The 144,179-nt window shown below is 38.4% G+C and overlaps 7 protein-coding genes, 1 long non-coding RNA gene and 2 other non-coding genes across 12 annotated transcripts; 5 read left to right on the top strand and 5 right to left on the bottom strand.

The window, feature by feature from the left end:
* Positions 1-24,623: 24,623 nt before the first annotated feature.
* Positions 24,624-24,729, bottom strand: LOC118486089. Its single transcript, XR_004877945.1, has one exon. It is a non-coding gene; the product is annotated as a small nucleolar RNA R71 (small nucleolar RNA).
* A 5,480-nt stretch (positions 24,730-30,209) lies between these two features.
* LOC110898187 lies at positions 30,210-32,635 on the top strand. The gene is made up of 2 exons (XM_022144945.2): positions 30,210-30,432; positions 30,749-32,635. The coding sequence occupies exon 2, from the start codon at positions 30,751-30,753 to the stop codon at positions 32,470-32,472; it is 1,722 nt and encodes a 573-aa protein (XP_022000637.1). The 5' UTR covers positions 30,210-30,432; positions 30,749-30,750; the 3' UTR covers positions 32,473-32,635.
* Positions 32,636-54,414: 21,779 nt separating this feature from the next.
* On the bottom strand, positions 54,415-55,599 carry LOC110901054. The gene has a single exon (XM_022147909.1). It carries the CDS (start codon positions 55,597-55,599, stop codon positions 54,415-54,417), a length of 1,185 nt encoding a protein of 394 aa, XP_022003601.1.
* A 10,210-nt stretch (positions 55,600-65,809) lies between these two features.
* LOC110898185 (cytokinin riboside 5'-monophosphate phosphoribohydrolase LOG7) lies at positions 65,810-72,207 on the top strand. Its single transcript, XM_022144944.1, has 7 exons — positions 65,810-66,021; positions 67,395-67,492; positions 69,432-69,462; positions 69,911-70,010; positions 70,099-70,169; positions 70,913-71,056; positions 71,882-72,207. The coding sequence occupies exons 1-7, from the start codon at positions 65,908-65,910 to the stop codon at positions 71,975-71,977; spliced, it is 654 nt and encodes a 217-aa protein (XP_022000636.1). The 5' UTR covers positions 65,810-65,907; the 3' UTR covers positions 71,978-72,207.
* A 7,343-nt stretch (positions 72,208-79,550) lies between these two features.
* On the bottom strand, positions 79,551-83,323 carry LOC110898184 (2-Cys peroxiredoxin BAS1, chloroplastic). Its single transcript, XM_022144943.2, has 8 exons — positions 83,233-83,323; positions 82,591-83,124; positions 81,439-81,510; positions 81,180-81,261; positions 80,949-81,028; positions 80,685-80,810; positions 80,483-80,596; positions 79,551-79,845 (listed from the first exon to the last, which is right to left on the bottom strand). Exons 2-8 carry the CDS (start codon positions 82,768-82,770, stop codon positions 79,729-79,731), a joined length of 771 nt encoding a protein of 256 aa, XP_022000635.1. The 5' UTR covers positions 82,771-83,124; positions 83,233-83,323; the 3' UTR covers positions 79,551-79,728.
* A 1,722-nt stretch (positions 83,324-85,045) lies between these two features.
* On the bottom strand, positions 85,046-88,140 carry LOC110898183. The gene is made up of 2 exons (XR_002569256.2): positions 88,004-88,140; positions 85,046-86,155 (listed from the first exon to the last, which is right to left on the bottom strand). It is a non-coding gene; the product is annotated as an uncharacterized LOC110898183 (long non-coding RNA).
* A 7,827-nt stretch (positions 88,141-95,967) lies between these two features.
* LOC110898181 (transcription factor E2FA) lies at positions 95,968-101,985 on the top strand. Of its 2 annotated transcripts, none has more exons than XM_022144942.2 (14): positions 95,968-96,361; positions 97,715-97,904; positions 98,011-98,064; positions 98,178-98,263; positions 98,352-98,440; positions 98,535-98,589; positions 98,729-98,781; positions 98,860-98,910; positions 99,002-99,050; positions 99,143-99,208; positions 99,819-99,895; positions 99,993-100,197; positions 100,301-100,367; positions 101,605-101,985. In XM_022144942.2, the coding sequence occupies exons 1-14, from the start codon at positions 96,146-96,148 to the stop codon at positions 101,724-101,726; spliced, it is 1,380 nt and encodes a 459-aa protein (XP_022000634.1). In that variant the 5' UTR covers positions 95,968-96,145; the 3' UTR covers positions 101,727-101,985. The 2 variants fall into 2 exon arrangements, with proteins under 2 accessions (XP_022000634.1, XP_022000633.1); XM_022144941.2 differs by having other exon boundaries at positions 95,968-96,382.
* Positions 101,986-104,113: 2,128 nt separating this feature from the next.
* On the bottom strand, positions 104,114-108,750 carry LOC110898180 (putative HVA22-like protein g). 2 transcript variants are annotated; one of them, XM_022144938.2, is made up of 7 exons: positions 108,597-108,750; positions 108,158-108,238; positions 107,959-108,057; positions 106,330-106,386; positions 106,170-106,233; positions 105,894-106,091; positions 104,114-105,120 (listed from the first exon to the last, which is right to left on the bottom strand). In XM_022144938.2, exons 2-7 carry the CDS (start codon positions 108,187-108,189, stop codon positions 104,869-104,871), a joined length of 702 nt encoding a protein of 233 aa, XP_022000630.1. In that variant the 5' UTR covers positions 108,190-108,238; positions 108,597-108,750; the 3' UTR covers positions 104,114-104,868. The 2 variants fall into 2 exon arrangements, with proteins under 2 accessions (XP_022000630.1, XP_022000631.1); XM_022144939.2 differs by having other exon boundaries at positions 108,158-108,229; positions 108,597-108,739.
* Positions 108,751-118,377: 9,627 nt separating this feature from the next.
* On the top strand, positions 118,378-119,079 carry LOC110901053. The gene has a single exon (XM_022147908.1). The coding sequence runs from the start codon at positions 118,378-118,380 to the stop codon at positions 119,077-119,079; it is 702 nt and encodes a 233-aa protein (XP_022003600.1).
* Positions 119,080-131,563: 12,484 nt separating this feature from the next.
* LOC118486167 lies at positions 131,564-131,670 on the top strand. Its single transcript, XR_004878023.1, has one exon. It is a non-coding gene; the product is annotated as a small nucleolar RNA R71 (small nucleolar RNA).
* The last annotated feature ends 12,509 nt before the right edge of the window (positions 131,671-144,179 follow it).

The following is a 144,179-nucleotide window of genomic DNA, read 5'->3' as shown; positions in this document are numbered from 1 at the left end:
GGAAAGCGCGATTACCGCCAGATACAACGAAGAGATGAAGGTCCAGACAACAAGAAACTCAGAAAGCTGGAAACTCATATGGTGCAAGGAGGACCACGGCGACCAAGAAAAAACTACAACAAACGCGCACAGGATGATTCATGGCGCGAGAAGCAAGTAGTGTTCCCAATTGTCAGGGGAGGTCCAAGAGAAAAGCGGCCAATAGTCATTCCAGGGGTGATCGGCCACTACCAAACAGATTACATCTTTATTGACCCCGGAAGCACCGCAGACATCATATATGAACAGTGCTTCAATCAATTCGACCAAGAGGATAAGGCGCGCCTGGAACCGGTTGACTACCCATTAACTGGATTCTGCAACGAGGTCGTCTTTCCCCTAGGACAAATATCTTTTCCAGTATTACTTTCTGATGGGAGAAATTCAAGAACTGAAGAAGTCACATTCATGGTGCTACCGGCACATTCAAGGCATGACATCCTCTTAGGACGAGAATCCCAAGGAGATTTCAGTATGATCTGTTCCGCACCACATTCTGCCATAGGCTTTCCAACCGAAACAGGCGTTGCGTTGATATACGCAAGCAAGGAAGTGCTAGCAACAGACGAAATCAGGCCGGCAAAAGCAAGCAAGCCCGCACCGCGCAGAGAGGCAGAAAAATGGGTATTGAATAGCGCATACCCAGAACAAACGGTCACTCTGGGACCCGCAATGTCTGACCTAACGCGTGCGGCGCTAAAGAAATTACTGCATGACAACATGGACGTGTTCGCCTGGACACCGGCCGATATGGTTGGTGTTCCACGGCATATAGCGGAACACCGATTAAACGTCTCAGAAGATGCGAAGCCGGTAGTGCACGCCAAACGACACCTGGGGGACATCAAACATGATGCAATGAAAGAACAAGTGTTAGAACTACTAAACGCAGGAATCATCAGGGAAGTCCGGTACCAAACGTGGGTGGCAAGCCCAGTCATGGTAAAGAAACCGAATGGTAGTTGGCGAATGTGCGTCGACTACAAGGATCTGAACAAAGCATGCCCCCGCGACTGCTATGCGTTGCCAGACATAGACGAGAAAATAGATTCTTTGGCAACGTTTCGGTGGAAATGTTTTCTGCATTGCTACAAGGGATACCACCAGGTCCAGATGGCTGTTCAAGACGAGGATAAAACCGCATTCCGCACACCAACGGGGCTATACTGCTACACCAAGATGCCGTTCGGCTTAAAGAATGCAGGTGCTACGTATCAACGGTTGATGAACGAAACATTTAGTGATGCCATCGGTAAATACATCGAGGTATACATGGACGATCTGGTAATCATGAGCAGGGAGGAGAGCGCGATGCTGGTAAATATTCAGAAAACCTTCAACACGCTGCGCAGCGTGAGCATCAAACTGAATCCAGCAAAGTGCTCATTTGGAATGGAGGAAGGAAAGTTTCTGGGCTTCATAGTCACCAAAGATGGTTTTAAGGTGAACCCAGAAAAGGTCCAGGCCATAGAGAGGATGCCTTCACCAGTAAGCATCAAAGATATGCAAAAGCTCGCAGGACGATTGGCAGCCCTCAATCGATTCCTAGCAAACCACGCGGCAAAATCCTTCCCATTCATCAAGACCTTGCGAAACTGCATGAAGAAAACCCAATTCCAATGGACTCCGGAAGCAGAAAATGCGTTCCGCGAGATGAAAGACTGTCTCATCAAGCTGCCAACTCTAACCGCACCAAACAAAGGAGAACCTTTGGTTTTGTACCTCTCAGCTTCCGACAGGGCCGTCGGTGCCGTATTGCTGGTTGATCGACAAGGTGTCCAAACACCTGTGTATTATGTGTCCAGAACCCTAACCGACCCAGAAACAAGATACGCAATCATGGAAAAGCTTGTCCTTGCACTGATTCACGCGTCAAGAAGGCTACGCCGATATTTCGCCAATCACGTCATCCACGTGTTAACAAATTACAATATTGGGAATATCCTAGCAAGGCCGGAAATATCAGGAAGGTTGGCCAAATGGGCGATAGAGCTAGGGGGACACAACGTAGTCTTCAGACCACGACCGTCGATAAAAGGCCAGGTTTTGGCAGACTTCATGACAGAAGTCCCCGATGACAAGGACAGAGAGTGTAAGGCGATGGAGAAAGCGGAGAAAAAACAAACCGAAGAACCATGGATGCTGTATACTGACGGTGCGTCCAACGAAGATGGGGCAGGCGCGGGGCTACGGCTAGTGAGCCCTGACAAAAACGAGTTCACCTACGCCATACGTCTAGACTTCAAGAGCACAAATAACGAAGCAGAATATGAAGCTTTCCTGGCCGGCTTGCGCTTAGCAATCAAAATGGGAGTCCGGCATATTGAGGCACATGTGGACTCCATGCTAGTGGCAGGCCAAATCAACGGTCAATACGAAGCCAAGGGCGACATAATGGCACTCTATCTCAACCAAGCGAAGACGTTGCTGCAAACTTTCTATTCTTACAAGGTGCACCACATAAACCGCAGCGAAAACAAGCCGGCAGACGCTTTAAGCAAGCTTGCGTCAACAAGTTTTCAGCACCTAGCCAAAGACGTACGCATAGAAGTTTTAAGCAACCCGTCTGTTCCACTCCGAGAAGTCAGCGTCATCCAAACAGGAACCACGTCATGGATGACACCCATCATCATGTACTTACAGTCCGGAATACTCCCAGAAAATAAAGCTGAGGCGCGGAAAATCCAGTATAAATCAGAACATTATCAAATGGCGGACGGGATATTGTACCGAAAGTCATATCTCGGCCCCCTGCTGAGATGTGTCGACGCTGACGACGCAAATTATCTGATCCGGGAAGTACATGAGGGCATCTGCGGCATCCACGCAGGGCCGCACATGGTAGTGGCTAAAGTAATGAACGCCGGTTACTACTGGCCCGGAATGCACCTCGATGCCGTGAAAGAATTAAGGAAATGCAGCGGCTGCCAACGGCATGCACCAAAAACCATGCGTCCAAAAAACGAGTTGGTGCCAGTAACAACCGCATGGCCCTTTCAGCAATGGGGCATAGACATGGTGGGCCCCTTCCCAGAAGCACCGGGGGCAGTCAAGTTCATCATCGTCGCGGTCGATTACTTTACCAAGTGGGTAGAAGCAAAAGCACTTGCGTCAACCACATCGGCAGTCGTTAAACGATTTATCTGGGAACAAATCATATGCCGTTTCGGCCTTCCACTCCGAATCATCACCGACAATGGTACAAATTTTGCAGCAGATGATCTCGAACGATGGTTCAAGGAACTAAACATTGAACACACCTTCTCGTCGGTCGCACATCCGCAAGGGAATGGTCAAGTTGAAGCAGTCAATAAGAGCATCGTTGATGGCATCAAAGCAAGACTCGGTGAAAAAAGACGAGGATGGGTCGACGAGCTACCAAGCATATTATGGGCCCATAGAACAATGCCCAAGACAAGCAATGGAGAAACACCGTTCAGCTTGGTCTATGGGTCCGAGGCTGTGATCCCAGCAGAAATCGGGCTTCCATCGCCGAGAATGCTCTCCATGAATCTGATCAATAACGAAGAAGAAAGGAGGATCGACCTGGACCTCCTAGAAGAACGGAGAGAGATGGCAGCAATCAACGAAGCCAAATACAAGACAAAGCTTGAAAAATATTACAACTCCCGAGTCCGCATCTGCACCTTCAACCCAGGCGATTATGTCTTAAGGGACAATGAAGCGTCCAACGCAGAAAAACCGGGAAAACTGGCTCCCAAATGGGAAGGCCCATACATCATCGATGAGGTCCTCGGCAAGGGAGCATACAAGCTACGCACCATGAACGACAAAGAGGTTCCACGAACCTGGAATGCCCAACAGTTACGAAAATGCTACATATAAACATGTAATCGTATAGGGCGAATCGCCGACACATTTACCTAATACAAGAAGTGTTTGGCTATATTTACTTCATGCAAATTTTTTGTCACAACTGCATTTATCACTTTGGGCGTACACGAAAACATCAATGGCTCGACCATAGGAAACGTTGTAGACCCCCAAGGCTCGTCACAGCCAAGTGCACAGCCGGGTCGGAAACACAACCAAAGCCTACAAAACGCCAAAAAACATAACTTCGTGCCCACATAAACACGAAAACATCGATAGCAAGGCAACTAAACATTGTAATGCTCCCAAGGCTGTAATCCCAGCCGAGCTCACACAATAACCTGCAACTCGATCACTTCGTATATCACACGCAAGCGCGCATACTTAAACGACAGAATAAAAACGTTGTAGTAACACAACATCACCTGTCAGCGCCATCATTCATTCGTGACACCTAATCAAAGTAATTAAAACATGCACATATTATGACGATTTCAAAATTTACATAAACATAATCAAAGTAGCAAACATTCGTCAAAATACATAACACCGCAGGTACGAAATATGAAATTGTCTTAAAACACCATTACAAGCCCACACAAGGCTATACGCGGCACACAGGCCGGAAACTTCCACTTAAGGACGGCTGGGACCAGCACCACCCGCACCACCAGCGCCGTCATCTCCTAAGGCCTTTTTCAACAAAGCCACCCCATTCGCCTTATTAGCCAACTTACCAGCGGCTCGAACGACAGCAAAATCAAGCATCGAAAATTCTCGACGCTTAGCAGCATAAGCACCCTCGCAATCCTCTTTAAACAACTCGAAGTGGTAATCCTTCTCATTGTTTACAGCGGCACACCTGCCTTCAGCATACCCATTCTTGCGGCCACTATTATAGCCTGCCCCACCCAACTCAAACATGTAGCGGGCAAGCTCAGGAGAATTCAAGATACGATCAGCAAGCTGCATGAAAAACAAGGTCGAATAAGATAGCAGAAATAACTACACAAAAGTAGAGATAAAGGAAGACAGAAATAGAACAGGCAAAGAACAGTACCAATGGAACACCGCGGGATAGCAGCCACCTACTATCAGCTGAAGCTTCCTCAGCAAGGAGCTCAGACGCACGGCACTCAGCCGTCTTCTCATCAAGGAGACGCTGAGCAGCCTCACATTCCGAAGCCTTCTCTTGCACAAGAAGCTCCAACTTATCTATCCGCGCAACATACTCCTTCTCCTTCTTCTCCGCAGCAAGACGCGCTTGATGAGCCTCTTCCGCAAGAGCCGTCTTCTCACCAGACAGCCGCACAATAGCATCACGCTGCGACTGCATCTCCGTATTCGTACGAGCACATGCGGATTCCCAATCCTTTTGTTTTTGCTCATTCAACTGTTTTTGCTCTTCGAGTTTCCGCTCAGCCTCAGTAACCCGCCATTGCAGACCCTTCTGCTCTGCGTTAAATTTTTCCTTCTCTTCAGCAAATGCCTTCTTGGCCTCCTCAAAGGCCATAGTTTCTTCTCCCATAGATCGCCATTTGCGAAGAATCTCCTGAGAAGTGGCAAAGAAGTTAACCCCAGCCGTAACATGATCATCTATAAGGGCAAAGCGGCTGCGGTTTTTCTGAAACATCCTCTCGGCAGGAGGAAGGGATAAAGAGAAGAACTCCTGACAATTCTGTAAATCATTCATGCGGGAACCCTGAGTAAGGCTCCAACGAGGAACGTGGGGCATATCATCACAAGCCGGATTACCCTACGAATCATCAGGAACACGTTCAAAGTACGAGTCCCGCACGGCACCAGAAGTAGCTCCACCCCCTATCGGCTCCCGCAATATCACCTCCGGCACCGCGGCCACCACCCGCATCACCACCAACATCACCTCCTGCAGCGTTACCCCCCTCAAACATACCCTCAAAAAACCCTTCACCGCCCTTAACAGAGGCATCAGCATCATCTTGAGGGGGAGTCAAGCCAACAGTCCTCGACGGAGGAGAAGTAGGTGGAGTAATCTGAGAAATATCCACCGGCCGTGGTTTCTTGCCAGTCTTGTTTGCTGCCATAAAACTACAATTAGTAAAAAAGACCAAAGGAAAGATGACAGAAACATACACGGAAACTAAGTTACCAGGGCGGGAAGCAGAGGCATCAAATATCTCCTCCAACAAATTCCCTCGACCCCCACTAAACACACCCAAATCAACCTCAGATTCAGAAGGGGCTGGGGGGCATCCTTTTGAAGCTTGGCCCTCTTGGCCGCAAGAAGGGCAGCAGCTTGTTCATCAAGATGACGCTTATGATCATCAAGAGCCTTCTTCTTCATATGCTCAGTTAAAGTGGCTTTATCATCAGGATCTGACCCTTGACGCACCTCCCCAGGGCCTAGGCCAGACAACGTATCAGACACTACCACATAATCTAGATAAGGAAGAGTAGAAGGTTGCTTACGAGAAGATCCAGCAGCTCCGCCCTCCTTCTTCTCTTCCCTTCTTACAGATTTCTCCGTCCTTGCCCTCTTCCTCGTCTCCAACTGGGCAGACGGATCAACAGATGCCTCCGCATCGTCATCATCCTCAGCAAACCCATGTACCGGCTCAGCAACACCACCAGGCGCGGTACCTGCACGCGCGGAATGAGATATTAGATCTTCAACATCCCGGTCAGAACTTCCACTAGAAAGGATAACGACTTCCTCTCGACCAGAGTCGACCAAGTCGTCCTCATCATCCTCACCAAGAACTTCATTGGCGTATCCACTCAAACTAGCATCGGTAGGATGCAGAAAACGGTCATGTATTTGCTCCAACCATGTTGGATTTCCATCAGCCTGGATAGCTTCAACCATGGCACCCGCTGATTTCGGGTCCAAGGCATTCAACAAACTATAACCAACTGCAAAGTGGAAACAAAAATAAGGACACATAATAAGCATAAAGGGAAATAATCAAGTGATGAGACATGAAAGAACAATACATTTGCCCTTATGGCTATATGCAGGCTGACCCAGCGGATGTTTGGGAACCCACAACAAACTCATCCCTGCACCAACCAAAGCCATCTCATCCAGTTGAGAAATAGCCGTCGGCTTCGCAGTTATCTTCTTAAACCAGTCTTGATCACCATAGTTGGGAGGAACATCCACCCTAGGGACCCCTTGTCCCACCTGCCTATACGACATATCCGTCGGAATCACACCACGACGAATGTAAAAAAACTTTTGTTTCCAATCATGAATGCCCTTTATCGGCACCGAACACACCTGAGCAACTCCCATCCTAGCCTGGAAAGAGTAGAACCCACTAGAATATGAAACACTGTAGATAGTGTTGAACATCTCAAACGTAGGCTCAACACGGTACGACCTGCAGACAAACTCGAAATGAGTAATCCGAGGGAGCCCAATCGCATTTATCTGAGAAATGTGGAGCCCATAACCCCTCAAAACATCAGCAGTGAACTTCGTAATCGGCAACCTAAAATTGCCTTCCCGGAAATAAGCAGCATACAGCGTGATAAAACCCCGAGGGGCATCCAATGCTGTGGATCCAGAGGGAGGATAGCGAGCCCCCCACTCAGAACGAAAATTATGTCCCCTGACAAGCATCTGGAATTCATCCTCCTTCCAGTTAATCACAGCCTGGTCCGGACCAGGAGGCGCTCTACTCCTATTTTTCCTTTTCTTTTGAGTAGGATTCCTATCAGCCATGATAAAAATCAAGAAGAAGACGACTTGAAAAAAGGTGAAAGATAGAACAAAGGGGAAGAAGGTAGAGAGAAATTGCACTTAGAATTTGAAAGTGAAGGATGAAAGAGATAACCGCCCCATATTTATACCCATCGCATTTAATGCGATGGGTAGTGGACCGTCAGGGAACAGAAAAAGCGCCCAATAGATGACTGACACGTCACAGGAAAGAGAAGACGTCGGCTCATTTTTCGGGAAGCATGGGCGACAGGGTCTGCTGATGTGACAGAAAGTCACTGCAAAAGCAACTGTTCGCCTCCGAAAAGACAGGGACGTCAGACGGTCACACCAAACGCTTCCCCATAACCACCAAACTTCCAACAGAAGAAAGCACAAGAGGGCCAAAACCCATGCGGCATGCGTCCATTTGGCTCACTTTTTTCAAAGGGCCAAAACCCATGCGACATGCGTCCATTTGGCTCACTTTTTTCAAAGGGCCAAAACCCATGCGACATGCGTCCATTTGGCTCACTTTTTTCAAAGGGCCAAAACCCATGCGGCATGCGTCCATTTGGCTCACTTTTTTCAAAGGGCCAAAACCCATGCGACATGCGTCCATTTGGCTCACTTTTTTCAAAGGGCCAAAACCCATGCGACATGCGTCCATTTGGCTCACTTTTTTCAAAGGGCCAAAACCCATGCGGCATGCGTCCATTTGGCTCACTTTTTTTAAAGGGCCAAAACCCATGCGGCATTCGTCCATTTGGCTCACTTTTTTCAAAGGGCCAAAACCCATGCGGCATGCGTCCATTTGGCTCACTTTTTTCAAAGGGCCAAAACCCATGCGGCATGCGTCCATTTGGCTCACTTTTTTCAAAGGGCCAAAACCCATGCGGCATGCGTCCATTTGGCTCACTTTTTTCAAAGGGCCAAAACCCATGCGGCATGCGTCCATTTGGCTCACTTTTTTCAAAGGGCAAAACCCATGCGGCATGCGTCCATTTGGCTCACTTTTTTCAAAAGGCCAAAACCCATGCGGCATGAGCCCATTTGGCTCACTTTTTTCAAAGAGCCAATAACCAGACGGCGCGCGTCCACTTGGCTCACTTTTTTCAAAGGGCCAAAACCCATGCGGCATGCGTCCATTTGGCTCACTTTTTTCAAAGGGCCAAAACCCATGCGGCATGCGTCCATTTGGCTCACTTTTTTCAAAAGGCCAAAACCCATGCGGCATGAGCCCATTTGGCTCACTTTTTTCAAAGAGCCAATAACCAGACGGCGCGCGTCCACTTGGCTCACTTTATATTCACCAACTTCAACGCGATGCACAAAAGCCACAACTCTCATAAGTCCAGAATCCCTCCTAGACGACCAACTCAACTAGAAGGCACACTGGACTGGGGGGACTTGAAGAGGTATGGTCCCAATTCCCTGCCTACATGGCAGGGACCACACCACTTTTTGCGCACACAAGGCACCCATGTCACCAGGACCTTCTAGAAGCTTCCAGAAGACGTCTAGGCGGTTCATAGCTGGCATCGAAGATGCTTTGCCCAACATAAAGGACAACACGTGTCACCATTAAGAGAAGGCCACATAGGCCTGTGACGATCCAGGGAGCAAGTCTGACGCAACCAGTACGAGGTATCCAGCGTAAGCAAATAGAAGGACGCCACGTGTACCACTACACCCTTCGCGACAGAGCAGACCAAGAGGATATTCCCCTTGGTCGGACAGCTGGCGCACACCCACAGCTGGCACAGCTGCTTCCTCCTTCTTCACCATCCGGCTATAAATAGAACCCTTCATCATTCAGGTTAAGGATCTTGGCTCTCTTTACTCACTCTATACACACACTGTTTTATTCATCTAAGAGCAGTACTTATTCTCACGCCGGAGCCTGGTTAAGAGGGAAAACCCCCTTTTCCCCTCTTAACGAGACTAACGGTGTTTACTGTTTTGCAGATCTCGGGCCTTTGATACGAGCAAGAGAAGAGGTTGAACCCCATAAGTGAAACGATCCTCTTGGTTATCCTTTGTGTTAACCATTGTTTCAACAATATATATGTTTACCATTTGTGATAACGATAATAACAAATTATAAATATGATGATTTTTTAAATTTTTGGTTACGTTAAATAGGAATGGATATATATAAATTTTTGGTTATCACATCTTCTTTCGATAAGTTTGTTTTTATTTATTAAAGTAAAGATATTTTATTAAAGTATAGGTAAGTAGATAACAAATATTTATTATTGCTTTTTAGGGTGATATTGCCAAATGACATTCTTTGGAATGATTTATTAGAATTAAATGACATTTTCTACAAAAGTTGTCTTTTAAAATACTCTATTTAAACCTTTATATGTTTTTAAGCGATGAATACCCACATAAATAAAAAAAAACTTTGTATGAAGGGTGGTGTTTCTTGATACCCTATTTAAAAACTAAAAATTAATGGGGTTGGTTCTAATTCGTAAAATCATTAGACCATGCAGGAGTTTCAAGCCTTTTTTTTTTCATTATCCGACATGTGGCTCACCAAAAGGGTTGAAGTTAAGAAAGAATGTAGTGGGACTTGAACTTCAAGTTTCCTTAGGCCATATGTAGTCATAAAGCCCTTTGTAGGGCGTTATGCGACAAATGGCGAAACGCGTAAGAGAGGGGTTTTATATAACTTGAGTGTGTAGTGGGATATATATGTATGGGGCTTTATATATGTATGTAGGAACGGGATCAGGAGATAACGATTTGAAGTGTGAGAACAGTAAGAACGATTTTCAGCCATAGGATCTTTGTGATTTGTGGGTAAGATAATGCGGTGGCATTTTTGTAAATAATGGGAACCTTATAACTACCAGGAGGGGTAAAATTGGAAGATCCAAATAAGGGTGCACATGCTAATCACGTGTCATTTTCCTTCATCATGTATAAAAGCCAATAACTTTTTTATACGTGATTATTTTTCTAAAAAAATTACACCATAAAACTCAGCGTTTTTTTATCTTTCCAACGAGTATACTATTGATATAATTTTCAAAAAAAAATGAAATGGGTTTTATGACGTTTTTCTGAACTGGGTGTTTTATGGCGTTTTATACTAGTTATTTTATGGCGTTTTTTTGAACTATGTGTTTTTATGACGTTTTAACTAGGTATTTTCATGGTGTTTTTCTGAACGGAGTGTTTTATGGCGTTTTAAACTGAGTTTTTCATGGTGTTTTTATGGCGTTTTATTTGAACACTCAGTTCATGTGTGTGAGTTTTTGACAATATTACCCCTTAGTGTAATTTAGCATCAATGCCACATGTCAACTCCAAAATCGTTCTCACCGTTCTCACACTTTTCACCGTTCTCTCTAAATCCTGACCCTATGTATGTATATATATATATATTGTGTGAGTGGGGAAGGATGAAACACGCCGTTATGCATTTCGCGAGAAGTGGGGAAGGATGAAACATGGCGCCCCCCGTAATGGTGTTCAAGGGTGCCATGGGTCGTTATGGTGGTGTTTGGCGTGATGTAGTGCCCCATTACACAAGGTGTTATAATGATTAGATATTGTAATTTAATTAAATAAAAAATAAATAAAAAACCATCACAAAAATTCAATTGGTCATCCACTTTTGAATCAGTTGTTCTTTTTTTTTTAAACGCCCCAACCCAAAAATGACTAAAAGGAGCCCATGGGGGCAGTGTGCTCAAGTGAATGGGGCTTTTTTGTCCACTTTACGCCCAATTCTCAAGCCACTACACGTGGTCTTAGAGTTAAGGTGTTACTTTCATTGAGGTCAATGCTTCAAACCCTGTTAAAGACGAATTTGATGTAATTTAAACAGTTAAAGAAAACTAGTTAAAGCCAATGAGGTAGTGGTAGAGTGGTTGGGGAAAAAACTTGGTGTTCCTTGTGACCCAGGTTCGACTCCCCCATTATTTTCTGCGACATCCAGGTGAAGGGCGAATACGGGTGGCGTCGGTTCGTCTTGGATGAGAGACGAAGTTTTATCGATTGTTTCACTGTTGTGCCTTCGGGCGGGTGGAGGTCGGGTTTCCGCGCATCTGGGAGAGCCATGGGGCTGGCGGCGGTCGAGTAGTCGACCTTGGCCACAGCGCCGGGTGTCACAGTGGTTGACACGTCATTCCTTACCGTTCAAAAAAAAACTAGTTAAACTGGTGTTAAATGTATTAAATATAGTGAGAGAAAAAAACTTTAAAACTAAAGGGTTATTGGATTTTATGACTCTCAACTATTGGGTATTGGCCGCTGTCCGATGCCATTTCTAACTATCACTTTGACTCCCACCACTCTCAACCTAACACTTTGTGTGTTGTCTCACTCCACGTGTGAATATTTCTTAACGTTTGACTTGTGTTATTTGTAATATTAGACTAACACTTTGTGAATTAGTAATGACTACATGTGAATCTGCTCCTAAAAGATAAAAAGGAAGCCAAAATACACTCAACTGGAGTGACACAACACACAAAATGTTACGTTGGGAGTGGTGGGAATCAAAATGATAATTGGAAGTCGCAGCAGCGAATACCCAATAATTAGGAGTGATAAAATCCAATAACCCAAAACTAAAAGATAGAATAGATAGTAGGCAATGCTATCAACATATACGGTGCTATCATAAAGAAATGTCAATAATTAATAACACAAGATAAAAAACATGTCAAGAACTATAAATTTCAAATAAAATATATTTGTATGTTTCGTTTTTTACCTTTCTAATTAATTTTTTACTTACATTTCTTATTGACCTGTTTATGAATGTTTTTGAAATGTTTGTTTAACATTTTCCGATATGAAACATTTGTTAGGATGTTCTGATAATAAACTGTTTTGTTATTTTTAGGATATTATAGGAAATAACATTATTGGTTTTCACCCTTAAAATATTTAATTTAACTTTTTTTAAACGACGAAAAAAAATATATTTGGTATAAGTCCCCCCGTAATGAGGCGTTTTTTTTTTAAATTTCAAAAAAAAAAAAACGCCGGAAAACGCCCGCACCTCCATTACATGCGGCGTTACCGGGCGTTTTTTTTTTGAAAAAAAATGGCTCCGGAGTGTTTATTAAAACGCTGAACCATGGTTTGAATGCCCAATCAATTGAGGACATGTGGGTTTAGAGAGAGAGATGGGGTTGTGGCCGGATTTTTGGCCGGATTTTATGGGTTTGCAGAAGGGCACGAAGAAGAAGGGCATGAAGAAGAAGAAAGGTTTTTTTTAAAATTTGATATTGACACTTAGGCCCCTATACTTTTAAACTTTATTATTTTCTGTTTTGACACATTAGGCCCTAAAATAATTTTTTAGTATTGTATTTTTTTAATTTTCTGTATTTTATTTTCTGTTTTTTATTTTCTGTATTTTTATTTTCTGTTTTTAATTTTTTAGTATTGTATTTTTTTATGTTTTAAATTAAAAAAAATAATTGGGAAATGATTGCATGGGCGTTATTGGAATAATGCCCCACTACACCACTTTATGCTATAATGCCCCATACTGACTGGGATGACACGTGTCGCAAAACGCCCCATGGTAGGGGCATTATATTGATTTACCACTACACATGGTCTTGTTGGCCAGTTTGTTGTTAGTTGTCTTTCGTTTATTTAATGTGATTGTTAAAATATATAGGAATTATTACAAATATTAAATAGCTATAAGAAGAACTTACATCATAAAATATCATGTGTAAGATTTGTTGGTTTCTCTATGCCCCTCAACTTGGATTCAAAAATTAAATTGGACTCACGTGACGTTGAACATATGAAAAATATATTGTCTAGTAGATGCATATCGTATATAAAAAAACCAATAAGTGGAAAATCTTGGTATTAATCTCCTTATAAAATGAATGTTGAAAAAACTCTAAAAATATCTTGTCTAACTTTTATTTTGTGGTTTGCAATAAAAAATTGTATAATATAATATAGTCTGGTAATATTTTGTGGTGTACAGTTTATAACACATGCTGACCAACGATAATACACAAGAAAGTGTAAACTTAAGATATTTGCAAATTTTTAATGTGTCACAATATAAAAATAAGAATTTGGTTACACATGCAGATTTTCTATGAAAGTGTAAACTTAAAAGATTTGCAAACTTAAAAAGACCGAAGGTCAGGGCCGGCTCAAAATTTTCTAAATTTTTCTAGGCCCAAAACGGATAGTAAAACTGGGGCCCTTTTTGTAAACGAAAAAAATTGCTATGGATCCTATTATTCATATATCATATTTGTATACGCATAATTATAAATCATAAACCTCAATGTTAACAATCTTAAAGTCAAAATTACTAACATGTAATATATTTTCTTAGTATTTAAGGCCCTAGGAGAATGGAGGCCTAAAGCTCTTGCTTTATTTCACTCCCCCTTGAGCCGGCCCTGCCGAAGGTTTACCTTAGCAATGACTTCACTAGTCGGCTTGCGACCCCGGTAGCTTCACATTGCTATCGTTACTTCAGTTCTGCGATTCGACGACCTTCCCCTCTCTTTGTCTCTCTTCATTCATCGTAGTGTCCTCTCTTCTGGTCAACTTTAACATTACTTCATATTTTTATACACTTTTTGTACCCAGTCAATATTTCAGTGTACACTTTTCTTTTTCAATCCAACACATTTTTATTTTTTATGCATGTTTTCTGTTATTTCCAAATTATTATAAGTGTTACAAGATTTTCTTAAACTGTGCGGTATGAACTGGTGAAGCCCGCTTGTGGGTTGACGCGGCCTCGTGACCACATTTTGCACACTGTCGCGCTCGATTATGAGAGTGAGGCTTGTGGGATCCCCCACAACGACCACGATCAAAAAGTGACCATGAAAAGGTGAAAAGAGCCGTTAGCTCGTTTGAAATTAAAAAAAAAAAAACAAATTTCCATTTATCATTTCCTATTTAATCAAACTATTTTCACACTTCACGACATTTCAAAATCTTTTTTCTTTTGTACCATTTATCCAAGGGCGGTTCTTAGAAGGCCTATGGCATGGGCACGGCCCGGGCAAGTTTTTCGGCCGTAGTGCTAATTTTTCACATTTCGATCGAAATTTTGTATATATACTATGTTTGGCCCGGGCTTTTTTTAGCGTCCATGTCTTTCGGCCCTGGAACGTTCAACGGGCAAGATCCGCCACTGCATTTATCAGTTCCTATTTAATTAAACTATTTTCACACTTCACACTTCACCACATTTCACAATCTTTTTTCTTTCCTAAACACTACACAATCTCTTTTCAATCAAATGACGGAATGGACCGAAAATGAAGAAATTACATTGGTGAAGGATTGGCTTAGCCTCGCCAACAACAAGGTTCGAGGATATTGTGAGATGTGGTATCAAATCCTTGCGATATATAAAAAATTGGTAACATCACATGCAAGGTATATGAGCTCATTAACAGGTAGCATATAATCCAAATTTATGGTGCCAAGTTTGATACACTGCTCAAAAAGGTGATTCAGGCGGCCCTAAACGAGGAGGAAGCCATCCCAGGCGTCCCTACGTGAGTATATACGGACATACGAGCCCAAAGAATTTGGTTCTCACCTTGGAAGATTATGATAACTTATCCTCAATGGAGAATTTCTTTAGTTTTAGTTTTATGTAATTTATAAATTTTAAGTTATGTTATTTCTATGTTATGTAATTGTAAGTTATGTTATTTGCTTAAATTAAATGAATTAGAGAAAAAATAAAAATAAAAAAGAGTGAAGGGTAGTGAACCACACCCCATTTTAATAAAAGAAAAAGATGATAAAAGGGGATGTTAATATGACGCTAAGATGGACGATAACGAAAATGGTTCACTAAACCACACCTCATAGTCTTGGATACACTTATGGTGTGACTTTCTTTGGTTATATATATGTTTTCATACTTATGAGTGCGACAAAAACTAAGAAATCCCATTGTTCAACCAATGCCACATATTAAAAAACCATTTAATGTTCTAACACATAAGAGCTAACTCATTAAATCTTCATAGGTTCCAATAACTATAGACAACAACTTCATACATTATTTTTATATTCCTCAATAGTTTGTTCAAAGAGTAATTAGACTTGCAAACAACCAAAAACCAATAGTTGAGTCTTTATTTCAACCCTTTATATTTTATTGTTAGTGTATAAAAATAAGAAAAAAAAATAATTTGTTAGTAAGATAGAGTAGGGATGAGCTCGGTACCGTCCGGTACCGAACCGGTATCGGTACCGGTATTTGAAGGTAAAACCGGTAAATACCGGTACCGAAAATGCTAAAAGTCGGTACCGAATCGATACCGAAAAAGTACCTGGTTCGGTAAATTCGATACCGGTACCAGGAACGATTTGCTCATCCCTAAGATAGAGATCGAAATTGTCGAATACCCAACCCCCGGATGACGTCGGTTGGATCTTCGCTGACGTAGAGAGCTCATGTCCTTGCTTGCTACAAAATAATAAACCGTTAGCCTCGCCACGGGGGACCCCGGGAGGGGGATCCGTGACCAAGCTCCGGCGTGAGAGTAAGTAAACTTGCCGGATCAGGAAAAGGAACGTTTTCCGATGAAGATATTCACCGGAGAGTTCCTATCTTGGTGTGAATCTAATTAATGTGTTGTGTGTAGTAAATATAAGGAATCTTGGTCGGAGTTAATGAGGGGAATAAATGAGAGTAGTAAATGAGAATAATGGCCGGAGATGATACCTGCCTCTCCCTTCTCCTTGTGCCTTCTTATATAATAGCATGCCCTTATCTCCAAGAGAAACGTTCCCATAGTATCTAACGGTAACTATAATACCTTGGGAAGGTCAGACACGTGTCTGACCCCCAACGGTGCGATATCCGTCTTCATTAATGTATCGCCGGACAAGTACCATGATAGTGACCGGATGCCTCTCCTATCAGACATTAAATGAGCCTGCAACCTCTTAGTTGTTTTCCCGCTTAAACTTAGAAGGGACCTTGGTGAGCAAGTATAATTTGTTTAATGGACCTTTCAGTGTTTTGGGCTTCCAAAGATAAAGGCCCAAAGTGGGCAAAGTGGGCTCCCACACAGGCCCGTCGTCAAGTCATCTTTAGTCCCTGGTTCTGAGGCCCGAGGCTTCATGATCCGGAGCTGAATTACAACTGCTTAAGAGAGGCGGTTTCTCTTTGGGTGGGCCCACTCCTGATCAGTTGCTATTTGCAGTTTTGATTCATCATTACATCGCCGAATCAACTATAGCGGGAGTTAATTCCCTAGTTGCACGTGCCCATTTTTGAATTTTGAGAGGACTGCTGATGTGACGGTTACTTGTACGTCAGCAGTTATCTCTTTAAATACATCCTTTAATTTCCTCTGATTTCTCATTCAAACCTCTCCATCTTCTTTCTTTCTCTGCAACTATTCTCCTCATTTACCATTCTTCTCAACCATGAGCCGTGGAGGTCGGTCATCAATAAGGTCTGTTTTAACGATGAAGGATCTGAAAACCTTTGTCGAGGCATATAACATTCCAGATCAGTTTTCCCCTTCTTTACCCGGCCCCAACGAACCAGCAGAATGCACGCCGGACAGGATACCCGTCTATACTCTTGCATTCTCTTCCTGTGGGGTCCGGTATCCCCTTTCTGCCTTCAAGATCTCCCTCCTCCGTCACTTTGGCGTGCATTTCTCACAGATTCACCCTTTGGGGTTCATGAGGGTAGTTCATTTTGAACTGTCCTGTGCCGCGATCTCGGGGGAACCCTCTGTTCCGTTGTTCTGTATGTTTTATCGGCTGATTTCCGATGGTGATTGGTTTACATTCGCTAAGCGTCAAAACAATGTTTCGAGGCCCTGTTATAGCTTTATGCCGACTTCGACCTACCCAAAAGACTGGAAGTGCAGGTTCATATTTGTTTCTGTGGCTATGTTACCGGAGTCCCCTGTTCCCAAGGATCTTGACGCTGCTATTGAGGATGTGGTCCCTACCCTTTCTGCGAGTGAGACTGTCCAGTGGAAGAGAATGTGTGATAATCCAACAAGGGCTTTTACCTTTTCAGAGGGGATGCTTGCTATGGGTGGTTTGAGTCCTTCCTACCCAGTCCGTCTAAGAGCCTTCTTTGGCAAGAAAGGTACCTTTTGTTCTATGTTTGTTTCTTACAGTCATTTTCTTTTTTCCTTCATGCTTTTGGGGACCCGTAGTCATCTTTGGTGTCTTGTGTAGAGATAACTTTGTGGCGGCTCCTTCAAGGTGATTCCAAGGACGTGAAATATGTGGTTGATAATGAGATCGATCCCCGGCTGAATGCAGAGGCACAGGCTGCAGGGGGATCCGTTCAGGCAGGGGGCTCTGCTGCCATGGGTGGATCCGAGGAGGATCCTTCTGGTGGGGAGGAAAGTTCTCCCGACCTTCCTCCTGTTCATCCCTCAGGCCCAAGTGACGATGAAGAAGTGGAGATACAGCTAGTTCGTAAAAGGAAATCTGTCAGCCCTCATCCGGCTCCTGCACCCCGCAACATTCGCTAGAGACTTCGGAGTGCTAGTGGTCAAAAGCTCCCTCCCTCTTCCAAGGCTGCGTCTGACCTTCCTCCTGCTGGAGTCAAGGGTTCCCTGTCCAAGCATTTAAAGTCTTCGAGCTTAGTGAGTGCTCCGTTATTGGTAAGTAGTCCCTTTTCTTCTTCTCTCTTTCCCCGTTATTTCTGACATGCTCTTTTTTCTTAGGGGAGCTCCCGGGAACCTATAGAAATCCCAACTGGTCCTTCTCCTTCCCGCATTCGGGACAAAGCCTCAGAGGTGGGGGTAGCCCGTTTTTCCTCGGCCTATGAGCTTTCTCCTTTGCATGCTACTGGGACTAGTAAACCTTCTTTTCAGGAAGGCCTTGCCTACCGATCCCCCCTTGCCCCATTGTTTGCCGATGCTCTCCCCTGCACTTATGTTTCTAAATGGAAGGTGACCAGCTCTTCCGTGATTGAGACTCCTGAAGCTGCACGAGACTTTCTAAGTCATGCTGTCCCCCCTTCACATAAATTTGTTAATTTTGCCCTGAGGGATGATCTTTTTGAAGATCAGTATAGCATGTCCTTGTGTGAGAGCTTCTTTAGGGGTGCTGGGATGCTGCAAAGGATTGATGACCTGAGGAAAGCAAATGAGGGACTCAAGGCTGAGCTTAAAGCTTCCCAATCGGTTGCTGCCGGACTTAGGGGCCAGGTGGTTGATGCTGAGAGGAGGCTACAGGAGGAGAAGGTGCGTAGCATTCTCCCCTTCCCCTCTTTTTTTTATTTTATATATATACATGCTGCCATATTCACTGGTTCTTTGTCTAGAGAGCTGGGGCTATACTTGAGAGGAAGGAGCGGGCTTGGGAGCAGGAGATGTCATCGTTGATTGCGGAGAAGGAGGAGCTTGTTGCTGAGCTGAAGCATGCGAAGGAGGTTGGCTCCGTTTCCCAGGAGCAGCTTAACACTATGTATGCAGATTATGGGATAACTTCAGATGACAACCAACGGTTGGCTGGGGAGAAGCACTGGTTGATCACTGAAGGTTTTGGAGCCTTCCTGACCGTTGTTGCTCAATCGGAAGATTTTAAGAATGGTTTGGAGGAGGTTTACAGGGCCTATAGGGATGTTGGCTATCAAGCGGGGTTGAAGGATGGCTATGCTTATTCTGCCCAAGGCCTGGGTAGGAAAGAGACTCCTCTTTACAACTCCAAGGCAAAGAAGAGGTTGTCCAAACTGAACGAGGAGTTTGGTCGTAAGACCCCAGCCATCCTTGCCAAGATCCTTGAACATCCCATGATCTCAATTGCTGAATTGAAGGCCTTGTTCTCCTCCGTTGGTCCCTCGTCTCCGCCGTCTCTTTCCGGGGGTGATCCCCAGTAAATTCTGAACATTTGACAAGTTTCGATATGGTTGTAATAACTCTAACTTACCTTAGGATACTCGTATGTTTGATTTGACTTTATTTTGGATGGTCCTTCGTGTTGGGGACCATGTTGACCGCTAATCGTATGGCCTATGGTTATGTATAGCTCCTCTTTTGCTTGGTTGCCTGCTTCTTGTCTTGTTTGTTTTATTTTGCAGGGGCTTATATCAGAGGCTAGCTTGGTGATTCCTTGGAGATTTTCAAGCTGCTTTGGCGAGGGGCTATGTCTTTACTTTGTCTTACCGTGTTTGCAATAATCTTTCTAGTTTTTTGCCCCAGTTACTGGGGCTTCTTTTTGTACGTATGATTTGTATCAAATAAAGCAGGTTCCCCTTCATAGTTTTCTATATACGAGTGTATTTGCATTATTTGTTTTTTGTTGTTTGTTTTATTAAACTGTGATTGTCTGTTCGAGGCCAATCGATGGACAAGTTTATAATGTAATATTATGTTTTTGACTTGTTTTTGTCCGTTTTTTAGGTTAGCTAGACCTTTATTAGCCCCACGGCCGGGCTTTGGGCATGTCTTGAATGCCTTATACACGTGTGTTTGTTTGATCTAGTTATAGATTTAAAGGGTGTTCATAGGCACGTCTGCCTAGGTATGATTACCCACAGTTTTCGAAATGGGACACTTTCGTCCGTCTTTCATTGGATCTTCAGGGGGTTTATACTTCCCTTCATAGATTGTTTACAAAAGGTTTTACTTTCTGTGGGAAAGTCCCCGTACACATAGTTTTCCTGTAACAAAAGTGGCTCTTGGCCATTTTCTCCTGGGGGCACACCCCTTATATGTAATACTTCCTGAGCTGCATCAGGTTCCAGGTCCTGGGGACCTCTTTTCTTTCCAAAGTCTCCAACTTGCACGTTCCCTTCCCGTTTGCCCATGCGACTCTATATGGGCCTTCCCAGTTAGGTCCCAACTTCCCGGTATTTTCCTGTAGACTGGCCTCATTGGCCCTAAGGACTAGGTCCCCTGGGATGAGGTTGAGCTTCATCATCCGTGTGTTGTAATAACTTGCCAGGAGTTTTTTGTAGTGAGCTTCTGTCACCGCTGCTACCTCCCTTCTTTCTTCCAATAAGTTCAAGTTCATTCTTAGATCTTGCTCGTTCTCCTCGTCCCTCAGCTTCATCCGGGCGGTATGGGATCCGATTTCTGCAGGGATCATGGCTTCCGTCCCGTAGGTAAGGCTGAATGGGGTTTCCCCGTTGCAACTTTTGGGAGTGGTTCGGTACGCCCATAACACAAATGGAAGTTCTTCTAGCCAGCCCTTCTGTTTCCTCCCAAGCCTGCCCTTCATTCCATTGATAACGCTCTGGTTGGCTCTTTCTATGTCACACCCCCAAAATACCACCTAAGGAATGTCCCTGTTAGGCGTGTGTCGTACCAACAATGAGCCACTAATTACATCGAACCCATACAAGTTTATAAATCAAATTCTCAATTATCAATGAAAATTACCAACAATAAGTTTAAACGAAAACCAACATGTTCAGCGGAAGCAATTAGTAAACCAATGTATGATATCAATAATTCAATCACATGAATCCCTCCAGTTCGACCCATGACCACTCCAGCTACACCAGACAGCAAGTTCCTATCCAAGATATCTAACAACCTGCGAGCATGCAACAAGTGTATCAGACAAGGCTGGTGAGTTCATAGTTTTACGAAAACGTTGGTTACCAAGTGTTTAGTTAATCCATTGAATTTGATTCCGAAAGTAATGTTGATAATACCCCAATACAAGACGGCTTCTGATTATTTTGCCCTTTCTCCAATGCTCCTATCAAAGCATTGGTCATGACTAGGTCATTAGTTCAACACCCGTCCTCCCAGGAACGGGGTGAGGTTGCCAAACCTAAGTAGCGCTACTAACTAATACCATGTTACCTCCCAGGTAACCAAACAACACGGAGGGACTTTAAAGGTGATAGGAAGAGTATATTATCCAACATTCCCGTTTTTACCCAAAAGACTTATCCATTCCCGGGATACCCACTGTCCCAACCACCGGGACGCATGCTCAAGAGAGATGAACTCACCTTTGGTTTGCTCGGTATGTATACATACGTATTCACGTTGATCAATCAAGTCCTAGCATGATTATCAAAGCTAATCAGTTCACATAGACCCAAGCCACATAGTTTCTTACTCACATTACACAAGTAGCGCACATGTATTACACTTATTATCATGCAACATGACAGCCAGTTATCATCATGAAATCTCACTATTAAACATCTAGCAAGGAGATCGTTGTACGGTTTCAAGTTGTTGCCGCCTCAATTTCTAATTATTATTATTATTATTATTTTCATAAATAAACACACCCATGTTAATGCATATGAATACTGTTCAAGAAAGAAAATATATATATATATATATATATATATATATATATATATATCAGATGCATAGACACCAAATTTCCTAACCATCATTCATATATGATTACACCATTTTAATACCTCATCAGTATGTATACGTTATATGACGGGTGGTCCGTAGGACAACCCTTAAAAGGCTTAAACTTAACGCACATTCTACATTTTATCCGGTTATTTGCGTGAATTAGGTAATCACAAGTTAATGGTGATGCAGGTGTTAAAATGTACAAGATGCAGCTTTTAGAGGGCTTGAAGGATGTTAGAGGCTGGCGTGATCAAAATGTGTGGAAACAAAGGAAAATGAAGGAATCGGAAGCAAAAGATCACTCAGAGCCGTAAGCTACGCCACCAGGCCGTAGCTTACGGCCCCTATAACCTACAAGAAAGTAGTGCCGTAAGACAGGAGCACAAGGGCGTAAAGGATTGATGCTCACCGTAAGCTACGGCGGCTTGCCGTACCTTACGGTGCCATGTTGACCATTTCAATTTGCTGGCTGCCGTAAGCTACGGCAGGCGGCGTAGCTTACGGCGCCGATCGTTCCAAAGTCATAACCCCCGCATTTAAAGCCCATTTTATGAAGAATTATGATGTCTTATCATGGGTTTTCGGTTACTACTTGAGAAAAACGAGTGGGGGACTATTTAGGAGGCACTTGGGAGTTAAGAAACACATCTTTTGCATAATCTTTTCACTAGAATCATTGGGGAACAATCTTTGCATTATATTCTTGTCTTTCTTGGTGGAACTTGTGAACTTTGGTCTTATTTCTATTTTGTCATGATGTGTGTTAAAGCCATGAGTGGCTAGGTACTTTAATGACTATCTTGTGGTGAAGGTTTGTTTAGACTTTTGTGTTCTTATTTGCATTTCTAGAATATCAATCTCTTTTCATTTAAATTGATTGTTATGGTGTGTAATCGATTGTTAGTAACAGGTTGATTCTTATTTTAAACTAATTAGAAACCATACGTTCTTGGTGCCGTTGGCAATCGGGATATCATGGGTATAGTTAGGTTGGGGTAAGGGTTGATTGATCATCGGGTGACAACCTCACGTTCTCGGAATCTGAGTACTTCGTCCCCTTTCATCACTGCAATTGTTTATGCATGAACTATGTCTATGTAGTTCTTTCTAGTTAAATGATTAACACAAAAGTTGAAGCAAACCGGATACACAAGATAGTTGTTTATTTCTCAATTGTTTACAACTTCAAGTTTCATTTCGCAAATTAGTTAATTAATCTTAGTTTTTAAAACCAATCAAATCAAAACAACTCGTGAATTTTATTTTTCTTGCAATTTAGTGTAATTTTAGTTAACTTAGATAACTTTCAAATAACACATTTTCCACAAACTCCCTGTGTTCGATACCCGCTTACCACTATTTACATAGTTGTTTTTGGGATTAAATTTGCGTGACCACGACATCACGTCAAATTTTGGCGCCGTTGCCGGGGAGTAGTGCGCAACGTGTGTTATTTTTGTTTTTGCTTTAAGTTTGTTATTTTTCTGGTTTACGCGAGGTGTGTTAGTGTGCAGGTATTTACAGGTGCATGCGTACTAGGAGTTCTCACAAGCTATCACCATTGGCGTTTGATCCGGAAATCGAGCGAACTTTGCGAGCAAACAGAATTTTGCTAAGGGAAAATACAATCAATAGTTCACCAACAACACCAGTTACACCTATTCGATACATGGATCCACCACCACCACCACCCACTACGGGTGAATTTATCTCATCATTCATACCAACATCCACTCAACCTTCACCTAACACTACCATTCCACCAAATACTACCGAACCCACCATACCTCAACAGGTTACACCAACCAACACCACACAGCCCATTACTACCCAAGAAGAACCAACCGTTACCTTTAACCCTTCCACTACTATACCACCATTATCCCATTTTTTCCCGGGTGCGGGTCCATCATATTCGAGCCATACTATGGCACCAATTTCGTCTATTGTCCATGCTACACCATATCGACCACCAAATCAATCGGGTTCCCAATACTCGACTATTCCATTTGGGCAATCATCGGGAATTCAAGGAGATGGGTATGATGAAGGTTATGAGGAATTTGAAGGTTTTGATGAAGAAGGATACGGTTATGGGGGTGATGGAGAGCAAGGGGAGTACGGTTATACGCAAGGCCAAGTACAAGTGATGCCAAATGTTGGTGGGGTTCAACAACAACTCATACCTCAACATATTAGGCCAAGGCCACAAGGGCCGCAAATGCAACGCCCGGTTCCTTTGCAACAAGTTCGACCACAACAGGTGCAACCGCAAATTCAAAGGCCAATTCAACAACCAATCGTACCACAAGGGCCCATGCAAAGGCCAATGGGTCAAGTTCGTCCAAGAGGTCGATTCGGTGTGCCAAGGAGGCATCTTAGGGAAAATGCAAGGGGAATTGAAGCACATTTTAGACCGGTGATAACGCACAATCCTTCACCGGTGGTTATTCCTCATAACAACCAAGGGAGAACTTTTGAAGTAAGAACCAATTCGTTACAAAGTTTGCCGAAATATAAGGGGCTAGCGACGGAGGAGCCCTATTTCCATTTGGAAGCCTATGACTCAATTTGCAATACTCTTGGGAGTCAAGGTTTTTCGGCCGATGATATCAAGTTGGTACTATTTCAATTTTCTTTGGAGGACAAGGCAAAGAAGTGGTTCTACACTTTGCCTTCGGCATCTATCTATACTTGGGCGGAGATGCAACAAACATTCTTAGACGAATTCTATACCGCCCAAAAGACCAATGATGCGAGAAAAGGATTGAGGAGCTTTCAACAACAACAAGGCGAAATGTTCCATGAAGCATTCGAGCGTTTGAACATGATGATTAAAAATTGTCCACATCATGGGATTGAGCTTTGGGAGTTAATGAACGCTTTTCATGAAGGGTTGTGTGCCGAAGATGCACGAGATTTGATGTCCATCACAAATGGAACTTTTGGCACAAATTATGAGTATGAGGATTGGGAATTTTTGGAACAAATGGCGATCACCTCAAAGAGAAAAGCTCAAGCTTCAAGGAGAGCACGACCGGCCGTTACTCGAACACAAGTGCACGCGGTTGATGACGGTAATATACAAACTTCTAATCAAATTTATGACGTTTGTGCATTGTGTAATGAAATAGGTCATGCGGCGGAAAATTGCCAAGGAATGGTTGAAGGGCAATTTGAAGAAGTTCATGCCATTCAAGGTCAAGGAGGGGGTGGTAGAAATTACAACATGAATTCTAACACTTATCACCCCGGGTTGAGAAATCATCCGAATTTTCGTTATGGGAACCCTTCGAATCAATCAAACCCGAACTTTCAAGGTAGCCAAGGGAATTATGGTTCGCGCCAACCTTACAATAATCAAGGTGGATATAGAGGTGGGAACAACCAAGGATACCAAAGGCAATACCAAGCGGGTCAAGAAAAAGGGGGGTCTTCGGGTGGAAATGAAATGATGGAAATGTTGAAGAGTATGCAAGCGGAGATGCAAAAGAGGAACCAAATGGATGACGCACGCATACAAAAGGATGAGGCGCGAGACAAAGCAATCCAAACTTTGACCACTCAAATGGGTCAACTTGCAACCGAAGTGTCCGAATTGAAGAAGGGTAAAGGTCAATTACCAAGCGACACTAAGGTAAATCCATCTCACGGTACGTCAAGAGGTAACAATGTTAATATTCATCATGTGAGTGTTTTGAGAAGTGGGAAAGAGTATAAAACCAATCCTTCACCGGATTTGGTTGAAGGGGTGGTAGAGGATATAACGGGTCAAGAAAGTGAGGAAGAAAACGAACCACCCATTGTTTCTTCTAAAAAACCCAATTTTGAAAAACCCGAAATTATTAAAGAAAAAGAAAAAGTAAATGAGGGTGAGGGGTCTAGTGAAGTACCGTTTCCTTCGGCTTTGCTAGATCCGGGTAAAAAGAATTTTATTTCAAAACGGGGTCCTCAAAAAGAGGAAATGTGGGAGGTTTTTAAACAAGTTAAAATTAATCTTCCTCTACTTGAAGCTATTAAACAGGTACCCGCTTACGCCAAATTTCTAAAGGAATTGTGTACTCAAAAGAGGCAACAAAAAGTGCCTAAATTGGTAGATTTGACGGAGCGGGTAAGTGCGGTATTGAAAGGAGACCTTCCTCCTAAGTTACAAGATCCGGGAACGCCTTTAATAAATATTCAAGTTGGAAATTTTCAAACTACGAGGGCATTATTGGATCTTGGAGCCGGAGTAAGTATCCTACCGGGGGGGTTATATGACCAATATGATTTTGGTCCATTGAAGCGGGTCGAAACAACGGTTGTATTAGCCGACTTGTCTCATAAGCTTCCCCGGGGTATCGTACGGGATGTTATAGTTAAAGTTGATGAATTTTATTATCCCGTTGATTTCCTTGTGCTAGATTACTCATCCGCGGACCCAATTCAACAACAAAATGTTATTTTGGGTCGGCCATTTTTGAACACCGCACATGCTATTATTGATTGTCGGTATGGCACAGTTGACATGACATTCGGTAATAGAAAAATGAGGTTGAATGTTTTTACTAACGGTACTAATGTGTATGGTGATGAGTGTTTCTTGGCAGATTTTATAGATGGCTATGACCCGAAGGTGTTCGAAGAAGAAATTTTGGGTTCTTGTGTTTGTGATATGTCTTTGCAGGTTCACACATGTGAGTTAGAGGTTGAAGAGAAAGAGCAAGAAGCTCTCGCGGTGAAGGAAGGAAGTCCACCATGGACTTACCAAACGGATACTTTACCGGTGGAAATTGATTCGGGCACAAAGCCTTCTTTGGAAAGTCCACCAAGTGTAGAGTTGAAGGAGCTACCAAAGCACCTAAAGTATGCATTCTTGGGGGAAAACGATACCTTACCGGTAATCATTGCTTCCAACTTGGAGGTAGCTCAAGAGGAAGAATTGATGCGGGTGTTGAAGGCTCATAAGGCGGCAATTGGGTGGACGATAGCCGATTTAAAAGGCATTAGTCCATCAATTGTGATGCACAAGATTATTACAAGCGAGGATGTGAAGCCGACCCGTGAAACACAAAGAAGGTTAAATCCGAATTTGAGAGAGGTGGTGAAGAAAGAAGTCATCAAGTGGTTGGATGCGGGGATCATTTACCCCATTTCGGATAGTGCATGGGTAAGTCCGACACAGGTAGTGCCTAAAAAATCCGGCATCCAAGTAGTGAAAGATGAACAAGGTGAGCAAATCGCCACCCGCCCGGTAACCGGGTGGCGAGTGTGTATTGATTATCGCAAATTAAACGCGGCTACCTCAAAAGACCATTTCCCGTTACCCTTCATTGACCAAATAATTGAAAAACTTTCCGGTCAAAAATATTATTGTTTTTTGGATGGGTATTCGGGATATAACCAAATTGCTATTCACCCGGACGACCAACACAAAACCACGTTTACATGTCCATATGGTACATTTGCTTTTCGGCGAATGCCATTTGGATTATGTAACGCCCCCGCCACGTTCCAAAGATGTATGATGAGTATATTTTCGGACATGGTTGGGGAGTCTCTTGAAGTGTTTATGGATGATTTTTCCATTTTTGGTCCAAGTTTTGACTCTTGTCTTAATGAATTAGAAAAAGTTTTAAAAAGGTGTGTTGAGACAAACTTGGTACTAAGTTGGGAAAAGAGCCATTTTATGGTTCAAGAGGGTATTGTTTTGGGGCATGTCATTTCGGACCGGGGGATGGAGGTAGACAAAGCAAAGATTCGGGTAATTTCATCTTTACCCCCACCAAAGAATGTAAAGGGGGTGAGATCTTTTTTGGGACATGCGGGGTTCTACCGAAGGTTTATTAAAGGCTTTAGTGTAATCACAAAACCTTTATGTAACTTATTGTTAAAAGATGTTCCATTTGATTTTACTGATGAATGTTTGCAAGCGTTTCATGTGTTGAAGGAACAGTTGGTGAAGGCTCCCATTTTGCAACCACCGGATTGGTCAAAGCCGTTCGAGATTATGTGTGATGCTAGTGATACAACTATTGGAGCGGTTTTGGGGCAAAAGGTAGATAAAAAGCCGGTGGTGATATACTATGCAAGCAAAACATTGTCCGAGGCGCAACTTAATTACACCACAACCGAGAAAGAATTATTAGCGGTGGTGTATGCCTTGGACAAGTTTCGATCTTATATTTGGGGAAGCAAGGTGATAGTGTATTCGGATCATAGCGCGGTCCGATACTTGATGGAGAAAAAAGATGCAAAGCCCCGATTGATTCGTTGGGTGCTTTTACTACAAGAATTCGATCTTGAGATTCGGGACAAAAAAGGGTGTGAAAATGTTGTTGCGGATCATTTGTCCCGAATCCCGTTGGAAGGTGTCGATGACCCAAGTGAAATAAATGAACGGTTCCCCGATGAAGACTTGTTGGCCGTCTCCACTTATGTTGCACCTTGGTATGCCCATTATGTCAATTATTTGGCTAAAGGTGCAATTCCAAGTCATTGGACTAGGAAGAGACGACAACAATTTCTTAGTCAAGTGAAGCAATACATATGGGACGAACCCGATTTGTTCAAAATCGGAGCCGATCAAGTGATACGAAGATGTGTTCCCGAAACGGAAGTTTTAGAGATTTTGATTCATGCTCATTCATCGGCGTGTGGTGGGCATTTTAGTGGGAACAAGACGGGTTATCGGGTGTTATCTAGTGGGTTTTATTGGCCCACGATTTTCAAGGATTCTTGTGAGTATGCTCGGAATTGCATCAATTGTCAAAGAATGGGAAGTATTTCGAAACGTGATGAAATGCCGTTAAACCCGATTTTGGTAGTAGAAGTATTTGATGTTTGGGGAATTGACTTCATGGGTCCTTTCCCAAACTCAAATGGGTTCTTATACATTTTGGTGGCGGTCGATTACGTGTCGAAATGGATTGAAGCTATTGCCACGAGGACCAATGATCACTCCGTTGTATGTAAGTTTGTGCAATCTAACATTTTTGCTCGTTTTGGTGTGCCTAGGGTGATAATAAGTGATGGCGGGTCACATTTCAAGAATTTCAATTTTGGGAAGTTGCTCAAGAGATACAATGTGAACCACCGCGTTGCTACACCATACCACCCGCAAACGAGTGGTCAAGTCGAAGTTTCTAACCGGCAAATTAAAGAGATTTTAATGAAGACGGTGAGAACGGATCGGAAGGATTGGTCAAGCAAGCTTGACGATGCGTTGTGGGCCTATCGAACGGCTTACAAAACTCCACTTGATACCACTCCTTATCGGATGGTTTATGGGAAAGGATGTCATTTGCCCATGGAATTGGCACACCGGGCGTATTGGGCAATTAAAACGGTGAACGCAAACTATGATGAAGCGGGTCGGGCGAGAAAGCTTCAATTGAATGAAATAGAGGAAATAAGAGATCAAGCCTATGAATGTGCATCCGCGTACAAAGACAAACTTAAAAAAGTTCATGATGCGAAGATAAAGAAAAAGAACTTTGAAGTGGGTCAAAAGGTGTGGTTGTATAATTCAAGGCTGAAATTGTTTGCGGGGAAACTGAAAAGCAAGTGGATGGGTCCTTACGTTGTCCGAAGAGTGGGAAGGTTCGGAGATGTTGATATTCAAGACGAACGAACAAACAAGCAACAAACGGTTAACGGGCATCGCCTCAAACCGTACTTGGAAGGGAATGATATCAACAACCTTGAGCTAGATAAAGTGGGCTACATTTTACGCCCGGTGGATGATGAGGAAACGTGAAAGAGGCCCAGGTTTGGTATTTGTAAATATTTAGTGTAGTTTATTTCGTTTCGAATAAATCTCGTTCAAAACCGGTGTTCGAAACAAGTGTGGGGAAATTTTCACGAATTTTCCGAAAATAGTGTTGAGGACAACACGGGTTTTTAACGGGGGGTAGGGTAAAATTTATGTCTTTTCTTTAAAATTATAAAAACTTATAAAAATTTAAAAAAAAAAAAAAAAAAAGTTTTTGAGAAAAATCAACCCCCCCTAAGCCCAGTTACCACCGTAAGCTACGGTGGGGGGGGCGTAGCTTACGGTGGCCTTTTAGAAATCAAAGCCATACGGTAAGTAGCCCCTGTTTTACGGTACACCATAATTCCCCAGATGTCACCGTAAGCTACGGCGATGTGCCGTAGCGTACGGCGCCGAGCGGGTTTTGGGGGTCCGGTTCAAATCGCTGCTTTATATAAAAAAAAAAAAAAAGAAAATCCGAAAATTTAACAAATAATAATAATAAAACAAACCATTAACATCTCCCAACCACACAAATCTTCATTCATCCCCAACCATAACTTTTCTCCTTCTTCTTCTTCTTCTTCACTTCACCTAAAAACCCTAACCTTCACACTTTCATAACTTTCTCAAAACAAGTCCGATTTCGGTGATTCTTGGGTCCATTTTGGGTGGAATTTCACAAGGAATTCAGATTTAGTATTGAATCTTGAAGATTCCTTAGTTTTCTGGGTCGAATTTCATACCCTAGGTGCCGAAAATTTTGGGGTTTTTGTGGGTTTTTGTGTGAACTTCAAGCTTTAGTGATTTTCATCTTCTACAACACCAAGGTATGCAATTTTTGTTCATTCTTTGAAGTACATTGAGGTTTGTAAGTTTCCATCATGTTTTTACTTACACACTTGCTTGTATGAGATAGATGATAGAATTTGTAAACCATTGATTGTTATTAGTATAAATGTGTTGATGTTTTATAAAACTTTGTTGGAAAATTCTGATTTTAGGAGACATCATGCCAAAATTTTGTTTGAAAAAATAAAAATTTTGGGTTTTTGCACATTTATATCTATAACATGAAGCAAGTGTGGGGAAGATGGGATAAAAATAACTAACTTGAATTGTTTGCTCGGTTATGAATGTGTGTAGGTATGGCATCTAGGAAAGGAAAGGGAATTGCAAGTTCCTCCCAAGGGGATGCGGCACAACAAAAAAGGAGGAAATTGGCTCGGATTGGTGACCCGGATTCGGAGGAGGATGCACCGCCAAGGGGGCCAAAGCCGGATTGGACAACCGGTTCATTGTTAGACCAACCCGCGGAATGGAGAGAGGAACTTTTTCACGATCAAATGAACAAGTTAAAACAAAGGGGAGAAGCGTTTATTTGTGAAAAAGAAATCCGGGAGGCGGATTTTGCCCCGTTTGGGATCATCCCCAAGTTTAATGCGTTGGGTTGGGGAGCGGCCACAAAATGCTATGATGGTGAGACGAAGAAAATGTATGACAAGCAAATTCAAGAGTGGGTGGCATCACTCGAATGTCCCCCATTCAAGGCTCCGAACAAGATGCGATTAGTTGGGAAGTGTAATGGTGTAAAAGTGGAAATGTCATATGATTCTTTGCGCCGGGTGGCAAAGTTTGATGATGGGCCGGCCAATGAATATATCTACCCGAGTCTTAGGGATCTTTATCATGAGCCCGCGAAACATGAACAATGGCAAGCCATGCTTGATTACCTCTTCCTTCCGGGCACAACACATGGGAAATTATATAGAAGAAATTTAAGGATGGAAGCAAAGTTGGTATTGACGTTGTGCATGTACAATGTCATGCCGAGGCGGGGTGACAAGATGGAGGTGCGGTTTCAAGAAGTACCAGTTTTGTATATGTTGATGAATGGGTCGCCCAAGGTTCCCTTCCGATTTTTGGTACTAAACAACATTTGGTTGAGCAAGATTAGCGGGGAAAGGAAGATTATACCCCATTGCCGGTTGATTACGGCATTACTCAAGAAGTATGGGGCAATCAAAGGAGATGAAAGAGGTTCTTACAAGAGGTTTAGACCATTCGACCTTAAGAATCTTGGGTCGGATTGGACGTACACCGAATCGGATAGGTTTCATAAGTTGAAAACGGATGGTAGAAGGTGGAGAGCGTTAAAAGTAGATGCGAGACCGTTACGACCGGGGGAGGAAGAGGAGCCCGAGTCAACGGATGATGAAGTGAGCGGGGATGATGATTACCGCGAAGACACATTCACGGTAGATGCTCAAGTAAGAGGTGTTGGTCAAGCGGGGGTTCAAGGAGCCGGTGTACAATCTGGCTATGTGGGAAGTGCATTTGACTATGCACAACAAGCTTACGACCCGTATTGGGCCCACTCGGGGGATATGGGTCAAATCATTCAACAAAGGCGGCCACCCACATTCGGCAATTGGAGTGAACCAAACCAAGTGTTATTTGATCATCAAACTTTTTTGGGTGCTAGTGCGGAAAGGGCTATCAAAAGAAGCTATGATAGGAATGAGCAATTGAACCGCGCTCATAGATATGCCCATGAAGAAGAGATGAATAACCGTTACTTGGATGATCGACAAAGGCGCATGCACGATCAATGGCATGCGGGGCAACCGGTTGTGGCAGATCCACCCGTTGTGGACTACACCACACTTCCACCATATGATGGTAGTGTGTCATACCCCACCCCACCATTGCACCACTCTCAATGGGTGGATCCGCATGCTATGAGTTACCAACAAGCAAATCCAAGTAGTGATCAAGGAAGTAGTAGTGGCGGTGGAGCATTTGGTTTTGGTGAATGGACGGATGTGATGACATCCATCTTTGGGCCTCCACAGCCGAAGTATTACTAGCCAGGTCGTATTTCGTTCCTTTGTACATTTTTGTATATATGTTTATGTGTTTATGTTTATGTTGCGGTTGGGAGGTTGGGTGGTGTTTGTGTTAATATGTTTGTGGGTTGTGAGCGTTGGTGGTGTCAATAATAAAAAAAAAAAAAAAAAAAAATGGGTTTGAGAATATAAGCAATTGGGGATGTTTTTGTTGAAAGCGATCTTTCCCTCAAAACCATACATTGGGACAATGTATCCCAAGTGTGGGGATGGGGGAAATTTTTGAGAAATTCAAAAATTTTGCAAATCCAAGCGAAAGTGTAAAAATTTGAAAACTTGATATTGTCCATTGGACACACCGACACCCATCTCAAATCTTTTCTTGGTGAGAATTGAGCCACGCATGATTGTTAATGATATTTCCTTGTTTGAGTGGCGTTGTGTGTTGTGTGTTAATAGAACTTGTGTGTGAATACTTGTTAAATCCTAGAGTCAACATGCTTTTGAAGATGATAGGGAACTTCTAGGATGCCTCGTCTAGATGAGTGCGAGTGTGGGATTTGGGGGGTTGGACCTCATTAATTATATATATGAGCATGGTTGCGAGAAGGGTGGGGGTTTGGACATTTAGTTGCCCATTTTGTGCTTAAAGCCTATCATTTGTTACCCCCAAGTTAGTTACCCAAAAATTTACCCGATTTGACCCGGTCTTATAGTATTAGTGGTTGTTTAGTAATTTGTGATTTAGTTTATGAAAAAAAAAAAAGCAAAAAAAAAAAAAAAAAAGAGAAAAAAAAAAAGAAAAAAAAAAGTGATGTTTAGTTGTTTTGTATATAGTAGTTAAGTTTGTTTGTTTGTTTATTTCATTGTGTAATAAAAGACCGGGTTAAGTCCTTCGCTACTACATATATATACTCCTTTTCCTACCCTTGCACCTAGCCCCATTACAACCCGTAAGTTTCCTTGATTCAAAAGCATGCTAGACATTGATTAGGAGGCAACTTGATTTTCATACAAGCTTATTGTCGCACACACACATATACGCATTGAGTGGTTTAGCATAAGTTGCTAATTTTTCTTGTCACCGAGAGTTTGTGAGGGGTGTGTCTTGTGGTTTGATAAAAAGCTAGTAGAAGGATGGCACTTTGGTTTGGTTTGCATGTTTGGTCGCTTATGGTTAAAAACAGTTTTTGAAGTGGTTGCTTGGGACAAGCAACGGGTAAGTGTGGGGATGTGACGGGTGGTCCGTAGGACAACCCTTAAAAGGCTTAAACTTAACGCACATTCTACATTTTATCCGGTTATTTGCGTGAATTAGGTAATCACAAGTTAATGGTGATGCAGGTGTTAAAATGTACAAGATGCAGCTTTTAGAGGGCTTGAAGGATGTTAGAGGCTGGCGTGATCAAAATGTGTGGAAACAAAGGAAAATGAAGGAATCGGAAGCAAAAGATCACTCAGAGCCGTAAGCTACGCCACCAGGCCGTAGCTTACGGCCCCTATAACCTACAAGAAAGTAGTGCCGTAAGACAGGAGCACAAGGGCGTAAAGGATTGATGCTCACCGTAAGCTACGGCGGCTTGCCGTACCTTACGGTGCCATGTTGACCATTTCAATTTGCTGGCTGCCGTAAGCTACGGCAGGCGGCGTAGCTTACGGCGCCGATCGTTCCAAAGTCATAACCCCCGCATTTAAAGCCCATTTTATGAAGAATTATGATGTCTTATCATGGGTTTTCGGTTACTACTTGAGAAAAACGAGTGGGGGACTATTTAGGAGGCACTTGGGAGTTAAGAAACACATCTTTTGCATAATCTTTTCACTAGAATCATTGGGGAACAATCTTTGCATTATATTCTTGTCTTTGTTGGTGGAACTTGTGAACTTTGGTCTTATTTCTATTTTGTCATGATGTGTGTTAAAGCCATGAGTGGCTAGGTACTTTAATGACTATCTTGTGGTGAAGGTTTGTTTAGACTTTTGTGTTCTTATTTGCATTTCTAGAATATCAATCTCTTTTCATTTAAATTCATTGTTATGGTGTGTAATCGATTGTTAGTAACAGGTTGATTCTTATTTTAAACTAATTAGAAACCATACGTTCTTGGTGCCGTTGGCAATCGGGATATCATGGGTATAGTTAGGTTGGGGTAAGGGTTGATTGATCATCGGGTGACAACCTCACGTTCTCGGAATCTGAGTACTTCGTCCCCTTTCATCACTGCAATTGTTTATGCATGAACTATGTCTATGTAGTTCTTTCTAGTTAAATGATTAACACAAAAGTTGAAGCAAACCGGATACACAAGATAGTTGTTTATTTCTCAATTGTTTACAACTTCAAGTTTCATTTCGCAAATTAGTTAATTAATCTTAGTTTTTAAAACCAATCAAATCAAAACAACTCGTGAATTTTATTTTTCTTGCAATTTAGTGTAATTTTAGTTAACTTAGATAACTTTCAAATAACACATTTTCCACAAACTCCCTGTGTTCGATACCCGCTTACCACTATTTACATAGTTGTTTTTGGGATTAAATTTGCGTGACCACGACATCACGTCATTATACAGTTAAATATGTATATATATTTATCCTCATCATATGTGTACATATTTACATGCATATTTCTATCGCATACACAGGTACATATATAATATTAAATACACTTAATTTCATGACACCGTGAAATCTAGCCCATGTGCCTTCCCTCGCTAACATTTGAACTCGGATACTGTTGCACTAAACTATCATGAGTACACATCGAAATTACTCACATATCGGCATTCACGCATACGATCGACTCCTACCCCTAACATAAGCTTACAGCAAGATTCATACATAAACACCCATTCAAGTATCATATAACTACTCATCACATATTCATGCACATATACGGTTTTCCTTTCACATATATAAAAAAACTCACACATGTTTAACATATATGATCTTATTTCCCTCACATCTAATATACTCACAACAGTTCCACATATTAACCTACTTTATACAAACATATTAGTCGAAAGCGGACCGAAACTCTTTCACATACAACCTAATACACGCATCGATCACCAACATAACATCATACTTTGTCGTTCTCATACACACATCCGTATCCCGACCTTTCGACAACTTTCAAGCGCGACCATAATCATTTACCATCTACACATATATATACTCATATACAATCTACTCTATCCCATCATATTATACATAGTAATCTCAACAGTTCATTTATAATTCTATACAATCATCTTATAAACAAGTCAAGATGAAGATTCACATGTAACCACAACACAACACAACACAACACAACACAACACAACACAACACAACACAACACAACACAACACAACATTACATCACAGTTGCCGTCATGAGTCTAACACGCCCAAAAAAACAGTTCTCATGCGTATCTATATAAACGTATAATCAACTCTATCATGTCACGATGCATATAAAACTAAAGTTGAAATCGAACTGATGCACATAAAACTAACAGTAGCCTCATTTATAACTCTACTTTCTTGCAAAGCTTAAGGTCGAGATCGAACCGAAACCGAAACCGAGACAACGGAACTTTAATAAGAGACTACGGAGTGCACTTACCATTTACTGTGGCCTTGGGTGGTTGTTCCGTCGTCAACAGGCGTTGTAGAGTAGGGAGAGATGGCGGTGTGCGTTGATCGGCCGACGTTTTTGTTTTTAGGGTTTTGGTGTGGGGACGATGGGTTTTGGGGTTGGGTGGTTCAACTTCAAATATAATAGTTTGAATTAATTTATTTATGGCCAACATTCACCTTTAGAATTCGCTGGCCTTAAGAATTTCATGGCCCACTCCAATTCTTGCAAATCAACTCCAACTTTAGTTCCATGCACACATTGTTAAAATATTAGTGAACAACCCCATCTTGAATGTCTTTAGCGGCCCATGAAGCTTCACAATTTCACGATCACATGCATGAATTACTGTTGGGCTTATACCCTTTACTAACAATAAGATAGGAATAGGTAAACTGGGCCCTATTGGGCTTCGAATGATTTGGGTCGGCGACGAAAGTTGTTTGTGATCGAATGACAGTTTTTCGCCGAGAGGTGACTGCGACGAAGGACCTAGTTCTTTCGTCGAGTGTTCTTCAATAAGGTTAAACACAGTGCTAAGTTTTCACGTATCACTCAAATACAAACAGTACTTAATCATTCAACTTTCAATCACAAGATACAATGTCAAGAGAGTTATAAAAGTAGAGCAAGATTGTGAAACAAATGATTCGCAGGGAATAGATCTTGAGGTCTCGGGTTGTCACATCATCCCAAACGTGAAAGAAATTTCGTCCCGAAATTTGACAAGTAATCCGAAAGTAGCGAGGTGTTAGATCAGGATGACATCAGGATGACTGTGAATTTTTCGCGGGTACCACATCATCCCCAACTTGAAAGGGAATTTCGTCCCGAAATTCGCAAGTGACATCAGGGGTTGATTCAAGCGTTTGAACAACTGAGGGTACTAGAGTTCATTTCGATCATTACGTTCTCATGTGAACTCCGGTCCATGTCTTGAGTTCCAACGAACTCTCATGATTGTCATACGACTATGCTAACGAATCTTGACGTCGTGGTCCATGATTTTGTCACACCCCGAAATATCAGAGCTGGCGTGACTGGACCGGTATCTTCATTGCACAGCGGAAGCAAAAAGCTAAGACTTCTAAAAAATGAACGCCCACTAATTACTCGAAATCCCGTGGGTTCTTCTATTCCAACAGTTCCGTAGTTTTGACAATGTAACCTGAGAAAGAACATGCGAAAAAGTCAACATAAAGTTGAGCGAGTTCATAGTTTGTTTTGAAAAGATTTAAAATAAATCTTTTTGATATCCGGTTTTAAAGTTGTTGGGAAAATGTAGTAAAATCATTTTCTTGGCATGATATATGAAAACTGTGAGTCTAGCCCACGAGAGTCTTTGTGCATTGCACGAGAGAGAATGGGCCAAGCCCAAACGAACCTTTGTAAGCAGGATCAGCGTGTCCTCTTACTTAGGTATAGTTTGAAAAGCGTTACCAAAGTTTGTAAATCGATGTATTTGTGAGTTTCAATCAAATGAATCTTTAAAACATTTGAAAACTTGAGTATCAAAAGCTGGTATGTAAGCGTCTATGAACAGATCATTAATGTTTTGCAAGGACATTAATATGTGTGGCGACATAGGAAGCACTCAACCCTAGCGGATTTCCCCCGGTCCACCCGGTTAGAACAACAAAAGCACTACATGGGCCACACAAGGACCCAAGAGTGGGGCTCGCTACACCCGATAGATCTACCACTTTTGCCCTCGGTCTTATACAAGATTAATGGCACTTAAGAGAGATTACTATTCGCTCACCTGATCTAACAGTTCATTCCCTAGCTTAACCATACCCTAGTTAACGTATAATGTGAGAGTTATTCATGTCCTTGGGCCTCTGCCCATGTCCTTGGGCCTTTGCCCACGCCATTCGTGTTATTAAAACTCATGCATGTTTCGAAAAACACTAATGTTTTTATAAACCGGTATGTTTAGCATAATCTTTTCGTAAACCATTTGAGTTTGTTAAAATCATGTCGCAAAATGGTTTATAAATATGCAATATTCATTTATCGAAACCTTGTGTGATTTTGCAAAACTTGCATGTCTTTCCACCCCCGAAAACATTTTATAAAAATGTAAAACGGTAAAAAGTGGGGGTTATGAACTCACCTGTATATTCCTGTGCATAGCTAGCTAAATGTGATTCCGTAGTGTCATCCCACGAATGTGAACTCGCTAGCGTGCAACTAAAGCATTCCTAATCAAGGAATAATTATAAGTTTCTAGCTTAAACGTAGCTAAACTACGTGTCCGAGCTCTACCGAATCGTTAACTAAACGACTCTAAGGTGGTGTTATCTTGATTTAGAATAGCCATTCTGTGGTTATTTGATCTCGTTTATAATCGGGATAAAACTAAGTCTTAGAAATACTTAGTGTTCGAGAGGTTAAGGATATATATTTATATAAAAATATAAATATATAAATATATTTATGAATTGCGTTAGTCATCTCGAAAGGTAGTACGACTCTTCGTAGCTTTCCTGAGTCGAAATCAATAAGTAAATATGAATTCCGAATTCCGTCGATTGAAATAAATATAAACGTTATATATACATTTTTATAAAAGCATATGAATTAACGACCTTTGAAATAAATATAAACAATTATATTTATTTTATAAAAATTTTCGAGTCATCGTTGACTAGTAAAGCGTTCTTGTCGAGATATTATAAATTCACTTCCTACGTGATAAAACGTCGCCAAGAGAAAGATACTTCTATATTTATTTTTATAAGAAAGCTTGGAGTTCAACTAGTGTCGTTTTAAGCTTTAAATACGTTTTGGAATTCGGGTTTTTACGAAAATCGGACAGAGTTTCCTCTGTTTTTGGACGATCCCGACAATCAAAGTGTCGATATATTTTCAAATTCAATCAATTCAACAATATATCAACGCATTATAGGTATATTTTTTTTTGTAAATTTGCCAAATTCTAAACAATAAATAAACTAGGATTCAACGGTTCGAGCTCGGTTCGCGTAACTAAAACTCTAAAAATAAAGCAAAACAACTCGCTACGTTTAAACTTTACCGGTCATGAGTTGACCATCTTTGACTTCTGTTGACCGGTGTTGACTTGCGCTGACCCGAACCGAAACCAGTTGACCGATTCAAACCAATCTTGAACCATGACTGACCGAACCGAACCTTTGACTCCTGTTGACCATCGTTGACCAGTCAACCTGACGTGTTGACTGGTTTGACTTTGTTGACCGAAGTTGTCCAAAAACCGAGACTATCTTTGATTCGTAGTTTGACTGACTTTGACCGGTCTTGAACCACACTCGAAACTTGAACAGTAGCACCGAAGACTGACCAGAACTAGTGCTGTGACTCAAGCCGCACTGTCGGCTGCCTTCGTCGCCGTCGTCGGCCGACATCTCCGTCGGCCACCACTACAACCAGTTCCAAACTTAGAAAAAAAAAACAAAGTTAAAAAAAACAAAGTTAAAAAAAAATGTGTTCAAATGAGTGTTTACCCAGAACAGTAAAGAAACTCTCACCGAAATCACTTCCAACAGTCGCCCATACCCGCGTTTCCGGTCGCCGGTGTGATGCCTCTTCGCCGTTTCCTCGCATTTCTGCCTCTGTTCTCCCTCACTCTCGCTGCTCTCTCTCTCTCTTTCTCGTTTGAAGCATCGACCGGCACCACCCACCACAGTGCTGCCGCCTGTGGTGGTGGTGGTGTTGCTGCTGTAGTCCGCCGCCACCAAGATCGTGGTGGTCGGCCATCCGCATAACCGAGAGAGAAAGGGAGATGAGTAAGGGTGAGGTGTTTGTGAGTGTGTGACCGGAATAACGAAGATCGGAGGGGGGGGTGGTCGTCGGCTTGCCGGTTAACCGCCGGTAAGAGAGAACAGAGGATGTAGGTTAATGTTGTGGGTAGAATGTGTTTAGAAGGTGAAACTTTTTGAGCTTGCAGGTTGAATTCGAGAATGAAAGGATAAGGGAGGTGAATGAGAGCACTTATGTCTAGGTTTTTCTTTGATGTAGATGAAGATGCAGGGAGATCAAAAGGAGCAGGAGAGGAATATTCATATGCGGCTGTTTTAAAATTAGAAGGATCCTAGGGTTTTAACCCTTATATACATAGGGTTAACCAATGTTTTAAGTGGGCTTGGGCCCATGGCCCACAAGCCCAATCCCGTATTTTTAGTGGCCCGTCGGCATAAACGAACCCGTTTTCAACCCGATCGTCGTAAATTTTCGTTGGATATAATTTTAGGGTCTTATGTATGTAAAATTTCTATCGGTACTTGTTGTTGGCGCGCCCGTTCATCGGTTAGGTTAAAATCGCGTAAAAGGCGTCATTCGCCGTTTAAATCCGTTTGTCGATTTGGTTTCGACTACGGATATAAAATTCGATTACGAAGCTTAATGTATCGTAATATTTCAGTTTTGAATTAATACATATGCCGGATGCTTCATTTTGTTGCCAATGCGTATCTGATTTTCGCGTTTATCGTTCACGTTTGTGCTTTGTGATATTCGAAAGCGTGTTATTTTCACAAAACCACATTCAAATGTAAGGTTATATATGTAGAGCTCGTATTTGTAGGCGTTGTCAGTATTTGTACAGTGTCAGTTCGTTATCGCTTAACGATCAGTAGTTTCCTCACAAATCCACATGCGCGCACTGTAAAGTTAGACAGGCGTTCCTAGGCATTCCAACAGCCTAATTAAGTTAACTCGTGCCTTAAACACTACTTATTATTGGCTTAAACGTTTGTTAATCGCGTAATTAGAAGCCATTAATTACCGGTTGTCACATTCTCTCCCTGTTGCAGAAATTTCGTCCTCGAAATTTAGTCTATGTTATCTCCTTAGAGTTGTGTCGTTCCTAGGTAAGTCCGAATAATACCAAAGTGAATGACTGTGTAATGAAATCAAGATTTATTCAGATTACATGAGTGTAAGGACATTTTGCATCAATAGGAACCCAACGATTCAACTGAGTTTGTTCCAGAAATCAATGTCAAGTGAACGAGGTGTTGTGATACTATCACCAATGTGACTAAGTTTACAGGGTTCAACAAAAGAGGAATTTCGACCAATAGAATTCCAAATGAACGTTCACAATATGCAAATCAATTTTTGAAACAATAGAATTCTCTACCAATGGAAACTTGTGTTGGTTGTTGTATAAATGAAACACATAATCAACAAATTCGTTTGAAATAGAAACATGAAAATAACTCGTCAACTATCGAACCAATAAATGAATAAATTCAGTGTGTTGACATCACTAAATTGCTAGGATACACCAAAATGAAATGCAATCGAACCGAGTGTATCATCGCCTTAATACATAGTTGCATTAAGACTATTTGAGTGATTAGTCAAACAAAAAAGCATACGTTGTTTTGCATGAAACAGTTGATTATGATTAGCACAAGCTACAAGTTTATACCGACGCCACAAGGTGTCGTAGTGATTGAAATATTTCAATAATAACGGTGATCAAACAAGTATCACCGTGTTTTGCATGAAACACTCGATCATGATTAGCCCAAGCTACAAGTTTATACCGACACCACAAGGTGTCGTAGTGTTCGAAATAATTCAATAATAGTGGAGACCGAACAAGCATCACCATGTTTTGAAACCAAATGAAGATTCAACAAAATAAATCTGAACGCTTGTTCCAAACAATCATCATAGGATTTTCAATTGAAAATGGAACATCAAAGAAATAATGTTTTCGACCGAAAACGAAGAAGCAATGAATATCGCAAAACATTCGATCGATGTTGAAAGAATCGTTAAGAGGTACACCGAGATATGATATGAACTTGTGTACCATTATCTTAATACACGATTGTATTAAGACTGATTTAACTTGATAAACCAACAAAGCGGATTTAATATCAATAAACAAATAAATAAATAATTAAATCCGTACATGAGGTAAGCAACGAGATCAGCGCAAGCTTCAAATTTGTGAAAAACGACACTACAAGGTGATCGTGATCAAAGAAACAATTCAATGAAATCGAAGACCAAACAAGCATGTATGGTTCAAAGCAAATGAAGTGCTTGTTGGGATTATTTCGAATATGATGGCCTCAATCCATCATATGGAATCTTGAATCGAATATATATTACGAGCAAGTTTAATCAATTGAACTTGGGTTAAACGCAATTCAACAATGATTACATGTATCAACAAGAAAGTTTTGCCATGGTTACAACGAAAAACCATGTATGTAGCTTGAAAAGAAAGGAGTTTCAACGAGTTTCGTTGACTCGATATCGAAGAGTCTAACATTATGCAATAATGTGGTTTAGCTAGATCACAATGCAAGGAGTGAAGATAGCGAAATAATATTTGAACTTGATAAAGCAACAATTTCAAGTGAAGCCACATGCTTAACAAATAACGCATGTGTAACATATGAATTCGTCAAGAATGAAGCAAATGAGTATTCGCTATTATGAAAGAAAATTTTCGTGATGCAAGGATCATTAGGGGGAGTAGAAATATGAAAGTCTACTCGCTATATGCAAAAGTCAGAATTTCAACAAAAGAAGTTTAAGGACTTTACCTGGAACTTCGTGTGATGGTCAGTTGTTAGGTGACATTACCATGGAATGTCGAACATAGCATATCCGCCATAAATGAAATAGGGGGAACGCGAAGACGTGTGACTTCCTTTGCAGCGCCAATAGTTGTGAGTCTCATTAGAGTAAGTATAGATTGTTGTGAAATCCCAGTTAAACGTACCTCAGCGTGATTCGTGTCATTTGCAGGATCATGTGGCAAAGTGACGCATTGCGGTCGGTAGTTCTCCCGCTGTCGGAATTAGCATCGTTGTTATCGTGCTCGATCATGTTTTCCAAAGGTCTTGCCTCGAAAGTCGTGTGTGATGTACTTCGACGTCCGCTGACGTATAGTTTAGGTTTCATGTGCATTCGCGCACTAGTGTTTCGTTCCACTTAGATTTCCTGCTTAGTAATTAAAATAGCATAGACAGTATAGATAATGGCGTTTGCCCGAGTTGTTAGTCACAACTTCTAAGTGAGTACCTTTAATGAGTTTTGACATAAGCTTTACAAAGGTCCTAAATGCATGTTATCCAAAACTCTCAAAGTTTTGCTTAATGTATGAAGTTTCGTGAACCGTGTATCAACACAACACTTGTGTTTGTTTAAAACCAAAATTGTTGACTCATTGTTCTTGGCAACGGTTGGAACCCATATTCGAGTCTTAGGCGTTCTGTATGTGCTCAATTCTTGATATCTATGTCCCAGAGGAAAGTGAGGTTAAAGCCTAGGTATCTCTAAAGAAACCTAATTCGCTGAAACCTATAGCTCTGATACCAATCTGTCACACCCCGAAATATCAGAGCTGGCGTGACTGGACCGGTATCTTCATTGCACAGCGGAAGCAAAAAGCTAAGACTTCTAAAAAATGAACGCCCGCTAATTACTCGAAATCCCGTGGGTTCTTCTATTCCAACCGTTCCGTAGTTTTGACAATGTAACCTGAGAAAGAACATGCGAAAAAGTCAACATAAAGTTGAGCGAGTTCATAGTTTGTTTTGAAAAGATTTAAAATAAATCTTTTTGATATCCGGTTTTAAAGTTGTTGGGAAAATGTAGTAAAATCATTTTCTTGGCATGATATGTGAAAACTGTGAGTCTAGCCCACGAGAGTCTTTGTGCATTGCACGAGAGAGAATGGGCCAAGCCCAAACGAACCTTTGTAAGCAGGATCAGCGTGTCCTCTTACTTAGGTATAGTTTGAAAAGCGTTACCAAAGTTTGTAAATCGATGTATTTGTGAGTTTCAATCAAATGAATCTTTAAAACATTTGAAAACTTGAGTATCAAAAGCTGGTATGTAAGCGTCTATGAACAGATCATTAATGTTTTGCAAGGACATTAATATGTGTGGCGACATAGGAAGCACTCAACCCTAGCGGATTTCCCCCGGTCCACCCGGTTAGAACAACAAAAGCACTACATGGGCCACACAAGGACCCAAGAGTGGGGCTCGCTACACCCGATAGATCTACCACTTTTGCCCTCGGTCTTATACAAGATTAATGGCACTTAAGAGAGATTACTATTCGCTCACCTGATCTAACAGTTCATTCCCTAGCTTAACCATACCCTAGTTAACGTATAATGTGAGAGTTATTCATGTCCTTGGGCCTCTGCCCATGTCCTTGGGCCTTTGCCCACGCCATTCGTGTTATTAAAACTCATGCATGTTTCGAAAAACACTAATGTTTTTATAAACCGGTATGTTTAGCATAATCTTTTCGTAAACCATTTGAGTTTGTTAAAATCATGTCGCAAAATGGTTTATAAATATGCAATATTCATTTATCGAAACCTTGTGTGATTTTGCAAAACTTGCATGTCTTTCCACCCCCGAAAACATTTTATAAAAATGTAAAACAGTAAAAAGTGGGGGTTATGAACTCACCTGTATATTCCTGTGCATAGCTAGCTAAATGTGATTCCGTAGTGTCATCCCACGAATGTGAACTCGCTAGCGTGCAACTAAAGCATTCCTAATCAAGGAATAATTATAAGTTTCTAGCATAAACGTAGCTAAACTACGTGTCCGAGCTCTACCGAATCGTTAACTAAACGACTCTAAGGTGGTGTTATCTTGATTTAGAATAGCCATTCTGTGGTTATTTGATCTCGTTTATAATCGGGATAAAACTAAGTCTTAGAAATACTTAGTGTTCGAGAGGTTAAGGATATATATTTATATAAAAATATAAATATATAAATATATTTATGAATTGCGTTAGTCATCTCGAAAGGTAGTACGACTCTTCGTAGCTTTCCTGAGTCGAAATCAATAAGTAAATATGAATTCCGAATTCCGTCGATTGAAATAAATATAAACGTTATATATACATTTTTATAAAAGCATATGAATTAACGACCTTTGAAATAAATATAAACAATTATATTTATTTTATAAAAATTTTCGAGTCATCATTGACTAGTAAAGCGTTCTTGTCGAGATATTATAAATTCACTTCCTACGTGATAAAACGTCGCCAAGAGAAAGATACTTCTATATTTATTTTTATAAGAAAGCTTGGAGTTCAACTAGTGTCGTTTTAAGCTTTAAATACGTTTTGGAATTCGGGTTTTTACGAAAATCGGACAGAGTTTCCTCTGTTTTTGGACGATCCCGACAATCAAAGTGTCGATATATTTTCAAATTCAATCAATTCAACAATATATCAACGCATTATAGGTATATATTTTTTTTGTAAAGTTGCCAAATTCTAAACAATAAATAAACTAGGATTCGGCGGTTCGAGCTCGGTTCGCGTAACTAAAACTCTAAAAATAAAGCAAAACAACTCGCTACGTTTAAACTTTACCGGTCATGAGTTGACCATCTTTGACTTCTGTTGACCGGTGTTGACTTGCGCTGACCCGAACCGAAACCAGTTGACCGATTCAAACCAATCTTGAACCATGACTGACCGAACCGAACCTTTGACTCCTGTTGACCATCGTTGACCAGTCAACCTGACGTGTTGACTGGTTTGACTTTGTTGACCGAAGTTGTCCAAAAACCGAGACTATCTTTGATTCGTAGTTTGACTGACTTTGACCGGTCTTGAACCACACTCGAAACTTGAACAGTAGCACCGAAGACTGACCAGAACTAGTGCTGTGACTCGAGCCGCACTGTCGGCTGCCTTCGTCGCCGTCGTCGGCCGACATCTCCGTCGGCCACCACTACAACCAGTTCCAAACTTAGAAAAAAAAACAAAGTTAAAAAAAAATGTGTTCAAATGAGTGTTTACCCAGAACAGTAAAGAAACTCTCACCGAAATCACTTCCAACAGTCGCCCATACCCGCGTTTTCGGTCGCCGGTGTGATGCCTCTTCGCCGTTTCCTCGCATTTCTGCCTCTGTTCTCCCTCACTCTCGCTGCTCTCTCTCTCTCTCTCTCTTTCTCGTTTGAAGCATCGACCGGCACCACCCACCACAGTGCTGCCGCCTGTGGTGGTGGTGGTGTTGCTGCTGTAGTCCGCCGCCACCAAGATCGTGGTGGTCGGCCATCCGCATAACCGAGAGAGAAAGGGAGATGAGTAAGGGTGAGGTGTTTGTGAGTGTGTGACCGGAATAACGAAGATCGGAGGGGGGGGGGGGTGGTCGTCGGCTTGCCGGTTAACCGCCGGTAAGAGAGAACAGAGGATGTAGGTTAATGTTGTGGGTAGAATGTGTTTAGAAGGTGAAACTTTTTGAGCTTGCAGGTTGAATTCGAGAATGAAAGGATAAGGGAGGTGAATGAGAGCACTTGTGTCTAGGTTTTTCTTTGATGTAGATGAAGATGCAGGGAGATCAAAAGGAGCAGGAGAGGAATATTCATATGCGGCTGTTTTAAAATTAGAAGGATCCTAGGGTTTTAACCCTTATATACATAGGGTTAACCAATGTTTTAAGTGGGCTTGGGCCCATGGCCCACAAGCCCAATCCCGTATTTTTAGTGGCCCGTCGGCATAAACGAACCCGTTTTCAACCCGATCGTCGTAAATTTTCGTTGGATATAATTTTAGGGTCTTATGTATGTAAAATTTCTATCGGTACTTGTTGTTGGCGCGCCCGTTCATCGGTTAGGTTAAAATCGCGTAAAAGGCGTCATTCGCCGTTTAAATCCGTTTGTCGATTTGGTTTCGACTACGGATATAAAATTCGATTACGAAGCTTAATGTATCGTAATATTTCAGTTTTGAATTAATACATATGCCGGATGCTTCATTTTGTTGCCAATGCGTATCTGATTTTCGCGTTTATCGTTCACGTTTGTGCTTTGTGATATTCGAAAGCGTGTTATTTTCACAAAACCACATTCAAATGTAAGGTTATATATGTAGAGCTCGTATTTGTAGGCGTTGTCAGTATTTGTACAGTGTCAGTTCGTTATCGCTTAACGATCAGTAGTTTCCTCACAAATCCACATGCGCGCACTGTAAAGTTAGACAGGCGTAACTAGGCATTCCAACAGCCTAATTAAGTTAACTCGTGCCTTAAACACTACTTATTATTGGCTTAAACGTTTGTTAATCGCGTAATTAGAAGCCATTAATTACCGGTTGTCACAGATTTCAGTAGATTCCTCAACCACTGCAACTTATTTTTAACGTCAGACTCTAATAAGGGTATCACAAGCGTTTCATCGGACAAACGCTATCTTGGATTCGAGACATAGATGACATCACGTACGCTACCCAATTCAACAGGTAAGTCAAGTTTGTAGGTCAGGTTACCGATTTGTTCCCGAAATCTGAATGTTTCAACGCATCGTAAACCAAGCTTGTCACGTTTTCTATAGCGTACCGCACCCTCCCAGGGTGAGACTTTCGATTATGGAACGTTCTCCTACAGCGAGCTTCCAGCGTTTCCTAAGCTTATCAGCTTTCCTGACGGTCACGCGTTGCGCCAAACGATTTCTGATCCAAGCAATCTTCCCAAGAGTTTCGAGTACAAGTCCTGAACCCATGATTAGGTTATCACCCACCCTATTCCAACAAGGAGTTTGACGTTACTGTACATGCAATGCCTCAAACAGAGCTGTCTGAATACTAGAATGGTAACGGCTACAGTAGAACTCAGCCAAAAGTATACGTCCTTCCAATTTACACCAAGTTAATCTCACACATGCTCGCAGCATGTTTTCGAGTGTCAGGGGGGTGTTTACTCAAACCGTTCGTCCTATGTTGATAAGTAATCCTCATGTCTATACGTGAGTCAAGGGTGTTGTGTATTAACTGACATAAATCATGCATAGATCAAATTCAGAGGTAACAAGAGTTGGCACCTCGTGCCTAAAAGCCGCCTCTCTCATAGGAATATTTACACTGTGAAGACTCGTCAGTTTTCCTGATTACAAGAAAGTGTGCTGGTAACGTGAGTCCATCAACGATCATCCAGGTGATAATGTTTCCGTTTCGAGTTGTAAGTAGACCAGTGATAAAACCCATGGCAGTCTGCTCTCATTTCCATATATGTGTTTCTGGTTGCTAATGTCCTACCTTGACTTTCCCACATGTCAAACTTCGTTCCCATACGTGTCTATATGGGCCTTCAGGCCCGGTCACCCGTACATGGTCTTCAGGCTTTAATACATCCTATAAAACTCAGATGAATAGGATATCGAGACCCGTGTGCTTCGCCTGCACCAGTTTCCTAAGGTTGCTGTATAGTGAGGTTCATATTCGTTCCATGAAGTAGCAAATATCGTCCGACCTGCCAAAGGTTGCTTCCCCATGCCCCGCATGGGTTAATCTTGAGAACTCTCTTCCTTCAATTCTTCAGTTTGAGCAAGGCGAGTCTAATCAGGTATGTTAGAGTCGATAGTAGGCTGCAAAGCTCGTGCACGTCCAGGTTTCACGGTCGTATTCATTCAATAGCTCCATCCAGTGATGTCGTTACATGTTTAGCTCCTTCGAAACAAGGGTATACGGGAGGCCCTTGTGATCGGTCTAGGTAGTGCATTTGGTACCGTCCAAGTAATGCCTCCAACTTAAATCCAAAGACCAGGGCTTCCACCGCAGGTCGTGACTCGTGCAGTTCTTTCTGTAAGTCCATTACGTAAGTCATCACTTTCTCGTGTTGTGTCGGTGTGTAAACATTGTAGAGTTGGGATTCAAAAGCTGAAAAGACGTCCTCCTGTTTTGTCTTTCAGACGTCCTCCTGTTTTATCTTTCACGAACACAGCACCCTACTGTGCTAAAGAGATTTAAGCTGCGCGATCTTCGAAAATCATGTGGTGAATCTGCGATAGAGTCTAGTGTGACCAAGAAATTGCTGCATCCTCGAAGGGATATTTGGTGCCGAACAATATCTAATGAAATGGGTCTTTAGCGAGATCCACGTGTATTCCCACTTCGTTGATCATATGACCAAAAAGGTATCTCTCGAATCCAGAAGTTACCTTTAACAAGACTTCGCGCGGAGTGGCTCTTCCCTCAGGAGCTCTAAAATAAGATACAAATGCTGCCCATGATGTTCCTTCCTCTTGGAAATGATCCAGAACGTCATCCATAAATACGGTCGATTCATGTGGTCCATAAAGCTGCTGGTGTGTTGATTAACTCAATGGTCATGGTGTACAAAGTCGCAATGGCCGTATTGCGTTCGATATGCCGTTTCAGGAACATTCTCCTCTCGGTCTTCCGTCAATACATGGTCGAGGAAAACAGTTCTTGATTGTCACCTTGCTGAGTTCTGGATAATCAGTACACATAAAGGCTTTATCTTCCCGAATATAGCTGGGGCTCCCCAAAGTGAACAAAAACTATGTCCAATAAAACTCCTGTCCAACAGTTCCTATAGATAGTCCTTGCAACCCTCCTGGTGCAAGACAGTATGTAGCACGAGTAATCAGGGCTGCCCCTGTCGTGAGATCAAACTGAGACTCTGCCTAACAATGGTGGAAGTAAATCTGTAAGCTCCTCGGGTAGCACACTGAGAGGAATCACATACAATTGGTGGATCCTCGATCCACTTTTCCTTAGCCTCAACATCAGTAACGGTTGCTAACGTAGCGGGGTGATCCCTCCGTAGACACTTCTGGGCCTTCATAGTTGATATGGCGCTAACCTTTGCACCACTCTGTTGCTTTAGAACAAATAACGATTCTCCACACAAAATTTTCTCCTCACAAGGTATGTCTGCGCGATTTCTGAATAACCAGTCCACACTAACTATTGCATTGTAACCATCAGGGGTAGTAGAAGGAAAGTCGATGTCGAACACCTGTCCCCCAAGGTCAAGTTTGTATCCCAACAAACATCTAAGGCTTCAATTGACTTGCATCAGCCGACTTCACAACAGGTTCGGTTTCAAGAAGCATCAGGGTTAAACAGAACAGAGACAAAGCGAATAGCTACCCATCCAAGCTATCGTGTTGCTATTATGCCTGGTATAGCCTATGGCAACACTAAATGTCCTTCCATGAGCTTCACTTCCAGTGCTGTTTTCATCACGAGAATTTCCAGTGCTACCGCCGTTCCCTTGGCTATCGTCACCTTCGTTTCCATACTGTAAGCTACGATCACGAGTACCTTGATGTTTCCGCGACTGTTGCCTCTAATATTGTTGCCTGTAACGGTGTCCTGCGTCCTTTCACCAACAAGGTCTATCTTTTTACATTACGTGCCACATCCTAAGGCACTACTCATGGTGCGGGCGGTTACACAGTCCGCTCTACAGTCAATCGTCATCGATTTTGTCCCGATTGGTTCGTAAGAGTCGACTCCCATGAGTTGCTGGCTGGGGTTAAGGATTCGATTGGAGTCAAATCGCTGTTGTTCGTTGCCGGTAACTAGGGTCGTTCAAATGCCGAAGTTGGTAAGGTACTACGTTTACCCTCTTGTCCATCGTTCTTGCAAGTTGACTGAGTAATACACGGTATGTCGCGAGAGTCTTGCAGAAGTGATCGCACTTCGGGATCTAAGGCGTCAACACGCTAAGTTCCAGCAGGCAAAGATAAGTGAGGAAGGTATAGTCCAATCATTCGACGCTGAGCCATCCAACTCAGGGACGTTCGTACTAGCACCTAACATTCTACACAGTTTGCTAGGCGTTCAGATGTGTGATCAGGTGATACTCGATAGCATCGAGATTCGTAAGGATTCAGAAAGGGGTGAAAAGATCACATTTGAGTAGGAGACAACCACTGCTATGACTCCTATAGACTGTTGAGTTCTAACATAACATCAATTAACAGAGCAGAACCCCTCTCACACTCGTTAAGTCTCACTAGGACTCACATGCACCCCACATTATTATTATGTGTGCACCCATAATAATAAGGCTATTTGCATGCTTATCTCAATGCCTCTTAACTCGCGCTAAAAGGTTCCCCGATTTCGAGAAATAAAACAAATGACGCCACAACATAGATCATGAAAGTTCAAGAAGAGTCACACTCTTAAAACACGTAACATGGGTTGGTAACATAGAAGTTCATACTGCAGTGCTAAGTGTGCATTCACGTGTGATGTTATTCATAAGCAAACACTAGTTATACTATGCAATAGTTAACGAGAAACGAACCTTGCAGTCTGGAGCTGAGTGTCATGGTCGATTTCGGATCTGTTTGGTTATAGTCTGGTTTTATAAAAGCGTTTAAAAACCAAGTTCACTATAACCAGTGGCTCTGATACCAAACTGTCACACCCCCAAAATACCACCTAAGGAATGTCCCTGTTAGGCGTGTGTCGTACCAACAATGAGCCACTAATTACATCGAACCCTTACAAGTTTATAAATCAAATTCTCAATTATCAATGAAAATTACCAACAATAAGTTTAAACGAAAACCAACATGTTCAGCGGAAGCAATTAGTAAACCAATGTATGATATCAATAATTCAATCACATGAATCCCTCCAGTTCGACCCATGACCACTCCAGCTACACGAGACAGCAAGTTCCTATCCAAGATATCTAACAACCTGCGAGCATGCAACAAGTGTATCAGACAAGGCTGGTGAGTTCATAGTTTTACGAAAACGTTGGTTACCAAGTGTTTAGTTAATCCATTGAATTTGATTCCGAAAGTAATGTTGATAATACCCCAATACAAGACGGATTCTGATTATTTTTCCCTTTCTCCAATGCTCCTATCAAAGCATTGGTCATGACTAGGTCATTAGTTCAACACCCGTCCTCCCAGGAACGGGGTGAGGTTGCCAAACCTAAGTAGCGCTACTAACTAATACCATGTTACCTCCCAGGTAACCAAACAACACGGGGGGACTTTAAAGGTGATAGGAAGAGTATATTATCCAACATTCCCGTTTTTACCCAAAAGACTTATCCATTCCCGGGATACCCACTGTCCCAACCACCGGGACGCATGCTCAAGAGAGATGAACTCACCTTTGGTTTGCTCGGTATGTATACATACGTATTCACGTTGATCAATCAAGTCCTAACATGATTATCAAAGCTAATCAGTTCACATAGACCCAAGCCACATAGTTTCTTACTCACATTACACAAGTAGCGCACATGTATTACACTTATTATCATGCAACATAACAGCCAGTTATCATCATGAAATCTCACTATTAAACATCTAGCAAGGAGATCGTTGTACGGTTTCAAGTTGTTGCCGCCTCAATTTCTAATTATTATTATTATTATTTTCATAAATAAACACACCCATGTTAATGCATATGAATACTGTTCAAGAAAGAAAATATATATATATATATATATATATATATATATATATATATATATATATATATATATCTCAGATGCATAGACACTAAATTTCCTAACCATCATTCATATATGATTACACCATTTTAATACCTCATCAGTATGTATACGTTATACTATTAAATATGTATATATATTTATCCTCATCATATGTGTACATATTTACATGCATATTTCTATAGCATACACAGGTACATATATAATATTAAATACACTTAATTTCATGACACCGTGAAATCTAGCCCATGTGCCTTCCCTCGCTAACATTTGAACTCGGATACTGTTGCACTAAACTATCATGAGTACCCATCGAAATTACTCACATATCGGCATTCACGCATACGATCGACTCCTACCCCTAACATAAGCTTACAGCAAGATTCATACATAAACACCCCATTCAAGTATCATATAACTACTCATCACATATTCATGCACATATACGGTTTTCCTTTCACATATATAAAAAAAACTCACACATGTTTAACATATATGATCTTATTTCCCTCACATCTAATATACTCACAACAATTCCACATATTAACCTACTTTATACAAACATATTAGTCGAAAGCGGACCGAAACTCTTTCACATACAACCTAATACACGCATCGATCACCAACATAACATCATACTTTGTCGTTTTCATACACACATCCGTATCCCGACCTTTTGACAACTTTCAAGCGCGACCATAATCATTTACCATCTACACATATATATACTCATATACAATCTACTCTATCCCATCATATTATACATAGTAATCTCAACAGTTCATTTATAATTCTATACAATCATCTTATAAACAAGTCAAGATGAAGATTCACATGTAACCACAACACAACACAACACAACATTACATCACAGTTGCCGTCACGAGTCTAACACGCCCAAAAAAACAGTTCTCATGCGTATCTATATAAACGTATAATCAACTCTATCATGTCACGATGCATATAAAACTAAAGTTGAAATCGAACCGATGCACATAAAACTAACAGTAGCCTCATTTATAACTCTACTTTCTTGCAAAGCTTAAGGTCGAGATCGAACCGAAACCGAAACCGAGACAACGGAACTTTAATAAGAGACTACGGAGTGCACTTACCATTTACTGTGGCCTTGGGTGGTTGTTCCGTCGTCAACAGGCATTGTAGAGTAGGGAGAGATGGCGGTGTGCGTTGATCGGCCGACGTTTTTGTTTTTAGGGTTTTGGTGTGGGGACGATGGGTTTTGGGGTTGGGTGGTTCAACTTCAAATATAATAGTTTGAATTAATTTATTTATCGCCAACATTCACCTTTAGAATTCGCTGGCCTTAAGACTTTCATGGCCCACTCCAATTCTTGCAAATCAACTCCAACTTTAGTTCCATGCACACATTGTTAAAATATTAGTGAACAACCCCATCTTGAATGTCTTTAGCGGCCCATGAAGCTTCACAATTTCACGATCACATGCATGAATTACTATTGGGCTTATACCCTTTACTAACAATAAGATAGGAATAGGTAAACTGGGCCCTATTGGGCTTCGAATGATTTGGGTCGGCGACGAAAGTTGTTTGTGATCGAATGACAGTTTTTCGCCGAGAGGTGACTGCGACGAAGGACCTAGTTCTTTCGTCGAGTGTTTTTCAATAAGGTTAAACACAGTGCTAAGTTTTCATGTATCACTCAAATACAAACAGTACTTAATCATTCAACTTTCAATCACAAGATACAATGTAAAGAGAGTTATAAAAGTAGAGCAAGATTGTGAAACAAATGATTCGCAAGGAATAGATCTTGAGGTCTCGGGTTGTCACATTCTACCAACCCGTTACTTTGGGCATGGGTTACGGAAGTGAACACCTGTTGGATTCTCATTTGTTCGCACCATGGCTTGAAGGGTCTCCCGGCGAATTGCACCCCGTTGTCACTCACCAGTTCCTTCGGGACCCCATACCTGCACACGATGCTATCCAGTACGAACCGTCTCATTTGATCTCCGGTGATCTTTGCCAGGGGTTTCGCTTCGATCCACTTAGTGAAATAATCAATGGCCACCACCACGTATTTGACCCCCCAGGGCCCTCCGGGAAAGGCTCGATTATGTCGATGGCCTATTTTTGGAATGGCCAAGATGTCGAGACTGGGACCATAGGGTGTTTATGCTGATGGGTCATTGGTGCATGTACTTGGCAGTTATCACACTTCTTGATTTCTTCAGATGTCGTCTCGTACATTCGTGGCCAGTAGAATCCTGCATTCATTGCCCTTCTTACAACCGTTCTTAGTCCTGAGTGCATTCCACAGATTCCCTCGTGCATTTCCCTGATCACATATTCGGCTTCTTCCATGTCTATGCACTTTAGGGACGGACCCAGGTACGACCTTCGGTATAGCTCTTCCCCAATCAGTTCATATTGTAGGGCTTTGACTCTTACCTTTCTGGCCGACCACTCCCCCTCAGGTAAGGTCCCGTCCCGGAGGAATTTAACAATTGGAGTCATCCATGTTTCTTGGGAACCTTCGATTGTGGCTACTTCCGTTACGTCCAGGGAGGGGGATGTCAGGACCTCTACTTTGACCTCCTTCGCGAGGTGGTCGAATGCTACTGAAGCTAACTTGCTGAGTGCATCAGATTTCCTGTTCTTCCCTCGAGGGATGTATTCCAGTTTGAAAGTTCTGAATGCCTTGGCTGTCTCTTTAACTTTTGCCACATACCGAGCCATGATGCTATCCTTTGCTTCATATTCCCCCTGATACTGCTTCACTACCAACTGTGAATCGGTAATAGCCTCCACGTGTTTTGCTTTCATCTTCTGTGCCAATCTCATCCCTGCTAGGAGGGCTTCATATTCGGCGGTATTGTTGGTGTTTTCGAAATCCAGCCTTATAGCATATGTCAGTTCAACCCCATCGGGGCTTATCAACGTGATGCCTGCACCATTCCCTTCTTCACTGGATGTTCCATCAGTGAACAACTTCCAGACGGCTTCGTCCTCCCTCCTTCTTTCTTCTTCCTCCAAAGTTTCCCACTTTTGTAGTTCCCTCTTTTCGTCCTCGGGTACTTCTGCTAGGAAGTCAGCCAGTATCTGTCCCTTCGTGGCTGTCCTGGGCTTGAACTCTAGAGAGTGTTCTCCTAGTTCTACGGCCCATTTAGCAAGTCGTCCTGACTGTTCCGGTTTTCTAAGCACTTTCTGGAGGGGTTGATCAGCGACCAAGGTGACCTTATGCCCTTGGAAGTATCTTCTGAGCCTCCGAGACGCAAAGACCAGGGCTAATGCAAGTTTCTCTAGAGGCATGTACCGTTCCTCGGGCCCCTTAAGTGTTATGCTGATGAAATATATGGGGATCTATTTCCCTTCCCGTTCCACCATCATGATCGCGCTTATGGTCGTTTTAGAGGCAGATAGGTAAAGGAGCAGCGGGTCCCCGGGCACCGGGGTGGCTAACGTTGTGAGCTTACAGATGTAGGCCTTCATTTCCTGAAAGGCAGTTTCAGCCTCGGTGGTACAGTTGAATTTGTTGGTCTGGATGCAGTCCTTTAACACCTTCATAAAAGTGAGGGTTTTGTCAGCCACTTTTGATAAGAAACGATTTAGCGCGATCAGCCTTCCGTTTAATTGCTGGATGTCCTTCAAGGACCCGGGGGAGCGCATTTCAGCCACAACCTGGGTCTTCTCTAGGTTTACCCTTATCCCTCCTTTAGTTACCACCACCCCCAGGAAATTCCCTTCCTCTACCCCGAAACAACATTTCCCGGGGTTCAGCTTCATGTTTACATCCTGCATTGTGTTGAGAGTCTCAGCTATGTCGTCTATCATGGCTGCTTCTGTCAGACTCTTGTTGACAATGTCGTCAACATACACCTCTAGATTCCTTCCCCTTTGCTCCCTAAACAAGGTGTTCATAAACCTTTGGTATGTCGCCCCCGCGTTTTTGAGACCAAAGGGCATCTTAGTATAGCAAAATGTTCCCTCGTCGGTGATGAAAGCGGTCTTTTCCTCATCTTCTATTGACATCTGTATTTGGTGGTATCCCTTGTAGGCGTCTAGGAAGCACTTCAGTGGGTACTGGGATAGGGAGTCAACCTGGGTGTCTATCTCCGGGAGGGGGTAGCAGTCCTTGGGGCATGCTTTGTTTAAGTCTTGGAAATCGATGCACATCCTCCATCCCCCATCTTTTTTCTGAACCATAACTGGGTTGGCAACCCAGGATGGGTATTTGACTTCCCTGACTATCCCCGCCTTGAGCAGTTTGCGGGTCTCTTCACAAGCAGCCCTTCTCTTGTTTGGCCCCATGCTCCGCTTCTTTTGCCTCACTGGTTTCGCCCATGTGAAGGTGTTGAGCCGGTGTTCCGTCAGGCTTCTGGGAATTCCCGTCATGTCCCCGTGTTGGAATGCAAACACGTCTAGGTTATGGAGGAGTAACTCCTTTAGGGCAATTTTGCATTTGTCGCTTAGGTGGCTTCCCACCTTGACTGTTTGTTCTGGGAACTTATCACAGAGGATCCATTCTTCCACCTTCTTCTCTGGGGTCTTCCCTGGTTCCTCCCCTTTGGATATTGAAGAGACTACTTCGTAGGCTGACTTAACCCATGCAAGACCCTTTGGTGTTTGGAATACCAACGCCCTGTGAGGAGTAGATGCTTGTGCTTGTAGATCTCCAATCCCAGGTCTTCCCAAAATTGCGTTGTACTTGGAGGGTGCCCTGACTACAGTGAAGGTTAGATTGATTGTCCGGACCCTATCCCCCACACCAACTGTAAATGGGAGTCTGATCTTTCCCAGAGGGTGCGATACACTGTTGTTGAATCCTACTAACAGGATAGAGTCCTCCTCCAGTCTGTCTCTTACATCTCTGTCGAATCTGAGGAAACAATGTTCATATATTACCTCGACGCCGGATCCCCCGTCTACATGTATTCTAGACACTTTGTGTCCACCTATCACAGCTGAGATATTCAGTGGGAGCCGTTGCACTTCGCTTTCTTCTAGGTACGGCATGAGGATGGGAGCTTTCATGCAGTTCGGAGAGCCTAGGATCCTGGCCTTAACACTTCGGGTAACATCAAGTTCATTTCTCCTTCTTATCATATCAACATCTGCCCTCCCGGGCTCTCTTGCATCTCTTCCCTTACGATCCCCTCCCCCTTCTTTGATTTCCTTGACCAGGTGGGCCAGTCTTCCCGTCTTCACCGCCGCCTCTATTTCCCTCTTGAGGTACATGCAATCGTCGGTTTTGTGCCCGAAGCCTTTATGAAATTCACAGTATTCATTCGGCTGCGCTTTGGGTCCTAGCTTTATGGGGGGTGGCCTCGGGAAAGAATTCTTCACCCTTTCCGTGGCCAGTATCTCACTTGTAGTTTTGACGAGTGGGGTGAAGTTGTCGGGGTAAGGGAGAGGACCTCTCCCTCGAGGTCTGTAGGGGGAGTATGAGGGCCTTGCCCTGTCATGTAGCATTCTATCAAAGGGAGGCTTTCGTGAATAGGGAGTACCTTTATCAGGTGGTCTTGTCGTTGGAGGGGCCCTCCGGGGCGTGGTGTCCGTCTCCTTGGCTTTGCTGACCGTATCCTTTCCCCGGACGAAATCTCTAACCCTGTCCATGAGATTGTCGAAGGAAGGAGGGAACTCCTCTCCCAGCTTTTCACACAGTTGTGCATGCTTCAGCCCGTTTATGAAGCTACTAATTTTCATGACCTCTGGGACATCCTTGATGTTCATGCTTTCTTTGATAAACCTTTCCATGTACTGGTCTATCCGTTTGTTGTCCCTTTGCCTGATGTGGAGGATTTCATTGGGATTCTTGACCACCTTCCTTTGTTGGCCGAAATTCCTGAGGAACTTTTCGCTTAACTCCTCGTAGCTGTCTATGCTCCCGGGGGGAAGGCTATCAAACCACAGCCGGGCTCCTTCCGTTAATGTTTGCACAAACATGTGGCACCATACCGGCATGGACCACCTTCCCAGTTGTCCTGCTCCTCGAAAAGCGTGCAGGTGATCCTCTGGATCTCTCGTTCCGTCATAGCGATCAAAGCCTGGGGGGAGCTTTGTCTTGGGGGGCCATGGGTGCCTCCGATATCCTCCTTGTGAACTTTGAGACTTCGGCTAAGTCTCGTGGCAGGTATGGTTGGTCCAAGCCAGTGTTTCCTGAGTTGTCTTTCTCTTTTTCCTTATGTTTCTGTCCGGTGATCAAGTCCTCTCTTTCTTCGGAAGACATCTGGCTTAAGGCTGTCATGAACGTTTCCAGCTGGTCCCCGTTGTCGCTCTTGTTCTGGGGGTTCGTCCCCTCTTGACTGGAAGGTGTATCAAAAGAGAGTCTGGCCCTGAGGCTGTCCAACTTTTCTTGTCTCTTTAGATCGTCAAGATACTTGGTTATCTTTTCCCTGTGCATGGCCACGAAGCCAGGAGTGACGTGCTCCGTTTCTTCCAGGTTCTCTACCTGATTTTCGTTATTCTCCTCATAAGTGATATCCTCCACGGTAACTTTCTCTAGATCATTTTGAGCCGTTTGGGTGACACGTGAACTATGTGGAGTTGTCATGCTGCTTCTGGAAAGGTGAGTTGCTCTCTGAACGTCGGATGTTTAAGTGGGAACACCGGTCAGGCCTGTGTCCCACGGATGGCGCCAATGTCGAATACCCAACCCCCGGATAACGTCGGTTGGATCTTCGCTGACGTAGAGAGCTCCTGTCCTTGCTTGCTACAAAATAATAAACCGTTAGCCTCGCCACGGGGGACCCCGGGAGGGGGATCCGTGACCAAGCTCCGGCGTGAGAGTAAGTAAACTTGCCGGATCAGGAAAAGGAACGTTTTCCGATGAAGATATTCACCGGAGAGTTCCTATCTTGGTGTGAATCTAATTAATGTGTTGTGTGTAGTAAATACAAGGAATCTTGGTCGGAGTTAATGAGGGGAATAAATGAGAGTAGTAAATGAGAATAATGGCCGGAGATGATACCTGCCTCTCCCTTCTCCTTGTGCCTTCTTATATAATAGCATGCCCTTATCTCCAAGAGAAACGTTCCCATAGTATCTAACGGTAACTATAATACATTGGGAAGGTCAGACACGTGTCTGACCCCCAACGGTGCGATATCCGTCTTCATTAATGTATCGCCGGACAAGTACCATGATAGTGACCGGATGCCTCTCCTATCAGACATTAAATGAGCCTGCAACCTCTTAGCTGTTTTCCCGCTTAAACTTAGAAGGGACCTTGGTGAGCAAGTATAATTTGTTTAATGGACCTTTCAGTATTTTGGGCTTCCAAAGAGAAAGGCTCAAAGTGGGCAAAATGGGCTCCCACACAGGCCCGTCGTCAGAAATGAAGAGCAAAACCTGAGAGGCTTCTAAAAAATAAACAGAAGACATAGAAAATTCATTTTTTAGTAAGATATTAGAGAGACATTTCCAATATGAATGCTCTTATAATTATAACTTATAATACTAAAAAAATTAAAAAAAAAATTAAAAAATCTCACTTGTCCACGGGGATAAGAGAACGTGAGAGAGGTGGGGTAGTGGTGTTATGTTATGTTGCGGGTCTCTTCACATTTCCTTTTGTTTAAAAATCCATTCACATTATTTAAAATATAAAATATAAAATATAAAGATATTACACAACAACATTCACATAAATATTGGTTCACTAGTGCTAATACCCGCGAATTTCGCGGTGTTGAGAAATGATATGTTTTCTATTGTTTGAAAAAAAAATTACGTTTATGCTTAGTCTTGAAATGAACAGTTAGGTTAGTTGACTTTTAGCTTATTGCATGTGTGCTCCGCGAATGACTTTTTATAATAATATGTACCTTAGTTCTATCACTTATATAGCAAGAAATCCAATCGGAACTCTTGATCACTAAATCCTTAGTTCTATACAAATCACCACGCTTCATGGCCCCTTTGAGAAATGTGTCATGTATACCATAAAGGTTCGTAAATATGTGGTATGTGGTCTTCATCTTTCAAACCACCAAACTGAGTTTTCTTTAAGAGGGGGAAGTGGTGGAGGTTGTGCAGTATTAGCCTCAACACAGCAACCCATTGCAGGGAAAAGAATCCTCTTCATGGGTACCTAACACAAAGTAGCAGGGTAAAGCTAATGAATTCGGTTATGGGTAAATCAAATAAATTCAGTTGAACATATTATGATATCACTTCACAAAAAAAAGAAGCGCTTTAATATTACATTGCAACCATGAATTGAGGGGGGTATTATACATTTACATATTAATGCACCAACTTTCCTTTTATAGATAAATAACCAAGAATACATATAGAATGATACAGATGATTCATATAATAATCTAAACCTTTTAAAATGATTACTGTTTTGACCTGATATGTAATTGCTAATAGTGATTTTTGCTACAAAACTACATTAAAGCCTAATTGTGTTATTTAGAAACTTATGAGATAGTATAAGTGTTAATTTTGATCAATCAATGTTAAACCTAAAACAGACTCATCCATGGTGTTTGCGATCAGAGTTCACATGTTAGTTACTTAAGGAAAAAACAAACAAATAGTGAATCGGGTCAACCAAATCTGACCCGTCCGAAAAAATATATAATTTTTACCTGAACTCGTGTTGACAGTTGACACGTTAGCCAACCCATCCGACTTGTATTGTTTGCACTCTTTCAAGTAGTATACTGTGGAAAAACAACATAGCATTCCTAGCTCTTTTTTTTCACATAACTCGGCTCGAGCACACTCTCTAGCCAGCAAGGCCAACAAACAATTAGTACCAGGTTACCATCAATTGAACCATAACTAAAAGGTCATATGGGGGTTGCTTGTGTCTGGTTGGTGGCTAACATGCAACAAAGGCCATGTTAATAACTACCCCTTGAATCTTTGATAGCAATTGCCTTTTGTTTCTCCCGTAATGTGTTACTGTTGCAACTTGATTTTCAAGTTAACTGGACCATTTTTGAACCTCACATTAATACATCCTTACAATGTCTATAAAACTAAATGGCACAAAAATATAATCTAAAATAAAACAAATTAATCAAAGCGAAAAGCAGACTCTTTTTTTATCTCAACAAAATGGGAGAACCCCTCATAATCTAAAATAATTATTTTAATTTTAATATATTAATTTTTGGAAAAAAAATTAATAATACAATAAAACTCGGGGTGAACGGGTCGTGTTCGAGGCACCAAGTGAATATTCGGGTCGTGTTCAGGTTCGTGTATATTTTTCGAGTTCGGTCTTTAAGGTCATTGACTGATTCCTTTGACATAATTTTGGTCCGCCTTAACGCATCATAAAATGTTGAATATGGGATTGATAATCCATAGAAAAATGAAATCGATTCACACAGACCACTCCATGTCCCCTAAATCAATACAAAGCTTATAGAAAACAAAATCAGAATCACGATCACATAAAATTACTGTTGCAATGAAAAAACAAAGAAAAGACCAAAGAACAAAGAAGGAAACATATGTTGCTAGACGAAACAATAAAAATCGCCATGAATGGATGCCATGTCTCAACGTCGACGCGATGTCGCCAATTATACCACACTTGATCCGTTAGACTATAAATGTGGAATTTAACCGTCAAGAATTTAACTTACTTTTTGCTTGCCTATTCCAACCCAAATTCAATATTTTTCAGGCCATTTTAACTTAGATTATCAGCTTTGGGTCAAGATTGTTGGCATGGCTCTACTTGATACAAAATGAACTTATTCATCTACTCACCAAATCCACTGCTAGAATGTCGGCCTGGGATGGATTTATGATGGCGCAAAACTGCTTGACAACAAACGGATCCCCTAGATCTGAAACACCCCTACAAAAAAGAAAAGAATTTGATGTACTGAATCATGCTTGAAAACGATGCTAATAATTTAACAAAAAGGCGGGAAGCATTCAGACCTAATAATCAGCTGGTTTAACTAAACACGCCAACTATTTAATACAAAATTTAATTCTTTTTTTAACAAAATGTGTTTTGAGTCAACCCAAGCCGTCCTAAAAAATGCTTAGCCAGCCCATTTTATCAACTAAAAATTATATAGATAGCAACCAAAGGTGTGGCGACTAACCCTTATGACAGGAACAAAGAGTCTTTTATCGGTACGTGCAGCCATGTTGATGTGCACTTCATGAAACCTATGAAATCAACCATATCATACATGATGTCGACTTACTTTGTAGTAATTTATATAATCTAACATGAATTGACTACAGGATGACAGCGGGTCAACAAACATATAGTCTCTCATACAACAACACCTAAATAATAATATTGGAACCCATTTTGACCCAAACAAAACTGATACTTCATTAATACAACCCACTTCGACCTAACCCCATTTTGGCCAGAATGTGTTTCCACCCAAACATGTGAATCGTTACCTAGCCCTACCTGGCCCATTTCATTTGCCAAACAGAATCAAGATTCAAGATTCTACATACTACTTGGGTCAAAAAATCTAACGGGTTGTCATGGACAATTACTATGATTATAATACAAATTGTGTCAACCCGTACCAAAAATCACCCACTTGACCACTTTCTAAACCCCTTTTGACCAAATTACCAAACTGCTTTGCGGCGTATGTTCAAAACCAATTTAAGAAAGCTTTATTACTTGATGACAGTACACGACATATGCAAGTCCAAAGAACACATTGTGTAGCTGCAACAACATATTCAAACATACGGTTAAACGGGTAAAATCAAAATATCTGTCTAATGATAATAACAATAATGTCAGTTATATATTAATGGGGGGGGGGGGTTCGTAGTTCTTTTCTCACCATGCACTCACTGACATCATCTCTTACGGAGATTACTAAGATATATATAAACAAAACGAACTTAAAAATACAACTCTTGCGAAGACTGAACTTACACGAACAGTTTTTTATGCTGCGGAGTAAAATAATTTAAACGATTACCCGTTTTGACCCATTACATAACCTGTCCATTTAGCCACTTGTGTTCAGGTTGAAACAAATAATTGTTGGATAAGTTTTAATTTTGACTTTGATCATTTTGACTTTCAACCAAGTAAAACAACTTTTACCCATTGTGACCCATTACCCAAAACCGTCCAATTTGCCTCTTGTGTTCAGGTTGAAACTGGCAATTATTAGATAAACTATGACCTGAGATTGATTTTAACTTTGACATGGTTATTTTCAACCAAGGTAAGTAGAGAAAGTGTATAAAACCAGGAGCACACCAACCCTTTCATCGATCCACACTAATGAGATTAGTTGATTGTTAAGGACCCGAGCAACAACATCCTGCGGGAACATACCATTAGTTGCTTCAAGTTCTCCACCCTAAATATGACACATACATACCAACATCAACCCAAATTTACGATAATAATAATCATATTAAAGTCAAATTACCATACTAACCGTCGAGAATCCCACTGAACATCATACCTCAGTTCACCTTTGCTGGAGGATTGTCCTTCGCACCTGTTGTCTCCACTGGTTGACCATTAAACATGATTTCGACTGTAAGTGTTTTCATCGCAAAGTCAATGCATTGGTCTGTCCAGTTATCATCTTCTGGAATGTCAAAAGTTAGATTGCCATCATCAGGTTGTTTTTCCAAATTTACCCATGTTTCCTGCTTCTCAGCGGGAACACCGCTTGTAGGGGCAATCTCGTGATCTTTCCCTTTTTGCCTTTTTGAAGATCGAGATGGCGAATCAGTCGCGGGACTGCTATTCTTTGTCACCCTGTGGTTTATGTCAATAGCGGTTTTTGGATCAGGGGTGTGATTCTCTTCAGGAACTTCAGTCGCCACGTCATCTCCAGTAGTGGGTTTTTGTGCATTGTTTGTATATACATAATGTCAAGAAAAAACATTCAGGTCAACTAAAGTCAATATGACAGTTTGATAATTCCATAATGATGCCTAAAAACTGCAAATCTTAAGGACTTACAGCTTCCTTTCCATCTTTATCCTTAACTTTTGGTCTAACACCACATGAGTTCACATTTCTGGTCTCTATATAACGCAGAGCATCAGCTTTGGATCGAAAGATGTATCCAGTCTCAGGGTCTGTATAGAACTGCATGACACACAACGATAAATTTGCAAAAATAGCAAAAAGTAGGTCACTAAAAAGTAAATACTGGGTTTTAAAATTCCCCACACATAAAAAATGAAAAAGAAAACTAAAGTACCAGATTATTTCTTTTGTGGATTGCATATATCTTAGTTCTGGTTTCTTTAATCCATCCTTATGGTAACCCATCTGCAGCGGATGTCGTGATAACCTAGACATCGTTTCAAATGTTTCAAATGTCAGGTGCTCATATCAAACATTGGAAATAAAAAAACCAAGAGTAAAATTCCATTTTCGTCCCAGAGGTTTGGCTAAATTAAAACCTCAATAGAAGATCACCTGATTGGCATTAAGTTTCTGAATTAGAGATCAACCTGCTCATACCTAGAAATTAGAGGGGAAAATAGGAAATTCAGTAGTGAGTTCATACAGTTTGGTTCTGTAAAACACACACATGTATTTAGATTTCTAACAAAGTCTAACTATTGTTCCCACTTCATATACTTAAAAAACCTAACAGTTCATGTTCGATAAAAAGAAATTCAATAGGAGAGCTGTTGATTCCTTTTTGTTTCAACTGTTATAAATTTCTCAGTGTTCTCTTTTATAAAAGTTGTTTGTTTTTTAGATACTTACATTGCATCTCTAGTTGAAGCTGCTTCATCATCAAGAAGCACACCATGCTCGTCTTTATATATTCGCTGAGCTTCTTCTTCCACCCTTTGTAACGACTTGTCAACCTAAAAAGTTTATCAAGTAACAACTATGTTAGTATCCTGATTCACAAATAGTAAAACAAAACTCTAAAATGTGAATGAAGTAACCACTATAATTTACCCTAAGATAAGACGCCTAATTTAGCCAGGGCTAATAACAAAATTAAGCTTCTTTAAAGAGTCTGACCCATTCAACTTATAACTTATTTTTCCATCAGTACATGCCATAATTTATTTTTCTATTAACCTCTCTTTCAGTTTGAGATCTTCAACAACAGCCAACTCCTCTTTCTCCACTTTTGACCTTTTCTTTGTGAACCCTTTTACTCTTGCCACACCATTCTTTAGAGTAACTTTCACTTTCTCGGCTTTTGCTCATTTTTAGCTGAATGTTGTTGTGAACTTAAAAATTATAAACCCGTCGTCAGAAATGAAGAGCAAAACCTGAGAGGCTTCTAAAAAATAAACAGAAGACATAGAAAATTCATTTTTTAGTAAGATATTAGAGAGACATTTCCAATATGAATGCTCTTATAATTATAACTTATAATACTAAATAAATTAAAAAAAAATTTAAAAAATCTCACTTGTCCACGGGGATAAGAGAACGTGAGAGAGGTGGGGTAGTGGTGTTATGTTATGTTGCGGGTCTCTTCACATTTCCTTTTGTTTAAAAATCCATTCACATTATTTAAAATATAAAATATAAAATATAAAGATATTACACAACAACATTCACATAAATATTGGTTCATTCTTCTTATCTCCCTTGTTCCAGGAAGCAACCACATCATCTTCCTTCCCAATATTTCTAGAGAGAGAAAGTGAGATATGGAAGGTGAAACAAGATCATCAAGATTCAAGAGAATATGTGTCTTTTGTGGAAGCAGCTCAGGGAAGAAACCAAGTTACCAAGAAGCTGCTATTGAGCTTGGCAAAGAACTGGTATACTATATATAATCTTTAAAATCTACAAAACAGTCAAACTTCTTTCTGCATGTACAACTATATATACACACACACATATATATGTTTATATAAAGCATACCCTTCTAATTTTTTTCAAGATTTCAAGAACCCATTTTTAACCCACCATTGTTGATCAAAATCCACAGTGTTTCTTGCTACTTGCTAGTTTTTTTTTTTCTTCTTTAAAGATTTCAAGAACTCATTTTTATACAACCATTCTTGATCAAACCCACCATTCTTTCTTGCTAGTTTTTTTTTTCTTTTCAAGATTTCAAGAACCCATTTTTATACAACCATTCTTGATCAAAACCCACCATTCTTTCTTGCTAGTTTTTTTTTTTTTTTTTTTTCAAGATTTCAAGAACCCATTTTTATACAACCATTGTTGATCAAGACCCACTATTCTTTCTTGCTAGTTTTTTTTTTTCAGGATTTCAAGAACCCATTTTTAAACAACCATTGTTGATCAAAACCCACAATTCTTTCTTGTTTTTTTTTTTTTTTTTTTTGAAGATTTCAAGAACCCATTTCTATACAACCATTGTTGATCAAAACCCACAGTTCTTTCTTGCTATTTTTTTCTTTAAAGATTTCAAGATCCCATTTTTAAACAACCATTGTTGATCAAAACCCACCATTCTTTCTAGCTAGTGTTTTTTTCAAGATTTCAAGAACCCATTTTTAAGCTACCATTGTTGATCAAAACCCACAATTCTTTCTTGCTAGATTTTTTTTTTTCCATCAAGATTTCAAGAACCCATTTCTATACCACCATGTTGATCAAAACCCACCATTGTTTCTTGCTAGTTTTCTAATTCAGTACAATATTTTTATTTATTTATTTATTATTTTATTTACATTATTTCACCATTTCTTGGAGGTTAGGGTTTATGTTTGGCATGAGAGAGAGACTGTGTGTAGGTGTGTGCGTTTAGAGAGAGAAATTGCTAGCTGTAACATGCTGTCAGTTGAGCAGCCTTCTTGCATGATCTAAACAAAAATGGTGGGAGGTTGTATAAGAACAAAAATTTTATATATAAAAAAATATTTTAAAAAAACTAACAAACTTAAATGAATAAAACAAAGAGAATGGTGTGTGAATGGGGAACCAAACGTGCCATATTAGTATAATGGCCATTTCTTAAGCATGTTTTCACACCAATCAAAGGCCCCCATCATCATTTTTGTTCATGGGGTGTAATGAAATGAGTTCAACTCAATAAAAAATTGAATCTTGAAAAAAGGGTATTATTGTTTACAATGTGATAATGATGGGTTAATTTTCTTGATTCTGAAATGGTGAAGTGGGTGTGTGACACGTGGCATTGTTATTAAATTTTTAATATTAGGTGGAAAAAAGGATTGATCTAGTCTATGGAGGTGGCAGCGTGGGTCTGATGGGTCTTGTTTCTCAGGCAGTTCATGATGGTGGGCGCCATGTTCTAGGGTATGCTCACTCTCACTCTTTACTCTCTCTCTCTCTTCTTTCTCTCTCTAGACTTTGAATGTGTCTATGACTATGCATCTATGCATTTTGAGTACTTCACAAGTTTAAAAGATCAATTTTTTAAATAATTACTCAAGTTTTATAAAAAAAAAACATTCTTCCTTTTGAAAGGAAAGTAAAGATTAATGATTGATACTTTCGATACTTTTGGCGCTCTCGTCCCTGACGCGGTGCGGTTCCTCAAGCGGGTTCAGCAGGTGGTAAGCAGTAACACCGCGCATGTTAAGGGGCAGAATTTTGTGTTTAGCAGGGTAGGGTAGTGGCGCAACTTGTTGCTCGTCTACCTGCCATTAGTCTGTAATCGTCTCTGTTTTTATAATATTATCTCTAAATTAAAAAGCTAAAAAAAATGATTGATGTAAATATACAAATATATATTGGAATATAAATTATAAAGATAAAGATAGTGAAAATATAAGTTTCCATCCGATACAATGGATACATCATTTTCACTTCATTATACTTTGTTCTCTTGCCTTTTGTGTGGTTGCTTTTTCTTGACCTTGATGGTCAAATTCACTATTTTTCTTTTGTGAAAATAATAACCATACAATAAATTTCTTTTTAATAATAAAGGTGTTTATATCTTCAAATAGTAAAATAAATAGAATGTGAAAAGAATTTGGGTTGAAGATGAAAGTTTTATAGCTAATTGTATACCTCTAGCATATACAAGTTTGACTGTGAAAAGTCAAAGATTACTCAAAGGTAATCATGCATGTTTCACGGTACTCAATGCAAAATGAGTTTTTGCAGACATCATGGGATCAAATGCTTTAAAAACTCTGATATGTGTACTTAATCAAGCTATTTTTCACTTTTTTTCCTGTTGAAAACTGAACATAAACATCAACTTCTTGAAAAAGTTGACATCTTTATTTGTGAAAGATTGAAAACATAGTCCCACTCTTTAAAAAGCATGGTGTTTTATATAAAATATACAGGTTTCTTGATCACAAAGTTTTTTTTGTTTTATGATTTTATCAAAGACAACAACATCCATATTGGTTTGTCAGTCCATACCAGGACTTTTGTACATAGAAAGGTAAAACAAATCATGTAAAAAGTTAAAAACTGTTGTAAAAAGTATGAAACCTTTTGGGAGTGATTCAAGTATGTCTCTCCCAACTTTCTTGAAAGAAAAAGAGTAAATTGTCATTTTTGTCCCTGAAGTTTGGTTACTTTTGTGATTTTCATCCAAAGGTTTGTTTTTTCGTATCTGAATCTTCGTGTTTTCAAAATCTTGTCATTTTCGTCAATGGGGACCCCGAGCCCGAGCTTCGTTTATCGAGCTTGAGCCGGCTCGCGAGCCTAAACGAGCTTTCTGTTTATATATTTTTATTAATATATTAAACATATATTTATATAATAATAATTAACATTTATATAAATATAAAAAAATAACTTAATTTTATGTATAATAATAATTATAATTAATATAAATTAATTAATAAATACTAAATGAGTCGAGCCCGAGCTTGAGCTTGAAAAATTACTTTCGAGCCGAGCTCGAGCTTTAGAAATAAAGCTCGAATCGAGCCGAGCTCGAGCTCGAGCTTTTATATGTTTAACGAGCTCGAGCTCGAGGACCCAGGTGCGGAAAAACAAATATTTTGTTAAAAGTTGCAAAAATACCAAAACTTAGAATTTACTCAAAGAAAAAAAGATAACTTTGTCAAAATGACAATTTTACCCTTCTGATTATATTAAAACAAGTCACTGCTACAAGGGTATTTTGGGTAATTCCTTAAAGAAAAAGTTCATTGCAATATTGCATGTCTTTCCAATTTGCATCATTTTGTTGTGCTATGCAGAAGTGAGTTGTACTGTACAACCTTCTTTGTAATGATATATATATATATTTTTTTGTTTCTTGCAGAGTTATACCAAGGACTCTAATGCCCAGAGAGGTATATTCATGAACCTTCAAATCAAAGTTTTCTTCTTTTGTTTAATGCTTTAGTGACTTGTACATTGTGCTGTAAGAGTTGTACATTAGTAGTGATTTGACATGTCTTGATACAAAATGCATTTTATCAACTTCCCTTTTCAAATCAATTTCTACAATTTGTCTTTCTTGTCCCTTTGAACCATAAATGGCAATAAATCAACTCATTATTTCTATTTAAATTGGTTGCTGGTTCCACTCTAACTAAATTAGTTAACTTTCAGTTGAAAGTTGAAATCTTGAAAAAGAAATATCAAGTTTTTAACTTTTTTAAACACCCATTTGGTAGTTTATGTTTTCACTTTGTGGGTCCCATTTTTTTATACAATTTAATAAAAAATTATTGTGATTCACTTGTGGGTCCAAATTTTTTTTTTATAAAATTTAATAAAAATTATTGTGAATAACAGATAACTGGTGAGACAGTTGGTGAAGTGAAAGCTGTGGCTGATATGCATGAAAGAAAAGCTGAGATGGCTCGTCAAGCTGACGCATTTATCGCTCTCCCGGGTATAGTTTTTATAAATGGTTCATAAAGATTCAAAATCTTGATTTTTTTTTATAAAATGTTTCATATTGGATTTTATTAAATTCTCAGGTGGCTATGGCACCCTTGAAGAACTGCTTGAAGTCATCACATGGGCTCAACTCAAAATCCATCATAAACCGGTAAGCAAATTTAACGCTAATGTTTTAAAAACCAGACCAGACGACCAGATAATTATACCGGATAAACCGCCTCCATATGAACCGGTGAATCAGATCGGATGGTTGGACATGAATTAAAAAATATATATAAATTTTTATTTTTTCTTTTAAAAAAACTCATTTACTTGTTAATTATTTATAACGTTATCCGGTTTTTGAAACCAGTCAAGTATAAGGGCAGCAGGGGCGAAGTATAGAAGGGGCGGGGAGGGGCGCCCGACCCCCCGAACTTTTCGCTCAGTAGTGTTATATATGTAGTTTTCGTATAGAAATTTTTGGGTATACACGTTTTCGACCCCCCGGTTCTATAGAAATATTTGGGTATGTACGTTTTCGACCCCCCGTCATTCGGGTCAAGCTTCGCCACTGTATAAGGGGGTTGCTTCATTGACTGTCCTGTTTTGACAACATTGATTAACACATATACATTGTACATCATGCAAAAAAGGTTGTTTTCCAATGATTTTGATTGAAATAAAATTTGGAAGAATCAAAAAGGGCATCTTTTTGGTCAAATGTTGGTAGTATAGAAGAATCAGATGCATGTGGATAGATGTTTTTGGAAGATTTGTTGCATCATCATTCTGATTTTCAATATTGTTTATTTATTTATTTTGTGGTTCTAAGATTAAAAAAAAAAAAAAAAAAAAACATTGTGGGTCCCATTCTAATAACAGTTTTCTTATTTTGTGGATCATGTCCAGGTTGGTTTGTTGAATGTAGAGGGTTACTATAACTCATTGCTGTCTTTCATAGACAAGGCTGTTGATGAAGGCTTTATCTCGCCGACCGCTCGCCGGATAATCGTCTCCGCCCCAACCGCTAAACAGTTGGTCCGACAGCTAGAGGTTTGAGAAGATAAATGTTTTATTATAGAGTGTAAATTGTCATTTCGTCCATGAGGTTTGGCCGTATCTGCAACTTTCATCCAAAGGTTTGTTTTTCCGTATCTGGGTCCACGTAGTTTTAAAATCTTGTCATTTTCGTCCCTTAGAGCCAAACCTCGATGGACGAAATTCGCAATAAAGTGCCAAACCACAGGGACGAAAATGACAAGATTTTGAAACCACGAGGACTCAGATACGGAAAAACAGACCTTTGGACGAAAGTTGCAAAAGTGGCCAAAACTCAGAGACGAAAATGACAATTTACTCTTTATTATATTATCTAAAATTTATTTAAGAGTAAATTACGATTTTGGCCCCTGTGGTTATATCACTTTTACCCTTTTAGCCCAAAAAGGAATCTTTTAAAATTTGAGCCCCCAACGTCTTTTTTTCTAACCCTTTTGGCCCCCAACGTCTTTTTTTTTCTAACCCTTTTGGCCCCTAAAAGTAAATGGACGTGGTTAGTGTTGGGGGGCCAAAAGGGTTAGAAAAAAGACGTTGGGGGCTCAAATGTAAAAAGATTCCTTTTTGGGCTAAAAGGGTAAAAGTGATATAACCACAGGGGTCAAAATCGTAATTTTTTTATCATCACAAAACAATTGGTTATACATTCAAACAAGTGACATCATATACAATTCCAAATAGTATAAAGTATTAACACATTCACATATCATTCCTACAACATATTCTAGTAAATATAATCATTATCTTTTTGTTGCTGAAAGTCCTCTGATTTGTAGTGCTGCAATCGGTCGTTAATGAATCTTATGATTATGTTGTTTCCAGGAATTTGTTCCGGAATACGATGAAATTGCTGCAAAGTTGACGTGGGACGAGGTCGATAGACTAAGTTATGTACCTGATGCAGGGGTGCAGACGTAAAGTTTCGGTTGATGGGCCTTTTTTTGGTGATGTTAGTATGTTATGGGGGTATATAGTAATGATCTATATATAGAAACACTTATGAAATGGTACCATCTCCAGTAGTAGTGACTGTTTTGGTTTTTGTGGGAATGAATGTCCTTCAATTTCATGTATATGATATGGAAATGGAGATGATACTTTGATTTTTAACTTTTGAAAGTTTAATGGGTATTTATATTTTTGTCTTTCTTGTTTTCTAAGATCTTCTTTGCTTATTATCTTGTAAATATTGTATGTTTATATGTGATTTAATTGAAAGTTTGTATACTTGTTTTCTAAAATCTTCATAGCTTGTTATCACACTTGAATACTAAACACATTTGCAGCCTCGATTTTGAACACAACGGGTTTTTTTTTTTCTAAATTTAGCAATTTTAAAATATTTTATATTATATTTATTGGAGTGAATTTCAAATTTTGTTCTTATTCTTTATAGTGAATTTAACAGGGGCGGACCTAATGTGGTCCGAGGCGTAGCCCGGGCTACGGCTCAACTTTTATCCGCTAGTGTAAAAAATTTTTTTTTTTCGTTTTTTATACTAAGGACACCCCTCAACAATTACTAGAACACTCCTAAAAAAAATTACAAACTGAAATAAGCCCAATTTATTCTGATTATGTTGGCCCAAATAATCAAATGATAGTCCAATACTAGTTAACCCAAATAACAAAATAATAACCCAACAACATTGGGCGGCAGATTATTATGCAAGGATAATCAAAGGTCACGAACAAACAGGCGGAACACGGGAACAGTTCAACAATCGAACAGAATTGGCTTGGCTGAAGTGTTGAACTGCTGTTGTCGGTCACATTAGGTCACGAACAAACAGGCGGCAGATTATTTTCCACTTGCAGGTTTGTTTTTTGTTTGTTTCCCTTTGATTTTTTCAATATTATATAGAGAAAGTATAATGTACTTTAAGGCTTAACCTACATTAACATACATGACAAAAAATATAACGTGCGTTATTATCATAGAACGTGCGTGATTATAGTCCCATGCGTGATTATGTGGTCCCATGCGTGAGTATGTGGTCCCATGCGTGATTATGTGGTCTCATGCGTGATTATACCCCTGATCCAACGGTTACCATTGTCTCCTACGTGATGTATGATAAGGCTTTTTGTATGTTAACCTTACTCTAAAGTTTTATTAGTTTTGTCACTTTGATTAGTTTCCCTTTATTTTTTGCACTTGCAGATAATCAAAGGTCACGAACAAAGAAGTTTTATTAGTTTTATCACTTTATGAATATTAAAGTTTGATTAGGTATTTAGGTTTGTTAGTGAATATTATAAGAAATTGTAGATCCTGTGATTGTTTAGACTTTCAGTTTGAATATTTGATTAGTTTTATGAATATTTAGACTTTCAGTTTGATTAGTTTTATGAATATTGTTACTTATTGTTAATGGCGGTTTGATAAGTTTTATGAATATTGTTACTTATTGGTAATTGGTTGTTAGTTTGATTGTTTATTGTTTGAATTCTTTGTAGTGATGACGAAACCAAAATCCAAAAAACAAGCTTTAATTGGGAACTTTTTCAAAAGAAAATATGAAGAAATTAATGATGATGATACAACTCCGAATGAAACAACTCCTCCGAATGTTGACGTTGATTCAAGTCCGAATGTTGATCAAGCAAATGATGACGTTGATGCAATTCCGAATGCAAAAGGTATTCTATCCTATTTTAAAAAACTCGAGTTTGTTTTTTATATGCATTTGATGGGAGATATATTAAGTTACATAAATGTTCTTTCAAAACACTTTCAACAAAAAGGTAAAGATTTATTAGAAGCGGCCAACTTGATAAATGGTACAAAACGAGCATTAAATGATTTAAGACAAAATGGGTTTGAGCCGATGTTGGAAAAAGTGACTTCCTTATGTAAAAAAATATGACATTACAATGTTGGACATGACGGAAAGTTATGGTAATCCAAGAAACCGAAAGAATGTCATTACAGATCGACATCATTTTGAAATAGACATTTTTAATGAGGTTTTGGACATGCAAATTCAAGAACTAGGAAATCGATTTAGTGAGGTAACAACTAGTTTGATAAAAAATATGTCGGGTTTAAATCCTTCTAACGGTTTATCTAATTTTGACCCATCGAAGATATTAGCATTTGCTAAGATGTACCCGGATGATTTTACTACACAAGAAATAGGGAGTCTTTTGGGTGATATTGAGTCATTTCGTCACACAATAAGCGATGATGATAACTTTGAAGACTTGAATGGAATAAGTGATCTTGCGCGTGTTATGGTTGAAACGGGAACGCATAGTTCTTGTCCTACAGTTTATCGGGTAGTTAAGCTAGTTTTGCTTTTACCGGTGGCAACCGCAACCACTGAAAGATGTTTTTCGAAATTGAAGCTTGTGAAGACGGATTTACGCAATCGAATCGGTCCGGAATTCTTGAACAATGCTATGGTTTGTGCGGTCGAAAAGGATTTTTTAAGTGAAGTAAAAGACGACGATGTGATGGAACGATTTCAAGCTATGAACAAAAGAAGAGGACAAATCTATTAGGTATTTTTTTACTTCATTTTATGTATTGTTGTTTTTTTTAATATTGTACGATTGCACGGTAAATTTTTTTTTTTTTTTTTTGGGATACCCCTGAATTTTTGTTCTAGTTCCGCCACTGGAATTTAAGGCGGTGTCCTTTATCTTTTAAATTGACGAGTCTTGTACTAAATGTTTTAAAATCTTGTACGTTATGTCCTTTAGCCCTAACCTAGTTAGATTTTTCTGTTAAATCTGGTCATGTGACTTGCACATGAGGGTATTATTATCATTTCACTTTCCAGGGACTAGTTGTGTAAATAAATTAAATACCTAACTACTAAAAAAAATAAAAAAATAAATTATATATATCACCACAAGCTCCTTTCCACCTTCAAACTTACACCTCGTATATGTAACAAACTTAGAGGCTATTTGTTTACCTCTTAATGGTTCAGATCTTTTACTGGTTCAGCACTTAATGGTTCAGACTGTTTGTTTCACGAGTAGATGTCTGAATGGTTCAGACATTTACCTCTGAATGATTAAGATTTATACAGAGTCTGAATGGTTAAAACCTCTAATCTGAATTGGTCAGACCATTAAGTGCTGAACCAGTAAGAGGTTTGAATCATTAAGTGTTGAACCAGTAAGAGGTCTGAACCATTAAGAGCCAGTATAATGGTTAACCGTTCAGAGGCAAATGTCTGACCAATTCAGATTAGAGGTCTTAACCATTTAGACTCAGTATAATACTTAACTATTCAGAGGCAAATGTCTAAACCATTCAGACATCTGCTCGAAAAACAAACAGTCTGAACTATTAAGTGCTGAACCAGTAAGAGCTCTAAACCATTAAGAGTCTCATTAAGTGGTAAACAAACAACCCCCATAGTCTTATAAGTAGTAAGTCATATGACTTGTCGCAAACCCTTGACACCAACATTATTTTGTGTTATCAGTGTAAACATGTTTTCTATCATTATCCACCGGTTGCAATTTAGTTTTTTATTCAACACAACTTGAATCACGTTATCCAGTGTAAACGCATATTTTTTAGTTAATTTAAATTTGTTGTTGCTATCTAATTCTAATACTTTACTAGTTTACTTGTTGATATCATTCGTCCCCAAAAAAATGGGATCACAAAAATATTTAAATCCCGATTTTTTATTTGAGCAATCTACTATTCTTTACGTTAAAATAAATATTTAATATTTAATATTTGATACATCTGAATTAATATATAATTGAATAATAAATTCATTATAGCATAGTTAATGTTTTTATCAAATACTTTAAGGGCATCCACCACCAACCTTATTTTGAAACTTCCAAACCTCATGTTTCGTGCTTCTGTTGGCCACCAAATATCAACATTATATGGAATCCTTCTATCTTTTAAATTCATCATCATGTGCATACGTCTCCTTTGTTATTTTAATTTTCATAAATGTGTATTAAGGTGAGTTTTTAATTTACACAAGTATAAATTAAGGTGAGTTATTTTAATTTACATAAATATGTATTAGTTATTATTAAGATGAATTAGAACTGCAAGAACTTATTATGCTATTTCAAAATAGAAAAAATGCTACCTTTTTTTCACTCCCCACTTAAAAACATGAGATAGGGATGAATAGTAAATCTTAAAATATAGGGATTTATTTGTATTTTTACTAATTTGGGGTACGGGGTACGAGAATAAGCACTCCACTATATGAGTGAAAAGAATAAAAATCTTAAATTTTCTCTATAATTTGGGTACGGAGAATCACACAGACTGCAGTATAAATCTTCTTAAAGCGTTTATATCTTAGAGCTTTCACATCCCATCCACCGTCTCCAATTTTTTTGACATTTTTCTTTAATATTGTTTACATTAAAAAAAACCTCCGACATCCATTCTTTATGTCTATCTCTCTATTCTTTTTTTATTATTTTTTTCTTTTATTTACAATCTTAATAACTTACTATTTGGTCTTATTGCTTCTTTTAAATTTGATTCTAATAACTTTTATAAAAGTTTGTTTATCTAATTTATGGGTGTTGACCGGATGTCTTTTCGGGTGTTTGATTAATCGGGTGTTGATCAACAAAATGAAGGACTATTAATATAACCACATATACATAACCACAATTCCAAGTTTAAGAACACCACAAACTTTTAACTAGGGGTGTATGGTTTGGTCCGTTTCAGTTATTAGCATTAATCGAAATCGAAGTCACTGGTTAATCTATTTTATTAATCGTTCGGTTTTTGGTTGATCGGTTTGGTTTATTCGGTTAATAACCAAAACCAAAATTAGAATAAAATTTATGCTTAAAAATACATGTAAAGGAGGTATAAGTAATAAATAAAGGGACACATGACTGATGAAGTCTAATAAATATTTCTCCGTTTTTCTCTCCTATTAAATGTTTTCATCTCCTGTTAAATAATAATGATTTTAAATAATTAATTAAACACTTATATATCTAGGGGAAGGGGAAGGTTCATTTGAGAAGAAATTTAATATGAGAAGAAAAAGAAGAAAGGGCATATTAGTAAATTACTATTTCATTTATAACTTATATCATTAATTTTTTTCTCTTTAATTAATTAGTCAACTAATCATTAATTATCCTACATATAATCTACAAAACCTACACATATCAAATTTTCCTACATATACCCTACACATTATAGAATTTTATCCTACACAGCCGAAATTTATCCTACACACCTCGAAATATATCCTACACAACTCGTACTTTATCTTACACAACTAGTAATTTATTCTACACTCTAAATTAAGTTGTCTTTTTAGTTTGGAAAAAATATATATTTTAAAAAGGAGTTACAAATTTAATTTAGTTAGTTATTAAATGAGAAGAATACAAATTAACTATTTATGTAAGTTTACCAATATATCCTTATATTAAAATTAAATACAAATATTAAATGAAGTAAAATGGGGCATTCTTATTGGTTGAAACTTCTTATTTTTTCTTCTTACAAAACAATCTTCTCATTTGAACCATCCACTATATATCTAATATATATATATATATATATATATATATATATATATTAATAATTTATTAAGATCTACTAAACCATAAGATTTCAATTATATTTATCTTAAAATATAATTTCATAATTGTTATACCTTAATTATTTTATATATATAATTGTTAAATCATTATTATTTTTATTTTACTAATTTTTGACGATATACAACACACAAAATCTTCATAAAACTAATAGTTTTAACAAGTTAGATTTATTGAACCAATGTAATTGTGACAACCGGTAATTTTTCGGTTTATAAATTACGTTGGAACGTCTATTCGACTTTACAGTACGCGAATGGTGAATTGCGGCAAACCTGACGAACGTCAAACGGTAAAGAAGTGACACCGGACAGCGAACCTCCACTTGCACGGTCTTTCTCCCTTTCTCTTCAATCTCTCCATCTCCTCTCATATATTTTTTTTCTGGCGGTCCGTAGCCACAAACGTCTTTCACCACCGAAATTTGTGTCGTTTGTCGCTTGACCTTTGCCATCTTGGATCCACATCGGCTTCGAAAATGGCTTCGGAAATCCATGAAGCATCGAATAGGGGTGTGCATGAGATGGTTTGGCCCAAACCTAACCAAAATCGAAATTTTGGTTTTACACTATTAGAAAACTGATCAACTTCGATTTCTTGGTTTTCACATATACGGTTACTAGGTTAGAACCCCGTGTAATACACGGGTTGAATAAATGTAATTTTATATATCAAATAATAAAAAATATATATCTTTAAAAACATCGTTTATTACATGGGCTGAATAAATGTAATTTTATATACCAAATAATAAAAAATATATCTTTAAAAATCTCGTTTATTACATGGGTTGAATAAATATAATTTTATATATTAAATAATAAAATAGTTATATCTTTAAGAACCCCGTGTATTGTACGGGTTGAGTAAATTTAATTCTATATATTAAATAATGAAAAAAGTTACGTTTTTAAGAACCTCATGTATTGTATGGGTTGAACACATGTAATTTTATATAGCAATCAATAAAAAGTTATATTTTGTTATATCTTTATAAATCCTGTGTATTATAAAACCTTTGGACTAAACTGACAAAATGACCCAAATCACAGGGTCTAAAATGTCATTTAACTTTTTACATTATATTAATTTATATTTAGTGTACGTCTTTTGTTAATGTCAAGATAAATAGTTTTGAAATCTAATAAATATTTCAAAAGATTATATTATCTCCTATACGAATTGTTTAAATTTAATTTTATAGTTATCTTTTAATTAATACTAATTATCTATAATAGATGGCTGCAATGAATGACATGTGTCCTATATTGGTTTCTTTTATTATATAGTAGTATAGATATAGATTTTTGTTTTTTCTTAATATAATATTTTAATTACCTAAATACATCCAATAGTGCTTCGGATTCCAAAGGGTTTGTTTGGAATTGATTATTATTTAATTTATATTTTAGATGTTTAAATTTAATTTTATAATTATCTTTTAATTAATACTAATTATCTATATTAGATGGCTCCAATGAATGATATGTGTCCACATATTGGTTTCTTTTATTATATAGTATAGATATAGATGCTCGGTTTTTTGGGCTTGAATTGTTTGGCTTGAAAAAATAAGCCAAAGATAATGAATTTAGAACTAAAACTTTTAGCCTAATTTTTTTGTTAACCACTTATTAATAAAATTGGGTCTTAGAACTTTTAATCCAAATAATAAATTTGGCCATAAATCAATAACAAACATTTAAACAAGTTTGATGTTGTTGGGTTCCAAGGTTTGATGCAGTCAGGTTGCCAAGTGTGGTTATTTCGTTGTGGTTTTATCGGTTAATTCGGTTTTAAGTCAACTAATCGGATTTTGTCACCCATTGCATCAACTGCAGATGCTCTTACAAACCTCATCTTCATACCTTCATACAAAGTCACTAACGTATTCTTCTCGGTAAAAATTAAGTAAGCTATAACATACATACTTAACTCATACTCCGTCGTTATAATCAAAATACAAATACTCATTAGACGTTTTGAGCTTTAACATGCTTACAACACTGTTTCAAGAAATGTAGTCCAGACTTGAGGGTTTTACCCAAAACTCAATTCAGTTCAATGAAAATAAAAGGAAAGGCGTCTAACTATATGGCCGCAAAGTATTCCTTGCTGCCCTTAGGGTCGGGCTTCATCGACTTCTCCCCTGGCTTCCATCCAGCCGGGCATACCTCATCCGGGTTCTCTTGTACAAATTGCAATGCCTACGATACAAACACAGAAATGCAATTACCAATGAGCTCAACATACCAAGAACGAGCAGATTTTGTTACTTTTATAGTTTTATCTCTAACGGGCCAAACGGGTAATAATGTAATATCAAGAAAACAAGTATGACTCGTCAAAATCGCCAAAGTGTATTTTCAATGCTAAAAGGCTAACAAAACGATTTATTTTATTTGGCATGCCAATTATTTAAAAATAAAATAAAAATGAGTAAATTATGGATTTGGTCCCTAGCTTTCCAAAAGTAGACAGACGGCCCCTGTGGTTTGCACTTTGTAACGCATTTAGTCCCCATCTTCTTCCAAAAGTACATGGATGGTCCCTGTGGTTCGCACTTTGTAACGCATTTAGTCCCTAACCAGGACGTGCTAAAACCTTTAGATTTGTTGGTTGGGGACTAAATGCGTTACAAAGTGCAAACCATGAGGGACCATCCGTGTACTTTTGGAAAGTTGGGGACCAAATCCAATATTTTGGTAAACCACAAAGACAATCCGTGTTCTTTACTCATAAAAATAAAAGAACAAAAATGTTTCTAAGTCAACCCAACCCAACCCGCACAAGTACAAAACTCACTTGGACCCGTTACCTAGCCCACTCATGCTGCATGTTTACCTGAAGTGTTCTCAATGTTTCATCAACGCTTCGACCAATTGCGAGATTGTTAATTGTGGAGTGTTGGATGACACCTTCCTTATCAATTATGAAAAGCCCTCTCAATGCTATTCCCTGAAATTGAAAACCGATATTTTGACATAGGAAATAATTATATACAAATGGCTAAAAAGTTATCGAAAAATTATTTATAAATGTGTACCTGGTCTTCAATCAACACATTGAAAGCTTTTGAAATCGATTTTGTGACATCGGAAATCAGAGGGTAGTTCAGATCACCAAGACCGCCAGATTTTCTGTCTGTTTGAACCCATGCAAGGTGGGAGAACTGTCGAAAACAAAACACCATACACATATTTCACATTTTGGTCGCCTTTTAAACGACATACTTATGCAAAAAAAAAAAAAAAAAAAAAAAAAAGCGTTAAATATCATAATGTTGTATAATGATGTAAGAAACAATTACCACACTGTCTACAGAAACGCCCAATATTTCAGTATTAATCTTCTCGAATTCTGCATATCGGTCACTGAATGCAGTGATTTCTATAATAAGAAAACAAAATTAGTAGAAGTTGAAGGAAAAAATATAACAGCCATCGTTACACGTATCTATAAACTGTATCCATATTTCAGTAAATATGAAGATAGCTAAAAATAAAAGGTTTTTGCGTTTAACAAGCAACGGGCTACTCACCTGTTGGACAAACAAAAGTGAAGTCCAAAGGGTAGAAAAAGAGAATGACATATTTCTTGCCAATGTAGTCAGAGAGCTTAACCTGCGATGACATTTTTTTTACAAAGTTACAAAATTTTCAATTTCTTAAGAAATACCGAGTATGTAACAAGAAAAACTAGACTTGTTAACTTAAAAAAAATAACGGAGCAACGGTCCATAACGCTCCTGCAAACAATATAAAGTTTCAAAAGCAAACATCGAAAGTCACTTCACTTACATTAATGAACTCTTGATCAAAAACAGCCTCAGCTTCAAAGTCCGGTGCCTGATTTCCAACTAGTGGCAGTGCCTACAGATAAAAAGATGTCAACATGAGTGATAGATAGCTAACATAAATTATTAAAACTAAGACAAAAAAGAACACATTATGTATTAGATGATTAATGATCAACATTACTCAGTCCCCTGGCTCAAATTTCCGTAATAAAATATGCTGATTTTTACCATATAATGAGCTATGTTAAGGATTAAAAAACATATAATTTCACTAGAGGCGCTTGATTTTGTATACACTTTGGCATTCTAAGACTCATTTTATAAAAGATTTATTGCAGAATGTATCAAGGTAAATCATACATCTTTTTCGGATCCAAAAAGGCTACATATTCTTCCCTAATCCTGGTTTAAAAAGGTGAGAGGCGCTCTAAGGCGTTTAGGTCACAAAATCTGAGGATTGAGGCGCACACATCACCTATGTGATGCATTCCTCTATGTACAACCAAATAAGCTTTATTTACAACCAGAAGTACAAGAGGCGCTGCCTCAAGCCCTGAAGCATTTCCTGAGGGCCCCACACCTTCATGCACACAGCTTTTAAAACCAAGTATTTAACCAATTACTAATCAATACTTTTAGGGGCCAACCAGTTGCACAAGGCTCCCGCATTCGTGCCATCGTGGGGTCCAAGGATGTCAGGCCACTTGGGCTTAATGCACGCATCCTTACCTATATCCCGCATTCGGTGATATAAGTTATATCGGTCCCCTAGTAAAATATCGGTCAGAATATCAGTACTGATATTATCGACGATATTGACCGATATAACCAGTATATCACCGATATTTGACAGATATAATGAATTCTGCAAGATATTAAAATTATCGATATCCCACTGAGATAACCTAAACTGCATAGCGTGGCAGCATTGCTCTAATTAATCAGTATGTGATCAGAAAAGGCTGGTTTAAGCTTAACTATTAGGATACTGTTGATATGCAAAACGGTGTCGTTTTAAACAATTGTTTTAAACCGGAACCGAAAGTGAATAATAACCTAATAATCGGTTTTCAGTTCGACAAATTGTCAGTCGGGTTAAATTCGGTTGAAAAGCGAAAGCGTTATATATAGGGGAAGGGAAGGGAGTACTTACAGCTTTGACGACGAATGTGTTGCGGCGGGCGGTGGAGGGGCGGAGAGAGAGGGAAGAACGGAGGGATTTGGACTGAAAGGTCAAGGAGGAGGAGGCGGAGAAGCTTAGGGTATGAGATTTGGGGGAAATGAAAGGGTTTGGGGAGGAGATAAGAGCTGCAGAGGCAGATGAAGCAGCCATTGTTTGTTGTTGTTGTTGTTGTTGTTGGTGTGGAGTGTGAAGGTGAGTGTTTGGTGTTTTAAGGTGGAGATGTGATTGCAAAGGATAGATGAAGATAAGGGGTTTTGTGGGGGTTGGTTGGTGGTGTCTAGGTAGCACGGGTATGTATGTAGAAGATGTTGGAAAATTAATATTATAATAATAATAATAATAATAATAATAATAATAATAATAATAATAATAATAATAATAATAATAATAATAATAATAATAACTAGTAGTTTCCGCTCGCGCTTCGCGGCGGGGAAGAACGACTATTAATAAAAACTTAAACGAAAAGTATGCCCAATGGTAGTCGTCGTATGGATTTCCACCCTAAGAATAAAAAACAAAACAAAGAACCATAGAGAACACAAAATAAATAAAAATCCTAAGAGCTTCAGAAGAACAAAACAAAGATCCATAGCACTTCAGAATCCTTACATGCTATGCAGCGAGAATTTTGAACATGCATGTTTTAAGCGAATGTAAAGCTATCATTATGACCGCCAATATCTGCTCTTTATACACTGTTGACCACTGTAGATAAGAATCGACGACAATTGTTATATAATAGTGTTTAAACCCCCGCGTTGCAGGGTCATGGGTTGTACAATCATGATAAGTAATAAGCAAACAACCAACGGTACTTGAAAAACTCGTTAAATAAAAATGTGAATTTGTGTCGTCATCTCACGCAAAGTTTTTGAAATTTTGAATTAATCTCTTACACATACATTCTTAACCAAATTGTTTTATTTTATTCTTGGAACTTTCAATTACGAAAAGTAATTACATGATATAGTTTTTTTCTTAGGGTAAGAGGGGTGGGTGTGGCAAGGGTTTGCGGGGACTGTTTTTGCCGTAATGGGATGTACCGCCAACATGTTTTTGTCATGCGGTGAAGGGTGAATGCGGGGAGTTGTTGCAGCATGTGGCGAAGAGGAAGGAGAGGGGATAATGGTGGGCCGCACTCTCTTTCAAATAATCATGCATTTTTTTAAATGGTTTAAGTGAAAGCGCCCTTTATGTTTTTTGGGCAAGAGTGGTGTATGAGAGGGGAATTGACATGACACATCATAATTGGGTGGGTGAAAATTCCCTCATCACCCCCTTCACCTTTAATACGGATTGAGTTTGTACGCTCTCGATAAACGTATTACTATTTTTTAACAGCTAATTTATTTAATTCCTTATCATTTGTAAAAATTGAACCCAATACCTTAATCTTCTCAACCTAGGTTTTGTCTTTATTAATACAAACTAAATTTTTTTTAACGGCTTACAAGCTAAAAACGTTTCAGTTTATTTATTGTATTCTAATTCTATTGATATGATATGTTATAATCCTTCCCATCCCATCTTATGACACGTTTCAGTTTTTGTAAAACATAATTAATGAGAAAGTTCACTTCACTCCATGTGCATCTTCACCCCTTCAGTTCAGTATCTCCTCACCTTTTCTTTCTCTCTTTGCACCTCCACGTGCCATCTCCTTCCCATAACAAAACCACCACAGCGGCGACTGTAACCACGACAGATCCGGTTCGACACTCACAAACCCACGCAACCTAGTAGTCGGAATCTCTTCGCTAGAGGCCACCGGCTGTAAACGGGATCCTAGCCGATCTCGTCATATATGTTGAAGTGGGTTCGTTTGTTCAACTTGAAACCACCACCACCGTCGTCATCGCATCCTCAAGAATATGTAAAACTTTACTTTCTTTTGCAGAAAGCTCCGGTACGGCGGATGGACCACCATTGAACGAATTCGTTACCTCTATTCTTGCTCGGTTGGGTCACAATGTGCAATGACTCGCCAATCAGCGGCGGGTCTCGGCAGCTAAGAGTCGACGGAGCGACGTCTCATACTATGTCTTGAAAGGCCAGTTGATGATTCTGGTTGTGTACAAAGATAAAAATGGTTGAAGAAGCAAAGCCTTTGTTTTTAATGGCAATCTTCAAAACCGAGATAGAAAACAAAAATTAAAACGTGACCAATAACAAAGTGACACGTGGCGGCGCAAGTAGTATAATTAACGGCCGTTACCGTCAATTCACTGTTGTTCGGTTATGTGTTGAATTAATATATATATATGAATAAGAGTAAATTACAAGTTTTGTCCCTTTATGTTTACATCAAATTGTAGGCGCTGTCATTTTTTCCAAAAGTTGACAGGCGGTGTCCTTTACCTTTCAAAATCTTGCACGTTTTGTCCTTTATACCAAACCCAGTTAGAATTTTTGGTTAAATCTGGTCATGTGCCTTGCACATGAGGGCATTGTTGTCATTTCACCTTCCTAGGGGTTATTTTGTAAAGAAATTTTATTAGAGGGCCATTTTATACAAAACTTAAAAATAAAACATTATATAAAAATTAAAAGAATAAAGTATAAATAAAAAAAACTTCACTCTCTTTCTCTTTCTAACTCTCTCTCTCTCTTTCTCCCTCTCTCTTAGGTCTGTAAACGAACCGAACGTTCATGAACTGTTCATGAACTTGTTTGGCGGGAAGTTCGTTTATGTTCGTTTATTTAATAAATGAATGAACACGAACAAAAAAATTTGTTTGTTTAATTAAATGAACGAACATGAACACACCTTATGTTCGTTCGTTTATGTTCGTGAACATTCTTTTATGTTCGTTCATTTATGTTCGTGAACGTTTGTTTATATACGTTCGTTTATATATGTTCGTTTAAATTTTAATAAATACATAAATAGTTGTATTTATATAAATATAACTAATTAGTATATCTGTGAACCCTTAATTAGATGTGTTTTCGGATGAAATTTAATATATTAGACTTGTTTATACAAATATGTTTAGTTAATTTTTTATCTGTGAACCCTTAATTAGATGTGTTTTCGGATGAAATTTAATATATTGCACTCACACCATCCCATGTACCTTTGGCTATTTGTTTACCTTACAACACTCAAAGCAAACCCCCACCATTCCATCTTACCAAATTTGTACGTAACCAAGCTTCCTTCATGCTTTATAAATAAATACTTGGGTTACCATTCACTTGTCAAATCTGTAGTAGATCTCTTTCGTGTCAAGTTCCAGGCGGAGACCGATCACCGAAGCCCTACCGCCACCCACCACTTATTCACCACCTTAACAACCATGTGAACCAAGCTTGTTTCCTCCACCGTTATTATCGTATAAAAAGAAACGGAACCACCCAAAAACCAAACCTTACCGCCGCCATTGTGTTTTCTGAAGACTGCAACGACTCCGAGCACCGCCGCCACCGCACGTCTTTGCCACCGTACACATCTCCACATCGCCAACTTCAATCTCCGTTGTGCGCAGGTAAAAATCCTACCGTTGAATATGTCGAGTTGTTGTCTCTGTTTCTGAAACAAAGTTGTGGGTTCTGGGATTTAACAAGCTGCTCATAATAGCCTAGTTGCTTTAAAAGAAGATGATATAATGATATATTATAAGAATTTAAAATAAACATGTAATTGGATGAGATATTTCTCAAATAAGTATTTTGGTCCACATTTTTTATGGTTTCTTAACAACCTGCACTCTCACTTGGACTGTTAAAATAGAGTAAATGGCATTCTGTTAAGCTCAAAGTTTAACAAATAAATTTAGTTATAAAGACATGACATTTAAGTTTAAGATAAATAATAATACAAGGCTTTAAAACAATATGGGGTGAGCTTATTGGACAATGTACATGGTTATGGGTTCTAATCCCACCCTTCACAATATTGTTATTTTACTTCACGACCACCAAACTAGTCACTTTTTTTTTTTTAATCTATATGTCCATATTAATAATAAAATTTACGTTGAAAAAGGAATTTCTAATATTAGTTTCATAACTAGATAAACAAGTCAAAATGCTTTTAAGTGAATCAATCTTTTATATATTTTTAAGGTAATTAAACTCCACTAGTTTTCTTTAAAAATAAATAAGTAAAAGCATGTGTTGTTAGTTAACCTTCAATATTTAGATGAATTTAACTGTTATTTCATACTGAAAACTAGTATTATTCTTATCACTATGTATACATACATAGTGTATATATATGTATATACACGTATATTAAAATTTTGATATAGTAAATATTTAGAGATAACTCGAGATGTTGAAATGGGTATATAAGTAAAGCAATTCGAATCCAAGTCGACATTTGGTAAATATATAAATACATGATTCGTTCTTATAAGTTAAGTACGACCGTGATGTAGGTTGTCATTGTTGAGTGAGGTGTTATAGTTGCCCGAGTTGGATCTACACAACCAAGGTACGGACTCTTGAACAACTTATGTGCACGAATTTAAGTTTTCACTACCTCGTAGTTGGAGATTTAGATTTGTTATTTTATGCTTTTGTGATCTTTAAGATTATGTGTTATTATAGTTATATATATATAGTTATGTTATTGGCAAATATCGAATATGACGCACTGAACTATTGATTGTGTCGCACCGAAAGGTGACGCGCTGAAAAACTGAATGTGAACTATTGAATGTGATTATGTGACGCACTGAATATGAACTGACTACGCATTGAACTACTGAATGTGACACACTGAAGGTGACTAACTGAATGTGTTATACGTATATTGTGATATGTATATTTTGTTAGGAAATTGTATACTTTATTGTTGTTGTCCCACTGAGTAAACCTCGTTTACTCAGGCGTACATTTTTCTTCTCATGTACGTTAGGTTACAAGGAATATTCGGGAAGATTTGGACGGATGGCTCGAGGGATTAAAGACGCACATGGATTTTTAAAAAGATTTATAGTGTTTTTTTTTCTTACAATATTTGACTTATTTGAAATAATGTAAAGTTTTACAATTTATGGAATCATCTTCTGACCACTGATACACTGCATAAGTGACATGTCAACCCAAGCCGGGTTGGGGTGTTACAGATCCAAAATGCTAAAGTGGTGTTTTTTGTGGTCTTTAAAGCTAGTATTTTCTTAAGATGCAACTTATCAAATTCAAGTAGAAGACTTCGATATCGTTAATGGTGTTGAAAAGCTTTTAATTTGTATTAGTTTTGAAGTCAAAAGTTACCTGTTTGACATTCAATTGTAGAAGTGTAATTCTGTGTTTTGAAACAGGGGATCGTTGCTGTTATATTTGTTGTTAAGTTGGGTTAATTTGGCATAGATACTTTAATTGCACATGGTTATTGTAATCGATGCGGAGAAATGAGTGAACGGAAGCCTACCTGAAGCCCGAATGGTTGGAGATAGAAGTGACCAATCGTTGCTGTTATATTTGTTTTGGGGGTGGTGACGATGGGGATAAGGCGGTGGTGTGTTGGCAGGTTATGTTAGAGAGAGAGAGAGAGAGAGAGGAGAGAGAGGGACTTTAGTACTTATGAGAGATAGAGAGAGATTATATTTTTTATTTTTAATTTATTACAAACTAGTCCCTAAAGATAAGTATTTTACACAATAGTCTCTGAAGAGATGAAATGACAACAATGCCCTCATGTGCAAGGCACATGACCAGATTTAACCAAAAATTCTAACTGGGTTTGGCCTAAAGGATAAAACGTGCAAGATTTTGAAAGGTAAAGGACACCGCCTGTCAACTTTTGGAAAAAAGGACAACGCCTGAAATTTGATGTAAACATAAAGGACAAAACTTGTAATTTACTCTAATAATAATAATAAAAATAATAATAGATAGATAGATAGATAGATAGATAGATAGATAGATAGATAGATAGATAACGATACTTGTGTTGATCTCACAGGTGTATCCCCCTAGCCGGGTTCCAAGAAAATGGGTTTGTGACGGGGCAAGCGGTACTGAAAGCAGAGTCAAAGAAGGTGGAAAAGCACGTGAAAGCTTGTGAGGATAATCAATATGCCTTTGTCCACTTGACGTTTGACACATTCGGCTCCTTGGCGCCGGAGGCGGTTCGGTTCTTAGCTAGAGTTCATCGTGTGGTCCACAACAACTTTTTAACCCCTTAGGGGCGAGGCTTTGGTTTTAGTAGATTAGAGTTTTCTATTCAGAAGGGAATGGCGGTACAGTTTGTTGCTCGTATACCTGCTATCCTTATGTAATTTGCCATGATGATTGGAATGAAATTTTATAATGAGAAAAATGTAGATATGAAAGTGAATTTTGGGTGAGTTTTCTTGTTTCTAATTTAAAATTGAAGTGAAACCTATGATTTGTGTTGGAAATTTAAAAAACAAAAATACAACACCAATACTCGATAATAAATGATCATTATCAATGAATGTATCTAAATTCTTAAATGTTGTGGTAAAATATATGTTGATAAACAAATTTGTTAACTTCTTGCTATAATGAAACTCTAATGTACCATTCTTTATGCAAAGCAAGGATTATTGTGTTGACTTTAGGTAACATTGATTTCTCGTGTATTGAAGATGTACCATAAGATGCATAAAGGTTTTTTGATCAAGCATATTATCAAGTAGCTTCTTTGGATTATTGGGTTTTTTTTTGTATGATTAGATGAAGTGATTGTGATTGTTTGATTTATGGAATACCATGTAATTTCAGTACTATAATATGTGAATACAAGTTGATTTTTCCAGCTAACACACTTGGAAAACTCGAACCGTTACAAGTTCTTACCCTTAGATTGGAGTGGTAGTGGTAAGCCGTGGTTGCGGCTTGATTTGAGACAACCGTGCCCGTTAGATGCGTTATGGATGCCGTATGATTTGTATAGTTATAGCCGGTAATGTCAAAACATAAGAAAAACAGAGCATAACCGAACTTTAAAACTAAAATTAGTGTACCTTGTTCTGGTAAGGATGAGCTGAAACATAGCATAATCTAACTGAATTCTCGAATCTATCTTCGTGACTTCGTTCTAACTTCTACTTCTATCCACCACAACAATTATTATGGTCATCTCCTCTAAGGGCCCTCATCCACTTTTGGACCCCATTCAGGACGTAAAGGATGGGATGCTCTTAAAGTACTCATACGAATATTTAAAGCAATATTTACTAACTGTAGCGATGACCAAATAGGCAAATACCATAATTGAGTTTGTCATTAATAATTAATAATTTTATACATATTGTCTATGATGGAACATGAATAGTGATTTTAAATTTACAATAGTATATAGTTTTTTTTTTATATTTTATATTTAATATTATAATTTTATAATATAATACTTTATTATTATATTTACTTTTACCATTTAAGTTTTTTCATTGAGTGAATTTCAAGGATTGTCCTTTATCTTTATAAATATTTTCAGGCGCCGTCCTTTATGTTCAAAATTAATGAGTTTTGTCCTTTATATTTTCATATCATACACGTTTTGTCTTTTAGGCCTAACCCAGTTAATTTTTTCAGTTAAATTTGATCATGTGTTTTGCACATAAGGACATTTTTGTCAATTCAAAGGTTGCAGAAGCTTTGAGCTGTAAATCTGCCGTTGAACTTTCCTTTGAATTGACAAAAATGTCCTCATGTGCAAAACACATGATCAAATTTAACTGAAAAACTAACTGGGTTAGGCCTAAAGGACAAAACGTGTATGATATGAAAATATAAAGGACAAAACTCGTCAATTTTGAACATAAAGGACAGCGCCTGAAAATGGGTATAAAGATAAAGGACAATCCTTGAAATTCACTCTTTTTCATTTTTTTTTTCCTTTTTAAACCTATATTTCCTTATCATTTATTTTATTTTTTAGTATTTTTTATCTTTTATTAAATCATATTTTCTTTATCAATTAATTCAATATACTTCTTTAGTAGCTTACGTTGGTTTTCTTTTCCTCGCGGTATTACGGTATAAGTTTTGTTAAAAATGAAGTTGTATTCAAAATAGAGTATTTAGTTGGTATCGTTTAACGATACGATTATAAATTGAACCGACGGTTTGGTTTTCTAAACAACATGTTTCACTTTCAAATAATGTTTGTTTTACATTATTATTTGCTCTGTTTCGCCGCAACACGCGACGACAACAAACCTAGTATATTTTATCACACATGTGAAATTGTGATAACTCTTTTGGAAAATAATTTTTAGGGACCATGAATTGTAGTTTGGAATTCAGGGTTTCATGACTAGATGTAGTACTGTTGTCAAAATTTATATATATCTAACTTGGAATGCATTACAGATAAAACAAATATGTGTTTGGTCCAATATAAAAACAAAGACTAACTATTGTGACAAAAATGAAGTTGTTCTTAAGAGCTGAGAATCCATGCGAGGCACTTTGTTCCGGCAATCAGTTTTAAGAATTTAAAAACCCTCTGTATCGCTTACAATCAGTCTTAATCCCGGACATATATTCTTGTTTATTTTGATTTTAGACATGTTTTTATTGGTCTGTGACGGTGAGGGGCGGCGGCTGGTGGTGGTTGTGTGGAGAGGGAAATAAAAGGGGATTTGACTTATTCGTATCGCAGTTTCGGTCCCTTAAGGGTAGTATGGTCTTTTAACCATAATCCAAATTGTGGACTAACAGAAGTTTGGCCCATGCCTTTAATTGAATCAAATTGAATACGTTAGGGATTGGAGTGTTGATTTTTTTAAAATAAGGACTGAACCTGCGAACGGGTGTTAACCTAAAAGACTAAAACTGTACTTTACTCTTTGTTTAAATAACCTTATAGTTCTTTAATACATTTCACTACATACTTGATTTGTGAGGTCTAGTGGTCATGCCGGTTAACTAAATAATCATGATTTATAAATTCTTGTCTTTAGATCATATGTGTTTTTGGTGCCATTTAGAGTTGTATGACATAGGTAAAAAAAGTACGGGTAAACTAGCCTTAAGTCTTAATAGTATTTTTTTTTTTTCTGAACAACAAATTTGGATCACTGATGAACCGCTGGAGTATCATCATGTCACAAACGAAATCATCCGATCACATCCATCTCCACTTCAGGAGGAAACCCAATAAATCTCTGAGAAAAAACCCCTTATGGGAATCGAACTCAGAACCTCATTGTCCGAAAGCCTTATCCCACCCCAAGATACCTCCCTAGGCTAATGCCATGGACAAGTCTTAACAGCATATATTAGTGAAGTCATGCATACCTTTCCATAAACAAACATCATTATAACATAAATAAATCATACAAATATCACACGCTTACTAAGACTACACAATGTGGAGGTGGGCAGGTGGCCTTTGGCGTCCCTAACCCTCAATTTGTGCCAAGCTCATTGGTTCAACTCACAACATATCAGAAGGTAGCCTTTGGCGCTCGTAATTGCACTCACATGGGTGTCCTGGCGTCCCCGGGGTGATGTTTGAGGCGTTAAAGAGTTGATGTGGTTGTGAACGCCAAATCACACCATTCAGCCTAATGGTAGCGGTTTAGTAAGTGCTCATTTATTCATTATGTATAGTTGATTAATTTTCACAATATTATATTGTTCTAACCCATTAATCCTTTTCCATTTTTATTCTAGCTTAGTACTCTATTACTTTGCGACTTATCACATCAATCTTATTAATAACATGATCATTATATCAGTTTGCCGATTTATGTACATAATCGCAACCTTAAAATCATTTGATAATCATGCTCAATTTAAATAATGCTTGAAAATCAATGACACATGTTTCATGGCTTTCATTATTCCAACATTTCAAAACCCATACTGATTGCTATTGTTTTCTATAGAATAGAATTTATACTTCATAAGCATTTTCACTTAAAACTTTGAAATTACGATCTTTGTTTACCTTTTGTATCACTTCTCTTCAGTTTTCTACAATTCGTTTTCTACTCATTACATTGTTGTTTCCATACACCAGTTCATTGGATATTAGACTTAGTTGTGCTTTGTGCATGACATGTTTTCAAGATTTTCGAGGGGAACAATGAAAAAGAGAGACATGTATCATCGTGTCATCAGCGGAACCACCCGATCATATCTAGTTATTCAGAAGGAAACCCAATAAAAACCCTCTTTGTAGGAATAGAACCCGGGACCAAATGGTCCCTAAGCTTTATCACACCCCAAAAATATCACTAGGCTATAATGCCATTGGTAATGGATGATTTAATTTAGTGTATATTAGGGATGAGCAGTTGGTACCGAGTACCGGTACCGAACCGTACTGGGTATATTCGGTACCGGTACTCACTTTCCCTGTTTTTCGGTACCGGTGTATTCGGTACCGGTACCTATTTTTCCCGTTTTTCGGTACCAAACGGGTACCGTGCTCATCCCTAGCTCATATTGGAATTGTTTTTTGACTTGTGTAATTAAGGGGTGTAATAGCTGAGTTGCGTGTGTTTAAGCTCGAGCTCGGCTCGTTTATAACTTAAAAGGGATTGAGCTCGAGCTCAACTTGTTTAGAGATCTAATTTTAAGGCTCAAGCTAGGTTCGTGAGAAGTTTTCGAGCTCTGTACATTTATCATTTATTAATTATCTTTATTTTATTTGTATAGCTTAACAGTTATTTACACACAAAAACACACAAGCCCGCGCACATACACACATATAGTATTCAATAAAAAAACGTATAATTAATATGTTCGGTTAAGCTAGCGAGCTGGCTTGAGCTCGAAATACAAAGCTTTAGCTCGAATATTAAATGAGCCTCAATCTTGAGCTCGTTAAAGATCGGCTCAATTCAAGTTTTTTAACAAACCGATGTTGAGTAGCTCACGAACGGCTCAACTTGTTTGTACCGGTTTTTTTTTTTTTTTTTTTTTTTTTTTTTTTTTTTGTAATAATGACACATGGTCTTATCCAGCTTAAGGTGTTAGATTAGTTTTTTTGAAAATTTAAGGTGTTAGATTAGTAATGTTGTTTTGCACACAAAAATAACATGATAAAAGGTGACCCGATGTATTTCAATTCAACTAACATGATAAAAGGTGACCTGATGTATTTCAATTCAACTATTTATTTTGCACACAACTATCATATAGTTTTGAGTGACTAGTGACTACGAACAATAGTTTAGAATAATACCACAAATATATAAATGGATTACTTGTAAAAATACACGTAGTTTTTACAAGAGAATCAACAATTATGAAGTATGTTGTATAAGAAACATAGGCACAACTCAAACCGTTAACACAAGCAGTGGCGGAACTAGAAGAAATATTCAGGGGTATCCCAATTTTTTTTACGATATATTTATAGAACATAATTTTTTTACCTACATTACGGGACAGGGCCGATCCTGAAAATTAAAGTGCCCTGGGTGAGCCAAAAAAGGCCCTTAAGCCTTACCGAATTAAATTTTATAAACTAGTTTTTTTTTTTTAAAGTTATTAGCATTTAGGTTAACGAATTAATATTGAGCAGGCTATATGAATTAACATTGGCAATAAGTTTTTAAAATTTAGATTGGACTAGGTTTATTTTTAATTTTTAGATCAAAATTAAACAATTCAAGAACTCAAGAAGAAAAGAAATAAAGAATACTCACAACTCACAATCTGGACGTCGACAGCAGGTCAGCAAGCCCTTGTTCGTGTCATCGTGTGTGGAGTGTCGACCTTTGACATCCCTGCTTCATTCAATCTGCCGCCCATTCAATTTAATACACTATTGGTTATTATTTGGTTATTTGGGCTAATTACAATTGGGCTATCAATCTGGTTTTTTGGGCTAATACAATCAGTATTATTTGGGCCTAATTTCACTTTGTAAATTTTTTTTTCAGGGGTGTCCTAGTACTTGTTGAGGGGGTCCTTAGTATAAAAATCGAAAAAAAAAAAAATTTACACTACCGGAAAAAAAGTTGAGCCGTAGCCCGTGCTACGCTTCAACCTACATTAGGTCCGCCCCTGAACACAAGCGAACATCATGGATAATATCATAAGTTCAACAAACACAACATTGTTATGACAAAATCGTAAATGGACTTAAATCGGATCATAAGGACCGATACTTTTTTTTTTTGGAAGGTATAAGGACCGATATACTCATATACAAGTTGCTTAAAAGGCAAAACCAAATTAACAAACCGAACCTAATTCACATGTTCGACTAATCTAAAGGTTTACTAATCATATGATCTTGTATATCTCCAAACAAATGTTAAGAAGTACAAAAAACTAAGAGTAAACTGCTAAAATGGTCCCTGAGGTTTGATCACTTTTTTCACTTTAGTCAAAAACTCAAATCTTTTGAATCTGGGTCCAGGTGGTTTTAATTTTGTTGTCATTTTCATCCAAAAGCAAAACATGATTAGATTTTTCAATTAACATCTAACTTTTTTTGTCTTTTTCCTCCCTTTTAATGAAGGGCAAAATGGTAAGATTTTTTTAATTTGTTATAATAAAATGTTAAAAGGCTATTTTGCTCTTCATTAAAAGCGAGGTAAGGGAAAAAAACTGGATGTTAACTAAAAAATCTGACCAGATTTTGATTTGGATGAAAACGACAACAAAATTGAAACCACAGAGACCTAGATTCAAAAGATTTGAGTTTTGGCCTAAAGTGACAAAAATGACCAAACCTTAGAGACCCTTTTGGCAGTTTACTCAAGAACTAAAGTGCGTATCATGGTGCATAAAGCGGTGACATAGTACATATTAGGGCTATTCAAAAAGCTCATGGCTCGGAGCTCGCTCAGATTTAGCTCGAAAAAGCTCGCTTGATATGACTCAGTTTGACACTAAGCTGAGCCGGCTCGGCTCGTAATGAGTAAGACTGGCTCGGTTTTGCTCGCTTGGTAGCTCAGCTCAACCCAGCTCAGATTATTTTGCTTTTAATATATTTTCTTTTTATATCTATTATAATCTATTACAAAATCAGATTATTGTTTACATGTATTTAGGAATATAATTTGATATCTATGACATATTCGAATGTTGATTACCATGCTAATGAATATATACTGTATTTCGTTAAAATTTTAAACTTATTTTGTGTTGTCGTACTTGATATTGGCTTGTAAGTTGTAACATATTAGGTTAAACTTAATTTTATATGTTCTTTTGAAATATCAAGCTAAGCCCGAGCTTAAATTTTTAGCTCGGGTTCAAATCCAAACCAAGCTGACCCAGATCGGTTTATAATCGAGCCGAGCCCGAGCTTGCCTTAGCCCGACTCGTGAACAGCAGTAGTACATTGGTTTAGAATTAAAAGGACTTTAAAGTCATAAACCCAAAGTAGAAGGACTCATATCCCACCGAAAACCTTTTTTTTTTTCATTTTTCTTCCCTCCACATCTATCCGAACCAAAAATTCCCTCCCTTCCCTCGTTTTCTTCTTTCTCTTCCAAACCCTCGTTTTCTCTCTCTACTTTCTCTCTCTACAACCCCCAAACCCCCATTTTCCCCCTCATAAACCCTAAATTCACCTCAATTTCTCACAATTCACTCATCTCTCTTCCTCAATTCCACACAATTTCCTTCAATGTCTGAACATCGACCTCCAAATCGCACGGCGGCGTCTCCACCGGTGCCGGCGCCGCTTTCCGGCGCCAGAAGTGGACAGATCCTGCATCCGATGAGACGTCACTTGCCGTTCTCCTCGACTAAACCGCCGTTTACTCCTTCCGTTGATTACCACCAGTTTCCGTCTGGAATTGACGGCGTTACAGTCGCCGGCACCGTCGATCAGTCTGCTGACGTAATTGTAGTTAAATCTCCGGTAGTGTAATTATAAACGTTTGTTGTGATAATTAGTTAATTATGCTGTTTGTTAGGTTAATTGGAGGCTCACGCGTGAGTGTTTGTTGCTATAGTGTAATGTAAAGTTGTTGTGTTTTTAGGATATATAATTTGTTATAAGACTAATTCGTAATCGATTACGCCTCAAATTAGCAGAGTTTGTCTAATTGGTTGGAATGTGACCTAAAAATCTATAGTTGGATCCAATTTGGGCATTGCCTAACCGGTGTCGAGGCTCCCGATGCGTGGTTCCGTGTAGTACGGTGAAATGGTATAATCGTTTCATGGTCGTCTTTTTTAACTTTAGGTCGGTCGGTGAAGATCCAAAAACTAGACCTCCGGATGATCTAGTGGATTGGATCCTAAGAAACCTGCAAAACAGAAAACCGTTAGGCTTGTCGCAGAGGTGGGAGGGCCACTCTGCAACTATATCCGGCGTGAGGGTAAGTATTTGATGTAGAGAGAAAAAGTATAGAGAGAGAATAAGGACGAAAGTACAAATAACGTACTTTGGTTGTACTTGGAGCTGGGTATTTATACCCTTAGATTTAGGTGACGTCACCCGGTCCCTTCCGTTCAGCCGATATCCGGCCGGAGTGTCTTGTGATTTCTGGGCTGGTAGCCGGACCTTGTGTCCGGTATTGATGACGTAGTCTCTACTATCGGTTTATAAAGTTTCAATATGTAGCGAATAGTTTGGTTTGTGGTTTCAAAAGTTTCAAACTGTATAAAACAAAAATTGGACTGTAAGATTTGTATATGTTTTATTGTTTATAGATACCTCAGTATCTCATATTAGATGTATATAATTATCTACATTAGGCATGCATTTGGGCTGATTGAATTGAAACTGATTTAACTGAAGTAAACCAATGAGTCTTGGCCCATGGTTTAAAAACTGATTAATGGTTTGACCTAGAAACCGTCAAAACCGGACCGTGAAGTCGTGAACGCCCCCTAACGTACGCATCCTTGACGAACTTTCAAGGAAGTGATAAACATGTCTTTCATTTTATCCACTGCGTGAAATAGATCAAACTCAAGTTAAGTGTCCAAGAAACTTGTTACTTGATAGTAGAGACAGTATGACAGTTGGTTAATATACAATCTTCAGATGGTCTCTGGATTACAACTACAGCAACCAAGAAAAGGAGACGCTACGTATAATTAAGTGTTAAATTATGAATATAGTTAATCGCATTATTGGTGCTGTTATCAAGTCTCAGTCATTATATTATTCTTCTGAATTCATGGGTCAGTTTTAGTTATTTTGTTTTCATGGTTGAAGTTTTAAATGGTTATGGTTTTGCAGCCGGTAAAGAGAAAACATGGAGCAGGTTTTAATGAAGTTTCATCTAATGATTGGGCAAGTATTGGTTACACTGCTACAATTGATAGTCCACTTCGCACTCCTGTATCTGCAAAAGGTGGAAGAATAAACGCGCGCTCAAAGGTCACGCCAAGCAACAAACCTGCTCCTCAGACCCCTGTTTCAAATGCCGGTGAGACATGCTTTGAGGTTTTTATATGTTTGCATTACTAGCAGACATATGAGAGCGTTTGGATGTGTGTTTTGCGCAGTGTGAAAACTAATTATGGTCAATACAGGTTCGCCTTCTGCACTTACTCCAATCGCTGCCTGCCGGTATGACAGCTCACTAGGTAACTTTACGTTTACTTATTGCTTTAGATCTTTCAAAAGGTATTACTTTTTGGTGTGCGTGTACATTCAAATGGGATTTTTTTTTGTTAACATAAAGTTTAAAACTTTGCAGGTCTTTTGACAAAAAAATTCATCGATCTCATCAAACACGCTGAAGATGGTATTCTTGATTTGAATAATGCTGCTGCAACGTTGGCGGTATTCTTATTCTATTTTTTTAAGAAAACAAATATATTTTATGTGATTTTTATACAAGATACATGTTAACAATTTATGATGATACCAGGTGCAGAAGAGGCGAATATATGATATAACAAATGTTCTTGAAGGAATTGGTCTAATCGAAAAGACTCTCAAAAATAGAATCCGATGGAAGTAAGTTTTTTTTATTTGTAACACATGCATATCATACGAATGACTAGCTATAATCCGTTTAAACTTATGTGAAATGTCGTAATTATCTATTTAGAGGTCACGATGCTTCAAAACCCGGGGATTTGGAGAATGACGTTGCTTTGTTGCAGGTATGAGTTGGTGAATATTTACTTTTTATTTATTTATTTGTTTGTTTATTTATTTTTATCATTACAGTGTTCAAGTATGTCACGATTCTTTTTCAAAAGTCGTAGTTCATGAGTTATTAACTTTTAGCGTTTGCTACAGGCAGAAGTTCAAAGACTTTCAGTGGAAGAACATAGATTAGATGAAAGCATCAGGTACTAATTTTTTTAAACAATAATCGATTTGCCATATTTGCTATTATGAATCCATCTTATTTAGCATGGTTTTTGCAGCGAAATGCAGGAAAGAATGCGGGAGTTGAGTGAAGATAACAATTACCAAAAGTAATGTTTTATGACTTTATCTCCACTTATGTTTGTGGCATCGGTTAAAATTGTTAACGTTATATTCGTTATTGACGTTTCACTGTTTTAGATGGCTTTTTGTAACTGAAGATGATATAAAAGGTCTACCATGCTTCCAGGTGGGGTTTAAATAATTATTTTATTTTACATTTTCGTTACGTAAATTCACACTTTTACCTGACTTTAGATTTCTGATTTTTATAATTGACAGAATGAAACGTTGATAGCAATTAAGGCTCCGCACGGGACTACTCTTGAAGTCCCGGATCCTGATGAGGTGAGTTAGGGGTGCTAAACAGGTTGTGTTCGCGGGTTTAACCCGACCCGACCCCGAAAATCGTGTCATACATATGAACCCGAACATTACCCGAATATTTGCGAGTTTACCCAAACACGACCCGTTCAACCCGAACTTTTTAGTTTTTCATTATTTTCCGCGAATTAATATATATAAAAATTAATATTTACTACAAAAAAACACAAATGTATAGAATACAATTACATTTAAATTATAAAATCTTATGTCAGCTCTCTTTTTAAGTTATAATTACGTCATAAAATACACACCCAATTTAATTTTGAGATAAAACGTATTGTAAAAAAGTATATTATAATATAAATGGGTTAAACGGGTCAACCCGCCAACCCGACTGGGTTGACCCAAACCCAACCCATTTAGCTAAACAGGTTTGCAGGTTCAACCTGAAACTGACCCGAACCTATTTAGACTAAACCCAAACCCGCGAATTTCGTGTTAGGTTCGTGTCGTGTCAGAAAGTCACACCCTTTAGGTGAGTATGATATTATAAGTTAATCTTTTTATTTTTTTTTTCTAGAACTTACGGTTAATTTAATATATGAGGGCCATTGCTTTGATGATATGTCAGGCTGTTGATTATCCACAAAGGAGATACAGGATAATTCTTAGAAGCACAATGGGTCCTATTGATGTATATCTTGTCAGGTACATGTAATATATATATAATAATTTTATCTTATATTCTTATATGCTTATGTTGACTTAATTCGGTTATGATCAACACAAAACCACATATCTTTAGTCAATTTGAAGAAAAGTTTGAGGATGCGGATGGGGTTGACCAACCTATGACGATGGTACCAGTGGCATCCAGTTCCGGTTCTGACGACAATCCGGAGGCCCACACTGAACCGCAATCACAACATGTTAATAATACGAATTCCGATCATAATTTGCCCCAAGACTCACCTGCGAGGATTATGCGAATAGTCCCGTCAGACGTTGATGTAAGTAACTATGATTCAATAATATATGTGTAATTGTGCAAATGGTGTATATGTATTGAGGACCGTATATAAAAATGAAGTTGTGTATTGTGATTTGTTGCAGAATGATGCAGACTATTGGCTTCTATCAGATAGAGAAGTCCCTTTGACCGATATCTGGAACACAGAGTGTATCCTTTTTTTCTTTTCGCCCAAATAATAAATGTTGTACATTACCTGATTACCGTAAAATGATATATCAGGCCTGTAAATGAAGCGAGCGAACACGAACAGATGCATGTTCGTGTTCGTTCATTTAACTATAACCGAACACGCGCACGAACATATAATCGAACACGTTTTTTTTGTTCATCTTCGTTTATTAAGAATATAGGCATGTTCGTGTTCGTTTATGTTCATTTGTTTAAAACCTAAACGAACAGTTCACGAACGTAAACGAACATAAACAAACTTAAATGAACACAATTTAACAAAGAATACACAACACAAATGAACATAATTGAAGATACATAAATAAAAACACATATGAACACAATTTACTAATCATAACGAACTTAAAGTGATTTTTTAAATAAATTAGTGATTAATTACGTAAATTCTATTGGAACAAGCATAAACAAACGTAAATAAACGAACATAAATGAACGAACAAAACGTGTGTTCATGTTCGTTCGTTTAATTAAATGAACAAAAAATGTGTTCATGTTTGTTCGTATATTTAATATACGAACATAAATGAACTTCTCGTCAAACAAGTTCACAAACAGTTCGTGAACATTCGGTTCGTTTACACAATGTTTTAAAAACCGGTTTTTTATTCATACCGGGTTAGGCTCTGAAATGGTTCAACCGGTTGAACCGGGTTGTACCAGGCGGTTCAACCGGGTCACTGGTTAACACTATAATTCCATAAAATACAAATTAATCTTAAAAAACAATCCAATCTCAATTAAGATTTATATAACTGATTATGGTTTTATGAAAAAATAATTGTTTTCTTGTAAAATGTTATGCATTTTTTAAGAACATTTTTATTACTTATAAAAAATATTACATTGGATGATGTGAGTAACAGCAGTTTCAATAGCGATTAAATATTGTAACGGAAGACACTAGGTTAATTACCTACAATGGAACGTCGGTATTACCTTAATATCGTTTTTTTATAATTAAAAAAAATCAACTTTTAAGATAAAAACCGGTTCAATGGTTTGAACCGGTAGAACCAGATTTACCGGCGGTACATAAGACATACCGTATTTGGGTTTTATCGGCCTTTATCGTACCGGGCACGTGTCCGGTATCCGGTTTAACCGGTATAACCGGCCGGTTCATACCGGTATTTAAAACATTGCGTTTACAGGCCTGGATATATTGAAAGGAATGTATTCCTTGACTAGTTTTTAGTACAATGGGATGATGTTGATCTGCTTAGTGAAGAATTCGGGTTAGCAGAAATGGGGACACCAAGGCCAAGCACACCGCCATCCGGTCACGCTGATGCACATGTAAACGGTGCGCTCAGGTGAGCCAAGGTCAACAACAACCACGAAAAGGGTCGGGTCAACACCAACACCAGTCACCAGATGACTTGTTTTCAGGTGAAACGGTCCAAAAGGATACAAGGAGCGTGAAATCGGGAATCCAAAGCAGCTGTCAGGTTTTTTGTACAGTAAATTAAAATTCCATTGGAATAAAACTTGAGTATGCTTGTTTTTAAGCTCAATAAATCCAAGTACCAACAAATCTTATACATTTTAGTGTTGAGTTAATTGCTTGTTTAGGATTTATTAAGTGTTATTTTATTTATAGCTAATAGTTTTATGTATAAAAATACATATATTTAGTTATTTTATCATAAAATTTAAACATTATAAAAACCAACATGTTTATGCATATATGACTTGTAACATTGGTTTAGGGTGTTTTTCAAAAAAAAATTGAAATTTTCCTTTTTAACCCTAAAGTTTTAATCTTTGACAATTTAAGTTTAAAGTTTTAATATTTCTTTCCTTTTTAACCCTAAAGTTTTAACATTTGACAATTTAAGTTTAAAGTTTCAATTTTGGAAATTTAACCCCTTTTGATTAATTTGATTTTTCACTTCTAATTCAAAAGTTTCCATCTTATACAATTTAACCACTTTGATTAATTTGATTTTTCACTTCTATTCAAAAGTTTCCATCTTTTGCGATTTAGCCATTTTTTTTTTTTTACTTATGTGTTGTAATCTTGGCTTTGAGGGTTTTTCAAAGAAAAAATGGTTATGCATATGGTTTTTGTAACCTTGGCTTTGGGTTTTTTTTAATTGATTTTTTACTTTTCACCCAAAAGTATTTCATAAATCACTTTTAACCCAAAACTATTTGTTTTTTTTTTACTTTAACACAAAACTTTTTAATCTATCCTCACAACTTTTTTTACTTTCAACTTTGGTCCTTTATAGTTTTCATTTTCCGCAAAATTTTCGCTTTATGCTTCGTTCTAAATTTTGTGACTTAACACATCGCAACATGCGTCTTTGGTTTAACATTTTTACGTTTCGTTCTAAATTTTGCGAGTTAACATGACGCAACGTGCGTGCGTGTGTGGGTAAACGTTTTTACATCGTCTATTTTTTTCCCGTTTGATAGGTTCAACATAACGTGCGCGTCCTAAATCGACTTAGTTATAATTAAAGAATCCCCGCCGCAATGCGGCGGGATGTATTTCTAGTTATATATAATAATACATATGTAATCACATATTTCCTGTATAAAATATAAAATAATATTATATTTATATAAATAATGGACTTGTTTAAGCTTGCTAGTCTTGACAAGCTCAAACCCAAACATGTATATTAAAATAAACTTCAATTTAGAGTATCACATTTTAGAGGATAACTTTTATGGTCTGAGTTGATCCTTAAACTGTTCTATTTTTTTTAATATCAGTTAATCTTAATTGACCTTTAAACTGTTTCAGATTTGACCAAATATTGGATCTCAAAAAGTATCTTCTATTATTTTTGTCTGCATGTTACAGGAGAGCATCGAAATCCGAATATTTTAGATGATCTGCATCTTTAAAAGATATTATTGATTAGTTTAAAATAAAATTCAGATAATTATGGGGGACAAAGGACAATAGACAAATTTAGTGACACCAAAGAGATTTTATACTCCATGCTTCCCCTAAAATACAATTTTTGGATATTAAATTAAATTAAACTAAATTTAATTTAAAATATATTAAATTAAATTAAAATATATTAATTAACAAAGCTTATGAATAATAATTACACATGGCTTCACATCATTTGGCTTTTTTCCCTCTTTAACACGTTTTTTTATTGTATTTATAGAGTTCTTATTCCTCATTTATTGGGTTAGTGTCTTTAGTAGAGTGGATTTTATTTTTCCTAAATCTCCATTCCACTCAGGTTCGATTCTTAGCCCTAATTTTTTTTCATGCGTTTTTTGTTGGTAGTCACACGTGTCCTCGTGAGGTTTAATTTCAGGACACCTGTTTGATTTGTTGTCCACTTCATTGCTTCTCTTATATCAGAGTTCCAAGAGTTTGATTGCATGTTAGTTTAATAAACAGTTGATAAACCGAGATTATTCTATTATTATATAGATACCGGTTAATGTTTTAAATAATAAAAATAAACTAAAATTGAAATTGAAATTAGTCGTTAAAAAAAAAAATTGAAATAGAAATAAACAATAAAACAAAACGTATACTTAGCATACTTTTATTTAAATATCATAAATATAGACATTATCTTTATCTATTAACTATACTCACATTAAATAAGGAAAAAACTATGATTTCCTGAGATTTAAGTAAAAAATATTTTGCCGATTTAGAATTTGACTAATTAATATTCTATTATTCGTTTTAATAGATGGCGTTACATTATTTAATTAGCTAATAAAATAGGATCTTAATAAATCTTGAAGAAATTACAAATGATGCTAAAAACATCAACAAGATACGCCAGTTATTGGCTAGACTCTACTCCAAATATTTAACACTTTTCAATTCTTATAATAAAACCTTCATACTTTCACAATCTCATCTCCACCATGATCACCACCACAACACCATCATCATCACCAACTTGTTGTTCATCTTCAGTGGATTTTCAGCTCAATGGCATCAAACATACTTGTTACACCTCCCTCCGGGACATTCTCCCATCTCCGCCAACCGCCATTCATTCCCCGAAACCTCCTTACTCCGCCCCCAACTCGGGTTATGATATTTCGATTCGAAACCGCCTTGTGAAGCAGGCGGCCTGGGCTTACCTCCAGCCCATGTCCACCTGCCACGAATCCGATGAATCCGCCCGCGTGTGGTGGACACAATTCTCCGGCAGCCTCCTCCGCCTCGTAACCGCAGCTTTCGATTGTCTTCTCTTGTCAATTCACCCGTGAAAACAGCCTCCCTCTTGCAGAAATGCAGGGTGGGTTAGGATACTAACATTTGAAGTTATATTGACACCCCGGACCCCACGCATGCAGAAGCCTCGTGCACCGGGTTTAATTGTTTAATCATTTGAATTAAGAAAAAAAAATGAATTAAATGAATGAAAAGCAAGATACAAGTTTCTTTGTTTGTTCTTTTCTTTTTCTATGTTTGTTTGTTTACAATTTGTACATTTACTAGTTCGGGTTCGACGAATCAAGTTCCTCTTGACCGTCTAAATCTTAGCCAATGTTCGCGGTGACCCGAAGACGAGTTGGATCGGGTAGGCGATGGTGGAAGGTGGAGTTCCTCGGCGTACACAGCGCGGTGGCGGCCGGTGGTGTTTGGTAGGGGTGGAGCGGTGGGCGCCCACGTGTCTTCGTCTTGCTCTGATCGGAAAAAAGATGTTGTAGTCACCGGTGGTGGCGGTGGACGTCCGTCACCGGAGTTCTGATGATTGTATAGAATCTGCACAATAGAAAAGCTCACAAACATTGAAAAAGAAAATATGCACGAGCAGGGGCGTAAACAAGTCAAGCAGCTTGATAAAAGCTCAAACTCAAACTCGAGATATAGAAATATAGGTTGAAATGAGCCGAGTCAGGGCTCGAGCATAAGTCAAACAAGCTGAGTTCAAGCCTAGTTGAGCTCAAGCCTGGATCGGCTCGTTTACACCCGTCCGTAATTGCACTTGTCATTTTACGGACCTACGTTTTAAACCGGATAAAGTTGTAAAAATAAAAAAATATATTACAAAAAATAATCAACCCAAAACAAAATGTATACTATTTTATCTTTTGGTATGGATTTGTAATAAAATATGAAGTGTAAAGTAGTAGTAACTGAATTAGTAAATGACATATTTAGAAAAGTAAAAAAGTATATTTTTTTTTTCTATTTTGTTATAAAAATCTGGTTTAATCATTCAGTCCGATACACCAATTTAACCGGTTCAAACAGACTAACCGGTTATATAGCACATTCCCAGTCTGACCGACCAGTCAAATCTAATATCAGTGATTTTAATTGTTAGGTAGGTTAACAATGTATATTTCTTCTCAAAATATGAAGTGTGTCACGTTTCGGTTTAAGGGGTTTAATTCATGATCTGAACATGACCCATATATTTATTCGTGATAAACGTAAGCCGCGGATATCAATATTATTTTAAACCCAACTTGAAAAGTCAAAATAAACTAAAGAAAAATGGTCTGAAAAAGAAAGGGTAAAAGATGACAAACCTCAGATCTTGTGGGCTTAGAGACTATATAATGAAAGATTTCAAAGAACTTTGTTTGACCCAATTCTGTAGAGTTGTGCCAATAATAAATTGCCACGTCCCATGCTTTAGCCCTCATTTCCTTTAAACTCCTTTCTATATCTGTCTCATGATTTTCTATAAAGGGCCTCAACATTGCTTCATATACATACCAGGTCCCCTACACATAACTTTCCTTTTTTAGTACATCCTTTAATGCACAAAGTACAACCCCTCATATATTGTTATTAGTTTGTACCTTTGTCTTAGGATACCATAAATAGATAATGAGTGCTAGCTTCATCTCTCCATACATTGGTACCCTACAAAAGTTTCATTTTAATCATAATCGGTTATTTTCGCTTTTCGCTGTCTGAAATACAGGGTTATAGCGATTTTGAATTTTAAAGAGACCGTACCATGATATGAACATATCACCGACCCTTTCAAAAACAGTGAGTATTGCAACGATCACCCTGAAAGAAATCATTACGCGTTATTGTCAAGTTGATAAGAAATGTTTTAACACGTTATGTGAAAGTTGCGAATTTTACGCAAAAATATTATGTAATTGAGGGGGAAAGTTCAATTTCTTGTGAAATAAGCAACAATATAGAATTAAAGATTGCTATTTGTTGCTAAAGTTAGAAGACACAATAAAGAAGTTGATAGAAGCAAACATGTTCCATGTGAGTTACATTCATCATTATCACTCAAAACCTCACACAAGAGCATGACTAAAGTGGGCCCCTTTCTTTAGTTAACTAAAAGCGAATACATACATATCCATTGTTACTAAAATAAAAAATTTAGTTAACCGATAAACACGTAACATAAAATAAATGGTTAAGATAGCAAAACAAGTTTCTCAAACGTTTCATCTTTTATAATTTTATCATTATATTGACAAACTAGTAACTAAACTTCGAATATCATTCAATTTTGGTAATACTTCGAATTTTTAGAACTCATAAGGTTATAAAAAATTAAAATTGCTAGATTTTTTTTTTAGAATTTGGTATTTCAAGTTGTTTTGGGATGAATTTGACATCGAGTTTCGAGTATTGTGAAGTCCAACGCCCGAATTTTAACCACCTAGGATTATGAATGGAATCCCGAATAGACAATAGCGGGAAATATGCAAATCATGATGTTAAAAAATCGAGTACATGAAGACATAACGCCAGGTACAAAATATGATTTAACAATCAGGTATGGGGACCTGGCATAACAACACGGTTCTATAGATAATGACCAAAATTGAACAACTTTAGAAGTATAATAAGATATAAATTGTCCAATGATGAATACAACATTTTGCTACATTAGTCGTATTATTATTGTTAAAGAATTTGAGAAAACTATTGGTTGATTATGACATGAACAAGCAACCCAAACCCAATCATGGTAAAAGTGTACAACCCATGTCTCTTTCAATGATTAGAACAAAAGGTATCTTGCAAACCTAATCATGGATGTTTTCAAACCCAATTACCTAAACTCACAATCTATCCCTCAAACTTTGACCTTCATGAACAATAACATGAAAACCAAGTAGTTGACCAAACACCCACTTAAGTCAACTTTCAATGATTAAACCCAAACATAACAATAGACAAATCAAAGAGTAAACTGTTAAAATGGTTTTTGAGATTAGGTCATTTTTGCCTTTCAGTCCAAAAATGAAACATTTTGTATCTGCGTCTATGAGGTTTCATTTTTTCTGTCATTTCCATCCAAATGCCGAACCGTGTTAGAAATATATGTTAACCTCTCCCTAAAAAACAAAATTGGGTTTTTAGTTAAAATAAAATCTGAGTTAAAATGACCATTACGCCCTTCATTTAAATGAGGAAAACGACAGAAAAAATAGAGAGGTTAACAAAAATTTCTAACCCAGTTTGCCATTTGGATGGAAATTGGCATCAAAAATGAAATATCATGGACACAGATACAAAAAGGTTTATTTTTAGACTGAAGTGACAAAAGTGACGTAATCTCAGCGACCATTTTAACATTTTACTTCAAATAAAAAAGTAAAAACTCACCAGTATTGACACCAAAATCTCAATTCCCCATTTTCAACTCCATGTTTCTCAAGTGTTTTAAAACACTCAAAAGCTGGATAAGCATATCCAAGAATCAACCTGCACCCATAACCAAACATCAACTAATCTCACCAATCCCCTGTTTCCAAACACCAATTTCCCCCAAATTAAAACCAATCAAAACATGAAAGTGACTTACACAAGACTGTTTGTTATAAGCTCACCCAACATCTTCTTCTAATCTCCCCCTTTTTGCCGCCAAATTCCCAACCTAAATTAACTGTACAAACATTAACCATAATCAAATTTTTAACCAAATTTCAAAACTTTATACAAAATCAACCTAATTTAAATCAAACCCAAATCAATTTACCACTATACCAATCAACATAAAACAAAAGTAAAAAAAAAAAAGATCAATACAGTCAGCAGAGAATAATTCTTTATTAAATTAAAAATCTTTACATAAAGCTTTCATCCTAAAAACCCCCAAAATCACAATCGAATTAAATCTAATCGAATCGAATGGAATCAAATTACAATGAACTTCATCAATATTTAATTAGAAAATGAATTTAAAAACATTTAAATTAGAAACAGAGGACCCATTTTGGTGGAATCAAGAACGAGGGTGTTACCTTAGGAAAACGGAAAAAGATTGTGGATTGATGATGGGGTTTTGAAGAAATTAATGGGTTTTTGAAACGAGTATTTGAAGCTTAAAAAAGAAGCAAAATTGATGAAGAAGAATGAAGGTGGTGATTTATTAAATAAGAAGCATGTGTGTGTATGTGTGTGAGTGTGAGTATTTATAAAAGAGAAAGAAAGCGGTTATGAGGTGGGGTTTACTTGCCTCCAACGCCTCCTCCTCACTTCTTCCACCCTTTTCATAAATTCTTGTTGCTTGTTTGGAAATACTATTTCAATTACAATATACTCTAATGGATTCTTTTTCTTTTAGGGTTGTTTTGTTTGTTTCAGTTTGGTTTTTAATACTTTAGATATCTTACTCGTTTAATATTGAATAGTTGAGACTGTTTATTTCGTGAGCATATGTTTGAACGGTTTAGACATCTCTCTTTGAATGGTTAAACATTATACTGAGTCTGAATGGTTAAGATCTCTTATATGAATTGGTCAGACATTTGCCTCTTAATGGTTAAACATTATACTGGCTCTTAGTGGTTCAGACATTTTACTGGTTCATTACTTAATGGTTCTGACATTTTACTGGTTTAACACTTACACATTTAAAACTTGCCAAACAACTGTTATTTCAGTAAGCATGAGGTGTTGGTACTTTTTTTTTTCCCCACTTTTAGTATGTAATGATTTCATAAGTTTTCATAACCCATTACCTATTAAAATAATGTATAAATCTAATAAAAAAATAAAAACAAAACATGTGATTGGTTGAAGTACACGAGACCCACCATTCTCCTTTCTCTCATGCCGGTTATGCAAGTCACGAAGGGGGCTTTCGTGCCCCTTTTTAACGTCCTAGAAGCGATGTATAATGCCTTTCATGTTCAAAAAGTTGCTACCTCACTAGGGACGTTAACCTATAAGCTTATAAAGAAAATGCTTTTAAAACTATATTAAAGTGTTAAAAACTTATAAATATCAGGGCCGGCTCTTTGGCCGGCCAAACCGTGCCGTCGCTCGAGGCCAAATTTTTAAAGAGTCCAAAAAGTTTTTATAGGCTTTTATATATATAGGCTTTAACATACACATTCAATTATTGTACATAAAATTGTTGTTAGTGGTGGAGTGGAAAAAACTACCTCAAGATAATATAAAGGTCTCAAATTCAAGGCTTGGCTCCACTACGAAGGTTTAATTTTTTTAATTCATTTCCCCTACTATAATTTTGGGCCTAGTTTTTTATTTCGTCCGAGACCTAAATTATTTTAAGAGTTTTCAGATCCTGCTCTTGGTAGATATAAATTACTATTCTACGTTTGCTAAGAAGTTCCCAAAAAGAATAAAATGAGATCAACTCAAACCATTTAGTAAACAAAATCAACCTGTTACCGGTTAGAGAAAAAAAATGATTCTCTTTTTGTTTAATATAAAATTTCAGTCACTTATTGAAAAAAAGTAAATAGACTATATTTTAATGTAAACTTTTTTTTTTAACACATTAATAGGTTTATATATAGATGTTTAGGTAAAGCTTTTCTAAAAGAAATTATATATCAAAACTTTATAAATTGAAATTATATATCAAAACTTTATAAATTTGAATACTAGTAGTGCAAGTTGATTATATATCAAAACTTAATTATGAACTTTAGTAAAGATTGGATTTTTTTTACAAAAGTAAAAATGAAATCAAGTGTTAAAAATCATTTTAAAAATCCCCATAGAATCTCAAAAATGAAAAAAAAATCATGGACCCTTCCACGTCATCTTGTTCGAAGACTACCAAACATTCACATCATATCCACCATCTTAATCTCTATAATTACACTAAAAGTTACTTTTTTTTCTCTAATTTTCAATTAAATAATATTTTTTATACATTTGTCATTACCTTTTATCTTTCCTCTACTCACAAACACTGTTTTTTTAAATTTTAAGATAAGCCGTAATATTTTCTCTTTTCTTCATCTACAACCCCTCATAACCAGTATTTATAACATGAAAGAGAACTGTAACAAAATTTGGTGAACATGATCTAAATGCTCTTAGTTCCAAAACCACCCATAAAAGTTTTCTTGTTACGTGTATTATGTTTTTGGTGGAGATACAATAGGAAGTTTATTTGGCTAGGAAGGATAGGAAGTGATCTTGACCATCCATTAAGTTAATCAAGGGCTAAGATTAAATCAGGGAAATTAAAAGGAAGAAAAGAGGCGCGTGAGTTTGTTCAAGGGCATTCTAGTCAATCCAAGCCAATAGTTTCTCTCTCCTCCAATTCCCCCCCATTTTTCAAACGTTAATAACTCTTTCATACGACATTATTTTTTTATAAAAATTGCACCAAAAAAATGAGCGTTTTTTTATCTTTAAAACGAGTATACTATTGGTATATTTTAAAAAAAAATAATTTAAACCCAGTTGCGTAAAACGCAATAGAAAAACCACGTAAAACGCAATGAAAAAAACCCTAAAAAATGACATTTTTCTAAAACACAATGCACCAAAGACACAAAGAAATGATTTATTTGTAAAACGCAATGGCCAGAAAACACATAGAAATGTCTTATTTGTAAAACGCAATGGCCAGAAAACACATAAAAAAGTGTTTTACCTAAAACGCAATGCACAAAAAACACAAAAAAATACTTATTTGTAAAGCGCAATGGCCAGAATACACTTAAAATGTTTTTTTTTTCTAAAACCAAATGGACTGAAAACACATAAAAAAGTGTTTTACCTAAAACGCAATGCAACAAAAACACAAAGAAATGTCTTATATGTAAAACGCAATGGCCAGAAAACACTTAAAAATGACTCATTCTAAAACGCAATAGACTGAAAACACCTAAAAAATGTGTTTTACCTAAAACGCAATGACTAAAAACACTTAAAAATGTGTTTTTTTTTTTCTAAAACGCAATAGCCAGAAACCACATAAAACTCTCTTATTTCTAAAACGCAATGGACACATAAAACTGTCTGTCACTGTGAACTGTCTGAATTGTCTACGAATTACTGTCTTCGAAATGAGCCAATTTCTGGAAAATTAATTTTTCTGATGCGTTTTTAGTACAGCAATTTAATTGACCCAGCCAGGGGCTCTGCCCCTTGGACCCCGCCAGGGGCTGCCGCCCCTGGGACCCCGCTACCGGGGGCTACCGCCCCCGGACCCCCGCAAAGATCGTAAAACGCAATGACTAAATCAAAAACCCAGATCATGAAAATGAAATTAATTGACGAAATTTGAATGATAGAAACACTTATCAACGCTCGAATCCAACGAATCGAGTGATTATCTCCAAAATCACCGGAAAAACGAGATTTTTTTTTATGAAATTAAACTGGGTTTTCTTCAAAAAAAAGCTGAAGAACACGTTGATCGGATTCTGAATCATTGATTGGTGATGAAAATCGCACTATAATGTAGTGATTATTGAGATAGAAAGTGAAGAAATAGTTGAAGATGGTGGGTTTTGAAAATGGTGGGTTTTTGAATTTACTGGGTTTTGAAAAAGGAAGAAGAAGGAGTTGGATTGACTAAAATACCCTTTCTCTTTATTTTAAAATTTGCTACATGTCATAATCCTATGGCTTCCTATCCTTCCTAGCAAAAATTAACTTTCTATTTGATCTTTTCCCTTATGTTTTTATCCCTTATGTTTTTATCTCTTTTCTATGGCTTCCTATCCTTCCTAGCAAAAATTAACTTTCTATTTGATATTTTCCCTTATGTTTTTATCTCTTTTCTTTTTCCTCTTGAAATACATATTCTCAAAAATCAAATTTCTAATTATAATAACCTGTATACTTAAATATATAAAATTACATTTATTCAACTTGTACAATACACGAGGTTATATAATAAAAGAAATAAAATGGAAACATTTTCCATTGGATTGAGATGGATGTATTGATACCAAGACTTTTCTTTTCAATAAGTAACGCACACAAAGCATTAAAGCTGAGTAAAAAAATAATCAAAATGGTTGCATGTTTCTTTAGAGAATATTGGATTTCAATAATAACACATTCGTCGTTGGCCGCCAACAGTCCCAACTTAAAAATAACCATTGGCTGTCCCAACTATTAACATATTGGCCTCCAATGAACCCTTACTAACAGAAACCTAACGCCGTTAATCTCCGGTCACCAGAAAAGCGTTTTTGACCGAAAAACTCAAATTTTTTGTCCTAAACCTCTTTGTAACCTTATTACTTATTTTAGGAACCTTTTTTCTACTAAAAGCCCCAATTATTGAGGTCGCCGTAAATTCTTTCATCGCCGGAAAACTCCTTTTTGTCTGGAAAACTCAACATTTTCGTCCAAAACCTTTTTGTAACCTTAGATCAGACCTTTAGGAACCTTTTTCCGGCTAAAAACGTTTTTCCGGCGATCGGATACTAACAACATTAGGGTTCTGTTAGTCAGAGTCCATTGGAAGCTAATATGTTAATAGCTGGGACAACCGGTAGTTATTTTTTAAATTGGAACTGTTAGTGGCCAACGGCGAATAGTTGAGATTATTAAATTCAATATTCCTTTCTTTAATTCAACTTTTCCCAAGTTTTGTTGGTGTGAATCTAGATGACTTTGTTTTTTATTTTATAATTTTAGGAAGTTTATCCCATAAAATTCAATGTTATTAGATGTTTGTCCCATGAAATTCAACATTATTAATGGTAACTGATGAATTTATTATGTATGTTCAATCAAAACTATCAAGAGTAGATTAAAATTAATAAGTATTTACAAATAATAAATTATATCGTTTTCATTAATCAACCCGTGTAACACACGGGGCCATAACCTAGTTATAATGTATATTCTGTTTATTGTATTAAAGGTAATATTTACTTCTTGCTAAAACAAGACACGTAACAATAGAAAACAATAAAAGGGCTCTATCACCATTAGTTACCTACTGAAAATTTAACTAATTTATTAATTGTCTCATGAAAGTAGTTTCTTTGATGTTACATTTTCGTACGACTATTAAATGCATATTCCAACCAACAATAGTGGTTTTTAACTTTTTTTAATAAAAATGGACACTTTATATACCATATTATATTACATTACAATAATATTAAATAATAGAGTTTACCCAACAATCAATTAGGATTTTAAGAATAAAACGCACCTGATTGCATCCCCATCCTCGTCCCCAACATCGATCTCGGATCCTCATCGAGAAATCGAGAATTTTTCATTGTTCTACTTATATGTATAATAATATAGTATAGATAAAAATATTATAAATTATAAAATAGTATAGATAAAAAGAGAGAATGAATAAGACCATGCCTAGTGGGCGTGATTTTTTCAAAATTTGCCCTCAATCACGGCCAAACACGCTCCCTCCCCACCCCCTGGGCATTATTGGGCGTTATTGATAAAAAATTCCCCCTAGGCGTTTTTTTAAATAACGCTCTGTCCAAATTTGAAGGACCAATCACATTTAATCTTCCTTTTTCTTGGCTAATAGCTTTTTTTGTTGGGTTTTTTATTTTTATTTAATTATCTACACCCTTTTAACATAATACCCACATCCCCACTACACCCATTTTAGAAAACGTCCAATAATGTCCCTTGCTAACTGTACTGCCATATAGCGGAAAACGCCCAAGGAAGGGGCATTATTCACCCTTACCATGAAATTAGAGAATTTCAAAGCTATAATAAGGCCAAATGTATAAGTTTGTGCACATCAAATCAAAATTTAATTAATAAAATAGAAACCAAATAGCTAAATCACCAACAGTTCCATCAACTCAAAACAAGACTAAACAAATACCAAAATCAGAACCAAAAAAATATGAACTGAGTTTAATCACAAAACTTCACCAAAACAATACAAACCAATTTTAGGTAGCATTGTTTACTCTAACGCGGAACAAACTACAAACATATTATATTTTATATTACATAAAATAGTCGGGTATAGGTTCATATACCACTAGACCTAGCTACACCCATCTCTAGTTTCTTGATTTCAGGATTTGCGGTCTCAATTAATTAGTAGTGCTGGCACGTCACTCGGCTTCTCAGCTGACTTCGGCTGCAAAGACTTTCTCCTTAGGCGCATGTCTCAGCAACACAAAACGAGGGTTTCGCTTGTTATAGGAGATCAACTCTCCTTCTTCAACTCATGGATTCAAGCGTTAGACCAGGTCGGGTATCGGGCTCCCCATCGAATATGATTTTTTGTCATATGCATTTGTAACATAATCGTTTTAGTCTTTGGGTATTTTTTGGATATAGATAAGTTTTTTTTTGTGGCAAAGTTGTATTTTGATTATCGTTATTTATTCTTTATCAGTTTGATTTTAGAATTCGTTAATCTTTTCTTGGTTGATGACACAAGTTTTGATTAACGTTTAATAAGGTTTAAAATTTGCTTTATTGCCAAATAATTATTTAAATATCAAACAGGACGGCCCTGAGAATTCATGTATCCTGTTCGAGCTCGAAAAAACGTGTTTTTAGGCCTTAACGAAATTGGGTATTGAGCTCACTAAAGGTCTAAATCTAATGCCAATGGGCTAGTAACAAATCTAAACCATAAAAATAACTTTGTAAGTGAGCCTATGTTGGTGTTTGTATGGGTATACCCTATTAATTTATTTATTTTTACATATACATATCGAAATTTTTTTAAAAAATAACGTGCCTTTCGAAATATCAGACCCTGGCCGGTGGTCCTTCCTGTCCAACTTCATGGCCGGCCAAAAGAAACAAAATAGTGAAACTCTTGATGTAAGACCATGACATGAATAAAGTGAAGGGTAGTTGTGTTAGGTCAACGTTAAACCAACTTTGGTTTGTAGACCAAACGGATAACTAAAATTAGTTCCCATGTACTGCATGTGTATTATTTTTAAATTATAGTTAATTTAAATTGACTTTTCTGAAAACACATTTTATCATATTAGCTTAACAAAAGATTGATTTACATCAACTTTATTATGATTTAATAAAATATTAACCAAACTTTAGCTATGATTGTAGTCGTTAGTTGTATGCAAGTGTTTTAACGAAAATATTTTAATTGTCTATAAGGTATATATACCAGAATACATACATGAATATTATTAGATGCATAAATAGTACAAAATAATATTTACATAATCTATACTATATAATAAAAGAAACCAATAAAGGGACAAGGGACACATGTAGAGCAAACTAACTAGTATCTCTTAGTGGTAGAGGAAGAAAACTCAGAGGGATGTTGAGAGGCGACCAGAGGTTTCAAGAGGTAAGATACCGGAAAAACAGAGGGGGGAACAATAGTCAGAGACCGGTAACGACATTCTATGTGTCCAATTTACCAGGGGAGATTTCGAAATCATTGTTGTGGAAGGCGTTTCAGCCACACGGGAAGGTGAAGGATGCATATGTGGCGAAGAAGAAGGATGCTAGGGGGAATTTCTTTGGCTTTGTGCGGTGTGAGGGGGTGGTTGACTTGCAGGAAACGTTGCGTGGAATGAATACGGTAAAAATCTTTGAGGCGAAGTTGAGTGTATCAGTGGCAAGATACGACAAGAACCATGGAAAACTTACATGCCAGTATGTTCCAGTGAGGAACAATGGGCAACATTTCGCAGGTCATACAGAAGTGAGAAAGGACCCTCCACTGACCTTTATGAACGGTACTAGGTATAAGGACGCTGCTTGTAAAACAAATGAAACACCATCGTCATAGAAAAAGACGTTACGAATTGAAGACAAGGCGGCGTTATACCCCGATCATTGCATTATGCGCTCGGTCATAGGAGAAGCAAAGGACCTTCAATCGTTAAAAATGGTGGAAACAATGCTAGTGAAAGGCGGATTTGTAGAAAATCCGGTGAGTTACGTTGGTGGCTTGAAGGTGTTGATTGTTTTCAAAGAAAAAAGACTAGCCATGGAGTTCATACAGGTACATGAATTGTTATGGGCAAAGGTATTGGCTTCAGTAACACTGTGGGAAGGCCAAGAAATTGAGTTTGATAGACTGGCATGGATCAGAATAGTGGGGGTTCCTATGCAGTTGAGAGACAACAAGATCTTTGATAAAGTGGGTGGTTTGTTTGGAAGGTTGGCTGATGGATCAAAATTCTCATGGGAAGAGTCAGACAACTCACAAGGATCATGCTGCATACTATCTAAGGTGGCTGGATGGATTGATGAGGAAGTAGAGTTGGTATGGGAGGGCAACCAGTATTCGGTGTGGGTGGTTGAAGACAAGGATTCTCGATTACGGGAAGTGCTACAAGGTTTCTCGAAAGCAAATAACGGGAGTCCGACAAAGACAGCTGAGTCGGTGATCGGGGACGGTGGTCGGGAGGAAGGTGAGTTTAGACCGGAGGATGAATCTCCGGTTGAGAAGTTGGATAGTCGGGAGAGGCAGGAAGTCGATGAGTCGATGGAAGACGTAGGGATTGGGAAAAAAGGTACGCATGTGCATGGGGAGAATGGAAAATCAGCTGAGGCTCAGGAGTCTAGGTGTGGTAGGGACATAGGGGGTCCCGAGACAATGGCAGATAGTATGTTTAATGTGGGGGGCCAGGTCTCAATGGTAGAACAATTTAAATTGGGCTTGCTTAATATTAATGGGCCAACACCTCCAAGCAGGCCAAAAAAAAGGCCACGTGGGCTTCGATCTCCCAAGGCTGCATCAGATACAGTTGGTCCTTTTGACAAGGAATTTAATACTATAACACCCACTAATTCATTCCCAGACCTCAATACCCCTGTACCAAAGTCAGTTGTGGAAAGTGTGCATGAACAAGTCAATGAAGGCAACAACAGTGAAGGTAGGGTTGAAGTTAATAGTGGTGATGGGGTATCGGTTCCGATGGGGGTAAATGGGGGTTCAGTAGCGGATCCGCAATTCGCCACGGCGGGAGCGGCTCAACCTATTGTGATGGAGGATGAAGTAGGGGAAACGGTTAGGGTTGGAGCGGTTGTAGGTATAGGATTGATAGGTTTTGAATCCGAAATACAAGAGATTGTTGATGGCGAGGGTGACAATGAAGGTTCACAATGAATTGTCTAGCCGTGAATTTAAGGGGGGTGAGGGATGAGAGGAAGACAACCTGGATTAGGGGGTTGAAAACATCCCATGGCATTCATTTTATGGCTGTACAAGAGACCAAGCTTGGGAATAACGCTTATTTCCAGCCGAACGTTTTCTGGGGCAGGTCAGTGTTTCACTTTGAGCAGGTTTTTTCTGATGGGAGATCTGGGGGTTAATTAGCTTATGGAACCCGTCTATGTTCCATTGTGTTAGCTCGATTAAGAGTCGGTATTATTTGGTTACGTCTGGTACATTGGTGGCAACAGGGGAGTTCGTAAATTTGGTTAATATATACGCACCGAATGATGCGGTGCGCCGGAGGGGTCTGTGGGAAGAACTTAGGGAATTAAAATAGTCAATGCAAGGTATGTGGGTATTCATGGGGGACTTCAATGATGTCCGGTGGCCGTCGGAGAGGGTTAACTCGGAGTTTGTCAGTGCGAATGCAAGATCGTTTAACAATTTTATTCAATTAGCTGATCTGCACGAGTATAATATGGGAGGGCACAGTTACACATACATATCAGATAGGGGGGGATAAATTGAGCAAACTTGACAGATACTTGGTATGTAGTGAGTTTAAGGGGAAATGGCCGTTGGCGACAGTAACGGCTTTGACCAGATACATTACGGATCACTGCCCAATTGTTTTGTCAACGGTACCGACGGATTTTGGGCATATCCCGTTTTGTTTTTTCAACTCTTGGTTGGAGATGCCGGGGTTTATGGAGTATGTGGGAGGCCTTTGCTCGTCTTTTTCATTCCATGGGCCTGCAGATCTTGCTTTAGCAACCAAGCTGAAGTTCTTAAAAAATAAAATTAGGAGTTGTGTGGCATTTGAAAGAAGGCATAGGGATGCTGTCTATAATAAAAAAAAGGAGGCAGTTGAAAAATTGGAAAAAGAAGCTGAACTAAGGGACCTGAGGCCAACGGAACTCCAACATAGAGAAGAATGCAAGTCTTTTATGTTGGAATATGATAGGGTTAAAATGTTGGATTATCGCCAGAAAGCTCGGGTTAAGTGGGCGGTGGAAGGGGATGAAAATACCGGATTTTTTCACGGGGTTATAAACGCAAATACATCAAACAACCGAATTAATGGGTTAATGGTAAACGGGGAGTGGGTGTCAAATCCGACGGTAATAAAGGACAAAGCCTTTACTTTTTTTGCTGAAAAATTTAAGGAGCCGATGAAGGACCGGCCGCCGTTTGTGTGTCCAAATTTGTCCCGCCTAACCAACTCGGAGGCTGAATTACTGATTGAACCATTCTCTTTGGCGGAAATAAAAGAGGCCGTATGGTCGTGTGACGGGGAAAAGGCTCCTGGACCAGACGGGTTCAACTTCAAATTCATTAAAAGGTGTTGGGAAGGGTTGAAAGATGATTTCATGGCTGTGTTCGAGGAGTTTTTTTAGCATGCAAGACTGAATCAAGGCTGTGTTTCTTCGTTTATAGCATTAATTCCTAAAGTCAAAGACCCGTTGAGTCTTTCGGACTATAGGCCTATAAGCTTGATCGGTTGTATTAACAAGGTTTTATCCAAAGTGTTGGTTTGTAGATTGAAAAAGGTAATTGGGAAGTTGGTGTCACCCGAACAATCGGCCTTTTTGACGGGGAGGAGCATCATGGATGGACCATTAATGTTAAACGAGATCGTGGGGTGGATAAAAAAGATGAAGAGAAGGGGTATGTTCTTCAAAGTAGACATAGATAAAGCATACGATTCGGTGAATTGGAGTTTTTTGGATGCTATTTTGGAGCAAATGAACTTCCCGCCACTTTGGAGGAGGTGGATTTCAGCGATCATTTCATCGGCTAAGGCTTCAGTTTTAGTAAACGGTTCTCCGACACAAGAATTTGTTTGTTATCGGGGCCTTAGACAAGGTGACCCAATCTCCCAGTTTTTATTCGTCATTGTGATGGAGGCGTTGTCCAGAGTCATGAAGAAAGCATGTTCGGTGGGACTTTTTGATGGTCTCGCATGCGGTGGGCAAGGGTTGACTCTCTCACATTTCATATATGCAGATGATGTAGTTTTCTTAGGGGATTGGTCAATGTTCAATGCCAAGAACCTTAGGCAACTACTTAGATGTTTTAATTTAGTGTCGGGGCTTCGGGTTAATATGGCGAAATGTTGTCTTTATGGGATAGGGGTGGAAACAAACGAAATACTGGAGGTGGCGGCATTATTAAAGTGTAAAGTGGGTAGTTTCCCATTTGTTCATCTTGGTTTGCAAATAGGAGCCAATATGAACTTAAGCAAGTTTTGGGAACCGGTTTTGGACACTGTTAAAAGAAGATTATCTATTTGGAGGGCCAAGCAATTATCGATAGGGGGCGCGTAACATTAATTAAATCGGTGCTAAATTCGCTTCCCACATATTACTTCTCATTGTTTCGGGCTCCAGAAAAGGTCATTCAAGCGATGGATCGTATGAGACGAGTATTCTTTTGGGGAGGGTCGGAGGATCAAGCAAAACTTAATTGGGTGGCATGGCAAAAGGTCGTAGCTCCGGTTGAATATGGTGGCCTCGGTATTGGGTCATTGCGGGATGCAAACCTTGCTATGCTTTCGAAGTAGTGGTGGCGGTTTAAGGAGGATGAAAGTGGGTTGTGGAAAAGGGTAATATGGGCTATTCACAACAATGGTCGGGGCTGGAATTTCATCCCTACCAAGTTAACAATTCCCGGCCCTTGGAAGCAGGTGACAAAGGCGGTGGCTGAAATACAAAGAGCAGGGGTAGCAGTTGAAAAATCAATAATTGCGATAGTCGGAAGGGGCTGCAGTGTTATGTTTTGGCTGGATTATTGGGTTGGGGATGAGACGTTAGCTATAAGATTCCCAGCTCTGTTTGCTCTGGAAAAGAAAAAGATGGCAGCAGTTTCGGATCGTTGGTTGGGAGGGAGTTTGGGGTGGAACTGGGAATGGAGAAGGGCTATTTCGGATGGTGTAGAGGCGGCCCAGTTAGTTCAGCTAGTAGGCTTGTTGAATGGTTTCGGTAGGTCACATATGAAGGATGAATGGCGATGGGCTTTGGACGGCTCAGGGAAGTTTACGGTTGGGAGCATAAAGGAAGGCCTTATAAAGCAAAGGTTTAGCGACCCGGAGTACGTGCTTAACTGGAACAATTGGGTACCTAAGAAAGTCGGGATTCTTACATGGCGAGCGTGTTTGGACAGGTTACCGACAAGGTGTGCATTAGTGAGGAGAAATATAAACATGCCTAATTGTTTATGCCCGATGTGTGGCGAGGAGCAAGAGGATACGGAACATCTTTTTGTAACGTGTAGTTTTGCCCAAATGATATGGCAGCTTGTAACGCAATGGTGCAAGATACAACCGATATACGCATTCCGGGTTAGAGACCTTCTTGACTTACACCAGTATGTTGGCGGCTCAGCTAAATTCAAGAAGGCATTTCAAGCAATTTGTCATACGGTCTTCTGGTGTATTTGGCGGTGCCGAAACGAAGTCATTTTTGAGCAAGGCCATTGCTCATTACAAAAGGTTATTGGGGAGATAAAGGGACTGTCCTTTCTGTGGATAAAGGCTCGGTCTAAGCAATTGAATTTGGATTGGAGTATTTGGAGTAGTTTTAATATGCATAGATTGGGGTGGTAGTTGACATGTAAGTTTTTGGATTTCCTGGTGTGTGTACTGTACCTTTGTAAGCTAGTAACCTGCTAGCTGGTTTGATTTGATAACGAATTTGTTGGCCTTTCAAAAAAAAAGAATAAAGGGACACATGTCATTCATTGAAGTCATCACTTAAAAGATAATTATAAAATTAAATTTAATATAGATTTAAACAATTCGTATAGGAGATAATCTAATATTTTAAAATATTTATCAGATTTAATAATAATAATAATAATAATTTCTCTAAAGGAGCGGGTAATATTATAAAATAATTTAGTAAAATTAAATATGTTATTTTGGAGATTAAAACGGAACTATAGACAGAAAAAAAGATTGATAAGTTATTAGGGAAATATCATTAAGAATATAGAGATTAGAAATAACTTAGGTAAAATTAATTAGGCAAATTGGAAATAAATAATCCCAACTCACTGTTATTGGCCAATAATAATCCCAACTCATTTAATCACCAATAATAATCCGAACTATTCACTTTTGTTTGTAAAATACTCCCACGTTAAAAAAACACTAACTAGGTTAAAATATTGTTGATGTGGCTTAACATGTGTGGACTGACGTGGCTAGTTAACATCTTACCTGTGTATAAAATGATTATCAGCCTCATTTGCACACACAAACGCACTCTACTTCAAAACCCTAATTCTACAAATTGGGCAAATTCAGTCGATTGTGTGAGCAAATGAGGCTGATAATCATTTTATACACAGGTAAGATGTTAACCAGCCATGTCAGTTGATGTGCGTTAGGTGTAATATATTTTTGATGATTATTTAAGCCCCTTTTTTACACTTTTAGCCAAGTTTTAAATTTATAAAACACGATATTCACTAACACTAAACACACATATGGGCAAGTGCACCCATCGTGGACGTAGTATAGTGTTGGTAAGATACCGAGGTCGTCCAAGGACACAAGAGCTTTTAATACCGGTTTATCCTCAACGTCTAATCAAATCAGAAAGTGAGAAAAAAATGTTTTAAACTAAGAAAAATAAAAACTAACTAAATGTTGAAAAATAAAAATAAAATAAAAACAGATAGACAAGATGAATCACTTGGATCCGACATGTGTATTAGTATAACCTTTGATTATTTTCGCACTTTTGCACTTGTTTAAGAGATTATCTTAGTTATTGTAGTAGGCCCCTCTTTTGAAGGCGACGTTACCCTCAACCCAGTAGTTTGAGTCAGCAAGGATACAATCCTAAAGGGTCGGATTATTGAAAGATAATGAATTAAGTTATTAATGCAAATTGTGGTAGGCCCCGCTTTTGGCGGTGACGTTACCCTCGGCTAAGTAGTCTGAGTCAGCAGGGATACAGTCCTAAATAGCCGGGTTATAGTATTAATAGTAGTTAACTTATGAGGGGGTCAAAGAGTTTGGATCCCCGCCATCCAATACCTATGGGCATTGAAGGAGATCCTACTAAAATTGACCCAGGTCCCAAGCAGGACCTCTAAACGCTGAACAAGGGCAAGACCCTTACCAAACCGTTCCCTTAACCCCCGATCAGGTAGCCAACATACCTCCATATAGACCGTGGAGATATGAATGGTGAAAATCTTTTATTTTATATAGACAGTAAAATAATGCCAAGACACCACGGAAAAACGATAAGGAAAGATCACCTTCAACATAAGTAACTAGTTATTAAAGTCATTAATACAAAACCAAATAAAAAGTGCAAAAGATTAAAAATAAAAAGTATTATACTAAACACTTGTCTTGTCACACCCCAACCGATGGCGGAAACATCGGGATGAGACGAACAAATTGCTCAAAACAACATAACACTAAATGTGACAATATAATTTAAATCATTTTATTAAATTCTAAAGGATAATACAAAGTTTCAAACAATCAAATATAAATTCAAACAATAGTTTATTTCTAGAATGAGTTTCTAAGCCATCCTAGCTTGTTTTCTTGTATCTTGATCAATCAACCTGCAATATGTATTAAAATAAAGTCAACAAAAGCATGTTGGCGAGTATACAAGTTTTCATACATAGCATAATACGTGTTTAAAATGTTTGCTCATATCCAAATGTGAAATACAATATCATGTTAACAGTATATACTCGAAACGATGTTACTCTATGTGTCCAAACCAAAGTTTAACGCAATTAAAGTGTACCCAAACGAGTTTGAGTATGTTGACATAGTTTAACCTAACAATACCTGCTCATAGAACAGGAGGGGCGTTTCTCAACCTATAGCGCTACCATTGTTAGGGGAGGCCTGTACGAAGTTAATGAACACATAGTCATTAGGTGTTTACAATAGCATAACATGTCTAACATGATTAAAATGTATCACATAGAGTAAGGATAGAGTGTGCATAAAATGTTTAATGTGTTGTGTGGTTTGATATGTAATACATATTGCACCCAAAAGTGGAAAATAGAAAATGGGTCATGTATACTCACCTTAGAGTGCGTTGCGTATTTCTTGGAACAAGATTAAGAATTAGGAATTTCCCAAGAGGATGTGCACAAGAGAATTACCCTATAAATTTTGAGGATTTGATTAATTATTGGGAATTTAGGGATTAAATATCAAGACTTTTATAAAATTTGGAATTAACATTTCTAAATAATCTTCATATGCTTATATATATACGACAGATTATTTGTACATAAGTAAATAAATAAAAATGAATACTGATTAATAATATTATTACTTAAAAATTTTGATTAAATAGCATATACTTAATAACAGTAATTCTAATATATATATTTATATAAATATTATGGATTAATAATCTAAAATAATATTGCTAATCTAAATGAAATAGTAAATCTATTCGTTATATAATAATTCCGATTATATATATATATATATATATATATAATGATAATTCTGAATAATAATTCTAAATTTTAAAGTATTAATTATGTCTTAAATTAATAATTCTGATTTAATAAAAATATAATTTCTGATTTAAATACTAAATAATATTTTTCTGTTTTTAAAGTATAAATACTGATTTATAATAAATAATGATTCTGATTTAAAAATATAAATTCTGAAAATATTTCTGATTTAAATCAAATAATATAAATTCTGGAATTTATAAATAAATCTGATTTATGATAATATTTCAGATATAAATAAATAATATTTCTGATTTATAACTAAAACTGAAATAATTAAATTTCAGAAAATTAATAATTCTGCTTTTATAATAATAAATAATAAATATAATAAATAAACCTGTTTTAAATAATAATAATCTGATAATATCGATAATAATAATAATAATAATAATAATAATAATAATAATAATGATAATAATATAATATACTAACAGTAACTTGTGCATGAATTTATAAAAAAAATCGCATAATCTGAACTACGTATATGTATAAAAGAACGGGAAACGGAAAATCCGTACCGGACGGCGATCGGCGGTGGTCGACGGCGGCGAGGGCGGCGAGGCGTTGGTCGGAGGATCCCGGCGACGGAGTGGACGGAGGTGAATCGAGTAATGAATGAGATGTGGTACGGTTTCGAAGTGAAGGATGGAGCCGGGTTATATAGGGTGGTGTCGGGTTGGTTTAAAAGGAAAGGCAAGGTGGTTTAAGGTAACCGGGCAATCAATCGTTAATTGATTGCCGGATTTGTAGTCGGCAGCGGAAAAAGGAAAGAACACGGTTTGCAGGTTTTGGCGGTTAAAGGTTTGAAATGGAAGGTGCACGTAATTAGCGCATAAGAGTTAATTGATTCCTAGTTTGTTTGGATGTGGCATGCCCGGCCGAGTGGTTAGTGCTATGTTTGTTGAACAAGAGGTCTCCGGTTCGATCCTGGTCGCGCGCATAAAGCCCCCCCTTTTTTTTTAATAACCAGCCACTAACTGGGTTAGCCACTAACTGAGTTTTCTAACTCAGTTAGTGCTGCCCTTTAATAAAATTAACCTGGTTAGGCTCCTTTAACCGGGTTTTCACTAACGGGGTTAGATTAACTAACAAAATACTAAAAAAAACCAATAAAAATTCAGTTTTTAATATATATTTATTTATTTATTTAATTTTCATTATTAATTTATTTATTTAAAATACTAATAAAATAGTATAAAATTATTTTAACCCAAATTTTGATATCTCAACCGAATTAACGTACGAATTCCAAATTTTCGTACGGTTTAGGGTAATCTCTTGGCAGCGATGAATTTAAGAGCTGGGATTTAGATGGAATTTCACTGTTCTTACGTGCTTAACATAGTTTCAACGTGTTTCAACGTGTAATAACATAGCATATAAACACATATATGAATAAAATCATGCATTTCCATTATGATTTCAAGTCTCGAGTACAATTTGGGAATAGAATCCAATACGACAAAGGTACAACTTACAAAAATAGAAAGTACAAGCAGATTTGTCAAAAATAGAAAGATTGAAAATACGAGATGTTACATGTCTTCACCAAGTGATGTAAGAGACTTAGGCAAACATGGCCTTAATTGTCAAGAACTCTTACTATCAATCTTGGATCCCGAGACGACTCACACACTCTACGATGGACAATGGATGATGGTGGTGGATGATGGTGTTATGGTGGTGGTGGGTGGTGGATGAAGTGTGAGAGAGGTGGTGTGCCAAGGGATGAGAGAGAATGGAACCAAGCTGTAACAACCCTCACTAAAATTAATATTTAGTATGATAATTATGCAATAAGGAAACCCTAATTAAGTTTAGTATGATTAATTAATCAGTTAATCAATATTAATTAAGCTAACAAGATTAATTAAGCTAAGTAAGGTCTATTAAAAATAGATATATATGGGGTCGTATAAGAACATTTAATATTAATAATAAAATATATTATTTTTTTTCCTTACTCCGTTTTTAATGAAACTTAGGTTAAAATGTAGATAAAAATATGCTCGTTCTATTGACATATTCGTCGTTTTATAAAACGTCATATTTTAAAAGTTATACAAGAAAAACGAGTTAAGCAGCTGAATTAATATAACTAAGCTAGCACGTCAAGCTAGCTAGCAAGCACGTCACTAAAAGGAATTGAGCTGCCTGCTTGCTTGCTATAAATAAGAAGCTTAGGATTCATTTTTCTTTGCTCATTTCTCTTCTTCTTCTCTCTATACGTTGGTGTTCTAACCAATAATCACTCAATCGCTATTACGATTCATTTTCCGAGTGATCAATATATCCAAAAAATGTCTAAGTGCCGCCCACATTGGGTTATGCTTTGTCGTTTGTCGATAATTCGATAAATGAGTTGAAGCATTATACTTTGTCGTTTGTCGATAATTCGATAAATGAGTTGAAGTATTATACTTTGTCGTTTGTCGTTAATACGATAAATGAGTTGAAGTATTGCACTTTGTCATTTATTGGGAGAATTTGATCTCGTGAGTTATCGTAAAAGCTGTATTGATCATTAACCCGGTTTTTGTGAAATTCGTTAAGGTTCGAATCTCATGACTACCGTTAAGGTTTGATTTGGGTTTTACACCAATACGTATTCTATTCTGTTAAACCACCAAAAACACTCCCAACTACACCCTTACAATCAAACAAACTATTAAATCATCAGAAGATCCAGAATAATAAAGTACATGCTTAATTAGCGGGAAAAGTAGAATCAAGAAGTTTGTTAACTCAATCCTTCATGATGATTAGTGAGTCATTCTCTTTTTATTAACTGTTTTACAATACTCCAAATCATTTTTCAAAGTTATAATTACAGTGATTAAGTTTATGTAATCACCAAATTACAGCCGGTATGTGGGGTATTGTGCACAGTATTACTATTGTTTTAATCACATTAGGTGGGCGAGCCTAAAAGTAAGTGATATACGTCACTCATTGGGACAGCCAATGGTGATATGACCACAGTCACAGAGCTGGTCTGTGACAAGTACCTATTCTTGAAAGTTGGTTGATAATAAACATATGTAAAAACTCTTAATACTGTAAATTATAACAAATGTGTCGTTTTCAGTAAAATGAATGAACTCACTCAGTATTTCCCGCTGACAAAACCTTTTTAAAACGCGTTTCAGGTAATTACAGTAGATTGGAGTAAGGATTGGATCCGGCACTAAAAGACTTCAAGAAGTGGCTTATTTTATTAATTAAATCAACTTAAGAAATATTGTTTTCATTAAAAGCTACCTTTGTAAAACATGGAATTTATTCCATCTATTTAAATAAAAATCCGGTGTTTCTAAACTCTGATATTTTCCTAACTCACGGTCCTGATGAAATTTCCGCTGCAATGTGTTTTTCAAAATAATCACCGGTACCACTGGACTGCTCGCGGCTTCCGATTCCGGCCAGGATGGGATCGGGGGTCGTGACACAAGCTCCTCTATTTATAGGCTGAACAGAAGGCTGGACACGGCCCCGTGCCCGTCTGACATTCTCTCTCTTCATTAATTGTAATTCGCAATTACAATTAATGCGCCTGCTGTACTTTCACCACGCCCCCGTGCCCGCTGGACACAGCCCCGTGGTGGGCAATGGAAGCTTCTACTGGTTTGTCTTTTCTGCTGCTTCCTGGGCACGCCCCCGTGTTCGCTGGACACGGGGCGTGTTCAGACTCTGTTTTCTCTACTTTGCCTTGGGAGGTGCCGTTGAGGGTCCGGGCAGTCTACTTTTGTTCCTTTTCTTGTATTTATGGTAGAATTAGTTGTCTTTTTGCTTCTTTTGTGATTTTGAGCTCATTTCATCCTGAAAATACAAAAGGAAGACAAAAACACTCTTTTTCCAACATTAGTACTTAAAAAGGGTTAGTTTATGCCTTAATTGATGTGATTTATATGTTGCATTTTACACACATCAAATACCCCCACACTTGAACTTTTGCTTGTCCTCAAGCAAAACTCTTTAAATGTGGCTTACACTCCCAAATGGCATAGGTAGAAGAGAAGTTTTTTTTTTTTTTTTTTTTTTAAGCTTGTCCTAGAGTGTCGGGAATCCAAGGTCTTTGTAAGTTTTATTTTTATTTATTTACAATCCTATTCGTTATGATTTATTTTGAACGTTTCATAAGATAAATTACTTATTTGGGCATAGCATGCCTTATTAAAATTCCATTTATATACAAGTTCACATACCTCACAGGGGATCACTCAACACTCGGCCGAAGGTGTATATTTTAGTGAATCACTCGAGAGCGGCATGGAACTTACCCTTCCATAGGCTTGCCAAGCAATCAATCCTCCTCCTTTTTAACTTTTTACCTTTGTAAATATCAAGAGGACTTTTGGGGTGAAGGGTTAGGCTTGGGTTAAAGGTGGGTGGTTGGGTTAGTGATTAGTAAAAAAGGGCGAAAATCGTAAAAAGCGTCGGTTTTCGTAAAATGCCTTGTTTTTAGCGACTTTTTATTTTGAAGTATTTCTCCAAACAAGCTTTTATATAGCTTTTGTTTGTTTTTGACTTCATCATTTTTTTTTATTTATTTTTTTTTAGTAAGGCGAGTTTACGAAAAACCGAGCTTGTTACTAAAATAAAGGGTGAAAAATAAAAATGTTTTTGGTGGGTAAAAAGGGTTTTTGGGGTAATGAAATGAAAGGTTTAGGCTCAAAGTGGCTATCTAGGGGGATTTTGGGTAGGTGATAAAAAAAATGAAAAATAATGGTTTTGAAAGAAAAATGGTTAGTCCTAATGCCTCTATCATTTACTTACTTGGGTTTAAGTTGGTAAGGACCGGGAATGTATCGTCGTGGCAAGTTCTAGATTTGTAAGAACCAAGCGGCTATTCACACAAGAAACGAAAAATGAGCATTTAGTCTAAATATGTATATTTTTATGCTCAATAAAGGCTCAAAACTCACTTTTGTGGGAATGGGTTTTTAATGTGATCAAGTATATATAATCGAATTTTTAACTAGACTTGTTATGCTGTTTCATAATTTTCTTATGTTGGTTCTTTGTATCACGACGCTATCGGTTGTAAATTTATAAAAATATAACCTTTTTAGAACTTGTTATTCCCAACTTAAACTAAGACAAGTAAATAAATAAAAAATAAAAAAAGTTTTTGAAAAAATTTGGGGTGTTTAGCGGTTCCAATAGAGTTTTGTGTAAGGCTTGTGTTTAGGATTTGCAAAATTCAAGGTTTTAGCATCCCCCCCACACTTAAATTACACATTGTCCTCAATGTGTCCAAAAATAATGTTTTTGGTTGATTGGAATGTGTAAAAGCGGGTTTAAAAGCAAAGTTTTGTGTTACTGGCATCCTGGACACGGCCCCGTGTTGACCGGGCACAGCCCCGTGGTCAAGTGCCAGTAACAAAAAGTAGAGAATTGAAACAGAAGCCTGGACACGGGGGCGTGTCCGCTGAACACGGCCCGTGTCCAGTTACCTGAACTAGGTGATTTTCTGCAGGGGGCTCAGCACGGGGCCGTGTTGGTTGGGCACGGCCCGTGTTGAGCCTTCTGTGATGGAGATTTTTGTCGGGTTGCTCTGTTCTTCGTGCATGGTTCCATTTTTCTCATTCCCTTTTTCATCCATTACCACCATGAGTGTGTTTTATTCTGCAAAAACTTAAAAGATTAAACTAAACTAAGGATAGTCCCGCGGAATGCCTCCGTGGTGCGCCACGTTTATAAGGGTCCTTGGCTAGACCCGAGTCGAGGTTATATATCTAGTGGGATGCCTGGCTTCCCATGTTACACCGTCGGAGAGCGACATCCAAGCTTGAATCAATAACCTTCATGTAATTGACTGGGTCGTCGTCCTCTATTCTCTTCCCAACTCCGAACTTCACCTCATCATCCCCATATCTCAAAGTGAGTGTCCCGTCATTCATATCTACCACTGCTTGTGCCGTGGCAAGAAAGGGTCTTCCTAGTATAAGGGGGACCTCGGTGTCTTCCTCCATATCGAGTATGACAAAGTCAGCTGGATAAACGAATCTGCTTACCCTTACCAAGACATTCTCGATGACACCTTGTGGGAATTTGACGGATCGATCAGCGAGTTGTATGCTCATTTTTGTAGGGCTCGTGGTTCCCAAGCCAAGCCTCTTGAACATTGATGAGGGCATAAGGTTAATGCTTGCCCCTAGGTCGGCCAAGGCATTGCGAACGGGCGATTCCCCTATTGAGCACGGAATCGTGAAACTTCCGGGATCGATTTTCTTTTGGGGAAGTTTGTTGAGTACGAGGGCAGAGCATTCTTCGCCTAAATTAACTAATTGCAAATTTTCAATTTTCTTCTTATGCGTAAGGAAGTCCCTCTTAAATTTAGAGTATTTGGGCATTTGGGTTAGGACTTCGATAAAAGGAATATTGACATGCAATTGTTTTAACAGACTTTCGAATTTTGCGAATTGCTCATTTGTCTTTTGACGAATTAACCTACCGGGGTACGGAACTCGAGGAGCCTTGGTATGCTCTGGTGATGGAGGGGAGTTCTTCTCCTGCAGAGGTGTTGGCACTGTTTCTTCTGTAGGTGGTGGTACTTCTGCAGGCCCTACGGTGCGGTTTCGTAGTGTGATGAGGTGAACTTGCGCCTTTGGGTTTGTTTCGGTATTGCTAGGTAATGCGCCTTGCGGTCTCTCGGAAAAGTTTTGAGCTATTTGATTTATTTGTTTTTCTATGTTTTGAATGCTAGCTTGTTGATTCCTAAAATTAGATTCTAATTGTAGAAATCTTTCCGAGTTTTTCTTATCAGTGTCAGAGACGAGGCGAGATATAGTATCTTCGAGCCTTTCTCGTCCACCTTGTTGTTGAGTGAAATTTTGTGACTCATTTCTTGATTGCTGAAAGTTTGTTCGTTGGGTTTGTTGGTTACTACTATTGCCGGGTTCCCTCCAACCAAGGTTTGGGTGGTTTCGCCATCCTTGGTTGTAAGTTCCCGTTGGGGGACCCGACGGCCTAGGTCTGTTATCAATGTAGTTTACCATTTCTTGTTGATCGTCCGTTTCTTTCATGCAACTCCAATTTTCATGTGACCCACCACACCCTTCACAAGCCATAACCGAGACTGTTTTTGTCATTTCTAATTTTTTTATTTTTGAAGAAAGGGCCTCGATTTGGGCTTGTAAAGAAGTGCTTTCGTCGACCTTATGGGCGCCCGGGGCGATAGACTTATTTCCCCGGGGGGTGTGCGATTGAAAATTGGTTTGAGCAATTTCCTCAATCTGATTATATATTTCATATGGGCGACGGTTACCTAAAAGTCCCCCAGAGCTAGAATCAAGTGTCTGCCTAGTGTGTGGCAATAATCCATTGTAGAAAGTGGACACTTGTTGCCATATTGCGAGGCCGTGATGGGGACACTTGCGTAATAGCTCCTTGAACCTTTCCCAAGTTTCATATAAGGATTCCCCGTCCTCTTGTGAGTATGTATTAATTTCAGCCATTAATTTAGCAGTTTTAGCAGGAGGGAAATACTTATATAGAAATTTTTGGGCTAGTTCATCCCAGGTGTTTACCGATCCAGCTGGGAGGGCGTTGAGTCAAGCTTTCGCTCGGTCTTTTAGTGAGAATGGAAACATACGGAGGCGGATGGCGTCGTTTGATGCTCCATTGATCCGAAAGGTATCACATATTTCTAAGAAATTAGTTATATGTAGATGGGGATCCTCGTCCGCAAGACCGTGGAAGGTTGCGGAGTTTTGGAGCATTTGTATCAGATGCGGTCGAAGTTCGAAGTTATTGGCTTCGACATTCGGAGCATTGATAGCGGCGCCTAGATTACCTACGGTGGGCCGTAGATAATCCATAAGGGTACGTTGGTCCGCCATTGGAGGTGGATCACCCGAAACCTTCTCTTGGTTTTTGGCTTTTAACCTTTTTTCTGAGAAAGCGTTCGGGTTCTTCTAGCGGTTCTTTTATGTCTTTATTGTAACTGGAGCTCATACACTACGTGAGGTTGGTGTCGGGTTCCAAGTCCTGCAATAAAAACAGAAAAGAATGTTGGTCAGAAGGTTCACCACGGCCCCGTGTTGAGTGAACACGGCCCCGTGGTCGGAGTTGCAGTGATTGTTTTCCAGATCCCAGTTACTGGAAGTTGGACACGGCCCCGTGTTGCACCGGCACGGCCCCGTAGTCAGCCTTCTGTAACTTGAAAAACAAAAAACTGCCAGTAACGATGTTGAGCACGGCCCGTGTCCGACCAGGCACGGCCCCGTGCTGAGCTCTGCAGAAGCTGAAAAACTAAGAAAAAATCCTAAAAAATTAAAGAAAAATAAAAATATGATTAGGCCGTTGATTCCTAACTTTCTTAAAATCCTTGTGTCCCCGGCAGCGGCGCCAAAAACTTGATGTGCGTTAGGTGTAATATATTTTTGATGAGTATTTAAGCCCCTTTTTTACACTTTTAGCCAAGTTTTAAATTTATAAAACACGATATTCACTAACACTAAACACACATATGGGCAAGTGCACCCATCGTGGACGTAGTATAGTGTTGGTAAGATACCGAGGTCGTCCAAGGACACAAGAGCTTTTAATACCGGTTTATCCTCAACGTCTAATCAAATCAGAAAGTGAGAAAAAAATGTTTTAAACTAAGAAAAATAAAAACTAACTAAATGCTGAAAAATAAAAATAAAATAAAAACATATAGACAAGATGAATCACTTGGATCCGACATGTGTATTAGTATAACCTTTGATTATTTTCGCACTTTTGCACTTGTTTAAGAGATTATCTTAGTTATTGTAGTAGGCCCCTCTTTTGAAGGCGACGTTACCCTCAACCCAGTAGTTTGAGTCAGCAAGGATACAATCCTAAAGGGTCGGATTATTGAAAGATAATGAATTAAGTTATTAATGCAAATTGTGGTAGGCCCCGCTTTTGGCGGTGACGTTACCCTCGGCTAAGTAGTCTGAGTCAGCAGGGATACAGTCCTAAATAGCCGGGTTATAGTATTAATAGTAGTTAACTTATGAGGGGGTCAAAGAGTTTGGATCCCCGCCATCCAATACCTATGGGCATTGAAGGAGATCCTACTAAAATTGACCCAGGTCCCAAGCAGGACCTCTAAACGCTGAACAAGGGCAAGACCCTTACCAAACCGTTCCCTTAACCCCCGATCAGGTAGCCAACATACCTCCATATAGACCGTGGAGATATGAATGGTGAAAATCTTTTATTTTATATAGACAGTAAAATAATGCCAAGACACCACGGACAAACGATAAGGAAAGATCACCTTCAACATAAGTAACTAGTTATTAAAGTCATTAATACAAAACCAAATAAAAAGTGCAAAAGATTAAAAATAAAAAGTATTATACTAAACACTTGTCTTCACCAAGTGATGTAAGAGACTTAGGCAAACATGGCCTTGATTGTCAAGAACTCTTACTATCAATCTTGGATCCCGAGACGACTCACACACTCTACGATGGACAATGGATGATGGTGGTGGATGATGGTGTTATGGTGGTGGTGGGTGGTGGATGAAGTGTGAGAGAGGTGGTGTGCCAAGGGATGAGAGAGAATGGAACCAAGCTCCTCTATTTATAGGCTGAACAGAAGGCTGGACACGGCCCCGTGTCCGCTGGACACGGCCCCGTGCCCGTCTGACATTCTCTCTCTTCATTAATTGTAATTCGCAATTACAATTAATGCGCCTGCTGTACTTTCACCACGCCCCCGTGCCCGCTGGACACAGCCCCGTGGTGGGCAATGGAAGCTTCTACTGGTTTGTCTTTTCTGCTGCTTCCTGGGCACGCCCCCGTGTTCGCTGGACACGGGGCGTGTTCAGACTCTGTTTTCTCTACTTTGCCTTGGGAGGTGCCGTTGAGGGTCCGGGCAGTCTACTTTTGTTCCTTTTCTTGTATTTATGGTAGAATTAGTTGTCTTTTTGCTTCTTTTGTGATTTTGAGCTCATTTCATCCTGAAAATACAAAAGGAAGACAAAAACACTCTTTTTCCAACATTAGTACTTAAAAAGGGTTAGTTTTATGCCTTAATTGATGTGATTTATATGTTGCATTTTACACACATCATCAGTCCACATTTTTCCAACATTTTAACGTGGGAGTATTTTACAAACAAAAGTGAATAGTTCGGATTATTATTGGTGATTAAATGAGTTGGGATTATTATTGGCCAATAACAGTGAGTTGGGATTATTTATTTCCAATTTGCCTAATTAATGTTAACGAGTCAAAAAAATCCTAGGAGGCAAATCATATGAAAAATGATTACGTACATCAAGAAAAGTAGTCACCAAATATATTTTTTTATTAAATTCATTTAATCTGTGTAATAAACGTGGTTTTTTAAAGATATAACATTTTTATTTTTTGTCATACAAAATTACATTTATGCAATTCGTGTAATACACAGGGTTTTTAAATATATAACTTTTTTTTTACTATGTAGTATATAAAATTAGATTTATTCAATCCATATAATACATAGAGTTTATAAAGATATAACTTTTTGTTGTTCGATATATAAAATTACATGTGCTCAACCCGTATAACACATGAGATTCTTAAAAATGTAAGTTTTTTCATTATTTAATATATAAAATTAAATTTACTCAACCCGTACCATACACGTGGTTTCTAAAAATACAACATTTTTTATTATTTAATATATAAAATTATATTTATTCAACCCATATAATAAACGAGATTTTTAATTATATATTGTTTTATTATTTGATAAATAAATTTATATTTATTCAATCCATATAATAAACAAGATTTTTAAAGATATATATATATTTTTATATTATTTGTTATATAAAAATACATTTATTCAACCCGTGTAATACACGGGGTTCTAACCTAGTTTTGTTTTAAAATCTCGAAACTTATTTATGACACTATGGTAAGAGTTTATTTTGTTAAAAAAATATACTCTAAAAACCAATGGCGGATGTAGTGTACAAGCAGGGGTAGCACAGGCTACCCCTCAACTCCGTTTTCGTAGTGTAATTTTTTTCCGGTTTTATACAAAGGATGCCTCTAAACAAATACGAAAATACCCCTAGTTTTTTTGGGATACCCTTGAATTTTAGGACTAGATCCGCCGCCGCTAAAAACTCTCAAAACCTATATGCACTGTAACTATTATAAACACGGATGCAAAATCATATATTAATTGGATTAGAAACGAACTAATATAATATGATGGTGAGTTAATTACTCTATGTTTTATTGACTAACAAAGCCCGACTCTCTAGGACACTCATATGTGGGGTGCATGGTGTGATCGGTGTGGTGCGGTGGTGGGAGTGGGTTGAAGGAAGGGAAACTATGTGGTGGAATTGTGTGAGCGGGGGTTTATTGGGCCATGTTTAGGGTTTTTTAGATGGTGAAATTACATGTATGCCCTTCTACCAATAAATGCTTAACAATATTTTCTAACTTCGTTAGAGGCTAGGGTGCATGGTGTTATACATTGAAAGCATGAGGGTGCATAGTACAAAAAAACTTTAGACCAAGGGGTATGGTGGGGCTTGGGTTGGGGCTTGGGTTGGGCATTTGGTGACACGTGGATGTTGAATATTCTCAACCCAAAGCCAAGTTTTCAAGGGGTATGATTGGGGCTTGGGTTGGGCGTGGCTGGGCGGGTGGCATAGCCACATCAACAATTTTTTTAATATATATATATATATTTATAACTACATAAAAAATAAACATACATATTTTTTATAAAAAAAATACATAAACATACATAATAATTATCAAAATAATAAACAGTCATACTTCGTCGGTTTCGAACCCAGGAATCGTTGAAACATGTTCCACCAAATCAGCTCGAAGGTTCTGATGTATATCCCTTGACTTTAATAAAAATTCATTTGCCGCTTTATCTTCGTCTGTTACGTTACCTGGCTGGGGGTCATCATCATCATAGTAGGTTACGACCGCTCTACCTTCATCCTCCAAAATCATGTTGTGAAGAATGATACATGTGTACATCACGTTTCCAATTTGATCCTTGTCCCATAGTCGACAAGGCATTGCCAATATTCTCCACATTTTCTTCAAAACACCGAATGCTCGCTCGACGTCTTTACGTGCAGCCATCTGGACCCTGTTAAACTTTAATCTCTTTGGATCTGAGGTACCGTGTCTTGTGAACGATTTTACGAAACCCCCCACTCTGGGTAAATCCCATCAACTAGGTAGTACCCGTACATGTACTCAATCCCGTTTACAAAGAAAGTTCCTTTGGGTCCTATACCATTTACCCGATCATTGAAAAGAGGCGAGTGGTTTATGATGGTAATATCATTATGTGAACGTGGCATACCGAAGAACGCATGCCATATCCAAAGATCTTGGGACGCAACCGCTTCAAGCATGATGGCTGGCACCCCGTGAAATCCACTAGTGTGAGCGCCTTGCCATTGGGTAGGACAAAGTTCCTAGGGCCATTTCATACAATCTAAACTACCTAGCATCCCGGGTAGCCCATGATAATCAGCGTGATGTTTCAATATTTGTTGCATGTCACTGAAGAAGTGCTTTCTCAAATATCTTTTCCTATAAAGTTCTAGAATACACGAACAAAAGTTGTGAAGAGTTTCTCTAGCTACACGTGCAGACATTTTTAAATAGTCATCCATAATATCCGAACTATTACCGTACGCTAACTGCCTAAGTGCGGCCGTGATCTTTTGCCATGTACTAAATCCTAATTGCCCGGTTACATCGGGTTTTTGTTGGAAATAATCATATTTCTCCTCAAGATCTCTAGATATTCTTAAAAATAAGTTTCTACTCATACGAAAACGACGCCTAAACATTTTTTCATCATACTTAGGTTCCGCTGAGAAGTAGTCGCTTACCAACAAATCGTTAGCGGTGTGCCGTTCACGAGCGATGTACCTCCTCCTCCGTTTAGGTTGTTGAGTCTGTTCCTCATCGTCTTCGTCTTCCACGATAGCTTTCACCACCGCCGCGATCGTTTGTAGAAATATTTCCGCACCATCGTCAGATGATGATGACGATTCACTATAACTTGAAGAACTCATGGTAATATTGTGTTTTATGTGTTTGATATTGTGTGAGAAAAATGTTAAATGTGGTAAGTATATATAAAGGAAAAAAGATTTTTTTTTTTTAAAAAACCTAGCCCCCAACGGCTAGCCCAACGGCTACTTTGAATGGGCCACTCAGCAACCGCCATGTCACCTTGCTCCTCCGCCCCACTCCCGGCTTGAAACCCAAGCCCCAAGGGCCACGCCCCAAACCCAAGCCCACCCGGGGTGGTGCCTTGGGCGTTTCCCCCCAACCCACGCCCCAACCCAAACCCCATACCCCATGGCCTTAAGGGGAGTAACTTGCTCTTGCCACCAAGCCACAGAAAGACAAATTGCACTTTACTAAAAGTTATCTATTCATAGACATACGAATACGGAAAACTTTTGACATAAAGAAAAGAACTCTTTGGTTCACCACGCTCGAACTTTGAAAATTATTAAATAGTCACATTGATGCTTTAGAGATAGAGGTGAAAAACTCAATTTCTCTAAAATCAACAAGGTAAGAGTATAATTGTTTTAGCTTGACTCATGTACTTCCTTTCTAGTTGTCACTTTCGACGTCATAGTAAAACTACCAAGATTTGTTTTAGAATGGAGATTTCTGTACCAATACATAATGAAGCTCACTTTGGTTAAAGATATACGCTTCCGGAAGTTGTACTCTAATGTACAACCATGTTGATCACTATGGTCTATTATTCTATATGGGGTAACTTGGCCGTTTCCTCAAGGGGTGGTGAGTGGTGACGATCACTCGAGGGGTGAACACAACCCTTATAATATGATGTGCATGGTAGGTTTATGGATAACGAGCCATAGGGGCGTTGATATACATTGTCGGTTTATGGACAACGAGCCATAAACTCATAAAGGCAATGCTATGATACTTTTAGACACTTATATGTTTGGCTTTGTGAAGGTTAAGGTTAAACATATTTTACATCAAATATAAATGTTTACTAATAACATTGTTCAAAGTTAAAATGTTTCACTACTATATGTTTAGAAATAAATAATCGATGTTGACATGCATAACTAAAACTAGGACTCACTCACCTCAGTTGATTTTTGGAGGTTTAACAGGTACAGATGTTTGGTATAGAGTCACATGACATGGAATGAGGTTACCCTACCCCAAAGATTGGCACCCTATCGACTTTATATGATTTGTTATGTTTATTGATCGTTTTGTTTTGTTCAAACTTGATGACTTGATGTATTTGAGGTTTTGATGTTACCCCTTCTGTCATATGACAATTATCAGTTTAACAACTACGTTTTGATGTTTAAACCCAACCGTAAGACCTCCCGAGTTTAAATGTTACCGCTCCTTTCATATGACAATTACATGGATTTAAACTAATTTCAGCCAAATGATTGCTATGATTTGTATACTTAGGGGCTGTTTGGCAACATCTGAATGGTTAAGTACTGAACTAGTAGAGGTCTGAACCATTATGTGTTGAACCAGCTAGAGGTCTGAACCATTAAGAGTCTATATAATGCTTACCCGTTCAGAGGCAAATGTCTGATCAATTCAAATTAGAGGTCTTAACCATTCAGACTCTGTATAATACTTAACCATTTAGAGGCAAATGTCTGAACCATTCAGACATCTGCTCACGAAACAAACAGTCTGAACCATTAAGGGGCTGTTTGGTAGTCTCTGAATGGTCATTAAGAGGCTACCTCTTAATGGAATCATTAAGAGGTTACCTCTTATTCATTTGATGGAATCATTAAGAATTTTACCAATGAGAAGGTAGAAAAATGTGACATTTGATGATTTATCATTCAGATGTTACCTCTTAACCATTCAGACTTGAGGTTACCTCTTATTCATTCAGAGGTTTTAAACCATTAAGAGGTAGCATCTGAATGGTCATTAAGAGGCTACCAAACAACCCCTAAGTGCTGAACCAATAAGAGGTCTGAACCATTAAAAACCTCATTAAGAGGTAAACAACCAACCCTTAATTTATTAAGGAAAAAAAGCGATTAATAAAATGTTATTCATAAATAAAAATAATAAAATAATAAAACATCTATGATATATAACTGATTACTTATAAAAAAACTATAAATATATATTTGATTTTATTGTCGATTCGGTTTCAGTTATATATACACACGTAACGTAACCACAAAATTCACCTATAAAAAAATTATAACCAAACCATCAATTCATTTAGTTGATTCGGTTCTTATTGTTCAGTTTTTTTTTCTTTTGTTTACAGTTTGATATTGCGGTCCACCTTCTCACTCGTAACTAAACAAGATAAGATATTGATTAAATATTTAATTTGATCAATTGATGTCCAAGTTGTTCGTTCATTGAAACCATATGGATTCAAATCCTCTAGTTAGCATTAATTTTATGCTACAACTGAATTGATCTGTGGTGGTTAAGCTAGCAGCAATACATAATTAAGTAAACAACTAAGTCTTGAGAATTTGGTCTAGTGGTAAAGAGGCATGTTCTCTCTAGTGGAGACATAGATTCGATTTCCACTTAGGCCATTTTCGACGGACATCTGTGTGAAGAGACAAATCGAGGCTTTAATCCTGGGTTTGAACCTGACGGGGGCGAGGGTTTACGGATTTCATCCGATTCCCGTGCATCTGGGGGTACGGTCTCACGGCAGTCGAGTAGTCGACCTTGGACATAGCCCCGAGCAGGGGTGAGTTTACATGAAAATTTCTTTGCCGCTCTAAAAAAAAGTAAACAACTAAACATGTACTGATGACGGGGGTAGCTCAAACCTTAATAAACCTGATTAGAAACACAACAGCTTAAAAGGTTGAAAGGTTAAAAGGTTCGGAAATAGTCCAACGGTCATGAACAGTAAAAAGACAAGTCAGAGCCTTGTCACATCACCCTCTGCGTGTCCAACACTCTAACAGCCGTAAAAGAGAGTATGTGCACAGAGAACACGCTTTTACCCGCAGGTCTAAACCCTTCAACCCTCAAATGGGCAAGTCCCTCACTGTAGCCAAGGATCACTGGTCAAAGGCTTCCTCTTATAGAATATTCTTTCCCTATAAATAACAGCCTATTGCCATTCATTCTAGCCATTCCAGATCAACTCAGATAACCCTTGATCTCTGATCTTACTTCTCCTCTCTAGAACCTGCTCCATGCTTGTTCTATTCTCGGCTCACTACAATATTATCTCACTTAACATAGACATTCTGGGTTGAACCCTTCAAGCCAGAATTCAAAGTGAATAATAACAAAGTGATCCGCCTCCACGTGCTACAAACGTGGGGGGACCCCACGACCTGCGTTAGGCTAATCGAAACCTTGAACCCTTTTACCCCTGAGATATCGCTACAGGCCTTGGTCTATTATTTGTTGTATCAACAAGTTGGCGCCCACCGTGGGGCTACACCGCTAACTTTATCTTAAAGACCAGTTGTGTAGCTCCATTTTCTCTTTACATCATGTCTGAAAGCGAGTCTCTCGGTCAGGTAAATCAGGTGCCTAACAACACCGATTTAACACCAAATTCGGGTCGGATCTCACCGGTCTTATCTACACCTCTTTCTACTCCCGAAAGTACTCCAACGGGATATGTTCCTAGAGTTCACTTCTTTTCAAACACAAACCCATCTCGGTCAGGGGTTGCACCTACTCAAATCGATGTAATGCATACACCGAAACACATAGATCTAACACCCGAGTGAGTAGCTAGAAATTTCTTACAACTGAGATTTCTTCTCAACTAGCATGTGAGCTTAGAAAGGAAAAAAGGGTGAGAATAAGACTAAATTATGAGGAATCTGAACCCTCATTATCACATGGCCCTTCATCTCTTCCTTTTAGCAGCTCACGTTCAGCCACATCTTACCTTGAAGTTGGTCCTAGTGTGGCAGACCAACCACTCAAGCCTTTAAGCTTTTGGGAGGCCAAGTCCAACCGCTTTTCCCTTATTTACCTACCAACCCGTTACAACCGGTGCACCTATGGGGCATAAAACCACTCTTGATCAATTATGGTAAGTTACCAACTTCAAGTGTTCTCCCTCCCATTGCTACTTCGTGAAAACAAGCCATGGCCACCCTGCCTTCGGCTCGTGGTAGGGTCATGAACACATCCATGGGAATGCCTTATACAGTAAGCCTTTAAGGCTTTAACCTTTTGACACAGATGATGACATCTTTCATGAGTACCATCAGAAAGCCTTTAAGGCTTTAACCTTATACCCTAGCTGATGACACGGATGATGGAAAAAATTTCCTTTGCAGCACGTGAAAAGTGGATGATGACACAGAAAGCCTTTAAGGCTTTGACCTTAATTTCATCAACCAAGTGCCAACCACTCACCAGGGTACCTCAAGCGGCTACCCAGCTTCAAGGGTAGTAGAAGACCTCTCAAAACCCTACAAGCCTAACAAACTTGTCTTGCTTCTCCCAACAAATTGTTGATTACAAGTTTCAAACCCAGATAAAGATGCCATCACGGTACTAAAGACTACCTCCAAATCTTCGCCGGGATTGCAAGAATTGAAAAATGACCCAACTCCGAATGTTGTCTCATGTTCATGTAAACCCTTGAAGGGTTTTCACGCATATGGTTCAATGACCTTCCTGGACGAAGGGTTCAGACCTTTGACGATCTTAGCAAAAGTTCCCTATAACAACAGAGGCATGTCAATGACGCCACGATAATCTTCCAGACCAAACAACGTGATGATGAACGTCTCAGAGACTTCATCGAAAGTTACAAGAAGAAAGATTTAACTTACGCCAATGAAAAGATTAGGGTTGCAAGGTTCATGAATGCTAAATTCCAAATATTTCACAAGATACTTCAATAAATGTCTGCCCAAAACCCTTGAAGAAACACTTGAAAGGGCTGAAGCCCACATTCGAGGAGAATAAGCTGTAGACATCATAGAACAAAATAAAAGACTCTTAACTGGAGCTTCTAGTATGGCTCTTATGACAAACGGTTCAAAGGTTCGGATTCCAGAAGGCCTGAAGGCCAGAACCCTCCAAGCCAAGAAAAAACCATAAACTTTACAGCCTTAACCAAGGCTACATAAGAGATCTTGGCAACCGAAGGGGTAAAACACAGCTTCTGCCCTCCTCAACCTTTGCCAAAAAACAAAAGATTGGAATAATCAAGCCAGTATTGTGAGTTTCACGAATAGAAAGGTCACCATACCAATAATTGCTTCCAACCCAAAAAGAGGATCGAAAAACCCGTCAACTCCGAACTTGCTCACTTGGTTAAAGGGGTCAAGGACAAAATGGTTGAAGAATAAAAGTAGGAAGTGAACATGGTCGACCTTGAAAACAAAGCTTTAACCCTCTCAGCTGATGAAAAGCTTGAAACGCTTTAACCCTCTCAGCGACAATGAGCGTTCAAAGCTTCAACAGTCTGAATCCTCCAAAATCATGCTTGAGAAATGCTTTAACCCTCTCAGCTGATGAAAAGCTTGAAACGCTTTAATCCTCTCAGCGACGATGAGCGTTCAAAGCTTCAACAGCCTGAATCCTCCATCGAAGGTATCGCAGACATACCTACCAAGCCTTTAGGCCAAATAACCCCTAATGTTTGTTCAGCGAAAGAACAAAGGGACGAACCGAACAACTCACTTTTGCGGTGATCAATATCCCTTCCAACTATGATATCATCATAGGAAGGCCAGGGCAAGGTGTGTTCGGAATGGCAGTTGTAGTTGGTCAAGGCACTGTGAAGTTTACCACTGAAAAAGGGATAGCAACCCTTCAACCTACCCAAGAAGCTTTTGTGGTTGAAGGGGAAAGCTCAAGAAAGGACGAAGACGATGAACAAGGGTTGAACATAAACCCAAAATATCCTCAACAGGGGATAAGGGCAAACACTAACCTTTACAATGAAATCCTCTCATACCTTGAAAAGCTGCTCTTGCACTATGTATTTGCTTGATGCCCCGAAGATATGACCGGCATCCCTCATAGCATTGTTGAAACATGAGTTATGGATCCCACCTGATGTTAAGCCCATTATACAAAAGAAACGGAGTCAAGCCCCTAAAAGAAGCCTTGCAGAATGCCAAAAGATGGAAAAGCTTGTTCTAGCCGGAACCCTTCGAGAGGTCAAGTATCAATCATGGGTGGCCAATCCGGTAATGGTTTAAAAACCCGACAAGTCTTGGAGAATGTATATCGATTTTAAAGACTTGAACAAAGCACGCCCAAAGGATTGCTACCTGCTGCCCTGGATAGACCTCAAGGTTAACTTACTCACGGGCTTCTCGTGTTTTCTTGACACCTAAAAGGGTTACCATCAGATCCTAATGAAAGAAGAAGACGAATAAAAACCGCATTACACACTGATAAAGACATATTTTGCTACCAAAAAATGCCTTTTGTTTTAAGAAACGCAGGTGCCACTTATCAACGCCTGGTTGACAAAGCGTTTACCGAACAAACTGGCAAGAACATAGAAGCTTATGTTGAAGATTTGATGATCAAGAGCAAAACGGAATACCAAATGCTCAATGACATACAAGAAACCTTCCAAACCTCGAGAAAGATAAACATGAAAGCTTAATCCAGTCAAGTGCTCGTTTTTAGGGCAAATCATGGGGAAACAAAGCATAAAAGCCAACCCTCAAAGGATATGCTAACAAGAAAGACTTTCAATGGAAAGCTTACAGCTTTGAAGCGTTTTACCTCAAAAGGAAGCCTTCAACCAAATGAAGCAACACTTGGCTTCACTCCCAGCCATTTCGGCTCCAGAAACAGGAGGAACGACCTCTATCTACCTTTCGATTGCTGAAAATACCATAAGTACGGCTCTAATCATTGAATGAAACAAAGTTCAGATACCCGTTTACTTTTTTAAAACTTCAAAATTAGCAGAAATCAAATATTCTTCTTTAAAAAAAAAACTTGCTCTAGCCCTAGTCCAAACGGCTAGA

This window comes from Helianthus annuus, chromosome 13 (assembly GCF_002127325.2).
Source record: "Helianthus annuus cultivar XRQ/B chromosome 13, HanXRQr2.0-SUNRISE, whole genome shotgun sequence".
In the NCBI taxonomy this organism is placed as follows: Eukaryota; Viridiplantae; Streptophyta; class Magnoliopsida; order Asterales; family Asteraceae; genus Helianthus; species Helianthus annuus.
Note: the sequence above shows the minus strand (reverse complement) of the source record. Positions and strands in the feature narration are given on the sequence as shown.

Excerpts from the sequence above, each read along its gene's own strand:
- LOC110898185 (XM_022144944.1), top strand. The coding sequence starts at position 65,908 with ATGGAAGGTGAAACAAGATCATCAAGATTCAAGAGAATATGTGTCTTT. Across the intron at positions 67,493-69,431 it reads GGTGGGCGCCATGTTCTAGG|AGTTATACCAAGGACTCTAA; the intron begins GTATGCTCACTC and ends TGTTTCTTGCAG. Across the intron at positions 70,011-70,098 it reads CGCATTTATCGCTCTCCCGG|GTGGCTATGGCACCCTTGAA; the intron begins GTATAGTTTTTA and ends TTAAATTCTCAG.
- LOC110898181 (XM_022144941.2), top strand. The coding sequence starts at position 96,146 with ATGTCTGAACATCGACCTCCAAATCGCACGGCGGCGTCTCCACCGGTG. Across the intron at positions 98,590-98,728 it reads ATGACGTTGCTTTGTTGCAG|GCAGAAGTTCAAAGACTTTC; the intron begins GTATGAGTTGGT and ends CGTTTGCTACAG. Across the intron at positions 100,198-100,300 it reads TAGTCCCGTCAGACGTTGAT|AATGATGCAGACTATTGGCT; the intron begins GTAAGTAACTAT and ends GATTTGTTGCAG.
- LOC110901053 (XM_022147908.1), top strand. The coding sequence starts at position 118,378 with ATGCCGGGGTTTATGGAGTATGTGGGAGGCCTTTGCTCGTCTTTTTCA.
- LOC110898187 (XM_022144945.2), top strand. The coding sequence starts at position 30,751 with ATGGCATCTAGGAAAGGAAAGGGAATTGCAAGTTCCTCCCAAGGGGAT.
- LOC110898184 (XM_022144943.2), bottom strand. The coding sequence starts at position 82,770 with ATGGCTGCTTCATCTGCCTCTGCAGCTCTTATCTCCTCCCCAAACCCT. Across the intron at positions 81,262-81,438 it reads TTGATCAAGAGTTCATTAAT|GTTAAGCTCTCTGACTACAT; the intron begins GTAAGTGAAGTG and ends ATGTCATCGCAG. Across the intron at positions 79,846-80,482 it reads AAACATTGAGAACACTTCAG|GCATTGCAATTTGTACAAGA; the intron begins GTAAACATGCAG and ends TTTGTATCGTAG.
- LOC110901054 (XM_022147909.1), bottom strand. The coding sequence starts at position 55,599 with ATGCCTCTAGAGAAACTTGCATTAGCCCTGGTCTTTGCGTCTCGGAGG.
- LOC110898180 (XM_022144938.2), bottom strand. The coding sequence starts at position 108,189 with ATGTTGGGTGAGCTTATAACAAACAGTCTTGT. Across the intron at positions 106,234-106,329 it reads GGTGATATGTTCATATCATG|GGTACCAATGTATGGAGAGA; the intron begins GTACGGTCTCTT and ends AAACTTTTGTAG. Across the intron at positions 106,092-106,169 it reads TATGGTATCCTAAGACAAAG|GGGACCTGGTATGTATATGA; the intron begins GTACAAACTAAT and ends AGTTATGTGTAG.